The sequence below is a fragment of the Mobula hypostoma genome, chromosome 4, assembly GCF_963921235.1.
Source record: "Mobula hypostoma chromosome 4, sMobHyp1.1, whole genome shotgun sequence".
Classification (NCBI taxonomy): domain Eukaryota; kingdom Metazoa; phylum Chordata; class Chondrichthyes; order Myliobatiformes; family Myliobatidae; genus Mobula; species Mobula hypostoma.
Window position 1 is genome coordinate 121,471,246 of NC_086100.1, and position 106,030 is coordinate 121,577,275.

A 106,030-nucleotide genomic window follows, 5' to 3' on the forward strand; every position below is an offset into this window, starting at 1 on the left:
GGGAGGAGCCTCGGGGCAGTCAGCAGAGGGGCGTGTCCAGACAGTTAACCCAGTTACAACATATATATGGTTTACCACACTTATCAATCACCCCTTGCTGTGGACCACTTTCTGGAGGTTCAAGACGCCGATTTCTACAAAGAAGGGATCCGTATGCTCCACGACCACTGGACTAAGTGTGTAAATATAGGAGGGGACTATGTTGAAAAATAAATGTGCTAGGTTTTCTAAAATTGACTCCTTCTACCTTAGGCCACGAACTTATCAATCACCCCTTGTATTTCGTACAGCAGCTTTGAAAATAGACCTCAGCTTTCTACTGAAGCCAATGAAAATGTTCTAAGAAATATGTAGGCTAAGCACTATGTAAGTCTCCCTTTCTTTTCACCATTTACACCTCAGAATTCAACTACTGCACAGAGTCTTGTCATCTTCAGAAGTTTTCGGATCACTCTGCCATAGTTGGATGCATCAGCAAGGGAGATGAGGCTGAGTACAGGGCTACGGTAGGAAAATTTGTCACATGGTGTGAGCAGACTTATCTGCAGCTTAATGTGAAAAAGGCTAAGGAGCTGGTGGTAGACCTGAGGAGAGCTAAGGTACCGGTGGCCGCTGTTTCCATCCAGGGGGTCAGTGTGGACATGGTGGAGGATTACAAATGCCTGGGGATAAGAATTGACAATAAACTGGACTGGTCAAAGAACACTGAGGCTGTCTACAAGAAGGGTCAGAGCCATCTCTATTTCCTGAGGGGACTGAGGCCCTTTAACATCTGCCGGACGATACTGAGGACATTCTACAAGTCTGTGGTGGCCAGTGCTATCATGTTTGCTGTTGTGTGCTGGGGCAGCAGGCTCAGGGTGGCAGACACCAACAGAGTCAACAAACTCATTCGTAAGGCCAGTGATGTTGTGGGGATGGAACTGGACTCTCTCACGGTGGTGTCTGAAAAGAGGATGCTGTCTAAGTTGCATGCAATCTTGGTCAATGTCTCCCATCCACTACATAATACTGGGTGGGCACAGGAGTACATTCAGCCAGAGACTCATCCCACCGAGATGCAGCACTGAGCGTCATAGGAAGTCATTCCTGCCATCAAACTTTACAACTCCTCCCTTGGAGGGTCAGACACCCTGAGCCAATAGGCTGGTCCTGGATTTATTTCATAATTTACTGGCATAATTTACATATTACTATTTAACTATTTATGGTTCTATTACTAGTTATTATTTATGGAGCAACTGTAATGAAAACCAATTTCCCCCAGGATTAATAAAGTATGACTATGTCTAAAACCTCTGACATAGAAGAGGGCAATCTCTCTTTTAACATAAAAGCAAATTATACAATCATTGACATTTTTCAGTAGATAGATGATATGGTTTCATGTGAGGACAGTAGGAGAAGGCCTTTTTGCAGTAAACATTTCCTCTTCACTTTCCAAGCATTGGACAAAATCCTTCTGGATGTCCCTCCTTCTCTGAGAGACAATTCAAAGTTCAAAGTACATTTATTATCAAAGTCTGTATACTTTATATGGCCTTGAGATTCATCTCCTTACAGGCGGCCACGAAACAAAAAAAAACAATAGACTCATTAAAAACAAATGAAAACCATCAAACACCCAGTATGCAGAGAAAAAATAAACAAATCGTGCAAACAATAAAAGCACGCAAACAGCATTCAGAACTGAAGTTCACCAAGCCAGGCATCACTGCAGCCGATCCAAAAGTCTACTAGTTGCAGGCTACAACCTCAGTCAAGCACAGAGACCCACAAACACCACAGAGCAGCAAGCCAAACCGGACTGTCCCTCACCTCCAACCCTGACACCCTGACCATTTCAATGTGGCCCAGCACTTGAGTCGTCCAAATCTTGGCTCTGCCCATTGCCTCGTTTTGAAGTTGCAGCTCAAATTGCAGGAGGTATTCCTCTGCACATCAGGGATAAACTTTAAGACCTGAAGATTGTGTACTTATGATACTGAGCTATGACCTTTCTCCTGTGTGATCGATAGTAGTGTTCAGTTGAACAGCTGAAGTAATGTGCTAGCAAAGCAAATATTTCTTAAACTGCTAATCTACATGGAAGCCTCAATACATGCATATTTTTCAACAATGGGGATATCATTTTTGCTTATATAATTGGGAAATAAATTACTATAAATGTCAGAACCTCTGATAGCCAAAGTATAAAGCAAAGGAAAGAATGATAGTGATGATTGAGGTTACTGATTTTTTCCAGCTCTTCATAAAACTGTCAGAAGATGGCACTACATTCACACCACTTACTCTAGGGTTTAATCATTAATGAGACAAAAATATTGTGAAGCAATTAAATTTTCATCCAATATATACCAGCATAGTGACCTTTTTGACCACTTCAAATGTGTTAATGTCATTAATGCAATAAAAGTTATTAATGTCAAAAATAGTTACATGTTCACCCATTAATTACTTGCATCACTTACATTGCTTTGCCTACATTCAATCTAGTTCTTTATTACAGACATTTCTCTGTCCACTGTAACAGCAAATGACACAAAACCTATTGATGACTGTTGACAATAACAGTAACACTCCAGTTAAGAAATATCATTCACACACTTTGTTCAGTTTTGTCCCCACTGAAGTAAAATGGAACTATTATTTTACTAGAAACTGCTTTTGATGGGGGTCAAACCATTTTGAGAGTGAGAGTCCAGATAAGCGATAAGCTTCCAAAAAATTCTCTCCCGTGCCATGGTATATTTGACATTATCATTGATTAACGAATTAGTAACAGTTATTATGGACTTTTTTTAAGGTAAAAGGAAGGAGTGCAGTTGCTTATTTACATGTATTCATTGTTTTAATAATATTAAAATTTAATAGAAGCATATTGCAATAAATGAAGCATTTTACAAAACTTCTTCAAAAATCAATACTAATTTTTGGAAAATAAATTTAAATGGCATTGTTATTGTATCTCATAGATAAAATAAGAATTGTGAACTTGAAACTATAAGCTTTGGTGCATATTCTTAAAAGATAATGGAGATTAAAATAAACGCACTTTACTCTCAGTGAGACTTCTGTTGCTGCACTATTGATGAAAAATATTTTCTATCCAGCTGTTACTGGATGTTTTGAGAGCTATGCACACAGCACTAGTTTCATCAGTAAATCTATTCCCATAATTAGACTTGACCAAGTTCATCACTGAAAACAATGAGTCACGTGACTATGTCAATGAAAATACTGTTAATATTGTCATTGCACAATTTTTAAGAGTTATATATTTCAAGAATGAAATCCCAGAGTTTTTGAACCTCATTGTCTTGATTTTATGCATTGATTCACTGACTAACTGATCTCTTTCAATATTTTTTAATTCACCTCTTAAATTGAGCTGCTTTGTAAATCAATCAATTGCATTTCAAAATTAGCCAAATTTCCAATTCACTTTGTCTAGTGACTGCATACCTCATGAATATTGCAGTTTCTTCAAAAGACCTGTACTTAGTGAATCTTAAAAAAAATTGTTCAGTCGTTGAACGAATGCTGCTTAAAAATTGCATAGGAAGGCTCTGAATGTCTGCCTTTTCATGACCTTCAATATCTACAGGTCTGGAAATATTTAGAAATCCAATTTTCTGCAACACATTTAAATACTTCCAGTTTGATTTCAAAGGCTTTTATACTAACAGAGGATCAGGAGTTTGCCAGATCCCTATAACTTGGTGTTGAAGTCATTTAAATGTGAGAAGAAATCTGCAAAAAAAAATCAATCTACAATCCACGCAATGTCAAATAATTCTTGACAAGACAATTTTTTTTGTCAAAAACAGACAAATTGCATACAAATACTTGTGCACAGTAGTTCTGTGCACACTGAATTCATCTTGCTTAGTAAACTGTGAAGTTGTCAAAGTACACCCAGAAATAAAATTAATTACTTTGGTTATAATTTTTGTCACGTCTTCAAATTCCTTAAGTCCATCTTTTGCACACAAAGCCTCTTCATGTACTGTACAATGAAAGCCCATCTATAGATGTCCAAAATCCTGTAATTAGCCAAGATTCACAAAACCTGCCTCTTCACCAATTATGTTGGGGGTACCAGTTATCAGGAAGGGTAACTTGACAACCAGACAATTCTTCTACTATTTCTTTACATATTTCAACCCCTGTGGTGTCTTCAGGTAACATTACCAAGTTAAGCATTTTTTTGCCTATGTCAGCACTCCTATAAAACCAAGCAATAATGGCCATCCTAGATTAACATGTAAAATCAGTGCTCTTGTCAACACAAATGGAAAGAAATTTACTTGACCTGATATCTTTTGTTAGTTTCTCTGCTATGTTTGTTCCCAACATTAATATTCTATCTTTTACTGTGTTTCTGCTCTCTGGCAAACCCTTAGTCACTGAATATTTTATTCTTTTTCTGGAAAACTGTCAAAAAGGAAAGGATCACTCTCTACCAATGATTCTTTAACATAATCCCCATCCCTGAGCAGCAACTAAGTTGAAACTATCTGAAATAAATATCATCAAAATATTCAACTGCGTTGTTTCATTGTTGCTTTCTCAAGAACCATGTTTTCTTTTGTTCTTGATCATTTTTATTGCAAGGTCATTTATAAATAGTTTCATTATGCTGATTTAAAGACGAAGTCCTACACATCACTATTTTTGAACATAAAATGGATAATGCTTTATCACCCTTTTTAATTATGCCAAATCTGTCACTCTGCCACTCTTGAAAATCTCTGCTGGTGTATCTGACATTCTGAACAAGCTGAAAATGGTAAACACAATTTAAAAATATCTCACTGATAATCTTAAATAACATAGTTTTACTATTATAAATAAAATTTTTTATTGTGATAAAATAAATATTCATGTGTGGAAGTAACAGTAAGTCAAAGATTGCCCCGGGCAGTTGTAGTCAAGCAAGACTTTCGAATTGAGACCATCGGAGACAGCTCTGCTGAGGGAGTGTGTACTTAAGTCAAATGAGTGAGGGCTCTGTAGTGAGACTTTTCCAGAAAGGTCTTCCTAAAAGATAGTGTCCCTTTACACAATATGAGGTGCTGGAGACAGATGAGATAACAGAAGGATATGAAGCATACACAGCAACTAAGGCTTTATTGTCTTTACTAACTTCAAAGTATCATTGGCTGAACGCTCAAAATCTTGTTTGTCTTTTAACACCTCTATTATGAATGGCAATGGATCCTGCGAGTATGGAATTCAAACACATACAATTTACAATAATTAATACGTGATAAGCCAAGTCTATACAAATATAGCAGCTTTCTGTTCAGACTGCAGAACAGTGTGGGTGACAAGGGCCCGTGCTGTTTTCCTTGTGCACAAGTAAAACAAAAGGATGTTTGAGTTGTAAGAGTGACTGTGTATTGGGCCCAGGTATTTAGTTATTTCATTTCATTATTGGCAATAATAGTTACTTCATTACATGGAGGGAATAAACTACACACAGTATTTATTATCACTGAATGTTCAGTGCTCACTCACAAATGACAGAAGAAAAAACATAATTAGAGTAAAGCGAATGCCAACTGCCCAACCGTTTGCTATCCAAATACTGATGTGTTTCACTGGGACTGTGAGGATTTCAAGACATATCAATCAATGTCACATGTTCTCACAACTGCCTAGCTGGTGCCAAGCCAGCGTGAGACATTTCTTGTGAAAGCATCTCACTGCTCTCAGGTTACAAAAAAATAATTTGCTGCTTCATCGGGCAGTAATGATAATAACTATACATCCTTTATTATGGGTGGGGCTTAAAGAATCAAGGGGCACCACCACATGCTGTGTGCCACAGGTTCGCCATCCCTGGCTTTCAATACCTCGTGGTTGAGGCTACACAATGGGAAATTAATCTGTCTGAAATGAAACGATGGGAAAACAAACAAAAAGAAGATGGCCGGTGTCCCTAGTTTCACTCCAATCCTTTCTCACATGGTCCTGGAGGGATGCAAGGTTTAGGGGCTGAGGTAGGTTTTCTGTGCATGCAGAATCTTCAATGATGGATATTAACCATTGTTCTTCAAGGACCACTAAAGAACCAGAGGCTGTCATGGTCAACGTAAAGCCTCAGTGCTTTAGTGGTAGTGGTCAGAAAAATAACAATATTTCCTCTTTTTTTACATATTGTAGCTGTAACTAACTTTGTAGAAATACATCTACTTCCCCTCTTTCTTGAATAGTAACTTGCTGCAATTCTAAACTTTGCCAAGGCATTGGAGTTAATTTACAATAGGTTTCTTATATCTCCAAAACTTTAGAAATAATCATAACTTTCAGCTTAAAGTATACTGCAAAAGTGGACAATAATTTTCTCAATAGTGTTAAGTCAGCAATGTATAAATAAACAAGTCCTTAAATTAAACAACATTTTAATCAAAGCAAGGTTTCTTGTATGTTCCCATTCAGTACATGCATGCAAAATTCCAGCAAACATTGTTTCAATTTAACAAAATAAATCAATCTGACAGCCCTCATTCATTTCCAATGCTGAATCTAATATTTAATTTCATCTTAAGGTCAACAATATTAAAAGCTTGTTTGCTTAGAAAATAGTTTCCCAATTATCAATAAGTGCTCCAATAGCAGGGCCACCCCTGATTGTAACACAGAGGTTACAATCTCTCAACATAACCAGTGTTTTAAATAGCAACATAAGCAATGAAGTAGCAGGCTATACTTTTACTGTATCTTTAACTGTTCAACAATGGTCCCAGGTTGCACCTTTGAAGTCCAGAACCTCTCACTAAAGACAGAAATAGGTGAAGCATGAATAATTGGTTGTGGCACACATCAACCACAGCCTACCAGTCAGCCTTGACGTTTTGCAATTCGCCTTACCGGAGCAACAGATCAACGGCAGATGCTATCTCTCTGGCCCTACATTCCTCCTTAGAACATCTGGAGAATAAAGACGCATACATAAGGCTCCTTTTCATTGACTACAGCTCTGCCTTTAATACCATCATTCCAAATAAACTGATTCCTAAGCTCCAGAACCTGGGCCTTAGCACTCAGATCTGCAGCTGGATCTTCAACTTCCTCACAGACAGGACCCAGGCTGTAAAATTAGGGGACAAGCTCTCCTCTACAATCACTCTGAGCACCGGTGCCCCACAAGGCTGTGTACTCAGCCCCCTGCTGTACTCACTGTACACCCATGATTGTGTAGCCAAGTTTCCATCAAACTCAATATATAAGTTTGCTGATGACACAACAATTGTAGGCTGTATCTCGGGTAATGATGAGCTTGAGTACAGAGAGGAAATTAAGAACCTGGTGGCATGGTGCGAAGACAATAACCTATCCCTCAAAGTCAGCAAGATGAAGGAATTGGTTGTTGACTTCAGAAGGAGTAGCAGACCGCACAACCCAATTTACATCGGTGGTGCGCAAGTGGAACAGGTCAAAAGCTTTAAGTTCCTCGGGGTCAATATCACAAATGACCTGACTTGGTCCAACCAAGCAGGGTCCACTGCTAAGAAGGCCCACCAGTGCCTTTACTTCCTGAGAAAGCTAAAGAAATTTGGCCTGTCCCCTAAATCCTCACTTAATTTTATAGATGCACCGTAGAAAGCATTCTTCTAGGGTGCATCACAACCTGGTATGGAAGTTGTCCTGTCCAAGATCGGAAGAAGCTGCAGAAGATCGTGAACACAGCGCAGCACATCACACAAACCAATCTTCCGTCCTTGGACTCACTTTACACCGCACGCTGTCGGTGCAGTGCTGCCAGGATAATCAAGGACACGACCCACCCAGCCAACACACTTTTCGTCCCTCTTCCCTCGGGGAGAAGGCTCAGGAGCTTGAAGACTCTTATGGCCAGATTTGGGAACAGCTTCTTTCCAACTGTGATAAGACTGCTGAACGGATCCTGACTCGGATCTGGGCCGTACCCTCCAAATATCCGGACCTGCATCTCGGTTTTTTTTGCACTATCTTACTTCCCATTTTTATATTTTCTATTTATGATTTGTAATTTAAATTTTTAATATTTACTATTGATTTGTAATCCAGGGAGCGGGAAGCGCAGAATCAAATATCGCTGTGACGATTGTACGTTCTAGTATCAATTGTTTGGCGACAATAAAGTATAAAGTATAATGATGTAACGAATTTCAAATCTGACTCTAGAAAATTAACATGAATACCACACCAAATCCCCCAGTTTAAATGCTTGAAGACAGAGAGGTCAGAGTTTATTTCACTCAGGATTAATCACTAGAATCTATCTTTGTCAATTTAAATCACACTATGCATGACATACAAATAAAGAAGGACTCCAATTGATCCAATTTCTGACCTGTGGTCCCTCTATCAGTTCACAACTTGAGATTCTGTGTCCAATTATGATTCTGGAGATGTAATAGAGAATGATGCCCTGGGGATAGGAAAACTGGTATCAATCTATATGTGAGATACAATTCCAGCCATCAGAACACCTTGAACTTGATGCTCAATGATTTTGGTTTACCAAGATGGCCTGATGTCAAGGACACTCACTATCAACTCACCTCTGGAACTCAGTGCTTTAGTCCATGCTTCCACCAAGGTCGAAATGAAGTCTCGAGTCAAATAGTCCCTGATAAAACTGAAAATGGCCATTGGCAGACGCCACCTTGGTGAATGTCACTTGATAGTGCTGTTGATGACATCTGCCATCTGATTATTATGAGTTGATTCTGGATGGTAATTCACTGGGTGTTATTTGTCCTGCTTTTATTAGCAAAACAAGCCTGGGCAATTTTCCAACATTGACGGGTAAATGCCACTGCTGTACTTGTAATGGAACAGTTTGCCCAGAGAGGTGACTAGTCCCGGAGCCTTTGCAGTATTCAGTCATGTCAGCTCTTGCTGTTGTGCGGATCAAATCAAATAGGCTGAAGACTGGCCGATGGGATGACATGAGTCTCAGCAGGAGTTGGAGATGGATTTTTTATTCAGTAATTTTGGTTGAACAAGTTAAGAATATTTCAGCCTCATCTTCAGCACTCACATGCTGAACTCTGCCACTGTAGGGGATTGCAGTCTCCCCCTCCCTTCACTGGAGGGGGAGGGTGGTTGGTTTGACCTATTATGAGATGGTTAGCTTTGTCAATTTCATTTAACACACATGCTACAGCGTCACTGAATTGGCACTTCACTCTAAGCAATGACTGCTGCTACTCCCATCATGCCCGACTGCACTTCTCATTGGCCAGGATTGATCACATGACCCCGGCTGAATAAGGAACAACTGCACTTCTCATTGGCCAGGATTGATCACATGACCCCGGCTGAATAAGGAATGTCACCATGTCATGGTGCTGCAGATTATGGCAGAGCACATTTCTGCTGCTCACGGAGAACCAGTATGGAGCTGCCAGATTTATTCTGCATCTATCCCATTTAGCGAGTTCGCAACTCCGCACCGCACGTCAGAGGGACTTTGGTTACTTGAGAACTGTGCAGTGGTCACTTACACTAACAATATCACACACACACATGCACCCATCACTGGGTAGTTGGCAAGGACAACATCAGAAAGGTTTATCCCTCATGGTGGTTCAAACACTGCCTGTGCAGAGGCAGTTTGGCATCACGTCTTTCTTCACTTGGCCTGCAATAGTGCTGCCTAACTGTCTCTGTCAAGTACATTGAAGTCACCCACCCATAATAAAGTATTACGTGCAGTGTCTTTTCCGGACAGGATGGTAATTTGTAGAAAGACTACTCTACCAAAGTATTACTGCTGTTCCCGCCTGATGGCAATTCAACAATAATGGTGGAAGGGTCCAGCAGGTTGGCTGCAAGATTTGATACCGTGTCTACAGTTCTGTCAGGCTGTTCCTTGATGATGTGTGGGACTGGTTTCTGCATATAGTTGAAAAAAAGAGCCCTTGGCAAGGGCAACGGCACTAGGAAGCTAAAACTACAGGCAAAGTGATGAGACTGAAGAACAACAGGTCCCTGAGCCAAATGCCCTGCATCTGCAGTCTTAAAGGAAGGGGCTGCTGAGATGCTGGGGTTTCTGTCAGGCTGTTCCCTGCAGTCTTAAAGGAAGGGGCTGCTGAGATGCTGGGGTTTTGGATGTAATGTACCAATATGGAGAGGTCACAGAGGACAGAAAAATCACTAAATACAATGAATATAGAGAGTCCAAAAGCAGGAAACCATAGTCTTTACCCGTCATTGAAAACATACTGGAAACCATTAAGGAAGTAAACTTGGGACACTTAGGAAATCATAATACATTCAGGCAGAGTCATTATGTTGCATAAATTTACTCAATTTCTTTAAGGATATAACAAGCAAAGTGGATTTAAGGGAATACATGGATCCGGTGTTTTTGGATTTCTGGAAGACATTTGATAAGGTGCAACATGAAAGGTCACTGCTTGAATCGTTTGTGTCTAAATCCATTGGGTATAGAAAAATGAAAGGTGATCTCACTGAAGCACAACTTTCTGAGGGGTCTAGACAGGGTAGATGGTGAAAGGACGTCCTCGGTAATGGGGATATCCAGAACTAGACAGCACAGGTTCAGAATAAAGGATTGACTTAAGTGGGTAAATGTGAAAAGGAAATTCTCCTCTAAGAAGGTTATGTATCTCTGCAAACATCTTCCCATGAGAGCTATAGAGGCTGAGTCACTGAATATATTCAAGGACAGAGACCGACAGACATTAAATCTGCAAGAGAAATGGGAAATAATGCAAAAGGGATGTTGAGGCTAAAGTTGACTCAGCCATGATTTTATTGAATAGAGATGTAGGCTTAATGGGCCTATTGGCGTTGTGATGTTGAAGTTGATAGAAAAACGCAATAACAATTTAAAATGAACAAAGGAATGTCAGTGACAACTGAATGATGATCCAACATTGAAAAGAACTCTCAGATTTGAAGAACACGGGGCATTTCAGGAAGAATGATGCAGATGAAAATCATCTTAGATTGGAATGATTTCGAATAAAACTAATAGAACTAGTAAGAGCAAGATGTTAAGTTTATGTCGATTCTGATGTTTCACTGTGCAGTAAAAGATCCAAACAAACTTGCTTCTAAGTAGAAAGAGCCTCTTGTGATTGTAAGATAATAATTTGGTTCAAGGGCGCATACCAAAGTTTAAAGAAGGGAAAAAAAAACAAATTAACTTAGCCCACATACTTAAGATGATTCTCTGACAACTGTCCTATTACAAGCTGTCTCCAGGTAATGAACAGGTTCCATTTTTACAGACATCCATGAGTCAATTATGTCCATAAGTTAATAAAACAAAAATCACTCAATATTAACCATACCTCCATAGTATTGTAAGGAATGGTATCAAAAACACCTATGCTGATAAAAAAAAGTAGGTTACTGAAAGTTGGGACAGAGAGAGGAAACAAATGTCGGTATGTATGATCTACATTCTGTTCCTCCAGCATTTTGTGTGTATGTATCTTGGGCTTTTGAATTTCATACGATAGAAGCTCATTTACGTTTAATGGATGTCCATGACGCAGGTATTCTCAACCAGAGAATGGCCTGTATTTCCATTATATGATATTGTGAAAAAATATTTTTGATAATGTATCTTTTAATAGGTTATGTTCAGCCGACATTCCCGCACAGGATATCAGTTGATGATTTGTTTTCCAAAGGATAATAAAGATGATTTGGAAAGTGACAATCAAAATGAGCTTCCAATACATAAACTATTGTTTGGGTTTCTGCTTTGGGATGGTCTTTATAGTGCTGGATAGTGTTTCAGGGATCATTATAGTTATCTGTACATTTTGTCTTCAGAATAGCTAAATAAGAAAATATTTTATTTTTCTTACTGGAGCAGCCAGGAGCCTGTCTTCCCTTATTTTCCTTTGATACTTCTCTCATTCAGCTTCTACAAAAGTGTCCATGGTGTTACTTTTCATGTATCCACTCCACGTCAGTATGAGAATACTGGTACATTGAACATAGAGCAGTACAACACAGGAACAGTTTCTTCAGATCACCACGTCACGGTACAGTACCAACCTAACTAATCCCAGTGTCTGCACATGGTCTGTCTTCCTCTACTCCCTGCCTCTTGGTGTGTCTGTCTAAATTCCTTCTTAAGCATTATTGTCATATTGGCTTCAATCTCCTCGCATCACGACCAGGCACCTACTACTCTCAGTGTGTAAAACAAACTTTCCCTCTCTCACTTTAAAGCTATGCCCTCTAACATTTGACATTTGCACCCTGGAAAACTGACTCTGTTTACCTCTCAGCCACTGGCATGCCAGATAAAACAATTCAAGTTTGCCTAATTTCTCTTTGTAGCTAATTACTGTGCAATTCAGGCAATATCCTTCTTGTAGTGTAGCATACAGAAATGCACACTCCAAATAATCCAAATGTAGTCGATTAAAGTTCTATACATTTGTAACATGACTTTCTGACTTTTGTATTTAGAACAGCATTGAACAGCCCATGGTGTTGTGCCAATCCAGATGCCAATTTATACTAAAGGCACCCCCCCCCCCCGTATACAGATCCATATCCCTCCATTCCCTTTAGATTCATTCATCTATCTGCAGTCTCCTGAACTCCACCAGAATGCTCAATTCCACTACCATACCTCCCCATTCCAGGCATCAATCATTCTATGTAATAAATCTTCTTCCCTTTGACCTTAAAAACATGTCCTCTGGTGTTTGATATTTCTACTCTGGGGAAAATATTCAGACTATTTACCCTATCTACGCCTCTCAAATTTTTTAAGAACCCCTTAGCCTCTGATGTTCTAGGGAAAACAACCCAACCTTTCATTATGGCTCATCATCTCTAATCCAGGCAGCATCCTGGTAAATCTCTTCTGCATTTTTCCACATCCTTACTATAATGGAGCAACCATGCAATACTCCAAGTGTGGCCTGTCTGAAGTTTTATATAGCTGCAGCTTGACTTCCTTACTCTTATACTCAACACACTTACCAGTGAAGGCAAGCATTCCATACAGCTTCTTTACTATGTTATCCACTTTCAGTGAACTATAGACCTAGACCTCAAGATCTCCCTGTAATTCAATGCTGTTTAGTGGTTTACCATTAACTGTATCCTTTCTGCTTTCATTTGATGTCACAGTGTAACACTTTACACTTACCCAAACTAAACTCCATCTGCCACTTCTCTGCTCATGTCTGTAACTAATCTATATCCACTGTATTGTTTGATATTCTTTTACACTGTCTGCAACTCCACCAATCTTGGTGAGACCTGTAAACTTGCTAATATACCCATCTACATTTTCAACCAAATAATTCATATACTGTACACACATATCACAGACATCAGAGGACCCAGCACCAAACTTTGCAGAACACTTGATCATGGACCTCTAGCCAGAATACCAACCTTCCACCACTATCTTCAAACCTGCAATTCACTCTGGATCTATTGCATCTTCATCTTCTGAGTCAATCTACCATGAGGGACTTTTAGCAAATGCCTTACAAAAGTCCATGTTGATAATATCCACTACTTTGTCTTCATCAAGTTCCTTTGACACCTTTTCAACCACTGACCCAATAACGAGGTCCAGTATGTGCTCTCCAGACTTCCTTTTCCTAAGTCCACAATCAATTCCTTGGTCTCGTTGACATTCAGTGCAAGGTTGCACTCAACCAGCTTGTCAGAATCTAAGATTCTGCCAACAACAGTGATAGGCAAATTTATAGGTGTTTGAGCTGTGTCTAGCCACACAGTTATGAGTTTAGAGTGGCATATTCATTCAGATCCTGAGTCCCTGAATGTGTTCCAGTTCACCATTCAATGCAGTCCTGTAAAAGTTCCACACACAAAATGCTGGTGAACGCAGCAGGCCAGGCAGCATCTATAGGAAGAGGTACAGTCGACGTTTCGGGCCGAGACCCTTCGTCAGGACTAACTGAATGAAGAGATAGTGAGAGATTTGAAAGCGTGAGGGGGAGGGGGAGATCCGAAATGATAGGAGAAGACAGGAGGGGGAGGGATGGAGCCAAGAGCTGGAAAGTTGATTGGCAAAAGGTATATGAAGCTGGAGAAGGTAGAGGATCATGGGACGGGAGGCCTAGGGAGAAAGAAAGGGGGAGGGGAGTGCAGAGGATGGAGAGCAGGCAAGGAGTTATAGTGAGAGGGACAGAGAGAGAAAAAGGGGGGGGAGAGAGGGATAAATAAATAAATAAGAGATGGGGTACGAAGGGGAGGAGGGGCATTAACGGAAGTTAGAGAAGTCAATGTTCATGCCATCAGGTTGGAGGCTACCCATACGGAATATAAGGTCTTCCATTAATGCCCCTCCTCCCCTTCATACCCCATCCCTTATTTATTTATTTGTTATTTTTCCCCCTTTCTTCTCCCTGTGTCCCTCTGACTATAACTCCTTGCCTGCTCTCCATCCTCTGCACTCCCCTCCCCCTTTCTTTATCCCTAGGCCACCCGTCCCATGATCCTCTCCCTTCTCCAGCCTTGTATCCCTTTTGCCAATCAACTTTCCAGCTCTTAGCTCCATCCCTCCCCCTCCGGTCTTCTCCTATCATTTCAGATCTCCCCCTCCCCTTCCCACTTTCAAATCTCTCACTACCTCTTCTTTCAGTTGGTCCTGATGAAGGGTCTCGGCCCACAACGCAACTGTGTCTCTTCCTATAGATGCTGCTTGGCCTGCTGTGTTCACCAGCATTTTGCGTGTGTTGCTTGAATTTCCAGCATCTGCAGATTTCCTCGTGTTTGCATCTGTAAAAGCTTCTCCACCTCTCTCGACCATACTTTCGCGGTCTTCACTACTGGTGCTGTGGTCCTCAGACTCTACTCGTACTCTGGGAGTAGCAGAGCAACCAGAATTCTGGAGTTGCCAAAGTGCAGGCATAGGATGGCGCTGTGAGGGTTATTGCTTAGTGGTGTAACAGTGATTAAGTGTGTTGGCTCCTCTAGTTCCACAGGTGAAGTGTGGGTAGTATTTGGTCAGAAAGTTCTTCTGTCAGAGATAGGGGGCACTGTCTCGTAACTGTTGATCACAGTGCTCAGCTCCTCCAGCGTCAGCTTGATGTTTGCCAGTGATGGAAAGCACACTGTAACCATGTTGATGGCAGAGAACTCCCTTGGCAGATAGAATGGTCAACTGCCAAAACACTCCTCCCAAATATTTTGCTATAAAAGGTGCTTTTGAAATGCAAGATATTATGTGATTATGAATGAAATAAATTTTGAAATCAAAAATTCAAATGAGGCAGCATTATCTTTATACTAGAGGTGCAGCACAATAGCACAATTCAGGGGTAGATTTTCACCTGAAACTTAATGTACTTTTAAATATCAACTCTGAAACCTAGCAGTTGGAGGTTAATGCAGAAATATTGCATATCTCCTGGGATATTATAATTTTCATATTAATATCTTACTGGGATAAACAGAAGGAGGCCAATTCACCATATGACAGGTTTGATCTGCAGAAAATCAGTAAGGGAATAAATTCAGGCACTAGCATTCAGTCAAAGCAAAATACCTTGCTCGAAGTGTTTGTATGTGAACATACATTTTGAATCAGTTTGGCTGCCATATCATATCACACCCAAAATTTAATGGCAAGTTGGTTTATTATTGACACGTGTACTGATGTACAGTGAAAAACTTGTCCTGCAAAAACTATTCATAGAGATAAATTCATTACAACAGTGCATTGAGGTAACACAAGGTAAAAACCGAGTACAAAGAGATACTGCTAAAATATAGAGCAGGTAGACAATAAAGTCTAAGTTCATAACAAGATAGATTGAGAGGTCAAGTGTCCATCTTATATACAGAGGAACCATTCAATAGTCTTACAAACACGGGAAAGGAGCTAACATGGAGCCGGTGATATCCATTTTCAAAACTTTGTATCTTCAGTCCAATAAGGTGGGGGGAGGAAGTGGGAATGTCTGGGGTGGGAGGGGTCTTTAATTACATTGGCTGCCTTAGCAAAGCAGTGAGAGGTGTAGACAGAGTCCATGGAGGGGAGACATCAATGCTTTCTGGGCATCTTTGAGTTGTTCAGGTGCTGTCACAGGGTCTACTGTAAATAGTTTCTTATTAAACTACTTAGCAGAGTGTGACATGCAGGAATATCATACACCTTGTCAATATCCACTGTTAGATATGCAGTGGTTTCTCCATTTTGGGAGGAGTGACAACAAATTGCAGATTTCCTCTGTGCTTTAAAGTGTTATAGATAAAGAGAGAATGCAGTGCAGGTAGACAATAAGGTGCAATATCATATATCAAGGTTCAAAATAAATTTATTATCAGAGTACTACACATATATGTCACTATATACAAACCTGAGATTCATTTTCTTGTGGGCATATTCAATAAATCTATAGGATAATAACCATAACAGAATCAATGAAACACCGCCCAACCAGGATGTTCAGAGTGCAAAAGACACCGAACTGTGCAAAACCAAAAAGAAGAAGAAACCATAATAAATTACAAGCAATAAATATCGAGAACATGAGATGAAGAGTCCTTGAAAATGAATCCAATGGCTGTGGAAACATTTCAATGAAGGGGCAAGGGGACCATTCAAAGGTCTGGATCTTACTTTACAACGATCACAATATTAGTCTTCTAAAATGCACTTAAAGGAAATCATTTTAATCTCCTTTTTGCTCAATTCATTGGATGAATGAATTGCAGTATAAACTCATTCCATTGTGTAATCCAATCACTTTAAGGATAATGGAGGGAAAATAGCTTCCTGACATTAACCCAGGATTGATTGTGCACATCGACTATTGATCACACTAAATATTAAAACTTGGCAAGTTAAATTAGTACATTTTTGCCCTCATTTAGCATTATAGAACTAGCAAACATGTTCTGTGCTGTGAGTTTACATTGATAAAGAATACCTCCAGATTACTGATGGAAACCCTGTGTTAACATCTAGACACAGACCAGTTATGCAACAGCTTGTATATATTATGCTCCCAGATATGTCATCAAATTTTAAAAGCAATGCTGCAGAAAATATTCTGCTTCTAATTGATTTGTAACTATTTCCAATAGGCTAAGGTTTGATAGCCCAAAACTTTTGCAAACTGCTCAAATCCCAACCCACTTAAGTTTTTACCTTGAATCCTTGAGGTCTGCAGGGTTTTGTCCATCATGAATTCCATATAAATATTTTTGATAGATGCTGATCCAGGTTCCTTAAGGTTGTTACAGCCAGGGGTGGTAATAGAGATAAGCTCCCACTATCTATTAAATGCTCCCAATGACATGTGTCTCAAAGAGCCTCTGATAACTAAGTTCAGCTCCTGGTCTTCATGTGTGGCTTAGCTATTAAGCCCAGCAGAACAGTTTCTACTGACAGGAGAAGGGGCAAAGGTGGATTACTGGTGCCTTAAAGCTAGTCAATTCGGGCAAATGGGGCTCATCAGCCCCATGATAGCAACTCACCTAGAATGAAAACTCTGATCTCTGATGCCCTGCAACTATACCCATTCACAGGGAAGGCTTCAGGAATAAGCCCCAAGGAAAAATCTGGAGCTGGTGTCCAACAGGCAACCCAGCATTGAGTTCAACGCTGACTGGAACTGCATCGGTCTCTGCCGTTTTTTGAGTTGTCAGCTATGTGGAGAGAGGTAGCTTGCTACATGGGCAACAGTTTGCTCTCCTTATCATACTGCCCTGGTCTGCATAGCGGCTTGCTCATCATGTTGACAGCTGGGACACAACATTCATGGTCAACCCCGACCGGCAGAGTCCTCCATGTTGATGCAATGCCCCTAGTTGAAATGGCTACCAAAAGTTTTAATTTTTGTAAAGATCTGACATTAAAGAGCTATTAAACTTATTAAAGTGTTTTATTTAATCTGAAGCGCACACCAAAGACTTGTAAACGATTACATGCATGCAACTCCAAAAAGTCTAAATTACCTTATACTCGTCTCTTATTTGCTTGAAGTGAAGTCACAAAGAGTGCCAGGCCTCGTTTGGCTCTGATTCAGTTTACCCACTGTTTCTGGACATGGAACCTGGCGTTGTAGTGCTTTTGGGGTAGTAGTGGGAATCAGCTGTGCTTAAGTTTGGAATTTCACTGTTTGCACACAATTGCATGGGGGTTTCAAACTTCCGAAAACTTCTAAACAATTTCAGTCATTGTAACCTCAATAGCCATTATATGAAATATGATTTTAAATTAAATTTCATAAAATACTTCATGTCTAAATGTTCCTACTAAGATTAAATTTGAAAGTTATTCTCAGAACCTCAATGTTTGTTAGACTGATGTGATTACATGTTAATTGTAACCTGATGAACCTTCCCACTGATGCTCTTTGATCTGCTGGCATTATACTTATGAAATATAGGCTTCACATTTTATAAGCTTTCAGAAAAAGTATCAAATTTAAAGTTCCTGTTTTACTCATCATAAAGTGAAATGTGAATTCAAACATCAGATTTTTACATTTCATTGCAACTATTTCACATTATATTGCCCTGTATCTTAAAATAATTAAAGAGTGAGGAAGTAGAATTACATTGCTCATGTTGGCTGTCACTATCACATCAGTCTGCAAAAATAATTCTCATTATTAGCAAATGGGAAAATCAAACATTCAAATGTTTATGTGGGCTCAGCCCAAATTAATTTGGCTTCAGTTGATCAATAACCGTGTTGACTCTCCAATCAAATCTTCTTTTTACCCTTTTATCAATGATTTTAGTGTCTTGGTGCATAAATACTCACATATTTTACTTGCAAAAACTCCTGGTTGATAGGCAAGTTTAGAATATAATAGATGCCCTACTCAATGTCATGCACTGACTTGCATCATTTCTCACTTACGTGGATGTTTTACTTCTGTCTTACACCCCATAAACAAATGTACCACAGTGGTATACCAAAGTACAGCAACCCCAAACTCTGCCGTCAGGAAGTGTAAGGCGAGATGCAATGGAAAGTGCCTGCAAATTCCCCTGCCATTCTTGACTATATTAGAAATGTACTATTATTGACATCATTGACAATATAAATTCAAGAAATCTCTATCATAAAAACATTGTGCAAAATACCTTAACAACAAACAAATGTAAGTCAAGGCAATTACCCACTGCTGCCTTCTTTGGGGCCATTTGGATTGAGAAACAAATAGCGAATTGTCAGATTTTTTTGTAGTCTTAATTTTTACAGCAAGTATGGCTTGCCCTATACAATTATTCCAAAGGCACACACACCATAGCATTTTAATTCAATTACTTTTCTGCTAATTTTTTTAGAAGGGTCAGTGGGATTAGTGTATTTTACACAGCTGGATAAATTTGCTATCACAACGGTCTACAAGTGATCTGAAAAGTAAATGAAGGGCCTTTAATTATTTTAAAGCTATGTCTCTTGTCAGGATATAAAAGTTAATCATTCTTCAGAACAGAAGATCACATTTCTTACAACCAAGTAGCCTTAGTCTGAACGTTAAACTGTTCTGCCTCCAAAGGCACTGTTCATTTTGTACAAACATCACTTCCTGTTTGTAAGCCGTTTTTACATCATTTCCTTCGCGAGTCAAAATTTGGATTTCGACTTCGAGGAAACATGTTAGAAAGACATCCATCTCCATTCACTCTTTACTTGCCTTTGAAATAGCAAAATCTGAGCATCTTAAGCTTTCTTAATATCAGCACACATTTAGCAGATGTACTTTGAAGGAAGTATTATGTTTATTGTTCATCAATAAGTTATAAGTTCACTTTATTCCACGGCATAGCTACAGAATGCTGCATGTGTATTACGTTATTTAATCCTGATAGTGAGAATAATAGTTATCGATAATATTAGCTTATTCTGTGTTTTACTTAACTTTCTGAAATTTTGCAAACTTTTCTCATTTAAAAACCCTGAAGAAAGTTTCCAGCTCGCATGATTTTTGAGAAGGTGTTTAACTCCCTGCCTAACTTTGTATGCAATGTACTGTGAGGGCAGCAGAGTGAAAATGTCACATCTTAAGGACATAGCTGACAAGATCCTCACACTTGACTCATCTACTGAGATTCTGCTGTTGCTTGGCAGGGACACTATCTGTGGACCTGGGTTGGGTCACAGTGGATGAGATCTTGCTTGGTGGTGCTCATCAGCCCAGCCTCAGCATATTTAAGACTAATGTGCAAAAGAATGGGCACCCAAGTCATTTCAAACCCTGTGAGAGTAATATTGATATGAAACTGACGATAGTAGAAGTAGCCAAAGACAGCCTTTGCAGTGGTTGGCACACATGTAAGCAACCACAGTGAAGAGCAACTGGATCAGGCAAATGTTAGAATCCTTCTTGTTGTTCAAAGGCAGGTGTATGCTGAGGAAGTACAGTGCATCACAAAGCAGGTACCAATTCTAATCCAAAGTTACCTTAGTGAACTCTATCCTTTTCTTGACTGAGGGGCTACAGCAAGTTGGGGGATGTATTTGGCACAACTCACTTCAGAGGTACCTCACCCAATCGTCATTCTGGGTGTGCATCATGTCACTGATCTGCTCATGAGACATTACCACAAGCAAGTATGTCATTACTGATGGCATTTTTTGAAACAAGAATAGTTAAAAGACCGTGCAGTAAGACTGTTTTCAAGACCAGTTTCTGAGACTGTCCTTTTTTGCCAAAGACTTAATGAAATGATCATTTGACTTTGTGTCACTGCTCCTCCCCTCAGTCCAGGGCAGATACTCAGCATGGTCGAGGTCACATTTTACTGCTAATAAAAGCCTTTCAGTATTTACTCTACTTCCAGTCTTTTGGAGTAATTGATAGTGCATCAAGCTGCTTTTTACATCATTTCCTGTGGGGTTAATTTGGATTTTGACTTTGAGCAAACATGGTAGAAGATTATCCATCTCTACCCATTCATTATTTGCCATTAAATGGCAATATTTGTGAGTCTCAAGCTCTAACATTAGTAAACATTTAGAAGATGTACTTTGAATGAAGTGTGAAGTCTATCATTCACTGCCATCATCGCACCATACGTTCACTCTCATCCGCGGCATAGCTATAGAATGTTGCATGTATGTATTACCTTGTTTAACACTGATCATGAGAATAATTAATAATATTAGTATATTCAGGTTTGCAATAATTCTGTATTGGATCTCATGTGTTTTACTTAACTTTCTGCAGTTTCACAAAGTTTTCTCATTTAAAAACCCTGAAGAAAGCTTCTGGCTTGGGAGATTTTTGAGAAGGTATTTAACTCTCTGCCTAGCTTTGTACACAATATACTGTGAAGGAATAGACAAATATTTCTCAAAGTGTGTGGTTTGACAAGTCATTTTTATTTTGCAACAATTCAATATAGAACATTTTCATGATAAAAAAAGACCATTGCTGATTAAGAAAAAGAGACTACTGATTTAGCCATGAGAGAATGTTCATAAAACATTTGATTTAATGTTCATCTGATGCAGCGATACATCATGAAGTCTATAGTGGTACATCTAGGAAATTTACCAATTGAACTTTCTTCCACTGGTGTGTAGACTTTAATCTGCCTCATGTGTGTGTCTCGTCCATTCTGATGGTTGGCTAGTACAGCAATCTGTATCATAAACGTACGGATTGGCTTCTTGTTGATATCAGTGAGTGGAACATGAATCCAGCCGCTGGGCTCCACTAGTTCCAATTGCTGTAGTTAAATTAGAACAAGGGTTTAAACACTGTTTCCATCTTATTGCAAACATAGACAAAAGAATTCCAGTATGCTAACAGCATATGAAAACAATAAGTGCAATGAGTATATGACCTTAGAACTACTCAATTTTTAAATCTATAAATAGTTCCATCATGCATTATTGCAGCTTAAGTTCATCATCCACAGACTTTAAAATATAGTAGAAACTACATACAATTTATTTTACTAAAACAAAAATGTAGCAGATAGAAACTTAAGAAAAAGACTACCCACAATACAAGATTAAAATCATACAACATCTTTGCTTCAAAATGTAGGAGATCCAAAATGTTATTTATACATATTGGCATCACATGTATTAGACACAACGATCAAAATGTGCCTTTGAGTCAGAAGATTATGGAATAATGCCTCAAGCCAGTGAGTTGAACATAAAAATCTCAGATACCCATCCTGGTATTGCACCAAAGGTGATCTGGGGCAACATGCGCCCTCTCAGGTCAATTTTTAAAAATTACAAGATACTATACTGTGCTAATGCAAGATGGCTAGCCTTGGTATTGTGGCCAGGATTTACCCCCTCATCCAGTATTACAAAAACAGAATACCTGACCAATGACAAACATTCGGTTGCAGGTTTTTGCTATGTAAAAAAAAACCAGCTGTAATTTCTACATTCAAGAGTAGTTTACTGGCTGTGAAACACTTGTTGCAAACTGAGACCATAACCTGCATTATCAAGTGCAAACCTCCCTTTGTTCTTTTTTTAAGATCAAGAGCAGCAAAGAATTTTATTCTGAAAAATCATTTGCCAAAACTGCTAACTGCTCTCTCACCCCAGTTGCTGTCTGACCCCTTAGTATTTACAACATCTTCTGTTTTTACGAAAAAGTAGTATCTGTGCTTTTCTTTTACATTATAATGTGAAGGAGATTTTTGATTATATTACATTAAATTCCATTTGTGTACCTTACCAGCTGCAATTCAGGGAATGGCTGAAACTAACTGGAAATCAGGAAATATTGTGAACTTAATCACAAATTGCACTCACTGTAGTCATTTATTTAAATGATGAACAACAATGGGTACACCAGTAGTCACAGGCTTCCAGTCCGAAAAATAACTTTCCATCATCACTCTGTTTCCTAACATCAAGCCAATTATATATTCAATTAGACTGATCTCCTCGGATCCCATGCAATATAACCTTCCAGCCTTGCCTTCCATACAGGACCTTGTCAAAGGCCTTGCTAAGGTCTATATCGACATTGTCGACCACTCTCCCATCATCAAACCACTTGGTTACCTTTTCAAAAAAAAACTTATCAGATCTGAGAGAGACAATTTCCCCATACACAAATTAGTCCTTACCTATCCAGTGCTGGTAGATCTCAGAAAACCCTCTAGTAACTTGTTCAATACTGATGTCAGGCACACTGGCCTGTAGTTTACTGTCTTATTTTTATTTCCTAGGTAACAGTATAACAATAGACTCTCCAGTCTTCTGGAACTTCACCTGCAGTTAAAGATGATTCAAAACATCTCTGCAATGATCTCTGCAATTTCTTCCCTAGCTTCCTACAAAGTCCATCTCTTCCACAGATTCTTTCACAATTGAGCATTTCTCCAGAGGCATCAGCTTAGATTTTAAGCTAGATCCAAATTAGAACTCCAACTCATAATAATAGTAGTCTTGCCTCAGAGTTATGTCACATTGACTGATTGGTACTGGGGCAATAAACAAATGAGAAGCTGGCCGTCACAAGACTGTCTAATGCTCAAATCCTGAACAAGGATAAAATGAAATAGAGGAAGTGGTCGTGGCTGAGGTTGGAGGGAAAGGAAGGGAAAAAGAGAATGATATGATGGAAAAAAATCTTGCACCTGCACAAATAAAAATGGAAGTATTATGTGAACTTAAACATGTTAAAATTACTGTTTCAATATTGTGGACGACTTCAACAAAAATATTGAATAAAACTTCACTTTTCCATTAGGAAAGATGAACAAAAGTACACCATGTATATTTTACTTGAATGTCAGAATACTGCTAGAGGGTATTTAAGCTGACCATTCTAACGGCTTGTAACCAAAACATATTCATTGTGTTGAATTAAAATTATTTAACTTGGCTGTATAAAGCCAAATAGACCTTCAACCATAATGAATTGCCCATGCACTGTTTTACTACAGAAAGATTTTCTTGGCAAACTTTTCCAGCAATTGATTACATTTACATATCATTCTTTAAGCCAGTTTTAATATTAATGTAAAACAGCCAAGTTTCTGTTCATAAATTGAATACAAACATTGAGTACTGGGTATCAGTTTAATGTATTTCCATTGGCATTAAAGTGAGCTTCAAAGTAAAATCTGCAACTTATTTTTAAGATTAAAACTTCTTACTTGTCAGAAAGTAGATTATACGTAACAAACATGAAAGTTTAGGTATGTATGATTACATCGTTTTCCAAGGTCATTTGGGAATTCGGAATGGATTGAGTTCACAAAATGGAGACAATAGTAACATTTTCCAAGTGGTTGAACGCCTATTTTGAAACTGTAGACAGCCTATAACAACCCATTATAAATTAGCATAACCTGCCACCCACATTGCTGAAGAAACAGCTTTCCAACACATGCATTAAGATAAAAACCTACTAAATCCTTTAACACCCATTCACATATTTACGACACTTCATTTAGTTGAAAATGCAAAAAAAAAGCTTTCTACAATGAATCTACTCTGTTGATGGATCAATTGCGAATTCAGCTGCTGTTGAAGATTCATGACTAAAAGCACTTTAAAAACAAAACTGCTGAGTATACTATATTCTTTATATCACCACTTGTGGAACACATTTGATGATTTAAGAAAACCTACCAGAAGTTCCCACAGCTTGAGGATACAGTATTCATTGCTCAGAAATGCAACACATCACAGCCAGTGCTAGAGCCAGCTAGTTCCCTTTATTCTCATTTTACTTCACTAAAGAGCAGCTGAACAGACCACAAAACAGTAAATTTTACTGTTAAGTACATTTAAAATGAGCATGTACTTCAGTAACTACAGAGAATTGGGAGAATATACTTCAAAGAGTAAATGATGTGAAAATAAGATTACAAGTTTACAGATGCTCTTATTTTAGAAGTTTAAAAACACACACGACTCATATGAAGTCTGCTGCAATCGCCTTGTAGTCATACCAATATTTCAATCCAAAGGACAAGTAAAAGCTTTTAGAATCAGAATCACTTACTATCACTGAAATAAGGCACAAAATTTGTTTCGTGGCAGCAGTACTGTGCGAAGACAAAATAAATAAGTATTGTAAAAAGGGATAACAAGATGGTATTCATGGACTGTTCAGAAATCCAACGGCTGGAGGGAAGAAGCTGTTCCTAAATTGTGAGTGTGGTTTTCAGGTTCCTGTATCTCAGCACTGATGGTAAAAATGAGAATAGAGGTGAGGGTCCTTATTGATGGATGTCTCCTTCTTAAGACACTTCTTAGGAGTCTTCAATGGTGGGGAGGGTTGCGATCTTGGAGCTAGTTGAGTTTGTGACCCTCTGCAGCCTCTAATGCATGAAATCGCAAGATGCAATTCCATGCATTAGAGGCTCCACACCAGTCTGTAATGCAACTAGTCAGAAAGCTCTCATTGTACAGCTATAGAAATTAGTACGAGTAGTGAAAAACCAAATCTCAAATTCGTAACAAAGTAGAACTACTGATGTGCCTTTTACATGACTGCACTAATGTGTTGGGCCCAGGATAAATACTCTGAAATGGTAATGTCCAGGAATTTCAAGCTGCTCTTTCCACTTTTATGCCCCAATGATAACTGGTGATATCCTGACTTCCTTTTCCCAGTGTCCACAATCAGTTCCCTGGACTCGCTGATGTTGAATGCTAGGTTATTGCTACACCACTGAACCAGCTGATCTAATTCACCCCTGTAAAACTCATCATCTGAGAGTCTGCCAATAGTGATTTCATCAGCAAATTTACAGATGGCATTTGAGCTGTGCTTAGTCACACAGTCATGAGTGTAGAGGGAGTAGAGCAGTGGGCTATGCACACATCCTTGCAGTGCACCTGTGTTGATAGTGAACAAGGATAATATGTTATTACCTACCTGCACTGACTGTAGTCTTCCCACAAGGAAACTGAGTATCCAGCTGCTAGGGAAGTACAGAGGCCCAGGTTTCCAAGCTTGGTTATTAGTACCAAGGAAATGGTGGTATTGAATGCCAAGTTGTAATTGATAGGAAGTAGCCTGATGTATGTCTTGTGGTTGTCCTAGTGCTCCAAAGCAGAGTGGAGAACCAGTGAGAGAGTGTCTGCTGTAAACCTGTTGCAGTGGTAGGCAAATTGCAGCAGTTATAGTTCCTTGATTTCAGAACCTAGCCAGGTACACCCATTGGGGTCTGAAATCTTGGGAGGGTTTACCCACTTGAAGGATGTTTGGACATTGGCCTCCAAGACAGAGATTATAGGGTTGCTAGATGCTCTGGGGATTCACACAGACGTAGTGCAATTCTTCCTTTCAAAGTGTGCATAAAAGTGCACATTGGAGAGTTGAGCATCATTGCCATTTATGCTGTTATGTTCCACCCTATAGGAAGAAACGTGGCCAAGTGGTTAAGGCATTCATCTAGTGATCTGAAGGTTGCTAGTTCGAGCCTCAGCTGTGTCAGCGTGTTTGTGTCCTTGAGCAAGGCACTTAACCACACATTGTTCTAGTGTCTGTGCGAGGAGTGGCGCCCACACAGACGTCCAATTATAAGGCATGAAAATGCCCGACACAGGCCTCTCATGTTCTGAGTCGACATTCCCTCCCCCTCCCTCCTATAGAAAGAAATGGCACAAGAACCCTGCACAGCTGGTGTACATCCAATTCTGCTCCTAGCTTCACTTGGAGTTGCCATTTCACTCACAATGGCTTTCTGTTGGCTATACATGGACTTCTTGTAGGATTCTAGATACCAGTCTTGAACGTCACAGATCTAGCCCTCAGCAGACTGCAAATCTTCAAGTTCATCCAAGGCTTCTGGTTTGTTTGGGGCAACTCGGTATGTTCTCGAAGGCACAAACTCATCCAAACATGTCTTGATGAAATCAGTGATAGCCATGACATGTTCATTCAGATCTGAAGGCGAATACCTGAATGCTGTCCAGTCCACCAATTCAAAGTAGTCCTGTAAATCCTTGTCTGCCTCACTTGACCATAACTTCATCGCCCTCACCACAGGTAGTGGTCCTCAGTCTCTACCTATACGACTGAACCTATTTATGTCAGATATTAGATCATATGTTGGATTACAGAATATATGTCACAGCAATAAGAAGGGAGAGTAGGAAAAGATCGCCAGAGACAATCTCAAGAAATCTAAAGATACATACACTTTCAATTTACATCATAATCCTCATCTTCTAGAATCACATAGTTCATCAGCTCTTTCCTTCAAGTGCATGTCTGTATAGTGACAACTTTGCCAAAGAAATGACACAGGAAAGGAAAGAGGAAAAAAATAAATGAGACCCAAGAGCAATTGCTTAATGATGTTAAACAATCAATACAGCTTCACAGACAAAGACCATAAGGCCATAAGATATAGGATCAGAATTAGGCCATTTGGCCCATGAAGGCTACTCTGTCATTTCATCATGGCTGATCCAATCTTTCTCTCAGTCCAATCTCCTGCCTTCTCCCCATATCCCTTCATGCCCTGACCAATCTATCAACTTCTACCTTAAATATATATAAAGACTTAACCTCCACAGCTACCTGTGGCAAAGAATTCCACAGATCACCATTCTGGCTAAAGAAATTCCTTATCACCTCTGTTCTTAAAGGACACTCCTCTATTTTGAGGCTGTGTCATCTAGTCTTAGACTCTCCCACCAAAGGAAATCTCCTTTCCACTTCCACTCTATCAAGGCCTTTCACCTTTCGATAAGTTTCAATCAGGTCATCCTCCATTCTTCTGAATTCTAGTGGATACAGGCCCAGAGCCATCAAAATGGTTTCCTATGACAAACCATTTAATCCTGGAATCATTTTCGTGAACCTCCTTTGAACCCTCTCCAGCTTCAGTACATCCTCTCTAAGATAAGGGACACAAACCTGCTCACAATACTCCAAGTGAGGCCTCACCAGAGCTTTATAAAGTTTCAACATTACATCTTCACTTTCATATTCTAGTCCCCTTGCTAACATTGCATTTCCCTTCCTCATCAGACTTAACCTACAAATTAACCTTCAGGCAACCCTGCACAAGGATTCCTAAGGCCCTTTGCACCTCGTTTTTTTGTATTTTTTCTCCATTTGAAAGATAGTCATTTTCATTTCTTCTACCAAAGTGCATAACCACACACTTCCCGACACTATTCCATCTGCCATTTCTTTGCCAATACTCCTAATCTGTCTTAGTCCTTCTATAGACTCTGCTTCCTCAAAACTACTGTCCCTCCACCCATCTTCAAACTTTGCAACAAAGCCATCAATTCTATCATTCAAATCATTGACATATAATGTAAAAAGTGTTCCCAACATAGAAAGCCACTAGCCACTAGGAGGAATTTAAGGTGGGGGGTTATATAGGAGGCAGCGTTTAAGGGCCGGCACAACATTGTGGGCCGAAGGGCCTGTACTGTGCTGTACTGTTCTATGTTCGTCACTGGCAGCCAGCTAGAAAAGGCTCCCTTTATTCCCACTCTGTTCCTGCCAATCAGCCACTGCTAGAATCATTCCTGTAATATCATGGGCTCATAGCTTGTAGAGCAGCCTCATGTGTGGCACTTTGTCAAAGGCCTTCTGAAAATCCAAATACACATCAACCAATTCACCTTTGTCTATTCAGCTTGTTCTTTCTTCAAAGAATTCCAACAGATTTGTCTGACAAGATTTCCTTGAGGAAACCATGCTGACTATGGCCTATTTTATTATGTGTCTCCAAGTACTCAGAGATTTCATCCTTACTAATCAACTCCAACATCTTCCCAACCAGAGGTCAGACTAACTGGCCTATAGTTTCCTTTTTCTGCTTCTCTCCTTTGTTGAAAAGTGGAATGACAGTTGCAATTTTCCAGTCATCCTCATTCTTGGACACAGGCCTGGGCCCCACTGCCTCGCCTCCGCTCACCTCAGTCCTGCCACTTCAAATCGCCTACAAGTCCACTTCTGCAGTCGCCAAACATTGGCTCATTCCCCACTCTTGGGCCTACGACCTGCCACCTTGTTCAGCCCATACACGCCAACGACAACTGGCTTCACCTTCAAGATTTCAGTTCACATTGCAAAATTGCTTGATCGTACAGGCGATTACAAGCTCAACTCCAAAGGGGAAGTTATAGGCTATTGACTGCAGTGATTGTATCGAGAAAGTGTGTTTAATACAATAATTTATAGCTGTGTTTGCTACCAGCAAGTCATTGCTGTGTTTTGCCAGTGCCACCTTAAACTGGATTCCACAAAATAACTAAAGCAGTAGTCCCCAACCTCCGGGCCGCCAAGCATGCAGGGTGCAGTGGTAGCCGGAACGCACCCAGTACATCTTTAAGAAAAAAGCCGAAATAAACAAGCTAGTTAATTAGGGACGACATTTACGTGCCAGGCGTTCCGGCTACCGCTGCACCTCTGCATGGTTCGCGGCCTGGTATCGGTCCGCGGATGGGAGGTTGGGGACCACTGAACTAAAGAACGCAATCTTAGATGTCTGGGACTTGTTTTTTCCTTTTTCCCTTAACATATTGAAGGGCATAATTATGCGCAACAGAAGCAAAAAAACAAATGTAATAACCATTGAACAAATAAATCCTGTGACCTTTTAAAGTCCATGTTTTTAATATTTATTTATGGAGGAACCAAGATATATTGTTCATTTCTCGGGTAACAGAAAATGCTTGATGCAAATTACTCAAGTTTCCCATATTGTGTTTCTGCTACTAGATGCTCATTTCTGAAATGAAAGCAAGGTAATCCAGCACATATTATAGCATACAACTTTGAAGAGAAAACTTGATAGGTCAGAAGCAAAATTCTTTACTTTCTTCTCGTACCTTGAAAGTGAATTACTTTTTGGAGCATAATTGCACAGGTAGCAATAGTGAGTGGCTGAACAGAAAATTAGGAAAGCATAAAGGGGAGCAACCACTGACATTTGCAAATCTAATACAACTCATTAAATAGTGCAGCAATGGCATTTTTCGTTATATGTACAATTTGAATATCCATCAGAACATAGAACAGGGCAGCACAGTGCAGGCTGCTCAGCCCATGATGTTGTGCTGACCTTTTAAGCTACTCCAAGATCAGACTAACCCTTCCATGCCACATAGCACTCCATTTTTCTTTCATCCATGTGCCTTTGTAAGAGTCCCTCAAATGGCCCATTTAATGACCCATTCCCACCCTGGGAAAAAGTCTCTGGCTATCCACTCTGTCTTGTACAATTCTACCAAGTCACCTCTCATCCTCCTCCTCTACAAAAAGCCCTAACCCACACAACTAATAAGACATGCTCTCTAATCCAGGCAGCACCCCGGTAAATCATCTCTAACCCTCTATAAAGCTTCAACGTCCTTCCTATAATAATGTGACTAGAAATGAACACAACTCCAAGTGTAGTCTAACCAGAGTTTTTCTGAGCTGCAACATTACCTCGTGGCTCTTGAACTCAATCCCTTGACTAATGCAGGCCCATGCACCATAAACCTTCTTAACAACACTATCAACTTGCACTGCAACTTTGAGGGATCAATGGACATGGACCCAAGATCCTTCGGTTCTTCCACAATTAAAAATCTTCCCATTAACCCTGTACTCTGCTTTCAAATTTGACCTCCCAAAGTGATTCACCACTTCTGCACTGAACTCCCATTGTAACCTATGAAAATCTTCTACACTATCCAAAACACCACCAACTTTTGTGTCATCGGAACCTTCGTATTATCTGAAAACTTACTATCCCACTCTTCCGCCTACTCATCCAAGTCACTTACAAAAATCAAAACGAGCAAGAGTCCCAGTTCAGATCCTTGTGGAGCACTGATGGTCACTGACCTCTAGGCAGAATCCACTCCATCTATAACCACCCTCTACCTCTTGGGAAAGCCAATTCTGAACCAACACCACCAAGTTTCCCTGGATCCCATGCCTCCTGACCTTCGGAATGAGTCTACCATAGGGAAACTTGTCAAATGCCTTACGAAAATCCACATACACCACATCAAAATGTGTTTTGTCATTTCCTCGAATTTAATCAGGCTTGTGAGGCATGAAATGCTCCTCACAAAGTCATGTCACAAAGCTTCACTATCCCTAATCACACTATGCTTCTGCAAATGCTCATAAATCAGGTCTCTAAGAATCCTCTTGAATAGTTTGCCCATCTCGGGCACAATACTCACTGGTTTATAATTCCCAGGAGTTATACCTATTTCCTTTCTTGAACAGAGGAATGACATTTTCCATTCTCCAATCATCTGGTACTACTCCTGTGGTGTAAGTTAGGCCACAAAGATCGTCACCAAAAGTACAGCAATTTCTTCCCTTGCTTCCCATGATAACTTGGGGTATATCCCATCCAATCTGAGAGACATCTATTTTAATGATTTTCTAAAGTTCTACCACATCCTCTTTCTTAACATCAGCACGTTCAAGCATATCAGCCTGTTCTGCATTGACCACAAATTCGTCAATGTCCCTCTCACTGGTGCATACTGAATGAAGTATTCATAAAGAGCCACCCCTACCTCCCCTGACTCCAGTTACCCATTTCTACTTGTATCCTGATCAGTCTTACCCTCACTCCAATCATCCTCCTGTTCTTCACATACATGTAGGACACCTCAGGGCTTTCCTTAATCCTACTCGGCAAGGCCTTCTAGCTTGCCTAAGTCCATTCTTAACCTCCTTCTTGACCATCTTTTAACTCTCTAGAGCCCTGACTGATCCTTGCTTTCCAAACCTTAAGCGTGCTTCTTTCTCCTTAACTAGATATTCCACATCTCTGGTCAACCATGGATTCCTTCAGCCTATCAACCTTTCCCTGCTTTAGTCAGTGGGTGTTTCTTATTAACACCCACTGACTCAGTAGATGATCCTTCCACAATGTGCTCCCTTTCTACAGTTGTGATACTATCCCGGATTAGAAATGCCACTATCACACGTCTTTTACCACAATTCTTGCCCCTTTTGAAACATCCAAAGTACAATGTAATTCATTATCCTGCCTTGTTTAACCATTACTGGTTGGTACAATAATAACACGTAACACACTTAATACCACTGTAAAATAGTCTAAAATACTTAAATTACATGGCAGCCAAAGGCGAATTTGAATGAATTTTCCCATTGCAGTATAGCTGATAGTGATTGTAATGCACAATAAAATTCTCATTACATACAATGAATGAATTAGCAACAATTTTTTAAATAATTAGATACAGCTTTTAATTTGACACCAGCTAAAATGAACTTTAATTAAGTGATGAATTTGCCAATAAATCAAAACAGGAAAATGTAATTTCTGGCAATCCAAAGGGAAAAGATTAATTTTTAACTAATAATTTACTGGCATAATTTACATATTACTATTTAACTATTTATTATTATTTTTCTATTACTTTTCTATTACTATTTATTATTTCTATGACTATTACTATTTACTAATAGTAGTATTACTATTTCTATTACTATTTATGGTGCAACTGTAATGAAAACCAATTTCCCCGGGGATCAATAAAGTATGACTATGACTATGACTACTATTTTAAAAGTCTTCGGCGGTTAAGGTCGTATTGTTTCAAATTTCGATGCTAAGCAAAGAACTGCACAAGTTATATTCCAAATTTATATTCCAATTAATTTCGTACTTTCACTCCAGCTCAAATGAACTCCATTAGTTACCAAATTAGTGAAATGAAATCTATAAATTTCAAGGTTTGCTGTTTTAAGGTATGTCTTAAAATAATGGGAGTTTAATACCTAACTCAAGAAGCAGAAAAAAAAATCAACCTGTTGTTATCTTGTTTTCCAGTTGCCAGATCTCAGAATGCTACATAATTTGTAATTTTTAAAAGATTATAAAACTATCAAAGAGTTCCTTATGCATAAAACTCCATCTCTTTTTCCAAATGATTATGCTTTTACACACACGCCAATGAATTAATACTTTTTAGAATCATAATGAAAGAATTAATTTAAAGGCCAATGGTCCAACATGTCTGCAAAGAGAATAACCTGAAGGGAAAATGATAAAGTTGGATATGTACTACATCAACTTACAGCCACAGATTTCGTCAGATTCACCTCAATGGTTGTAATGTTTAATGTTAAAAAGCATCACAAAGAGTCAATAAAATCGACTAATTCACTACCTTTTTGGCCTGAGATATATCCATTCCAGAACTCAAATTTCTTCCTCCTTCTGATGCTAGGGAACAGGCTACACAAGATAATCATGTGATTAGCTTAAGACGGGGAGATAACCTGGTATCCCAAATCTTGTACAAATGTGCCAGCCCTGGGTTCATTACGTAAAGCCAAAAAAAAGCTTTCAAAACCTTGTTTAGGTATAATGCCACCTTCAAGTAGCAGCTTATTAAAACATTTAATGAAATGTTTTAATCCTCACCCTATTTATCTTTGTCCAAAACAATCAGGAGAGACCAAGTAATTGTCATCTAACCTTTTCCTCACATTAATGATGAAATTGTTAGCATGACAAAATAAAAAACCTGTACAATTATCTATTTGGTTTTCTAACTAAATTGTTACTCCAGTGATCAGCAGAAAATTAAAATGACATAAAACTAACAAAAGACAGGACATTTACAGGCCAATCATCATGCCTTCTGTGGTTGGAAAGATGTTAAAGTTCAAAGTCAAAATTCAATATTGTTCAAAGTAAATTTATTATCAAAGTATATATAAGTAAGAGCTCCTTGTAGACGTGATCTATACAAGGTTAAGGATAAGGTTTTGAGGGACTTGGAGGCACAAGATAAAATAGGGCTAAGTTAGCATGGTTTCCTTAAGGAGAAATCTTTCCTGACAAATCTGTTAGAATTCCTTGAGAAAATAACAAGCACGATAGACGAGGAAAGTCAATTACCTAGTTTACTTGGATTTTCAGAATGGTTTTTATAAGGTGCTGCACATGAGGCTGCTAAACAAAGTAAGAGCCCATGATATTACAAGAAAGATACAAACATGGATAAAGATTGGCTGACTGGCAGGAGGCAAAAGGAATAAAGTGGGCCTATTCTGGATGGCTGCCTGTACGAGTCAGTGTTGGGTCTGCTACTTTTCATATTATATATTAAGATCTCAATGATGGGATTGAGGCCAAGTTTGCGCATAAAACAAAGATAGGTGAATGAGCAGGTTGTGGTGAGGAAGCAGGGAGTCTCCAAAAATGTGGCAGATGGAATAGTGCAGGGAAGTGTATGGTCATGCACTTTGGTAGAAAAAAATAAAGGCATTATAAACAGGGACCAAAGTCAGAAATTGGATGTGCAAAAGGACTTGCGAATCTAGTGTAAGATTTACTAACTGTTAACTTGCAGACTGAGCCGGTAATAAGAGCAGAAGCAATGTTATCAGAGAGGACTTAAATATAAAAGGCTTTATAAGATAGTGATCAGACCACATTTCAAGTCAAGTCAAGTCAAGTGAAGTTTATTGCCATTTAACTACATACATGTACATAACGTACATAATGTATTTAGAAATGAGACAACGATTCTTTGAACCAGGGTGTAAAACACATAACACACGATAACCTATGAAGGATAAGATTTACAGGTGAATCACACATAAATAACAAACTAAAGTGCATTAATATTAAATATTGTAAGGTACGGAACAGATTAACCAGTGACACTTCAAATACGATGTGGCCAGGAGTTCAGAAGCCTGATGGCCTGATGGAAGAAAGTGTTTCCCATCCTGACTGTTCTTGTTTTTAATGCATCAGAGTCTCCTGCCCGATGGTAGAAAGTCAAAGAGGATGCTGGATGGATAAGTGGGATCCTTAGTAATACCAAGGGCCCTGCATATGCAGCGTTCCTGATAAATGTCCCCAGTGAATGGTAGAGAGACCCCTATGATCCTCTCAGCTGTTCTCACAGTCCTTTGTAGAGACTTCTGGTCCAACGCTTGGCTGCTCCCATACCAGATGGCGATGCAACTTGTCAGGATGCTCTCAATGGTGCTCCTGTAAAATGCAGTTACGGAGGAGGGTGGGAGCCTTGCTTGCTTCAATTTTCTTAGGCAGTGGCGGCACTGCTGTGCCTTCTTTTTCATGGAGGTGATATTAAGGGACCAGTTGAAGTCATCCATGATATGAACTCCCAGTAACTTTGTACACATCTGGAGTATTGTTTGCAGCCTTGGGCCCCGTACCTAAGAAAGGATATGCTGGTTCTGGAGAGTACCAGAGGTGGCTTATGAAAGTGATCCTGGGAATGAAAGGGTTAATGTACAGGTGTGTTTAATAGCTCTGGACCTGTACTTGCTGGTGTTTAGATGATGCAGGATCCCATTGACACCTACTAAATATTGAAAGGCCTGGCTTTAGTGGACATAGACAGGATGTTTCCAATATTGGAAAAGTTAGGACCAGAGTGCACAACCTCAGAATAGAAAGACGTCTCTTTAGAACAGAGACGAGTTGGAACTTTTTAGCCAGAGGGTAGCGAATTGTGGTGAATGTAACTGCAGCTGTGAAGATCCCTGCTGCACCCGCTGACTCTGTGATCTCCGTTTCAGAGAGGGCGTACAGGAGTGAGATATACCAACTAGTGGAGTGGTGTCACAGCAACAACCTCGCACTCAATGTTAGTAAGATGAAAGAGCTACTTGTGGACTTCAGGAAGGGCAAGATGAAGGAACACATACCAATCCTCAGAGGGATCAGAAGTGGCGAGAGAGAACAGTTACAAGTTCCCGGGTGTGAAGATCTTTGAGGATCTTACCTGGTCCCAACATATCGATGCAGCTATAAAGAAGGCAAGACAGTGACTATACTTCATTAGGAGTTTAAGAGATTTGGTATCTCCACAAAAACACTCAAAAACTTCTACAGGTGTACCATGGAGAGCATTCTGACAGACTGCATCAATGTCTGGTATGGGAGCGGGGCTCCTGCACCGGACTAAAAGAAGCCACAGAGGGTCGTAAATTTAGTCGGCTCCATCTTGTGTACTGGCCTACAAAGTACCCAGGACATCTTCAAGGAATGGTATCTCAGAAAGGCAGCGTCCATTATTAAGGACCCCCAGCACCAAGGGCATGCCCTTTTCTCTTTGATACCATCAGGTAGGAGGTACAGAAGTCTGAGGCCATACACTCAGCGATTCAGGAACAGCTTCTTCCCCTCTGCCATCCGATTCCTAAATGGACATTGAACCCATGAACACCACCTCAGTTTTTAATATAATTTCTGTTTTTGCACAATTTTAATCTATTCAATATACATATACTGTAATTTATTTATTTTCCTCTATATTATGTATTGCATTGAACTGCTAAGTTAACAAATTTCACGACACATGCAGATGATTATAAACCTGATTCTGATTCTGAAATGATTGGGTATATTTAATGTGGAGGTTGACACGTTCTTGATTAGTAAGGGTGAAAAAGGTATTAGGGAATGGGATTGAGAAGGAAAATAAACCAGCCATGATTGAATGCAGACCAGACTTGATAAGCCAAATAACCCAATTCTGTCTGCTCCTATGTATTAATGCTCTGTATATCAAACATTTTAAACTAACTTTTATGACAGCACACAGCTAACTGATAATTATGTATCATTTGAAATTCTAAAATGATCAATTACAAATGAAAATATGAACCTTAATTCTCATTGTAGGCATAAATAACCATGGCTAATCAACAATATGTATATCTGACTTCTAATTTAGTCAGTGGACGAGGTACAGTGTGCCATCCCCCCACACCCCACATTACAAAAGAGTTGCATTTCAATGAAACCATCTATATTACATTAACACAAACCTTTTTTACCTCCCTTTTGTAATAACTGGAGATGAATTCCTATAGGAACAATTTCTCTCATCAGTACTACCCCTATCGGTATACATCTAAAGACAGACAATTTTATTTCAGCAGAAGAGAAAGGGGTGCTTGATTAACTAGAATGTTTAAGAATCAGTAGCAGAGATTGCCTTGTCCGTTTCCAAAGCAAATCTCCTTAAGTGGCATTCCAGTGTGAAATGGCAAACTGTGATTATTGTGCTCATCCAATTCTCTGTATACATTTTGTGTTTATTATCTTACCCTCCTCCACACACATTCGATAAGAGCAAATTTTTATTCTGCATCACAAATTCTTTTGCAGTGATTTCTTGAGTTCCATAAAGGTGAATTTCCATCACCCAAGCTGCTATAACACAGATATACACCATATAGCAAATCAATCCATAATTTGTGTCCCCATCCATTAGACATGATCATTAATTCCACAGACATTGATTACTGAAAATAAATGTTTTTGCACAAATGATACTTCATGCGGAATATGACCATCTTCCCCCAAAAAAGAATGTTACAAAGTAAACCTCAGATTAGTATGAATTCAGATTTTATATATATCGTCAAATTTAAGCAAAAGAATTTCTGTAGTACAGTGACACCTGGTGGATATACACTAAATTTAAATGAATTAAAGGACATTATCAATTTGATAAATTATTAACTTTATATACAGTGAAACACAAAACACAAGTGATATCACAATCATACAAGTAGTAAAGAATATTTTAACTACAGGAATAGCTTCTGTGTCTTTTCTCACGCGTTAACTTTAGAACTCATTGAGCTCTGCTTTTCCCTTGTTTCTCAGCATTTGCAAGAGGTCCCCAAGTAATATTAGGTACATTCCTTGACGCTACCCTGCTCTGCTTCCTCCACTGTGACTTGTGCCAAAAAGCTGCTTTTAGATAACATAGTTATGAACATGCCATAATTTCAAAGATTTCAAGGGCTGAAATGAAGAAATTTAATAGGTTTCTCACCATTTCCAATCCTGTGCTTTGAACACAGCTTAAACTGTTTTTTTTTTGGGTATCCTGTCCGAGTCTGGACATAGTTCTTTGACTTATTTTCGGCCATTGCAAAAAGACTATAATTCAACTTCCATAACATTCACCACATCTGCTCTTGCTTTAGCTTACCTACCTAGGAAGCCTCTCTACCATGGGAGGAAAAAAGCTGATTTTGAGAAGTCACGAACTGAGGAGTCATGAATGTTAAGTAGATGAGAAGAGGAAGATTAATGAATCAAAAATAATATGAAAAAAAGCAGAGACATATCAATCATGGTGTTCAAACAGGAACTGGATAAAGGGGGAAAACTGCATGGCTATGGGAAGGCACAGGAGGATGGAACAAGCTGATTACTGATGCATGCAACTGTCAGACTCAATGGGCCGAATGACCTCATGCTCAGTGAAGCCTTTCATGGATTCATACCTTTGTCAACTCTAATAGTTTATAAAATGCAGCTTGACATTACAAGTTGTACCTTCTTTAAAAATCTAGTTATTTCTGACTAAATTTAGTTTTTCTGACTAAAATAACCATGATTAATCATCATGTCAAATGATACGATCCAACAATTTTTACACGCTTCATTTGAAAAAGCTTTGTCTTTATAACCTGTGATAACATTCCAAATTCTCAATTTGTTCAAATCCTTGCACAGATTTCATCCCCAAACCTCATCCAACCTCACAACCCTCAATCCTTGTACTTCTCCAATTGTAGCCTCTTGCACATCCATAACTTTCTTTGACATTTCAATGGCAAATGTGAGGCCCATTCTCAGTAGTTTGATCACAACCACAAGTAAGCTTAGACAGAAAGTAATCACTCCTCCGGGTGGATATAACACTGCAATGGCAGATGATCTAAAGACCAGAGCTGAATCAGAGCAGTTAAAGGTCCAGCTTTACATATACTTTGCCAAGTACACGCCACAAGCAGCCTTGACACAAGTATCAATGAATGTGCATTTTGATGATACAGGCTGAGTACCTTTTATCCAAAATAGTTGGGGCTGGAAGTGTTTTGGATTTCGGAATATATAATGCGATAGTCTGGGATCACTATGATTTTCAACTCTGAATTTATGTGCTACTGATCAGCCATCCTTGTCTTACACTTGTTCATCACACAAACAGTATGTACTGATGCAGCGATTTAGTGTGTTAGATTTTCATCAGCGATGATCTTGGCAAACTCAATGAATTTCTCTTCTGCTTCCTGGTCAGCCGACACTTTATCACCATAAAACTTTAAAAATTTAATGCCATGCATTTTCTGCAACCAGCCTGTTGAATATTTAGAATTACCTTCAGTTTTCAGATCATCATGGTAGATCTTTGCTTGTTTCATGATCAGCATACCGTTAAGCAGCATAATGTTCACTCCAACATCGACGAATCCACTAATCGAGATTTTCATTTTTCACTTTATGCAGTGTTTTTCTATTTTTCGTTAACTTCTGTTCATTACGTATGTGAGGTCACTTATCAAAACTCTCTGTGGTGCACAGAGATCTGCGCATCGCCTGAAACCTTCCTAGTGACTTAAGGAATTTTCCATTTGTGACGCCACTTCAGCACTCAAAAAAATTTGGATTTCAGAATTTTGGATCAGGGGTACTCAACCTGTAGTAGCTGCCTGAACAAACAAGAAAAATCAAATGGGCCATCTGTTTGGTGTACAAAACATGGAACAGCTACACAAAAAACACAAATGACACAATTATAAGAACCTCCTTGGCAGCATTTTACCAGGTTCCTTCTGAAGTTATTTGATTATCTGCTAACTAAGAATAGAAAGCTAATTTTTGTTAAATTATAAATTTAACATTTCAAAGCAACTATTTTATTACAGGGTTCACACAATGAACATAAACATGTAATTGAACTCAAGATGGAATCTGCAATACTGAATTAATGGCAATATTTTAATTATTGCAATTTGAAACCAAGAATTTTCTTTAAATTATTTTCTTGTGATGATTTCTCTATATGACAGTGAGTATAGGAATAGAGTGAGGTGGAGGATAAATGCGTGGCTGAGGGATTGGAGCAGGGGGCAGGAATTCAGATTTCTGGCTCATTGGGACCTCTTTAGAGGCAGGAGCGACCTGTACAAAAAAAAACAGTTGCACTTGAATCCCAGGGGGACCAATATCCTGGCGGTGAGGTTTGCTAAGGCTATTGGGGAGAGTTAAAACTAGGATTGCTGGGGGGAGTGGTGGGAACCAAACTGAAGAGACGGAGGAAGTGGTAGTTGGCTCACAAATAGAGAAAGTTTGGAGACAGTGTGAGAGGGAGGATAGGCAGGTGATAGAGAAGGGACATGCTCAGACTGATGGTTTGAGATGTGTCTATTTTAATGCAAGGTGTACTATGAACAAAGCAGATCAGCTTAGAGCATGGATCAGTACTTGGAGTTATGATGTTGTGGCCATTACAGAGACTTGGATGCCTCAGGGTCAGGAATGCTTACTTCGAGTGCCAGGCTTTAGATGTTTCAGAAAGGACAGAGAGGGAGGCAAAAGAGGTGGGGCATGGCACTGTTAATCAGAGGTAGTGTCACGGCTGCAGAAAAGGAAGATATGGAGGGATTAGCTACGGAGTCTCTGTGGGTGGAAGTTAGGAACAGGAAGGGGTCAATAACTCTACTGGGTGTTTTGTATAGACCACCCAATAGTAACAGGGACATCGAGGAGCAGATAAGGAGACAGATTCTGGAAAGGTGAAATAATAACAGAATTGTCATGTTGGGAGATTTTAATTTCCCAAATATCGATTGGCATCTCCCTAGAGTGAGGGGTTTAGATGGGGTGGAGTTTGTAAGGTGTGTTCAGGAAGGTTCCTTGACACAATATGTAGACAAGCCTACAATAGGAGAGGCTGTACTTGATCTGCTATCGGGAAATGAACCTGTCAGGTCTTTCAGTGGGAGAGCATTTTGGAGATAGTGATCACAATTCTATCTCCTTTACCATAGCATTGGAGAGGGATAGGAACAGACAGGTTAGGAGTGTGTTTAATTGGACTAAGGGGAAATATGAGATTATCAGGCAGGAACTTGGAAACATAAATTGGCAACAGATGTTCTCAGGGAAATGTATGGAAGAATTGTGGCAAATCTTCAGCAGATCTTTGCATGGGGTTCTAAGTAGGTACGCTCCAATGAGAGAAGGAAAGGATGGTAGGGTACAGGAACCGTGGTGTACAAAGGCTGTTGTAAATCTAGTCAAGAAGAAAAGAAGAGCTTATGAAAGGTTCAAAAAACTAGGTAATGATAGAGATCTAGAAGATTATAAGGCTAGCAGGAAGGAGCTTAAGAAAGAAATTAGGAGACCGAGAAGGGGCCATGAGAAGGGCTTGGCGGATAGGATTAAGGAAAACCCCAAGGCATTCTACAAGTATGTGAACAGCAAGAGGATAAAGATGCGTGAGAATAGGACTAATCAAGTGTGACAGTGGAAAAGTGTGTATGGAACCGGAGGAGATAGCAGAGGTACTTAGTGAATACTTGTTCAGTATTCACCGTGGAAAAGGATCTTGGCGATTGTAGGGATGACTTACAGCAGACTGAAAAGCTTGAGTATGTAGATATTAAGAAAGAGGATGTGCAGGAGCTTTCGGAAAGCATCAAGTTGGATAAGTCACTGAGACCGGACAAGATGTACCCCAGGCTACTGTGGGAAGTGAGGGAGGAGATTGATGAGGCTCTGGCAATGATCTTTGCATCATCAATGAGGAAGGGAGAGGTTCCGGAGGACTGGAAGGTTGCGGATGTTGTTCCATTATTTAAGAAAGGGAGTAGAGATAGCCCATGAAATTAGAGATCAGTGAGTCCTACTTCAATGGTTGGTAAGTTGACAGACAAGATCCAGAGAGGCAGGATTTATGAACATTTGGAGAGGCATAATATAATTAGGAATAGTCAGCATGGATTTGTGAAAGGCAGGTCATGCCTTACAAGCCTAACTGAATTTTTTGAGGATGTCTAAACACATTGATGAAGGTAGAGCAGTAGATGTAGTGTATATGGATGTCAGCAAGGTATTTGACAAGGTACCCCATGCAAGGCTTATTAAAAAAGTAAGGAGACATGGGATCCAATGGGACATTGCCTTCCGTGAGCAGGCCAGTTCTGGTTCCACAAAGCAAAGAATCGTTGTAGACAGGTCATATTCTGCATGGAGGCCGGTGACCAGCGGTGTGCCTCAGGGATCTGTTCTGGGACCCCTACTCTTCGTGATTTTTATAGATGACCTGGATGAGGAAGTGGAGGGATAGGTTAGTAAATTTGCTGATGACACAAAGGTGTTGTGGATAGTGTGGAGGGCTGTCAGAGGTTACAGCAGGACATTGACAGGATGCAGAACTGGGCTGAGAAGTGGCAAATGGAATTCAACCCAGATAAGTGTGAGGTGACACACAAAGTTGCTGGTGAACGCAGCTGGCCAGGCAGCATCTCTAGGAAGAGGTACGGTCGACGTTTCAGGCCGAGACCCTTCGTCAAGACTAACTGAAGGAAGAGCTAGTAAGAGATTTGTAAGTGGGAGGGGGAGGGGGAGATCCAAAATGATAGGAGAAGACAGGAGGGGGAAGGATGGAGCCAAGAGCTGGACAGGTGATTGGCAAAAGGGATATGAGAGGATCATGGGACAGGAGGCCCAGGTAGAAGGAAAAGGGGGAGGGGGGGAAAAGCCCAGAGGATGGGCAAGGGGTATAGTCAGAGGGACAGAGGGAGAAAAAGGAGAGCGAGAGAAAGAACATGTGTATATAAATAACAGATGGGGTAGGAGGGGGAGGTGGGGCATTAGCGGAAATTAGAGAAGTCAATGTTCATGCCATCAGGTTGGAGGCTACCCAGATGGAATATAAGGTGTTGTTCCTCCAACCTGAGTGTGCCTTCATCTTTACAGTACAGGAGACCGTGGATAGACATGTCAGAATGGGAATGGGATGTGGAATTAAAATGTGTGGCCACTGGGAGATCCTGCTTTCTCTGGCAGACAGAGCATAGGTGTTCAGCAAAACAATCTCTCAGTCTGCGTCGGGTCTCGCCAATATATAGAAGGCCACATCGGGAGCACCGGACGCAGTATATCACCCCAGCCGACTCACAGGTGAAGTGTCGCCTCACCTGGAAGGACTGTCTGGGGCCCTGAATGGTGGTAAGGGAGGAAGTGTAAGGGCATGTGTAGCACTTGTTCCGCTTACAAGGATAAGCGCCAGGAGGGAGATTAGTGGGGAGGGATGAGGGGGATGAATGGACAAAGGAGTCGCGTAGGGAGTGATCCTTGCGGAAAGTGGGGGGGGGGTGGAGGGAAAGATGTGCTTAGTGGTGGGATCCCACGGAAGTTATGGGGAATAATATGTTGGACCTGGAGGCTGGTGGGGTGGTAGGTGAGGACCAAGGGAACCCTATTCCCAGTGGGGTGGCAGGAAGATGGAGTGAGAGCAGATGTGCGAGAAAGGGGGGAGATGCGTTTGAGAGCAGAGTTGATGGTGGAGGAAGGGAAGCCCCTTTCTTTAAATTTTTCGATGATTTTAAGTTCCCTGGCCCCCAACGCTTTATTTTCCCCATGGATGTCCAGTCCCTATATACTTCCATCCCCCATCAGGAAGGTCTCAAAGCTCTACGCTTCTTTTTGGATTCCAGACCTAATCAGTTCCCCTCTTCCACCACTCTGCTCCGTCTGGCGGAATTAGTCCTTACTCTTAATAATTTCTCCTTTGGCTCCTCCCACTTCCTCCAAACTAAAGGTGTAGCTATGGGGACCCGCATGGGTCCAAGCTATGTTTGCCTTTTTGTTGGCTTTGTGGAACAATCTATGTTCCGAACCTATTCTGGTATCTGTTCCCCACTTTTCCTTCGCTACATCGACGACTGCATTGGCGCTGCTTCCTACACGCATGCTGAGCTCGTTGACTTCATTAACTTTACCTCCAACTTTCACCCTGCCCTCAAGGTTACCTGGTCCATTTCTGACACCTCCCTCCCCTTTCTAGATCTTTCTGTCTCTATCTCTGGAGACAGCTTATCTACTGATGTCTACTATAAGCCTACTGACTCTCACAGCTATCTGGACTATTCCTCTTCTCACCCTGTCTCTTGCAAAAATGCCATCCCCTTCTCGCAATTCCTCCATCTCCGCCGCATCTGCTCTCAGGATGAGGCTTTTCATTCCAGGACAAGGGAGATGTCCTCCTTTTTTAAAGAAAGGTGCTTCCCTTCCTCCACCATCAACTCTGCTCTCAAATGCATCTCCCCCATTTCACGCACATCTGCTCTCACTCCATCCTCCCGCCACCCCACTAGGAATAGGGTTCCCCTGGTCCTCACCTACCACCCCACCAGCCTCCAGGTCCAACATATTATTCCCCGTAACTTCCGCCACCTCCAACGGGATCCCACCACTAAGCACATCTTTCCCTCCTCCCCCCGCTTTCTGCAAGGATCGCTCCCTACGCGACTCCTTTGTCCACTCGACCCCCATCCCTCCCCACTAATCTCCCTCTTGGCACTTATCCTTGTAAGCGGAACAAGTGCTACACATGCCCTTACACTTCCTCCCTTACCACCATTCAGGGCCCCAGACAGTCCTTCCAGGTGAGGCGATACTTCGCCTGTGAGTCGGCTGGGGTGATATACTGCGTCCGTTGCTCCCGATGTGGCCTTCTATATATTGGCGAGACCCAACGCCGACTGGGAGATTGTTTTGCTGAACACCTACGCTCTGTCCGCCAGAGAAAGCAGGATCTCCCAGTGGCCACACATTTTAATTCCACATCCCATTCTGACATGTCTATCCACGGCCTCCTCTACTGTAAAAATGAAGCCACACTCAGGTTGGAGGAACAACACCTTATATTCCGTCTGGGTAGCCTCCAACCTGATGGCATGAACATTGACTTCTCTAATTTCCGCTAATACCCCACCTCCCCCTCCTACCCCATCCGTTATTTATATACACACATTCTTTCTCTCACTCTCCTTTTTCTCCCTCTGTCCCTCTGACTATACCCCTTGCCCATCCTCTGGGCTCCCCCCCCTTCCCCTTTTCCTTCTCCCTGGGCCTCCTGTCCCATGATCCTCTCATATCCCCTTTGCCAATCACCTGTCCAGCTCTCGGCACCATCCCTCCCCCTCCTGTCTTCTCCTATCATTTTGGATCTTCCCCCTCCCACTTTCAAATCCCTTACTAGCTCTTCCTTCAGTTAGTCCTGACAAAGGCTCTCAGCCTGAAACGTTGACTGTATCTCTTCCTAGAGATGCTGCCTGGCCAGCTGTGTTCACCAGCAACTTTGATGTGTGTTGCTTGAATTTCCAGCATCTGCAGAATTCTTTGTGTAAGTGTGAGGTGGTTCATTTTGGCAGGTCAAATATGATGGCAGAATATAGTAATAACGGTAAGACTCTAGGCAGTGTGGAGGATCAGAGGGATCTTGGGGTCCGAGTCCATAGGACACTCAAAGCTGCAGTGCAAGTTGACTCTGTGGATAAGAAAGCAAACAGTGCATTGGCCTTCATCAATCATGGGATGATTACATCGCTGAGAGGTAATGTTGCAGCTATATAGGACTTTGGTCAGACCCCACTTGGAGTACTGTGCTCAGTTCTGGTCACCTCACTACAGGAAGGATGTGGAAACCATAGAAAGGGTGCAAAGGAGATTTACAAAGATGTTGCCTGGATTGGGGAGCATGCCTTATGAGAATAGGTTGAGTGAACTCGGCCTTTTTTCCTTGGAGTGATGGACGATGAGAGGTGACCTGATAGAGGTGTATAAGATGATGTGAGGCATTGATAGTGTGGATAGTCAGAGTTTTTTTCGCCAAGGCTGAAATGGCTAGCACGAGAGGGCACAGTTTTAAGGTGCTTGGAAGTAGGTACAGAGGGGATGTCAGGGGTAAGTTGTTTTTCCTTGGAGAGAGTAGTGAGTGTGTGGAATGGGCTGCCAGCGACGGTAGTGGAGGTGGATACCATAGTGTCTTTTAAGAGACTCCTGGACAGGTACATGGAGCTCGAAAAAAGAGGGCTATAGGTAACCCTAGGTAATTTCTAAGGACATGTTTGGCACAGCTTTGTGGGCCGAAGGGCCTGTATGTGCTATAGGTTTTCTATGTTTCTCTGTTTCTATATAATTACTTTATCAATAGTCTCTATATCACCTCTAATTAACTGATTATTTTAATATTCAAGGACAAGGAAGTTGCACCATTTAGAAGCTTTTCATGGATTTGGTTTTCATCCATTCAGGCAAGTGGAAAACAAGTGGCATTGAATTTCATTATCACTCAAATGTTAGGTGCAAGAATGTAACAAACAGAGTTTAATGTGGGAAAGTATGAGTTCATGCACTTCAGGAAGAGTAATCAAAAGGCAGATGAGATATCTAAATGGAGAGAGACTGCAAATGAGTGAAGTTCAGAGCAATTTGCCTATGTCTTATGCCTAAAATTGAGGTGAACAGAAATTTCTTCTCAGAAGAGTGAATCTCTGGAATTCTCTACCCCCTAGGGTGCCAGATGCCAAATCACTGCAGATATTGAAGGTGGAAAGAAATATTTGTAGAAACAAGAAATTAAGGGTCATGAATCAGAAACAAACTCATTCGTAAGGCCAGTGATGTTGTGGGGATGGAACTGGACTCTCTGACGGTGGTGTCTGAAAAGAGGATGCTGTCCAAGTTGCATGCTATCTTGGACAATGTCTCCCATCCACTACATAATGTACTGGGTGGGCACAGGAGTACATTCAGCCAGAGACTCATTCCACCGAGATGCAGCACAGAGCGTCGTAGGAAGTCATTCCTGCCTGTGGCCATCAAACTTTACAACTCCTCCCTTGGAGGGTCAGACACCCTGAGCCAATAGGCTGGTCCTGGACTTACTTCCTGGCATAATTTACATATTACTATTTAATTATTTATGGTGCAACTGTAACGAAAACCAATTTCCCCCGGGATCAATAAAGTATGACTATGACTATGAGAAACTGCAATGAAGAGAAGTTAAGATCAGCATAGATCAGCCACGATCATATTGAATGTTGGAGCAGGCTTGAGGTGCTTGACACACAAGCTTTCCCATTCCAGGTGCACAACAGAATCATCCTTCAGGAAGGCAATCAATCCATATATTGCTTCATCAAACAGGAACTAGGAAGGCACTGTATATCAACTGATACTTGTTTTACACCCCTAGGTATCAGGTGAAAAAGCAGCCTTAGCAGAGGTACAGATGGTAAATGTATGGTGTTTTAGCCATAGAAAGCACAACGCAGGAAAATACAAATTAGACTTTATTGACCATATGTCAATGTAGTGTTAGATAAAATAGGCAACGTAATTCTATTTGTACTCTTCTCTTATTCTCTTATATTTTAAAATTGTCTTTCAGGCCCATTACCTCATAAGTAGGAAAAGTTAAATTGAAAGGAACACAATTTTAAACTTGTTAATCACAGAGTAACACGGCATGGAAACAGACTCTTTGGCCCAACCTCAGCATCCTCCCTGCTAATCACAGATGCCTGCATTCAGCCCATAACCCTCCAAACCCCTCCCCACCACGTACTATCCAAATACTTCTTAGAAGTTGCAATTGTACCTACCTTGAATACTTCCTCTGGCAGCTCATTTCAAGTATTCACTACCCTTGGTTTAAGAAGTTATCTCTCAGGTCTCTAAATCTTTCCCATTTTTTCTTGTAATTGTGCCCTCCAGCTTTGGTCTCCGCAATACTGGGGAAAAGACTACGACTGTCCACCTTATCCATTCCACTCAATTTTGTGGGCTTCTAAAGTCACCCCTCACTCTCCTGTACTTCAAGATATAAAGATACAGTGTGGCCAACCTTTCCCTACAACTCAGACCCTTTAGTCCAGGCAGCAGCCTGATAACTCTCTTCTGCGCCCTGTCCAGCAAGACAGTGTCTTTCCTACAACGGATTAATAACACTGAACACAATACTCCAAGTGCAGTCTCACCAATGACTTTTACATCTGCAACATAATATCCCTACTCCTAAATGTGATGCCCTGACTGAAGGCCAGCATGTTAAATACCTTCTTCACCACTTTGTCCGCTTCTACGGCAGCTGACAGTGAACTGTGCATATGTACTGCTAGGTCCTTCACTTGTCAGTACCCTGTCATTCACTTAGGTCAAACTCTGGTTTAAATGTCCAAAATGTAGCCCCTCACACTTATCCACATTGAAAATTATTTTCCTAACTGATCAAGATCTCTTTTTAATTCATTTTAACCTACTTGATTACCAATAAGACCCCATGATTTAGTATAATCAGCAAACTTGCTAATCATTCCATGTACAGTGCCTATAAAAAGGTATTCAGCCCACCCCCACCAGATGTTTTCATGTTTTACTGTTTTACAACATTGAATCACAGTGGATTTAATTTGGCTTTTTTTTTTGACACTGATCAACAGGAAAAGACTCTTTTGTGTCAAAGTGAAAACATTTCTCTACAAAGTGATCTAAATGAATTACAAATATAAATCACAGTAATTCATTACATAAGTATTCACTCCTTTTAATATGACACACCAAATCGTCACTGCTGCAGCAAATTGGGCTTAGAACTCACATAATTAGTTAACTGGAGATCACCTGTGTGCAGTCAAGGTGTTTTAATTGACTGTAGTAAAAATACACCCGCATCTGGAAGGTCCAGCTGCTGGGGAGTCAGTATCCTGGCAAAAACTACACCATGAAGTCAAAAGAATACTCCAAACAACTCCACGAAAAGTTTATTGAAAAGCACAAGTCACTGAATATCCATTGGAGTACAGTTAAGTCATCATGAAGAAATGGAAAGGATATGGCACAGCTGGAAATCTGTCTAGGGTAGGGTGTCCTCAAAAACTGAGTGACTGTGCAAGAAGGGGACTAGTGAGGGAGGCCACCAAGAGACCTACGACAACTCTGGAAGAGTTACACACTTCAGTGGCTGAGATGGGAGAGACTGCACATACAACAACTGTTGCCCAGGTGCTTCACCAGTAGCAGCTTTATGGGAGAGTGGCAAAGAGAAAGCACAGATGAAGAACTCACATGAAATCTCAGCTAGAGTTTGCCAGAAGGCATGTGGGAGTCTCTGAAGCCAGCTGGAAGATGGTTCTCTGGTCTACTGAAACCAAAATTAAGCTTTTTGACCATCAGACTAAACACTATGGTTGGTATAAGCCAAACACTGCACGCTATCAAAAACACACCGTCCTTACTGTGAAGTTTGGTGGTGGGGATGCTTCACTGCAGCAGGCCCTGGAAGGCTTGTGAAGGTAGAGGGTAAAATGAATGTAGCAATATAGAGGGAAATTCTGGAGGAAAACCTGATGCAGCCTGTGAGAGAACTGCGACTTGGGAGAATATCTGTTTTCCAGCAAAACAATGACCCTAAGCATAAAGCCAAAGCTACACAGAAATGGTTTAAAGACAACAAAGTAAATGTCCTGGAGTGGCCAAGTCAGAGTCCCGACTTCAATCCAATTGAGAATTTGTGGCTGGACTTGAAAAGGCTGTTCACCTACAATCCCCAAGCAATCTGATAGAGCTTGAGCAGTTTTGTAAAGAAGAATGGGGAAAAATTGGAGTGTCCAGATGTGCAAAGCTATCCACAGAAACAAGGCTGTGGTTGCTGCCAAAGGTGCACCTCCTACATACTGGCTTGAATGGGGTAAGTAATTACGCAATCAAATATTTTGTGTTTAATAATTGTAATTTACACCAATATGCAGAAATTTGTTTTCACTTTGGCATGAGTCTTTTCTGTTGATCACTGTCAAAAAAGCCAAATTAAATCACACTATGATTCATTGTAAAACAATAAAACATGAAAACTTCCAAGGGGAGGTGAATACTTTTTATAGGCATTACATTTACATCCAAATTATTTACATACATAATAAGAAGTCCCAACACTGACCCAGACCTCCAATCTGACAACCAACCTTCAACCGTTATTCTCCGCTTCCTAAAAGAGCCAATTCTGAATTTACTGCACTAACTCCCTCTAAATCTCACGTGATACAACCTTCCAGATCAGCCTGCCATGAAAAATCTTGTCAAAGGCCTCCTGAAGTCTACACAGACATCATCCACTGCCCTGCTTTTATCTACCCCATAGTTACCACTTCAAAACACAAACTCCAGCAGATTTCACAGAGATAACTTCCAGTGCACAAAACCACACTGACTATTGCTGATCAAACTTTGACCATCCAAGTGACGGTCGATCTTGTCCCTCAGTAACTGCTACAACTGAAGTTTGGCTCAACAAGCTGTAGCTTCTTGACTTGTACTTGCTAACCTTCTTGAACAATAGAACAACATTAGCTACCCTCCAGCCTTTTGGAATTTTACCAGTGGCTAACAATGAAACAAATATCTCCACAAGAGCCTCTGCAATTTCTTCCCTGACCTCCCAAAAGGTCAGAGGACACATTTGGTCAAACCCAACTTTAATGAAGTTCAAAACTGCAAATATCTCCATCATCATAATATGCATATGTACTAGCACCTAACTATATTATCCTCATTTCTTTGGCATCAATGATATTCTCCTTCGTAAACATTGTGAAGAAATAGACCGTAGCCTTGGTGGTCTTTAAGAAAACTTGATCTCTGCCTAGTCACTCTTTTACTGTTACCATAACTGAAGAACCTCGTATTATCTGTAACCCTGCCTGCCAAATCCATCTCGTACCCTCTCTCTGCCCTCCTGATTTCCTCTTAAGCCTGCTCTTAAACCTTTTACTTTCATCAAGAGATTCATTCATATGCCGCTGTCTAAATATAATGTATGCTTCCTTTTTCATTATCAATGCCTCAATATCCTGTATCAATCAAGATTCTTTGAACTACACCCTACCTGCTGCCCCTGCACTGTTGATATGACCGTTTTAAAAGCCTCCCACTTGCCAACTATTCCTTTGCCTTTACATAAAGTCATCCAGTTGACTCCAGTTAGATTCTGTCCAATGCCCTCAAGGTTGGCCCGGGTCTGGTTCAAGAGTTTTACTCGCAGACCTGTTCTATCTTTTTTTCATACATGATTTAAAACTAATAGAATTGTGGTCACTGGACCCAAAGTGCTCCCCAACCTCCACCTCAGTTACTTGGTCCACCTTGTTCTCTAAGAAGAGATATTGTATTGCTCTTTCCTGAGTATGCTCCTCATGAGGAAACCGTCTTTGAAACACTACCCAAATTCCACTCCATGCAAGCCCTTTGCATTCTGGCTGGCTCAGTTGATAGCAGGAAAATTGAAATCTCCCACTAGCACTGCTCTACTATTCTCACAGCTACGTGCAAAATCTCAACCTTTGTTCTTAGTTTCATTTGTATACAACCATGAGAGCCATGCAGGCAAAAAAAAAATACTTTTGTTTTTAAATTATTAGTTTGGAATGCCCTGAAAGATAAGAAAGACTTAAATATCAAAGCCAACATCATAAGCAGCGATATAGTAAACATACCCGCATTTCTTTAAGATCATGAAAGTTGTTTCCAACTCTGACGGAGACCTTGCTTGGTGTATAGCTTTCATCAGATTTGTAGTCAGCATAAATACACAAGGTTTTCACAGTTGTTTTTCGTCTATGAGAACAATTTATTCTCAGTAACCAATAATCAAATACATACAGATCAAAAACTGATCATGGGCAGCTACAACATTTTTATTAAAATCAGCTCATGCATTGTATTTAAATGTAAAAATCACACAAATGTACCACAGCTTACTGTAATTTCACTATTGAACTTCTACATCAGGGGTTCCCAACCTTTTTTATGTCATAGACCTTTACCATTAACCAAGAGGGCTGTGGACCCCAAGTTGGGGATCCCTGTTCTACACTGTGGACTGGAAAAAATAAATCTCAATAGCCTAATATAGTTCACACTATCATAGCTATCTAGATAGAAGCATCAATCATTCAATGAGGGAAGGGCATGCCAAGAGCTGCACCCAGCTTTGATACCAATCTTGTGAACATGTAGCACAGGACTATGCACAAGCTAAACAGAAAAATCAGCATGTGAAATTTTGTTCATAATCAGCATGTGAGCTAAGTGATTCCACAACTGACAGTCCAGATTATAACTACATTATAGCATTCAGTTAATTTGTTAGTTAACAAGTTAAAGAGGCCATTAGATGATCTCCATCTTGCATGACAACCAAGCCTGGCAAAAGTGCCAAAGGCTGAGGTATTTGGAACCATATTTATCCAGAAGTACAGAGGACAATTTAATTCAGCTCTTTCCAGCAATCTTCATTGAAGAATCCAACCTTCAAGCAAAGCAATTCACTCAATATGATATCAAGGAAATAGTCAAGAACGAGATTGTGTCCTCCCTCTGTCTTCCATTATGATCCTCATTACTTATCAAAACTGCAAATTTGCAGATTAGCTGCAATGTTTGAAATATTGGCCTGTACACTCGTACATAAGAAACTATGTTAACAAGGATAGTACTTATCCTGTTGGTTATATAATATGACCACCCTGTGGTGGGGGAGTCTAGGACAAGAGAACACAGCCTCAGGATAGACGGGTGTCCATTGAAAACAGATGCGGGGAAATTTCTTTAGCCAGAGGATGGTGAACTTGTGGAACTTATTACCACAGGCAGCTGTGGAGGCCAGGTCGTTGGGTATATTTAAGGAAGAGCTTGATAGGTTCTTGCTTCGACATGGCATCAAAGATTTCGGGGAGAAGGCTGGGGAGTGGGACAGAGGAGGGGTTAAAAAAGGATCAATGTTGATTGAATGGCAGAGCAGACTTGATGGGCCATATGGCCTAATTCTGCACATATATCCTAGATCTGGTCCTAGGGTTGAGGTTCTTAACTGGAAGGCGGCCAAATTTGAAGAAATTAGAAAGGATCTAAAAAGCATGGATTGGGACAGGTTGTTCTCTGGCAAGGATGTGATCGGTAGGTGGGAAGCCTTCAAAGGAGAAATTTTGAGAGTACAGAATTTGTATGTTCCTGTCAGGATTAAAGGCAAAGTGAATAGGAATAAGGAACCTTGGTTCTCAAGGGATATTGCAACTCTGATAAAGAAGAAGAGGGAGTTGTATGACATGTATAGGAAGCAGGGAGTAAATAAGGTGCTTGAGGAGTATAAGTGCAAGAAAATACTTAAGAAAGAAATCAGGAAGGCTAAAAGAAGACATGAGGTTGCCTTGGCAGTCAAAGTGAAGGATAATCCAAAGAGCTTTTACAGGTATATTAAGAGCAAAAGGATTGTAAGGGATAAAATTGGTCCTCCTGAAGATCAGAGTGGTCGGCTATGTGTGGAACCAAAGAAAATGGGGGAGATCTTCAATAGGTTTTTTGCGTCTGTATTTACTAAGGAAACTGGCATGAAGTCTATGGAATTAAGGGAAACAAGTAGTGAGATCATGGAAACTGTACAGATCGAAAAGGAGGAGGTCCTTGCTGTCTTGAGGAAAATTAAAGTGGATAAATCCCCGGGACCTGACAGGGTGTTCCCTCGGACCTTGAAGGAGACTAGTGTTGAAATTGCAGGGGCCCTGGCAGAAATATTTAAAATGTCGCTGTCTACAGGTGAGGTGCCGGAGGATTGGAGAGTGGCTCATGTTGTTCCGTTGTTTGAAAAAAGGATCGAAAAGTAATCCGGGAAATTATAGGCCGGTAAGTTTTACGTCGGTAGTAGGTAAGTTAAGGGAGGGAGTACTAAGACACAGAATCTACAAGCATTTAGATAGGCAGGGACTTATTAGGGAGAGTCAACATGGCTTTGTGCGTGGTAGGTCATGTTTGACCAATCTATTGGAGTTTTTCGAGGAGGTTATCAAGAAAGTGGATGAAGGGAAGGCAGTGGATATTGTCTACATGGACTTCAGTAAGGCCTTTGACAAGGTCCCGCATGGGAGGTTAGTTAGGAAAATTCAGTCGCTAGGTATACATGGAGAGGTGGTAAATTGGGTCAGACATTGGCTCAATGGAAGAAGCCAAAGAGTGGTAGTAGAGAATTGCTTCTCCGAGTGGAGGCCTGTGACTAGTGGTGTGCCACAGGGATCAGTGCTGGGTCCCTAGTTATTTGTCATCTATATCAATGATCTGGATGATAATGTGGTAAATTGGATTAGCAAATTTGCTGATGATACAAAGACTGGAGGTGTATTAGACAGTGAGGAAGGTTTTCAGAGCCTGCAGAGGGACTTGGACCAGCTGGAAAAATGGGCTGAAAAATGACAGATGGAGTTTAGTACAGACAAGTGTGAGGTATTGCACGTTGGAAGGACAAACCAACGTAGAACATACAGGGTTAACGGTAAGGCACTGAGGAGTGCAGTGGAACAGAGGGATCTGGGAATACAGATACAAAATTCCCCAAAAGTGGCGTCACAGGTAGATAGGGTCGTAAAGAGAGCTTTTGGTACATTGGCCTTTATTAATCAAAGTATTGAGTATAAGAGCTGGAATGTTATGATGAGGTTGTATAAGGCATTGGTGAGGCCGAATCTGGAGTATTGTGTACAGTTTTGGTCACCAAATTACAGGAAGGATATAAATAAGGTTGAAAGAGTGCAGAGAAGGTTTACAAGGATGTTGCCGGGACTTGAGAAACTCAGTTACAGAGAAAGGTTGAATAGGTTAGGACTTTATTCCCTGGAGCGTTGAAGAATGAGGGGAGATTTGATAGAGGTATATAAAATTATGATGGGTATAGATGGAGTGAATGCAAGCAGGCTTTTTCCACTGAGACAAGGGGAGAAAAAAACCAGAGGACATGGGTTAAGGGTGAGAGGGGAAAAGTTTAAAGGGAACATTAGGGGGGGCTTCTTCACACAGAGAGCGGTGGGAGTATGGAATGAGCTGCCAGACGAGGTGGTAAATGCGGGTTCTTTTTTAACATCTAAGAACAAATTGGACAGATACATGGATGGGAGGTGTATGGTCCGTGTGCAGGTCGGTGGGACTAGGCAGAAAATGGTTCGGCACAGCCAAGAAGGGCCAAAAGGCCTGTTTCTGTGCTGTAGTTTCTATGGTTTTTATATATTATGATCTTGTGACTCACAACTTTCTGCCATTAAGACACTGACTCTCTACTTTCTGTCCTTGTATTGCTAACCAGCTTTTGGGTGGGATTTGATACTTTAAAAATTACATTGACATTACTGAAACCCTTTTACTTCCCTCCCTTATTGTCACATTACTAAATTGAATCATATTAATCAGCATGGTTTGCCTTTGTTGCTTCTCCTTTAATATTTATTAGTTACTTAAATTTGATTTTCTCCTGATGAATGTTTCCCAAAGCATCACTAACAGAGATTAAATAACCAGCACATAGTTGTGAGACATGTCCATATATTTTGGAATGAAGGCAAGATCTTTTGCATTTTCCATTCCCACGTCCCTCACAATGTGGGAAGCATTTATTCCGGATTAACAAGCTTATATGCCATAAAACATAAACCAACCTTTTAATATAATTTGTAGATTGGGTGAAAATTAAGATATTACCTCCAGTTCCCAACAGATTTTGATAGTATTCATTTATTTGATTAAAAACAGATACATAAATATTCTAATATTCTATTCATAACTCGGACACTGGTCATGATTGGCAGGTGGACGGAGGAAAAGGCTCAAGAATATACTCTCGGCAAAAAGAGTACATCATCCCCATTGGCCCTATGACTGAGACAGCAAGTTGGATTGGTACTGAGAGCATTGCAACAGAAGTTAGCATAAAAAGCAGAAGAGGAAGACCACCTCACCACCTACCCATCCCGTCCGGCATTTCTGGCTTAATTGGTATGGCGAGTCTGGGCTCCCACAGAAGTCTCATCAGTCATCTCAGAATCCATAAACGTCCAGCAATTCCAAAGGAATGCCAATGAAAAAGCAGACTATTCTTACTCTGTAGAGCATACTCTTTGCCCCTCACCTACCCTGTCAATCATTTGCAAACCTACTTCTTTTGCACATCTGTTTTTCCTTTAACCTCTCCATTCGGCTTGCTTTCTTCAGTTTAGTTCTCACTCAGGTTATTCACCTGACATGCAGCAAGGCTGCCAATATCCACTGCCTTTTTTTTTGTTCCATCATTCTCTATGCCATTCTCATATCTCGGGGATTGGCTGTGTTATCTTTCCTCTTCTGGAAGCATACCCAACCAGTTCAGAAAAATCTCGTTAAATGCTGCCAAATGTTGGAACATAAAATGAAACCTGCTTTTATTTTCTTGAGTGCCAACAGAATGGCTGTAAGATGCTATAAGCAAACAATAGGACATTGAAGAGAAAAAAAGAAATGGCGCAATGTACATTATGCTAACTGGAACAGGCATTATCAATATTCCTAATCAGCTGAACCAATATTTTGCTGTATTGTCATACCTGAATTGAATGTTTACAAGATGAGGCTGAGATCCATCTGACTGCCAGTATGTTTCCAGGTTATCATCACGTAATTGATCCACACCAAATCCTAATAAAGCAATCAAATTTCACTGTACTCCTAATTGTTGAGTTAAATATTCCTATATAATCTGGTTATTGTTCATAAATACAAAATTAAACTTTAGATTTAGCTGCAATACCTTAAATTACTTTAACTTGGATATTTGCACTACCCAGATGAAATTTTTAGCATTACAGGTTATTGATACAGGAATTCACTAGCAGAACTATGCATATCAAAAATAGAATTTCACATTCAATTTTAGTTAAAATCATGTTCTGACAACCCACTATTTAACAAATCTAGATTTAATGAGTAGCTGCTTAATCGTTCAAGCATTTTGAACTGTCAATTTCAAAATTGTGAAAGCATCTTAAAAACAAAGAGTAGAAGTTGTATTCCCTTTCAAGCACACAATATGTAATGTTTCAAAAGAAGACTGCAGAATATCTGCAGGAAATATTTAATCAAACTATACTTTTTGATTGGATACTATATTGATTATGTCATTCTGCTCCTCCTCCTCTCTCCTGCCTGTTAGTATCCAACAGTTTCAAATTGAACCCTGCTTCCATTGATTAAAGAAGGTAAAATGACATCTTTAGCACAATTTAATTCCAACCCTAAAGACACCCAAGCCCAACCAGCTAAATTGTATTTACCCTGTGCCAGCAGTTCATAATAGAACCTATCGGCACAGGCATACAGAAAGAGCTGGAAAGGCCTTTGACAACATAAGCTTTCATAACCTGCTCTCCTTTGTATAACAGCTGCCCATTTACAGCTGCAGTGAAGCAAAAAGTGAAAATGACCACAGGGATCATGAACACGAGGTATGACCTAAATCAAGCATGATCTAACATCTCTAGAAAAAGAACTCAAGCAAGTCCTTGATCAGAGGCATCCAAAAATAAGGAGTTTTGTCAGTGAGGGATCTGTGAACATAATTGAGTTCAAATATATTGAAAGATGATATTTTATGCAGGCAGTACACAAGACCAATCACATCTGCATAAAGCACTAAAACGGGAAATGAAGGAGAAATAACAAAGATGTTAGAACAAAAATCAAACTGCTAGAAGAACACAACAGGACAGGAGGAAAATAAATACAAGGTGATTTGCGTTGAGATCTTTCATTGGACTGAAAAATAGACGGGAGGTAACCAGTATAAAGAGGTGAGGGGAAAGGCTGAAGAAAGGCCTGACAAGTATTAGGTGGATCCAGGTGAGCAAGAGTGATAAGCAAATGGAGGCAGGCAAAGTGAAGATAGCGACAGAGGTTGGTAAGTGAAAGGTGGAGGCAGCCAAGGGCTGTACATGATTAAAATCTGATAGAAAAGTTAGGTGGAGAGTTACCTAAAGTTTATTTCAGTAATTCCAATACAAAATACAAACACTCAATATCAAATACCTGATTTGATAGTGCAAGGTTTATGATACCCATATATCATACTGGATTTACAACCTGCATGTTTTCTTTAATTAAATTTCACATACTAGGGTCAAATCCAGTGTTAATTCAAATTACAATACTGTGCAAAAGTATTAGGCACACATACGGTTGCAAGAAAAAGTTTGTGAACCCTTTGCAATTACCTGGTTTTCTGCATTAATTACTCATAACATGTGGTCTGATCTTCATCTAAATCACAATAATATGCCTTTATTGAATACATTGTTTAACCGTACACAGTCCAGGCTGGAAAAGGTATGTGAACCCTTGTATTTATTTACTCCTTTAGCAGCAATAACCTAGGTCTTCCCACAGCATCTCAATTGGGTTAAGGTCTGGACTCCATTCCAAAACACAAATTTTCTTCTTTTTAAACCATTCAGTTAATTTACTTTTCTGTTTCAGATCACTGTCTTATTGCATCATCAAACTTCTACTAAGCTTCAAGTGAAAGCTGTAAAATGTCTTGATACAATTTTGAATTCATTGTTCCCTCAACAATTGTAAGCTGTCTAGGCCCTGCCCCAAACCGTGATGCTCCTTCCATCATGCTTCACAGCTGGGATGAGATTTTGGTGTTGGTGTGCAGTGCCCCTTTTCCTCCAAACGTAGCAATGTGCATTTCTCCCAAAATGTTCAACTTTTGTCTCATCTGTCCACAGAACATTGTCCCAAAAGCGTTGTGGAACATCCAGGCATTCTTCTGCAAACTTGAGACATGCAGTGATGTTTTATTTTGGGAGACTAGTGGTTTCCTCCGTGCTGTCCTTCCATGAACACCATTGTTCAGTGTTTTTCTTATAGTGGACACATGGAGAGAATTCAGCAAGTTCTAAGATTTCTGCAGGTCTTTTGCTGTTGCCCTTGGGTTCTTTTTTACCTCCTTCAGCATTGCATGTTATGGTCTTTGTGTGATCTTTGCAGGATGCACACTCCTAGGGAGAGTAGCAACAGTACTGGGGAAAGAGACAGGAAGCACCAAAGAGACTTTCTATAATGACCAATTGCTTGGAATCAAATGACTTTGCCCAATGCCTCAGGACTGGGTGTGTCTGCACCTGTACCATCCCCCCATCCCACACTCCCTTTCTACCACCTGTCCCAGACCCCTCCTGTGGCACCCCATCCTCACCATTCCCAACATCCTTCGCTCCTGCTATATTTACAAACTCGCTCTCTGCTCCACTTTGACAAAGACAGTACTGTGCAAAACTCTTGTGCACATGTACATACCCTGACATTCATACTGTGAATTTCAGTATAATAAGCTAGCAATTACCAACACTTTTATATTTGACGCAGAGCCTGCTATTCAGGACACATTCCATTTGAATGGATAAAGTTGTTAAAATGCAAATATGGTGCTGTAGTGCATATTTGTTCTTATTTTTTAATGAATTATTTAACATTTTTAAAGAAAGAAAGATTTCCAGAACAACATAGTTAACAGGATCCTAGTTGCAGTTTCAAACCAAAGTTTTAGTTTGTTATTCATGACTTCTAACACATTTTCAACTGTGTCACCTATATAATAATGGCATGATTACCATTGATAACTGGAACAGTTTGGGCTATCTCGTAGAATAGAATAGCAGATTATATAGTACTTCATTCTATTTTATGTACAATTAGAAACAAGAAACTAAAGCAAAGTCAAATGATTACACAAGCAATATTCAGGGCTTACCTGGTTTACAAGAAGACAAGGACCAGACAGCCTGTGAACCAATCTCTCGCACTGTACCAGTTCGTTCCAGCTGCTTTGGGTCATCTCCAGGGGGTGTCTTACTTGGAGTCGTCATTCTTCCTAACTACTGTTGATCTGCAACAGATTATATGATTACAGTTGTAGCTGTTAAATACAAAGTAATGTTTCAGAAAAGGCATTTACATTCAATGTGGATAAGAAATGCACCTGTTGTAGTTTTAAGTGCCAATAATATTTTCACAAAAGGCTGCACACCTTCCCCAAATGCTCATACTATCCTACCTACCAGTTTCTCCTCTGGGTACTAGAGTCAAGAGCAGGCTTCGGTCAGTACTATCTGTCCTTCCCAGTCTGCCAACTGACTCAGCAGTGCCTCAGTGAATATCTTGTTTAAATGGCCTCATATTAGGGCAATTATTCCATGAAAATGAAGAGAAGAAATGGCCGCTAGAGAAAACTGTGCATGTCTTTATCATTCTCACTATTTAACTAATTTTAACTTTTTTAAGACTGGTTTTCTTTAAAAAGATCCCAGATGATTTTGAATGTTTGTAAGTTACAGGCTGAGAGCTGAGGTCACAGCCTGACTAGCTGTCAAAGCCTTTCTAAGGAGTAACCAGTATTTCACTAGAAGCAGATCCACACTGCAATCTGCCATAAGAAAGCTGGGCTCCCAGTGGAAGATCATCTCTGAGGCCACATCAGAAGAAACAGCGCGGACCAAGGGCAGGCAGCTAGATACATCTGTGCTGCAGAATACCCGTTGCCATCAATACACATGTACATATCATTTGATAATAAAGTGCTCTTTGTTTGCATTTAGCAACTCTAAAGTAGGCGCTGTCAATTTTAAATTAACATTTTAAAACTGAACTTGAAATAGCGATAAATTAAGGTGAACTTTAAATGAATTACAAATGTACACAATTTTTTTTTAAGCATAATTATTTCTGGAGAAAGGTTCTTCAGAGGTTTCAAACTGCAAAAAAAAACAATTAACACCACCACTTGATTTCTAACACTAAGACAGAAATGGACATATCATAAATTATACTAAAATTATGGATATAATAAAATTTCAATGTTCAAAGTAAATTTATTATCAAGATACATACTGTAATGTCACCATAAGATTTGTTTTCTTGTGGGCATACTGAGTAAATCCAAGAACCAAAAGAGCAAAAACAAAGTAATAATAAATAAGCAATAAATATCAAGAATGCAAGATGAAGAGACCTGAAAATGACTATTAAGACTAAATGTTGATATCAAAGTATATATTTGCTAATAACTTCCTAAAGTTGCAGGATACAACCCATTAACATAGTCATCCTCGTATCATATTATATAAATATAAATTATCTTCTATGTTACCAGCAATATGCATGCAATTTAAAGTTTTAACAAACATTTGCTTTCCAGGGTGGAAAGACTACCTGCCTTCCTCAAATAGCACAAGGAAACTGCTGTGTTTTTTTTCCCTCAGTAAGGGATTAAAGTCTCCAATAGAAATATTTTGGAGTAAGAACATTCCTCCTTTTCACATTATGCAGATTAATTACAACTGTCTAATAGGGAAATGCGAAGTTCACTAGTTTCCTCCATCATTTCCACAAGACATCTGTTGAAAGCCCTGCTACTGATTTAACCCATGCAAAAGGTACATTAACTTTTTACAGGTTTCCCCCGCCATCCAAAGGTAGAGCGTTCCTATGAAATGGTTCGTAAGCCGAAATATCGTAAACTGAAGAAGCAATTACTATTTATATGGGAAAATTTTGTGAGCGTTCGCAGACCCAAAAATAACCTACCAAATCATGCCAAATAGCACATAAAACCTAAAATAACAGTAACATATAGTAAAAGCAGGAATGATATGATAAATACACAGCCTATATAAAGTAGAAATACTTCTCTACAGCAATTGCCTGCACAGATCTCCGTACCGAAAATCTCACGCAAGCGCTCTCAGCAGAAAATCTCACGCAAGCGCTGTTGGCATAAACGTGCTCTCCAGTAACCTTTAAACTATGAAGCTGCCAAATCTACCAAATAACACGTAAAAATACACAGCCTACATAAAGTAGAAATAATGTATGTACAGTGTAGTATCACTTACCGGAATTGGGAAAACAGCGCCGAGCACACTGCTGATGGTGTGTTACACTGAGTCGTTGCAGGCTGGGTGGTGCGGTTGCCCCCACCCTCTGGGCCGCCAACCCGATACATTGCCGCGAAGGACGCAGTGGTAGCTGGGAGGCACCCAGCACATCTTTAAGAGAAAAGCCGAAATAAACATGTTAATTAATTAGGTGCTGCCCGGCACGTAAATGTCGGCGCAGATTAGAGGCAATTGCCAATTGCATCGCCTCTGATCTGGGCCGACAATTACGTGCTAGGCAGCACCTAATTAATTAGCATGTTTATTTCGGCTTTTTTCTTAAAGATGTGCTGTGTGCCTCCCGGCTACCGCTGCGTTCTTCACAAATCAGTACAGTATCTGTCCGGGGCCCGGGTGGTGGGGGGTGTCATCTCATCGTCGATCAGGGCAGGCAGCTCATCTTCTCCTATGACTGCCCACCTCGATGTCGAAGGTCGAGGTTCGTCGTCTGCTGTGGAAGGCTTGCTTGACTGCTGAGCCTCGCGCATTTTTCTATCATACAGTTGTTTGTAAGCACTCAAACCATCCTGCAAATATCCCCTAAACCTATGTACCCTTTCAAAATTAAAGTCTTACTTTATCATTGCAGCGAAAATCTCACACAGTTGCTTCACTTTCTGCATTCGGTTTCGATTGTTATCCTTTCCTCTTCCAATTGCATCAGCTCTTCATCTATCAGTTCTTGGACATGGGATGCTCTTCAACATCATCTTCGTCAACTTCCACAAGCCAAACTCATTTTGTCCTTGCGTCGTTCACCACGATCGAAACACTTAATTATGTCTAGTTTTACACTAAGTGTAACACCCTTACTCTTTCAGGCTTTTCCAACACCTTAGAACTCATCTTGCTAACGGCTGCTCAATGCAACGTGTTAAAGCAATGCTGTTCTGAATCCGGGGGAGAGCGGCTGCTCGGGGCATGCGCTGCCTTTTACCGCGTGCTGATTTTCTTCATAACAGTGAAAACACCTTCTGAAAGCAAAAACAGGGTACTAATGTAGGTCTTTCGTAACAGTGAGGTTTCGTAAAGCGAACGTTTGAAAATGCAGGGGACACCTGTATTCCTAATTTCTTCTGAATATGTCCAAGAGGATCATGCAACTCCTATAGCCTCCTCAATAGAGATGCACCTGTTCTGTATTATTTTATTTATTTATTGATTTATGGATCGGGACAAGAAGAGCGGCGTGAGAGCTAAATTCTGAAGGAAGGCAGTTTTTTAAAAAACTTCAAGTACAAGAAGGACGAGACTGCGCAGGCGCGTGACGTATGCAGGACAGCGTGGAGAGTTTAAAAAGGAAGGGGATTTCCAACAGCTGTTTTTTTTTGGATCGGGACAAGAAGAGCAGCGTGAGAGCTATATTCTGAAGGAAGGCAGTTTTTTTCTATCCGCATATAAATAGTGCGAATGGTGGACGCAGGCAAATTCAATGCGCGGACAATATCTTTACTTCGTTCACCACAATCGAAACGCTTAATTATGTCTAGTTTTACACTAAGTGTAACACCCTTATGAGCTCTTTTAGGCTTTTCCGATACCTTGGAACTCATCTTGCTAACGGATGCATAAAATAAATCAAGATAAAGCACGTGTTCAAGCAATGCTGGCTAGAATGCAGTTCCGGGGGAGGAGCTTGGCTGATTGGGCATGCACTGCCTTTTTTCGTAACAGTGAAAACACCCGTTAGGGAAAACATGCAACTAACATAGGTCTTTCGTAACAGCGAGGTGTCGTAAGGTGAACGCTCGGAAAACGGGGGCCACCTGTACTTAAATGCACACAGCACAAGGAATAAAGTGGATGATCCTGTCGTACAGCTACAGACTGACAGGTATGATATTGTGGCCATCACTGAGACACGGCTAAAGGATGCGTGTCTCTGGGAGCTGAACATCCAAGGATACACCGTGTATCGGAAGGATAGGCAGGTAGGCAGAAGGGGGTGGCGTGGCTTTTTTGGTAAGAAATGATATTAAATCATTAGAAAGAGGTAACATAGGATCAGAAGGTACAGAATCTTTATGGGTTGAGCAAAGAAATCGCAGGGTAAAAAGACCCTGATGGCAGTTATATACAGGCCTCCTAACGGCTGCCGTGATGTGGACTACAAATTACAACAGGAAATAGAAAAGGCTTGTCAGAAGGGTAGTGTTATGATAATTGTGGGGACTGGATCTCAAGAGAGAGAATTTGTAGAATGTCTACGAGATGGCTTTTTAGAACAGCTTGTAGTTGAGCCCACTGGGGGAAATCGGCTGTACTGGATTGGATATTGCGTAATGAACCACAGATGATTAGAGAGATTGAGGTGAAGGAACCCTTAGGAGGCAGTGATCATAACATGATTGAGTTCACTGTGAAATTTGAGAATGAGAAGCCGAAATCCAATGTGTCGGTATTTCAGTGGAGGAAAGGAAATTACAGTGGCATGAGAGAGAAACTGGCCAAAGTTGACTGGAAAGGGATACTAGCAGGAAGGACGGCAGAGCAGCAGTGGCTGGAGTTTATATGAGAAGTGAGGAAGGTGCAAGACTAATATATTCCAAAAGAAGAAATTTTCTAATGGAAAAAGGATGCAACCGTGGCTGACAAGAGATGTCGAAGCCAAAGTTAAAGCAAAGGAGAGGGCATACAAGGAAGCAACAATTAGTGGGAAGACGAAGGATTGGGAAGTTTTTAAAAGCTTGCCAAAGGAAACTAAGAAAGTCATTAAGATGGAAAAGACGAACTATGAAAGGAAGCTAACAAATAATATCAGAGGATACTAAAAGCTTTTTCAGGTATATAAAGAGTAAAAGACAGGTGAGAGTAGATATAGGACTGATAGAAATGAAGCTGGAGAAATTGTAATGGGAGATGGAGGAGGAACTGAATGAGTATTTTGCATCAGTCTTCATTGAGGAAGACATCAGCAGTATACCAGACACTCAAGGGTGTCAGGGAAGAGAAGTGTGCACAGTCACAATTACGACAGAGAAAGTACTCAGGAAGCTGAATAGTCTAAGGGTAGATAAATCTCCCGGACCAGATGGAATGCACCCTCGTGTTCTTAAGGAAGTAGCTGTGGAGATTGCAGAAGCATTAGCAATGATCTTTCAAAAGTCAATAGATGCTGGCATGGTTCTGGAGGACTGGAAGATTGCAAATGTCACTCTGCTATTTGAGAAGGGGACAAGGAAGCAAAAAGGAAATTATAGACCTGTTAGCTTGACATCAGTGGTTGGGAAGTTGTTGGAGTCGATTTGTCAAGGATGAGATTACGGAGTACCTGGAGGCATATGACAAGATAGGCAGAACTCAGCTTGGTTTCCTTAAAGGAAAATCCTGCCTGACAAACCTATTGCAATTTTTTGAGGAAATTACAAGCAGGCTAGACAAGGGAGATGCAGTGGATGTTGTGTATTTGGATTTTCAAAAGGCCTTTGACAAGGTGCCGCACATGAGACTGCTAAACAAGAGCCCATGGAATTACGGGAAAGTTACATACGTGGATAGAGTGTTGGCTGATTGGCAGGAAACAGAGAGTGGGAATAAAGGGATGCCATTCTGGTTGGCTGCTTCTTACCAGTGGTGTTCCACAGGGGTCCATGTTGGGGCAGCTTCTTTTTACTTTGTACATCAACGATTTGGATTATGGAATAGATGGCTTTGTGGCTAAGGTTGCTGATGATACGAAGATAGGTGGAGGGGCCGGTAGTGCTGAGGAAACAGAGTCTGCAGAGAGACTTGGATAGATTGGAAGAATGGGCAAAGAAGTGGCAAATGAAATACAATGTTGGAAAGTGTATGGTTATGCACTTTGGCAGAAGAAATAAATGGGCAGACTATTATTTAAATAGGGAGAGAATTCAAAGTTCTGAGATGCAACTGGACTTGGGAGTCCTCGTGCAGGATGCCCTTAAGGTTAACTTCCAGGTTGAGTCGGTGGTGAAGAAGGTGAATGCAATGTTGGCATTCATTTCTAGAGGAATAGAGGAGCCCAGATGTGATGTTGAGGCTCTATAAGGCACTGGTGAGACCTCACTTGGAGTACTGTGTGCAGTTTTGGGCTCCTTATTTAAGAAAGGAAGTGCTGACATTGGAGAGGGTTCAGAGAAGATTCACTAGAATGATACTGAGAATGAGAGGGTTAACATATGAGGAACGTCTGACCGCTCTTGGACTGTATTCCTTGGAGTTTAGAAGAATGAGGGAGGGCCTCATAGAAACATTTCAAATGTTGAAAGGCATGGACAGAGCGAATGTGGCAAAGTTATTTCCCATGGTGGGGGAGTCTAGTACGAGAGGGCAAGACTTAAGGATTGAAGGGCGCCCATTCAGAACAGAGATGCGAAGAAATTTTTTCAGCCATAGTGGTGAATCTGTGGAATTTGTTGCCATGGGCGGCAGTGGAGGGCAAGTCATTGGGTGCATTTAAGGCAGAGATTGATAGGTATCTGAGTAGCCATGGCATCACAGGTTATGGTGAGAAGGTGGGGCAGTGGGACTAAATGGGAGATTGGATCAGCTCATAATAGAATGGCGAAGCAGACTCGATAGGCTGAATGGCCAACTTCTGCTCCTTTGTCTTATGGGCTTATTATAACAGAAATGGCATAATGAAAAAAAGCTGAAGAGTGAGGATAGGGTGGAATTATTAGAATTATATTATAAGCCATCAAGAAAAGCCTTAGAGTGCTCCAGCTACAACATTGCTACCAGAAAATAATGTTTCTGTTGACCAGTCTGTAATCCATTCACAAATATCTGGACCACAAACTACTTTTTACACCAACCTCAAATTCTGCTCTTTCTCATACCATGATACAACAGAAGTCCAATAAAAGACATGCTCTCCATTTACTGAAGTTGTATGCAATAAGCATTGCAAATAAATTATTCAGATGGGGTAACAGTAAATCTCTCATCCCTGTTGTGAGCAGATTAGCCCCACTGATGTTGTCCCAAATGGCTTGGTCCAATCACCTTTGTCCAATATACCAATCTGCTGGAAAAAAAAGGGTTTTATAACCTTGTATGGGAAATTCAACCTAATGGTACAATTCATCCAGTAAATAGTTTAGCCTCAAAGTGCTCACAGATCAGTATAATTATCAACACAAAAAATGTGAAGGAAATGGAAGCAACCCAAAATGCTTAAATTTTCCCTTACCTCGAGTATTTCCAATGTTTGCAATAATATCACTCAAAAAAAATTCGATTGTTCAAAACTTCTTCACAAGGTTAGAAGCAGAGCCATTTAATGATTACAATTCAATAAGAAATACTTCATATGGTCCAAGCTTGCATTCTTTCAGGGACAGGTGACAGCTGCATCATGTAAGTATCAAGCATTAAAATTTTTATTTCAAAACTAAAACTTTATTCAGAATAAAAAAAGTATATATAAAGAAGCATGACAATTTATTTTTCATGGTCACTGCATTCTATAGTGAAAACAAAAAACCTAACAGTGCCATGCCACTCATGCGCCCCCCCCGCCCCCCGGTGACGTAATTCTTCTTAAAACTAATTCCTTTCTATTTCCATAATTCCTTGAAAATGGCATCACAGGTACATAGGGTCATTAAGAATGTTTGGTACATTGGCCTTCATAAAACAGGGCACTGAATATAGGAACAACAGGAATTCTGCAGATGCTGGAAATTCAAGCAACACACATCAAAGTTGCTGGTGAACGCAGCAGGCCAGGCAGCATCTGTGGGAAGAGGTACAGTCGACGTTCCAGGCCGAGACCCTTCGTCCCGACGAAGGGACTCGGCCTGAAACGTCGACTGTACCTCTTCCTACAGATGCTGACTGAATATAGGAATGTTACATTGAACTGTACAAGACGTTGGTGAGGCACCTACTTACAGAAAAAGGTATCAGTAAGCTTTGAAAGAGTGCAGAGAAAATTTACATTGATGTTTCCACGACTTGAGGACCTGACATACAGGGAGAGGTTGAATAGGTTAAGACTTTACTCCCTGGAGCAGAGGAGAATCAGGCGAGATCTTACAGTAATGTACAAAATTACGACTGGTATAGATAGGGTGAATGCACGCAAGTTTCTTCTCCTTAAGATGGGTGAGGCTAGAACTGGATCATAGGTTTAGGATGAAAGGTGAAATATTTAAAGGATATTTATTGGAACTCTTTCACTGCTCAAGGAGTTTCCTCGCCCAACTCTGTCGCTCCGTGTGTGGCAACGGAGGAGCTTATACGGTGGTCCTTCCCCACAGAGACTCGGCATTGGTACACCATGTTTCAGTACAGCCTTAGAATGGACTCCTGCAGTCTGGACTATGCCAGTCTGATTCATTCCTTTCGAAAAATCTTACTCTGCTGTAAGCTCAAGGGGCTTCTTTCACCGAATTGGTGACCTTGATGTCTGTCTTGTGTGTCCCTGGGAACAACCCAGAGAGCAGAGTCTTCTATTATGCAGCTGCTGTGGATGAACTGGTTCATGGACACTTATATCTGTCCTCACACCCTCTTTGCAAATCCAGAGTCTACAAAGAGGTGGGTGACCATCTTTTCCACAACATCTTTTCTGAGATACTTTAGCCTTCACTGATAGGAATGGAGTGGTTCATCTTTATCACTAAGAGAGTGACTCATTGTCTTCTCCTTCCAAAAATTAGAAATGAGAAATAAATGTTGGCCTTGTAACTGATAACCATAATCCCATAAAGGGAAAAAAATAAAACATTTCATTATACCCTTCTCTCAGCTGACTTTAAAATATGACATGCTTGGATCTGTGCATTAACAATTACAAAGAAAATTCTAATGTAAAAGTTTAAATTGTTTCACACTAGTGTGTTCAATGCAAGACAAAATTGTAGTTGAATAGAAAGCACTTGAGACTACAAGCTATACAAATTGTGTTTCATATGAATCTTGTTTTCCAAAAAAGTAGTGTTCCGTAACAAAGTGCAAACAACACTACTACTCTTTTACCACCTTTAATTTTAAATATACAGAAGTGCCATTGACAGTTTTACTAGCAGCTGACAGCTACTCAGAATATTAAAGGCAAGTAAAAAACTCATTCAAGACTCTGACAAACATTGTCTAATTCGCACCACATCTCATTCACAAATCAGCCCTGATTTCATTAACTCAAGGCTTCACAGCTTATATTTTGTTAATCAAAATGGGCAAGTGAACCCATCATCATTCTTTAATTACATCCAATTGTCAAACTCTGAGCTCTGTACACTTTCAGTATTGGCCTTATGCACACCCTTAATTTACCAGCTTTCTCTCTCACAGACACCCTCAAAACACAATTCTCTATATTGTTTGTTTTTAGTCCTAGTACAAGAGACTGGTTCATAATTTCCATTTGATAACACACACTTCTGAAGCACATTAAAACAGTACGACTTGTTTAAAGGCCTAAATAATTGTAAGTCATTAACAATGTAAATATGCAACGAAACTGCCTTTGCACAGATAACTAATGCATGTTATTTATGCGCAAACAACAGGAATTCTGCAGATGCTGGAAATTCAAGCAACATACATCAAAGTTGCTGGTGAACGCAGCAGGCCAAGCAGCATCTATAGGAAGAGGCGCAGTCGACGTTTCAGGCCGAGACCCTTCGTCAGGACTAACTGAAGGAAGAGTGAGTAAGGGATTTGAAAGCTGGAGGGGGAGGGGGAGATGCAAAATGATAGGAGAAGACAGGAGGGGGAGGGATAGAGCCGAGAGCTGGACAGGTGATAGGCAAAAGGGGATACGAGAGGATCATGGGACAGGAGGTCCGGGAAGAAAGACGGGGGGGGGTGACCCAGAGGATGGGCAAGAGGTATATTCAGAGGGACAGAGGGAGAAAAAGGAGAGTGAGAGAAAGAATGTGTGCATAAAAATGAGTAACAGCTGGGGTATGAGGGGGAGGTGGGGCCTAGCGGAAGTTAGAGAAGTCAATGTTCATGCCATCAGGTTGGAGGCTACCCATACGGAATATAAGGTGTTGTTCCTCCAACCTGAGTGTGGCTTCATCTTTACAGTAGAGGAGGCCGTGGATAGACATGTCAGAATGGGAATGGGATGTGGAATTAAAATGTGTGGCCACTGGGAGATCCTGCTTTCTCTGGCAGACAGAGCGTAAATGTTCAGCAAAGCGGTCTCCCAGTCTGCGTCGGGTCTCACCAATATATAAAAGGCCACATCGGGAGCACCGGACGCAGTATATCACCCCAGTCGACTCACAGGTGAAGTGATGCCTCACCTGGAAGGACTGTTTGGGGCCCTGAATGGTGGTAAGGGAGGAAGTGTAAGGGCATGTGTAGCACTTGTTCCGCTTACACGGATAAGTGCCAGGAGGGAGATCAGTGGGGAGGGATGGGGGGGACGAATGGACAAGGGAGTTGTGTAGGGAGCGATCCCTGCGGAATGCAGAGGGGGGGGGAGGGAAAGATGTGCTTAGTGGTGGGATCCCGTTGGAGGTGGCGGAAGTTACGGAGAATAATATGTTGGACCCGGAGGCTGTTGGGGTGGTAGGTGAGGACCAGGGGAACCCTATTCCTAGTGGGGTGGTGGGAGGATGGAGTGAGAGCAGATGTACGTGAAATGGAGGAGATGCGTTTAAGAGCAGAGTTGATAGTGGAGGAAGGGAAGCCCCTTTCTTTAAAAAATGAAGACATCTCCCTCGTCCTAGAATGAAAAGCCTCATCCTGAGAGCAGATGCGGCGGAGACGGAGGAATTGCGAGAAGGGGATGGCGTTTTTGCAAGAGACAGGGTGAGAAGAGGAATAGTCCAGATAGCTGTGAGAGTCAGTAGGCTTATAGTAGACATCAGTGGATAAGCTGTCTCCAGAGACAGAGACAGAAAGATCTAGAAAGTTATTTATCTAGAATGTTATTTATGCATTTGTTTCCAATGTAACAATGAAATTCCTTTGCCACCAAGTTCACTCCTTTCATATCATTAAACAAATCCTGTAGCAAGTGAATATTTATGGAAGATTGGGTTGCAATTTTAAATTACTTGGTTTCGTTACATTTTTGTGCAGATTGTGGTGAGGCCATACCTGGAAAACTGCAGTTTTGGTATCCTTATCTAAAAACAAAGGATATTGTTGCCTTAGAGACAGTCCAAAGAGCTAGGCTAACCCTAGGATGAAGGGGTTGTCCCATCAGTAAAGCCCAGACAGTTTGAGTCTGTATTTCTTGGGGTTCAGAAGTACAAGAGGTGATCTCACTCAAACGTACAAGTTCCAAAGCAGGCTTGAGAGAGTAGGTGCTAGATGTTTTCATTAGTGGGATGGTCATGGACAAGGGGTCATAGTTACAAAATAAGAGACTAGTCACTTAACTGAGGTTCCAAGAGATTTCTTTCCTCAAAGGGTACTAAATCTCTGGAATTCTCCACCCAGGAAGTGGTGAAGTCCAGATATTTGAAAGATTCATAAATTTAGGGTTATGAGGATATCAGCCATGATCGGTTTGAATGGCAGGGTGGCCTATGCCTACTGTTATTTGCCTTGTGTACTTTGTTATCACATGCCTAGTGAGAAAAGCATGCCATATACCATGTGGTTAATGCTATATTACTTTAAAAAGTACTTTTTGTAAACTAAATTGGGAAAGGTATTGCACAAGTGAAAGGATTGCTTTAAGAACTCGTAACATCAAACCAATTTTGAGATCAAGGTTACCAAATTTTCTTGCAGATGTAGGGTTTACCCAGCATATTAAGACTGTAGAAGTGACATGTTGGACATTTAAACACAGTATAAAAGAAACTATTTAAAAAAGGAAATGCTGTGCTATGCTTTTCATTTCATAGTTCAACACAAAGCATATTAAGTGTTGCTAACCATCACCAACAATCACGTGTTAATTTCCAGTAGTGAGCATATTTGTCCAGTCTAGATGATCTATCACTGTATACAGTAGTACCATTAGCCAAGCAGACAACTGCGATGAAGACTAACCAGTTTCATCAAAGATACAGCCCTCCCCCTCCCTGCCAACGAGGACATCTTCAAGAGGCGATGCCTCAAGTAGGCAGCATCCATCATTAAAGACCCTCAACTTCCGAGACGTGCCCTTTTCGCATTACTACCATTTAGGAACTGACACTCTGCCATCAGATTTCCGAAAGATCAAGGAACACTACCTCGTTTTTCGTCTTTTTACACCACTTATTTACTTTCGTAACTTACGGTAATGTTTATGTCTTGCATTATACTGTTGCTATAAAACAAAATACAGACATATATCAGTGATAATAAGCCTGACAGTGAGTCTAATGTTAGGCACAACTGTAACCTCATTGCCTATACTCAGGAGACGAATGGATACACGAACACACAATTAGCACACAGAACCGCCAGATGTTAACCCGTTGATGATAAGGGGGGATAACTCCTTTGGACACAGCTCTAGGCTTACCCGAAGGCAGTAGCGGTAACGGGAACAACTGGGGTGACGAACGCACCACATGAAATCACGCCTCTCGAGCCCTGCCCAGCGACTGACGCGAATGCACAGCTCGGACAACAGCTCCTTCCCGCTAGATATAGGGCTGCGCGAGTGCGAACCGAGATTCACAAACTACCGGGCCGGACGTTCACCGCGCCTGCCCGCCGTGAACAGTGGAAGGTAAACGGCGCATGCGCAAGGGAAGGCTTCAGGTTTCGCGTGCGCACTGGGGGAACGTCACTACGTTTGCGTGCCCCGGCGGGGCGAGCGAGTGAGTAGAGTGGGCCCTGCGCATGCGTGCCGGGCGCCATCTTCCCCGGCGTTTTCTGCTGCTCTGGGGGAACGTGTCAGCGGAGCTGAATGGTCGGCGTGGATTTATCTAGCTCGGCTTAGAGACTATCCCCATAAGAAGTTAGACGTAGGCAATTGCTCTATCAGGGCCGGCTGGACCAGGCCAGGCCAGGCCAGGTAATCGGGGTGATAGTGGGTGCTGCCAGGTGCCGTCGGGCGGGGTGAGAGTTCGTGAGAAAGTGAGTGAGCTGCTGTAACTTGCAGCGTTAACCAGGCTGCGGCCCAATTGGCCCCACTAGGCCGCAGCGGTGACCGTTGATGTTCCAATGTGGATAGTTAGCAACATCATTGTTGGAAGGTAGAGGGTAATGGCTGTGCTTAGAATAAAACAGTCACTCAACCGATAAGGTTTCTGTTTAAACGGTATGTCTCCTGCCGACTCAACCAAATCCCCCTAAATTAAAGTTAATTCGCCCTTTCAGGGTGTTTCAACCAGACATTGCCGTGTACAAGTTTGAATGTCCTCTATTATGAAAGATAAACAATAAATTTGACATTGCAGGATCATTTTTGATGAAAACGATAGGGAATTCAGCGTTTAACCTGTCAGAAGACCCATCGTTCTAGAAACTCATAACATCGGAGTTGCAAATTTCCTAACCATTTAACTAAATATTTAAATCAACAAAATTGCTAACGTTGTGTCTCGTAAAAAATGGAAGTACTGCAGATGGAGGGGATTCTCAGAAAAAAAATCTGAAAACAGGTCCGAACAGGTAACGGAAGGAGAAACAATGTCTCAGGTGGAAGACTGCCAGAACGGAAGATCGATTGTCAGACCGTTAAGATAGTTTGTTTTGATAAAAATGAAGTCAGTGAGCAGAGAAAGCTTTCCTTCACCTCTTGCCGGAAGGAAGTGATAATTCGAAATCGGGTTTGCTCTTGAGCTTTTTTTTAAAAAAAATCACAAAATCTGATTCATTTGGATATTGTCACGTTTTGTAATTTTCTTAGCCAAGATGGAAACCAATTATAACTTTATTGGATCTTTCATTTATTTAAACGCAAAATAATCAAAAAAGGTGCTGATAACGTTTTGAGCTATTGCTTTTTACCGTAATCGTTTATTAAAGTAAAGTAGCAAGTAATAACCTGTATATTCACTTAGTGGCATGTCAATGTGAATGGAATTGTCAAGCAGAGCAAATGGAATTATACAATGATTTTTTGAAATTGAATGTTGTTGCCTTAGATGTTGCAATTTAAAAAAAAATGCACTCTATATGCCTATATTGACATGTGTAAATGTCAATACTGAAGTGAAAGTTGAGATTTGTTTTCCCCTTGTCTAAAAGGACTGTGCTTTGCACTCATTCTTCAAAATACCTTATCAAATTTAATCTTTTCTCACATGTTCTTTGAAAATTGATATTTTTAAGTTCAGTAGATGGTTGATAAGTGTGCAGGTGCTGTTCATTAAATCTGTTTTTGCACTTAAATAGACCTTATTCAAGGAAATTTCTTTCTGCAGTCCTTGAGTCACACATGGTACTATACAGCATAATTTTTTTTGCCACAGAATAAACTCAACAGTACAGAATGGCAGATAAACTCACCAGAATTGCTATTGTTAGCCATGATAAGTGCAAGCCTAAGAAATGCCGTCAGGAGTGCAAGAAGAGTTGTCCAGTTGTTCGAATGGGTAAGTAATTTTGTCTTTCATCGTATTCATATTACATTGGAAAATAAATAGTCATTTGTAAGATTTAGTATATGCTTAATACACTTAAAAGTATGATCAACATGGGTATTTTCTAACATTAAAAAAGCTGGCAAAATGTTAAAAAAGAGTGAATTTACTGTTGGGAATACCTGTCCTCAGATATAACAGTGCATTAATATTAAGAAAAAATGTTCTTGTTTCAGTTACTTCAGACAAGTATGAAGCAGTCCTGTAAATAAAGATTTTGTGTTTATTCACTCTTAGGATGCCTGATGAAATGATTTTGGATGCAAAATGTTGCTGAGTAGTTTACATAATTCAGTTCTCAGTTAATATAATTATTTGACAATATTTAATTTTTTTCTGTATATTTCATTATCACATGGGAAGAAACAATTTGATCCATCAATTGTACACTTGTTTTCAGCAAAGTCACTCCACTACTTACCTTTCTGTTACCCATTCTTTCTCGTATCCAGTAACTCCTCCTAATTTTTGTGGCCACCTATCTAAAGTAGCCAAATGCTGCTTTGCAGAGGGCTCATTGGACATGATCTCATTCCAAGCTGTAAGGATTTTGTGATTCGTTTTCTTTACCAGTGCTCACTTAGCTGTAGTATCTCCAGGGTTTCCAACTTGCAGATTAGATTTCTGGTATTTTTGTTTTTGCTTTCATCTTACTACAGAATTATGCTGATGGTGAGTTTTCATGAAGCCATGATATGTTTGTAGTTGTTCAGTACAGAGATGTGAAAATATCCATTAAGTGTCTTTCTGATCAGTTTAAGTGATATCATTCAAGAGTGTTTTTCTTTCTCACAGGAAAGCTTTGTATCGAAGTTACTGCCCAGAGTAAGATAGCCTGGATTTCAGAAACACTCTGCATCGGTTGTGGTATTTGCGTTAAGGTAATCAACCTTACAGGTTTTTCCAGCAGCTGTAGATGATTATAACTTTTAAATATCACCTAGTTCAGGAGTACTTTTTCCAACTTTGATCCAACACATGGCCTGTATACTACTTCGAAAATCTTGTTTAATGTTATCCAAAGTTATTTTTGAATTTTATTTTTGGCACTTAAACATGACATTTATTATGGGTTCATAGCATTTAGCACGAGGAGCAGTAATCATCCCCATATGTTACATTTTGCTTGTCTCTAAGATACATTTACTGCTTAAGAATTCTGTGATTCTTATCATCTTTGGTACTTGGATGTCACAGTATTGGCAATTGTTATGTTGTGCAGTTTACCAGTTAAAAGAATGCAGGGAAAAACAGAGTCCGATTTGACTTATACTCTGGATTTTATTTATTTTTGGGTGAATTTCTATTGTCAGCCAACAATCTCTGTAAGGTAATCATTGGACAATGAATGTACAAAGACTGTTAGCATTGAGCATCACAGTTGAATCTGTTACCTTTTCACTGGTTATCTTGTAGGAATTATCGGTTGGTACCCCAAGAAAATCCTTTCTTCACTCCGTGGCTTGTTGCACCCGCATTGGTCCGTAGTTATTTTTGTCAGAATGATTTGTGCTGACTGATTTTTACCACTTTAGCCACTGAGATAATTAAATGTGGCTTACACATCTATATTGCTATCACAAAGTACAATATACCATCTGGTAAATGCTCAAGTGGAGCATTTCGAAAATGAACTTCAGAAATCCTCATTTTAAGTATAAAGGTTCCTTTTAGATTATTGTAAAGTACGTGAGTCACCGCAACTTGTGTGTTCTTGTCCGCAAAATTTTCCAACGAATATTTGTCGGTGCCGAGATTGAACGTCCTTTGCCTCAACCAAACCCATGATAACATACAGACATTTTTAATAGATAAAATACACTTGTATTGGTTATGTTGCCGGTAATGAATAGCAGATGAAGTGATTTTGACCTTTTATCAATATTTTCTGTTTCAGAAATGTCCTTTTGGAGCTTTGTCAATTGTTAATCTGCCAAGCAATTTAGCCAAAGAGACAACACATAGATACTGTGCAAATTCCTTCAAGCTGCACAGGTAATAGAACAATGCAGGGGGAAAATGAATACTTTGTAACCTAATTGGTAGTTTTTGAGAACATCAAATAATAAATGGTGTATGTAAAACTTTGTGTGTATGTATGCATGTGTATGTTTCAATCAGTACGTTTCTCCACAAACTGCATCAAATGGTTAAAACGTGTTTACAGAGGACTAACATTAGGTTCAAATTTCAATAATTTTGAGTTTATAAGTAGTCCATGCTGCTGAAAAAGAATCAAATGTCACAGCATGATTATTGCTTGCTGAAATTTATTTTCCTCTTCCTTGATCAAAATTGTACTATGGTTGCAGCTGTCTTGTGTAGTAAGCCATTTTAGCTGTTGCAAAAAAAATTAAACCTCATTTCAATGTAGATTTATTCCCATTTTAGCTCCATTATACCATACCATTATATGAACAATTTGTATAGGTTTTTATAAACCTTGATGAGAATGTAATCTACAGGCACTTCAAAAATTAAAATAGTTCAAGGTATTTGTATTCAGCTGGAAATTTGTAATTTTATATTTTATTGTTGCTGAATTCAGACAATTGAAACCTATTAAGATCTCCCAGGTCTTATTGCCAGCAAAGCTGAATTTGGGGCATTTCTGGTTGGGGGTGGTGGAGAAGGGGCAGGGAATTCAGTGAAAACTCAACAGTCACCTCGTCACTTCACTGAAGTTCCTGTTGCTGTTGGGAATATGCTGCTGCACAAGTATGCCTCTGTCCAGTGAGGTGGCCTTTTACCCCCAGACCTAGTAAGTATAAGTGCAGTTGATTGTGGATATGGATTAGAGTGGGGCTAGCATCTGGACCAATGTTTTCATAGTTGTGTGAATTCTAACAGATTGCAAATAATCTCATTATTAGATTGCCTATTCCTCGCCCTGGTGAAGTTTTAGGCTTGGTGGGAACTAATGGTATTGGAAAATCTACAGCTCTGAAGATTCTAGCAGGAAAGCAGAAGCCTAACTTGGGGAAATATGATGTGAGTTCTCTCTTTGGGTAGTATGTAATATTTTTTGCAGTTATCAGTTGTTATTGCTAACAATTTTTAGAATTGGTCCAAGTGGCTTGTTTTTATAAAAATGAAACAGTTTTGCTGATTCTGTTTCACTGATCAGAATGTAATGGATTTCACCTAGTTTATCTGATTTCCCCCCACCTCCTCCCCCCACCTCCTCCCCCCACCTCCTCCCCCCTCTTCTCCCCCCCCCCCGATGAAGCACCTCATAGGGATGGATTGTATTTTAAAGACTTTAGGGAAGAAATGGGAGAGCCCCTTATAAAATGTCAGAGGATTAGTAAGTCGCTTACACTTTTGATAAAAATAGGTGGCAGGGTGAATTTTACTTGTGCTTTATTTTCCTGATGCTCTAGAAGTCTTGCCATTCATAAACGGTAAATGTGATTTTTCTGATAGGATCCTCCTGACTGGCAGGAAATTTTGACTTACTTCCGAGGGTCTGAACTACAGAACTACTTTACAAAGATCTTAGAGGATGATCTAAAAGCTATAATCAAGCCCCAGTATGTGGACCAGATCCCAAAGGCAGTTAAGGTAACTTCTGATGTAATATAATACTTCAGCAATCATTTATGTTTAGATGTGTCTGTATTGCTTGGCCTGTGCATTTTTGAAATGGTACTGGATCAAAGATGTGTGTTAAAATTTAAAACAAAACTGCCTATTTGATGTAATATATTTTGAAGATCGTAAAATGATTCATTCATTTCAAAGACATTGTAACTTTTAAAAGATTTTTAGTAGTGTTCTGGTTTAAGCTCAGCCAAATAAAGTATTCAGGTATGATAATTACACAATGGATGTTGCATCAATATATAGTACAGAATTTACTTTGTGTTTTGCAAGGCTCTCCTATTTTTTTCAACAAAAGCTCTAGATATGTTACTGAAGAGGTAATTATGATGCATCTTCTTCTAACTTCAGTTTTCAGTTGACTAAGCCTGAAATAATAAGTACAGTATATAAATATAAACACTGGAAAGTCCAGCACAATTACAAGTTCGAAGCATCCAGCAAGCTGAGCAGCATTGATGGGTGAAAATCCGAGTTGAAATCCCACGTCAAAATCCTTCTTTAGATTTGGAAAAAGGAGAAATCAAGCACGCTAAGTTGCCAAGTTCTTTTTTTACATTGCACGCATCTGAACTTGCAATGCTTTATTTACTAACAATGAACCACACATCATGGGGCAACCCTTTTGGCAATATTGGTGCTATTATGGCTTGGTGAAATTACTTCTACTTCACAGAAATTGAGTGTATGAGAGATGATAGTACTTTCTCCTCCAAATGCACAATCAGGACTGCCCTCGAGACCCATTGTTTCAATGTCCTGTTGTCCCACAAAACTTGCTTCTTTCCCTCGTAGCATATGGGCAGCCAAATGCAATTTATTTTAATTCTCAACCCCACTCCTATTTGGCTCTTGGCATTGGTAAATCTAGAGAGTGAATTGTAGAGTATGCAGTGGTTTTCCTGGTTGACACCAAATCTGGCAAACAACATGAAGCTATCAAAAAAACTACAGCATCAGCTACACACATCAAAGTTGCTGGTGAACACAGCAGGCCAGGCAGCATCTCTAAGAAGAGGTACAGTCGACGTTTCAGGCCGAGACCCTCGTCAGGACTAACTGAAGGAAGAGTCAGTAAGAGATTTGAAAGGGGGAGGGGGAGATCCAAAATGATAGGAGAAGACAGGAGGGGGAGGGATGGAGAAAAGTTGAAGAGCCGAAGAAATTACAGATGGGGAGCAGTGAGAGATGGTTTCACTGAACTCCTGTCGAAGAGAGGATCTAAACTTTTTCGGTGTAGGCAGCACCGGAAGAGGCTTCGCAGTAGTGAATTTTAAAAACGCAAACAACAGGAATTCTGCAGATGCTGGAAATTCAAGCAACATACATCACAGTTGCTGGTGAACGCAGCAGGCCAGGCACAAAGAGATCAAAGTGTAATCTTTCATTGTGTCCACTAGATTCAGCATTAGTCAAGCAAATTGCACTCTGTTAAGATGTAATGAAATAATGCAAAACCATTTATATGGATCTTTTTAAAAAAAAAACTTCTTGCAGATGCTGCATTCTTACTTTGTTTTTCCAGGGCACTGTGGGTTCTATTTTGGACAGAAAAGATGAAACCAAAACACAGGAGATAATTTGTGAACATCTGGGTAAGAAGACTGAAGCTAAACATTCTGAAATATTTTAATTTTACCAGATTAGCGTTTAATCCATATGCATTAAAATATCAAAATGTTTTTGGATGCCTTTTGTCCTAGTTAAATACATTTGGCGGATTTGGGCATTAATAGTAGGGATTTATTGAGTCTTTAATTGTCTATCCATAAATTCCATTTGAATAAATTAATAACGAGTCTAGAGGGTAAGGGTTTCCAGGGTCTAGAAATACTGTATTTTCCCAAATCTCGTCGACTCAGAAAACATAGGAGTTCTTGTGCCTTCTCTATTCTTGTTTTTAAGGGTAGTATTAGTTTTAGCACATGTTGCTGAGAAATCGTGAGGAGTTGGTGCAAAATTTTGCCGAGGTGCACTAGATGTAGATTCACCAAAGTGAGCTGGTTTCTCCTGGGCGTTGTTAATCTTGAGCATCATTAGGGCTGCATTTATTCAGGCAACTGGAGACTATAGCACCAGACTCCTAAATTTAATCATTCTGATAGTGCAAAGGCTTTGTTCAGTCCTTAACCAATGCTATAATTTTTAATCGTATAAGGGTAGGGTCACTAGCAAGCAGCCTAAGACCTGACTCAGGGAATTTTCATATCTGTGTCTTACAGATTTTCTTTGACTGGATTTGCTAGTGCTCTAAATGTCTTGCATACTGCTTTACATTTGAGAACTATTGTTCATGCTGTATGTAAACTTTCCAGAATTTAGCTCGTCACCCTTACAAGGACCAAGGCTGTAATAGATTTTGGAGCCAAGTAAACCTTGTAGAATTCTAACTGAACATTGCTGTTTTATTAGGAAATAAGTGCTGCATGATAAAAGTTATTGTTCATATTTTTTTATTGTGCTAAAGATTGGAGAATTGAATGTGTAACTATGAGACTATTCTTTCTTGGATGCTAGAGTTGTAATTGCACTGGAGCAGCTTTGTTGGAGTTGTAGCTAATTTTGGAGCACAAGTTTTGCAGCAGCTGAAATGCCAAATCCCAGTATCATTGGTTTGTTCTATTCTGTTCATGCAATAGCTATCAACTTGCCTGGATCTTTGAAATTAGAGGTAGGTTTCTAAGGCACGGATGAGGTAAGGGGTGTGAGATGAGCAGAAATTTCTATTGGAGAGTAACAAATTTTTGAAATTTTCAACTGAAGAGGGCTGCAGGTGTTGAATATATTAAGGCTTAAACCAATGAACATTGAGCTAGCCTTTGAGGGGTTACAGAGATTAGGAGGCAAAGCTGACTGGAAGAGTCAGATCAGCCATAATCTTACTGAATATAGAGTTAGGCTCAAGTGGCCAATTTACAAATTCTTTGATGTGGGAAGTTTCTGAAGCATTGTTACTGTTTGCCCTTTCATGCTGACCTCTGCTGTCATAAATGATAGGGGTGGTTGCAGAGCAAGTTATTTTGATCTGAAACATTGATTGGATTGCTTGACTCTGCATTCTGCAATTGTTGCTTATTAGCTTCACCAAAAGCTTGTCACCTTGCTTTTTACAGACACAGACAGTGAGTGGTGTTGTTACTGATAGTCCTGTTGAGCCAGAGGTGGCCCCTATGCTTAATTGTAACATTTAGGATAAAGGTTACAGATCATGGCAATGAAATTATTTCTTATGTTCCCAGTTTGAAGCTTGTATATCTGTACTGAATCTGGCCCTATTGGCATAGTGACAATATCGCATAGTATTGTGAAAGGTGTCTTCTGAAATGAGATGAGTCTGTACCCATCAGGGAACAATGACAAATACTTCCATAAATCTGCTTGTTAGTTCTCAACATCTACAGCAGCCCTCGTCCAGCAGCAAATTTCTTCCGGGCTTTGTCAGTTATTTAATGGTACTGTTGCTGATATACTATAAGAGATGAAAAAGTTTTCTATTCAATATGTATTCTATTCCCTAGTCATCCAAATATCACTGAAGATTATTAATCGTTTGAAGGAGAGCAGTTGGTTGTCATTAGTTTTGACATGGTCACATTTTACTTGTATAGGTTGACTGCTACCTTTCCTTGCATCATAATAATGGATAAAAAAAAACTTAATTTGGCATATTGAGGTACCCAAGGATGTGAAAAGACACAGAAGTACGTTAAATCTTCATCAGCAGGCCCAAAAAAAAATTGGCACATTGCTTTTTCATAATGGTAATTTTTGTGATTAATAGACTGTAACTGTCTTACACAGATCTGACTCACTTGAAAGAAAGGAATGTTGAAGATCTTTCTGGAGGAGAGCTCCAAAGATTTGCATGTGCAGTAGTGTGCATTCAGAAAGCAGACATGTAAGTTTCTGAAAGAATATGTTTCATTATTAACAATTCGTATACAATCATTGGCCACTTTATTAGGTGCAGGAGTGGCACCCGGTGCGGTCTTCTGCTGCTGTAGCTCATCCACTTCAAGATTTGATATGTGCATTCTGAGATGCTTTTCTGTATACTAACGTTATAATGCATGGTTATTTGAGTTACTGTCACTGTTTTATAAGCTTGAACCAGTCTACCCATTCTCCTTTAGTCTCTCTCATTAACAAGGCATTTTCACCCACAGAACTGCTGCTCACTGTTTTTCACACTATTCTCTGTAAACTAGAAAAATCCCAGGAGATCAGCAATTTCTGAGATGCTACCCTGTCAGGCATCAACAATAATTCCATGGTCAAAGACACTTAAGTCACGTTTCTTCCCTATACTGATATTTGGCCTGAACAACCACTGAACCTCTTGATCATGTCTACATGTTTTTATGCATTGAGTTGCTGACACATGATTGGCTGATTTAGATATTTGCATTAATAAACTGGTGTACCTAATAAAGAACCACTGAATATATTTTACGTGCAATATCTATATATCAATATCTTCTGTTGGTAGGTTTAATATACCTCCACAAAGAATTTAGGCATGCCTGCAATTAAATGTTACAGTTTATGCTCAATTTCCACAAACATTTTTGAACACTCTAAGTCAGGAAACAAAAGATTAAGCATGGTGATGACAGTAGTTTGTGTATGAAATACTTTGCATCTAGTGGTCATAATGCCATTAGCTTCAAGATAATTACAGAAAAGGATAGGTTTGATCTTCAAGTTCAGATTCTAAATTGGAGAAAGGCTAATTTTGATGGTATCGGAAAGGATCTGGCAAGTGTGGATTGAGACAGGCTGCTTCCTGGCAAAGGTGTATTTGGTAAGTGGGGAGCCTTCTCATGTGAAAATTTGTGAGTACAAAGCTTGTAAGTGTGAGAATAAAAGGCAAGGATAAAGAATAAACAAACACAAATGCTGGAGGAACTCAGCAGGCCAGGCAGCATATATGGAAAAGAGTACAGTCAAAGTTTCAGGCTGAAACCCTGCAGGAAGGATAGAGGATAACAGGTCTTCAAGAGATAAGAAGGCCCGAGTTAAGAAAAAAAGGAGATGCATATCAGAAGTAGACAGATATGGACAAATGAGTATTGGAAATGCAAGAGAACACTTAAGAAAGAAATCAGGAGGAGTTTAAAAAATGGCATGAGGTTGCTCTAGCAGACAAGATGGAGGAGAATCCTCAGGGCTTCTGTAGGTATGTTCGCAAAAGGATGGCAAGTCACAAAATTGATCCTCTGGAAGATCAGAATTGTAATCTATGCATGGAGCCAAAAGAGATGGGTGACATCTTAAATGAATTTTTTCTGTCTGTATTTACTTGGGAGATGGACATGGTGTGTCGAAGTGAGGCAAAGCAGCAGCGAGATCGTGGACCCTATACAGATTATAGAGGAGGTGATGTTTGTTGTCTTGAGGCAAATCAGGGTGGACAAATACCCCAGGGCCTGTCAAGGTTTCCCTTAGACCCTTCACCCATAGTGACAGGTGAGACTGGAGTTTTGGAGGATAGCTAATGTTGTTCCACTGTTTAAGAAAGGCTGTAAAAATACACTCGGGAATTATAGATGTCATTAGTAGTGGGAAAGTTGTTGGAAGGTATTCTAAAGAACCAGGTATACGAATATTTGGATAGATGGTTTGATTAAGGATGGTCAGCATGGCTTTGTGTGTGGAAGATCATGTCTAAACAATCTTGAGAGTTTTTCTGAGGAAGCTACCAGGAAAGTTGATGAAGGCAATGCAGTGGATGTTGTCTACATGGATTTTAGTAAGACATTTGGCAAGGTCCCGCATGGGAGGCTGATCAAAAAGGTTTAGTCGCTTTGCTTTCAAGATGAGGTATTAAAGTGGATGAGACATTGGCTTTGCAGAAGCCAGAGAGAGGTAGTAGATGGTTGCCTGTCTGACTGGAGGCCCGTGACTAGTGAAGTGCCCCAGGGATTTGTGCTGTGTCTGTTGTTGTTTGTCATCTATATCAACGATCTGGGTGATGATGTGGTTAACGAGATCAGCAAATTTGCGGATAACACCAAGATTTGGGGTATAATGGACAGTGAGGAAGACCATCAAAGCTTGCAGTGGGGTGTGGACCAGCTGGAAAGATGGGCTGAAAAATGGAATTTAATCCACACAAGTACATGGTGTTGCACTTGGGTAGAACCCAAGTGAGCAATAGGGCACTGAGGGGTGTGGGAGAACAAGGGAATCTGGGAATGCAGGTTCATAATTCATAGAAAGTGGTGTCACAAGGAAACAACGTCGTAAAGAAAGCTTTGGGCACATTGGCCTTCATAGACCAAAATTTTGGATATGAGAGTTGGGATGTTATGTTGAAGTTGTATAAGACGTTGGTGAGGCCTAATTTGGGGTATTGTGTGCTGTTTTGGGCACTCACCTACAGGAAAGATGCAAATAGGATTCAAAGAGTACAGAGAAAATTTACCGGGACTGGAGGGCCTGAGGCATAAGGTAAGATTGAATAGGTTAGAGCTTTATTCTCCAGAACATAGAAGATTGAGGGGAGATTTGATAGATGTATACAAAATTATAGATGGGGTAAATGCAAGCAGGCTTTTTCCAGTGGAGTTCAGTGGGACTACAACTAGAGGTTGTGGGTCAAGGGTGAACAGTGAAAAGGTACATAGAGGGGAGGGGTATGGAGGGCTATGGTCTGGGTGCAGGTTAACGGGAGTTGGCCGTTTAAATAGTTTGGTGCGTAATAGGTGGGCCAAAGAGCTTGTTTCTGTGTTGTAGTTTTCTCTTACTCTATGACACATCATAGAGGGGGTATGTGGGAATAGTTGCTGGTAACCAAAATTACGGGTTGCAATGAAAATACGCAGTGCCATTTCTAATTAGTTGTAGTTCCCAACTTATTTGAAAATAAATACATTCAAAAGATTTTAATACTGTGGTGTTTTTAGAGCCCTTAACATTGTGACTAGTAGAATTTTACAGAGGTGCTGATCTCATTTTGTTCTGTGAGCAGAGTCACATTGCTAGTTGATATTTATTACAACTGGTGCAAGAGATTTTAGAAATGAATATTTCAAGTATGCAATCTTTATCCTAATGGTGCACAGCTGTCTTATAAGAAAGCCCAGCTATACAATCCACATTGAGGATCTTATGAAGATTCAAATACGAGGAAATCTGCAGATGCTGGAATTTCAAGCAACACACATAAAAGTTGCTGGTGAACGCAGCAGGCCAGGCAGCATCTCTAGTCGATGTTTCAGGCCGAGACCCTTCATCAGGACTAACTGAAAGAAGAGCTAGTAAGAGATTTGAAAGTGGGAGGGGGAGATCCAAAATGATAGGAGAAGACGGGGGGGGGGAAGGGATGGAGCGATGAGCTGGACAACTGATTGGCAAAAGGGATATGAAAGGATCATGGGACGGGTTATTTATTTATTTATTATATATACATTCTTTTTCTTTCCTTTTTCTCCCTCTGTTCCTCTCACTATACTCCTTGTCCATCCTCTGGGCTTCCCCCTTCCCCCTTTCTTTCTCCCTGGGCCTCCTGTCCCATGATCCTCTCATATCCCTTTTGCTAATCACCTGTCCAGCTCTTGGCTCTATCCCTCCCCCTCCTGTCTTCTCCTATCATTTTGGATCTCCCCCTCCCCCTCCCACTTTCAAATCTCTTCCTTCAGTTAGTCCTGACGAAGGGTCTCGGCCTGGAACGTCGACTGTACCTCTTCCTAGAGATGCTGACTGGCCTGCTGCGTTCACCAGCAAGTTTTATGTGTGTTGCTTGTACCTTATGAAAATTGTTCTTATTCATGTATTCTAGGGCAGTCTTTATAAAATAATTGACTTTTGACCAAGAATTCCAGTTGTTGAGTATCTGGATAATGATTATTTGACAGATGCATTACATTTAGTAACTTGTATTTTTTAAAATTGATTGGTTTTTCCAGTCCTCCGGATGTAAAGGCACTTGAATGTGACACACATTTATCCATAATCAAAGACTGTTGATTACAGAAGTCATGTTATTATTGCTGATGTTAAATTTCACATTGAGTATTGCATTATGTTTGATATCACAACATGGGCAATAGCAGAACAGGAGTTTACAGAAAGTAGCTGTCTGGGTGATGTTCTGTTGGATTTTGACTCTTGGTTGGCAACACTTGACAGGTGTTCCATTGAACATCCATCAAGCCTAAATGGAAGGATACTCACACATTTTTGTTTCCTTTTAGTGGGGCGAATGGTCCAAAAGCGAAGGAGGTTCCTGCCTCAATTTTGGGCATTTTGCAGCACTGGGCATTGGAAATATGACCACTTGATGCTGTTGTACATGCATGATACCGGAGAGTAAATGTACTAAAGTCTAATGTACATGTTCCTAAATTTTAAAAAAAACTTTATAGTTTACTGGTATTCCTTCCCCCCCCCCACACCCTTCTGCCAGTCTCATTTTCGTTCACTACACAATCAACCCAGCGAAAATGATCATGCGCCTTAATTTTTTTTCTTCATTTGATCTAGTTCTTTTTAGAAAATTGACTGATCGCTGTCCTGCAAAATGAAAAATTATTAACTGGATCTATTATCCAGAATTACAACACACTAACATTCATGTTGCAGTTCGATAGTCAACTCTCTTGGTTCTTTGGTCAAGATACAGAAAACTGATGTTGTTGCATCTTGCGTTTATTATTGTAATGGTGATAGTTTATCTGCTTCAACTTTGCTTTTGTTTTTGAACTGTATATTTCAACAACAAACTTTTTTTTAACAGTTTTATGTTCGATGAGCCCTCCAGTTACTTAGACGTTAAACAGCGTTTGAAGGCTGCCATTACCATTCGCTCCCTTATAAATCCAGATAGGTAAATGTGCTTTATTTTGCCAAATGTTGATTCTTTCTAGAATTGTGCTGCTCTGAATCTAATAGCCATAGTTATTTATAATATCAGTTTTTTTGCATCTACGTTTTAGTAAATACCCTTTTACTCTTATAATAACTTAAATATATGTGTGTAATGCTACTTGAATATCAACATTGCACAGCAGACAATTTACTACAATTTTGCCACACCTTGAATCAACTATGTAAAACTATAAAGGTGGTCTGACAACTACAATGGTATGAAAGAGGAGGGACTCACTGAATATACTTTTAGATCACATTCAAAATATCCCAAAGCACTTTACTAGTACTCATTAATATAGTGTAAGTGTTAGGAGCCATAAAAAATGTGCTTTGCATGGAAAATTTCAGTACATGAATCCAAACTCGTCATTTGTAATATATTTCAAATTTTACATGAAAGAGAGTACAGATCGGCGCATCCATTTTTATCCACAAGATGGAAGAAATGAAAGAACTCTGATTACTTACACATTTCCCACTCATATTAGTGCACAAAGCATCATTGTGCAAAATCTTTCTGCGTTTCTGCACTTGAAGTCGAATGCAACCACTAGTCTGAGCTTTGTTGATAGTTATTTTACAGCAAAACAATTTTGAAATTAGACCAGAATTTACTGATAGCAGTGAACTGGCTTATTTTTTGTTGATTTTGGGGGGGTAGGAAAGGTTTTGACTTGTTTGTTAATATTGGGAACTTTCTGTGTATATATAGCTTCTTTCCTTATGGGACCTGCACATCAAAAAGACTGTACATTAAATTGGAGGTGGAGATTTCCTTCTCCCTAGCCATCTGTCTAAAAACGAGGATATTCTTGTTGTTTAACTATATTCTGAAACACTCAATACCATATTAAAACCTAAGTTCAGCGAATAAATTGAAGGCTGTATTTGCTAAAACTAATCTTGGTCCCTTGAAGCTTTGGCTATCTATCAAAGTAAGTGAGTCATAGAGAAATACAGCACTGAATGAGGTTAATAACTGGGAAACAACTAATCACAACTTCAGGGCTTCTCTGACTGTAGGGAATGTTGTGGGGGAACTGCCAGTGTTCCCCTACAAATGGGGAGTAGTATTTGTTTTTGCCATGTAACTCCACCTTAAACCTATATTTTTACCATTTTGTTTTGAAATCTGGGAAGAAATTTTGATGTGATACCCAGTTACATTAATAACAAACAAGCATTGGAGCTTATCATAAATTGTGTAGGTGCCAAATATATATCCCAAGGCCTTGTAAAATTTAAAATGCTATTCTTGTTAAATGATACTAAAGGCTGTTTTTGCAAGTTTCCAAATTTAAATCTGAAAAATTCAAACAACATTGGTCATCACATAACCAATAAACCATAATTTGGATCAACTTCTGTTTGGAAGTTGGGTTGATCGCCGAGTTTGGCAAAATTTTTTCAGGCGTTTTGGCTCCAATGGAGAAGCCACCGTCAGAGCGCAGTTGAGGGTGTTGCCTCCTTAATGCCAGTTTATATACTCCTCTGGGGCCCAAATGAATATTGATTAAATGTCGTGGTCTGACTGGCTGGTTCAAAAGTAGAAGATTCTGATTGGCTAGCTTTGAGGGAGGTCCACTGGAAGTGTTTGCTTCACTGTCCAGATCCCGAGGTCACTGGTGATTCGTTGATTGTATGTAAGTCAGCATTCTGAGGAGACAACACCCTCAACTGCGCAGTGACGATGGCTTCTCAAGTGAAGCCAAAACATATGCAAACATTTTATCAAGCTCGGTGATCAACCAAACTTCCAAATGCCCAACCCAAGCTTCCAATATTTCAATCAAGTTCTGTCATTAGAAGGGATTGGATAGCTTTGGGACTTTCAAGGACTTGGTGGTCCTTATTGAATTTCTTGACAGAGGTATTACTAAAATCTGTGGAGCGCAGTTTTCAAATAGCTTTAATTACAAGTTTCATAGTTTTATTTTCATATTTTACAATAACTTTTTTTCCATGTGCAAGTGAAATTTCAGTTACTGGAATTCAAATTTGTGCATGATATCTTAGTGCAACATAAGTCATGGCACAGATTAATTTCCTTCAATTAATCTTGAATCTTCAACAAATGACTTTTAAAAGCAATGTTGAATCTTGTTTGTGATATTAGGTCTAATATTTCCAGCTGGCCTTGTGATTAAAAGTTACAGTAAATGTTTTACTAGATGTATGATCTGTCATCTTTCCATATTTAGATATATCATCGTTGTGGAGCACGATTTGAGTGTACTAGACTACCTTTCTGACTTCATTTGCTGTTTGTACGGTGTGCCAAGTGCATATGGTGTTGTTACTATGCCTTTCAGTGTTCGAGAAGGTAAAACTTCAATGCATTTTAAAAACCTTATTTTGTACAAAGTTGTAAATACTCTTTTTAACAAAAAATGTACATGTAGACTATGTAGAGACTTTAAGCTTCGAAGTGTGGACACGGTAAATATTTTAATATAGTTTGCCTTACCAAGTGGGTAATGCATAACTACTTTCTTTAAAAGGTTGATTCCAGCAGATGTTTTGGAAGCATTGGTGATTAGGAAACTGTCAAGTCCTTGAAGTACTTTTGTATTTCAATGTTAAATGTTAAGATGAAATAATCTGAAATCATGCTGATAAAATAATGCATATTCAAATTGAGGGTTTCAATTTAAAATAAATATTTGAATATTCATGGAAAAACTACATAACTGATCCTAGATCTGCAGTTATGGCAATGCAGTTTGTAAAGTTTATTTTGTTTAGATTAAAGCCACTGTAGTGGAATAATATTATGCCAGGTGTCATACACAACAGTATCAAAATAATCTAGATTCAGTGAATGTAGATCCCATAGCTGCTTATAGTTGAGGTATTCATTGTAGAATACTGTGTTTTGAAAGTAGTACCCTATTGGGTTCGGTTACACCTCTGGTCATGAAGCCAGTAACAGATAAGGCCTAAATAATGGGAAGAACATTTATCTCTCAAATCTCTCGATAGGTATCAACATATTCTTGGACGGGTATGTGCCAACTGAAAACTTGAGATTCCGTGATGCGTCACTGATTTTCAAAGTGGCTGAAACAGCAAATGAGGAAGAGGTGAAAAAAATGTGCCGATACCATTATCCAAGAATGAGAAAAAAGATGGGTGAATTTGAATTGGACATTGGCAGTGGCGAGTTCACAGACTCTGAAATCATGGTAATGTTGGGAGAAAATGGTGAGCATTTTATTACACATACTGAAATCATGGAAAATTTATTGTTCAAAATAAGTACTGGATTAACGTGCATTTGATGTAGTAATGTCCAAAAATGTGTCCAGCATAAATTCACAATATCCTACATCGGCCATGCCACACTTTCCATATTAATCCCCATCTGATAAGGGTTTTGATATGGAAACCCTGGCTACTACTTGGTCTTTCGGCTGGAATTAGATGTGGATGGTTCTCCTATTAACATGTAATTATCTATAACAAAGTAATCATAATCACTAACTGGAGGAGCACGTTGCAGGGTATCCTGCTGGGTCAGGCCCACATGCTCACTATTAAAGGCTGATTCTGCATCAACTCAACGCCGTAACTACGGCGTAGCCGCAAACCCTACGCCATAGCCTGACATGCACCTCTCCCAAAATGTATCTACACGTTGCAGCAATGCAGACCGAACAACTGCGATTGGTCCGATTGGTAGCATCGCATTTCCTCCCATTGGCCGACTGAAGGGCAGGGAAGGAACTCTGGCTGCAATGCTTTCCATAAAGCTTTACAGACCTCCGAAATTATGGAGGACACATTTCGCTTTTACGAAAAAAGACGCTCACTTTAAACTGGTTTACCCCGAGAAAGACTACAATGACCATGATGCCTTGTGCGGGCAGGTGTGTGCGCATGTGCGACATGCCCGAATTGCAGAGCGACGCAGACACACCAAGGGACAAGTATAAATGCTCATAACGTGCGTAGGTTATGGCGTCGAGTTGACGTAGAAGTATAAATCAGCCTTAAGGCATCCGTTAGTCTTGCGAGACCATGGATCAGCGTCTGGAAAGTCTTCACTCTCCAGGGCGCAGGCCTGGGCAAGGTTGTATGGAAGACCGGCAGTTGCCCATGCTGCAAGTCTCCCCTCTCCACGACACTGATGTTGTCCAAGGGAAGGGCAAGGGCCGATACAGCTTGGCACCAGTGTTGTCGCAGAGCACTGTGTGGTTAAGTCCCTTGCTCAAGGACACAGCACACTGCCTCGGCTGGGATTTTGTTAAAACAGCAAACTTACCATGGTCTATTCAGAAACTCCTATGGCCTCCAGTTTCTTGATTTTTTTTTGCTTGTGACCCTATGAAATCCAGCGTGGAAGCCTTGAGGGCCATATGGCCCACGTTGTGAACCAATAACCTAGCATATACAGTGGATTTCAGTGAATTGGTTAATCGGGCCAGCTGCTTATTTGGAACAACTTTAAAAGAACAACAACTAATTGAGAAAATAGCCTGGATTCCTTTTGTTTATTTGCCACTTAATTGGGACAAGAGACTGTTGTCAAACAGTTTCTAACTCACATCAGTCATGTTCAGTAATGTGACTGTTCAAGACTACACCATGCTTAGAACAAACATTTTTTAAATAGCATCATTTGCGCAATTTGTATTCAAAAAGCAACAATTTTTGTCACTGATAGTTGGTGAGAACTAAGCAGTAAGACAACTCGAACAGTTTTGCTCACTGATATTTGAAGCATTCAGGCTTGGAGATGCCAGAAACAGCAGGGAGTGAAAATGAAATGTTTTTTTTTATCATGTTAGCTATTACGAAGGTATCGACAGTCATCTCAAATGTTACAATGAAAATGAAAGTTAGGAGGAAGCAGTTGTTGAAGGCATTGTATGAAGGAAGTCCATTATCTGCACTGAATTTGTTCATTTACAATCAAATCAAAAGGCATTGTATACCGGATGAATTCTTCTGGCAATAACAATTGAGAACTAATACGGTTTTATGGTACTGTGGTAGAATTGGTAGTGCTATAAATTGTTCTGGATTTCATTTAAATACATAATTTGTTACTCGATTAAATTGTAGTTTATCTTTTTTATACCTTTTTTTAAACTATTTCCATGAAACTTCAGCTAATTGGGTCAGCCGCTTAATTGGGCCAAAATGTACAGATTCCATTGTAGCCCGATTAACTGGAATGCAGTATATATGCATCTCTGAACCTTTGTTTTCATGTATTTTTTCATGGTGGTGCAGGAAAGAGAATAGAGTTGTTGAGGCACATGTTGCAGTAAAAAATTGGAAACAAATAATCAGGAATCCCTACTTTAATTAAGACATTAAGACATTCTAAGACATTTTTTCTACTATTGCTTGAACAATGCAAATTGGAGGAAGGAATATTAGCTTGAGAAATTGAACTCGTAGCTGAAGGGGTGTTTTGAGAAATCGGTGCTGCTACATAATACTCAAGCATTGTTAACTGTATGGTTAAGAATCATTGGGATGAGCTCCTCTTGAGCAGGCTGGGACCAAGGTTTTATATAAAGAATCAGAATAGTCATGGGGACTTCAAAGTATCAAGTGATTGGGGGTGCTGGGTGGGTGGGTGCTGGTTGATGGTATGTTAGCAATAATAGTAATTCTGTAATTAAAAATGGAGTACCTTTAAATGGAAGATTTTATCTTTTAAATATTAAAAAGAGCAGTTTTACTTGACACATGTACTTTGAAATATATAGTGAAATGCATTTTTTATGTCAATGACCAATACAGTCTCAGAATATGCTGGGAACAGGTCGCCATGCTTCCAGCTCCAACAGGAGCACGTTTACTTACTAATCCTTATTGATATGTATGTCTTTGGAATGTGGGAGGAAACTGGAGCTCCTAGACGAAACCCGTACAGTCACGGGGAGATTGTACAAACTCCTTACAGAGAGCGGTGGGAATCGAACCTGATCACTGGCACTGAAAAGTGTTACATTAGCCACTACGCTTCTATGCCACTCTTAACTTGATTAGAGCAGGGATTCCCAACCATGGACCAATACTATTAACCAAGGGGTCTATGGACCCCAGGTTGGCAACCCCTGGCAAATCTGTTAGAATTCTTTGAGGAAATAACAGGCAGGATAGACAAAGTAGAGTCACTGGATGGTGTTTACTTGGATTTTCGAAAGGCCTTTGACAAGTTGCTGCATATGAGGCTGCTTGGCAAGATAAGAGGAATGGTATTAGCAAGGAAAGAAGATTTGCTGACTGGCAGGAGACAAAGAATTGGAATAAAAGGGGGACCTTTTCTGATTCGCTGCAGGTTCCACAGGGATTGGTGTTGGGACCACTTCTTTTTGAGTTGTATATGTCAAAGATTTGGACAAAGGAATTGATGGTTTTGTGGCCAAGCTCATGGATGGTACAAAGATAGGTGGAGGGGCAGGTAGTGTTGAGGAAGCAGGGTGTCTGCAGGAGGACTTAAGCAGATTGGGAGAATGGGCAAAGAAGTGGCAGAAGGAATATAGTGTAGGGAAGTGTATGGTGATTCACCCTGGTGAAAGGGATAAAGGCGTGGGTTATTTTCTAAATAGGAAAAAAATTCAGAAATCAAAGGTGCAAAGAGACTTGGGAGTCCTTAGGGAGTTCCCTAAAGGTTAACTTGCAGGATGAATCGGTGGTAAGGAAGAAAAATGCAATGTTAGCATTAATTTCAAGAGGACTAGAATACAAAAGCAAGAATGTCATGCTGAGGGTTTATAAGACATTGGTCAGACCGCACTTGGAGTATTGTGAGCAGTTTTGGGCCCCTCATTTAAGAAAGGATGTGCTAGAGTTTACGAGAATGATCCCAGGAAAAAAGGGTTAATATGAGGAGAGTTTGATGGATATTGGATTGGATATTGCTCCTGGTAATAACGCAAACATTTCTTTTATTGTGTATTACACAAATTTTCCAGTAAATCTGGTGAGTGTAATAGAACTGGAAAATGTACAAACATAGTCCAAAAACCAGCTCTGACTGTAAACACAGCTTGTGTTTGAAACCCAAGGCGCACATTTCGAAATAATGAGTGAATCATCTGCTGAACTGTTAGGAGTTCTAAACAATTGGCAGATAATCAGAGCTTTACTGTACATTCTTAGCTATACCAGTTAATTTAAGAGTTTTAGAAAATAACTGGAGTTTATGGTGAAGGAAAGAATGATTATTTTGTTTTCTTAATAGGTACAGGGAAGACGACATTCATCCGAATGTTGGCTGGAAGATTGAAGCCTGATGAAGGGGGTAATGCATTATTGATACAATTTTAGGAAATGGCACTATCAAATTATGACACTCACTGTCACTTCTGAAATAATGTATTAAATATTTTAATAGGTGCAGTCCCTGTACTAAATGTCAGCTACAAGCCACAAAAGATCAGCCCTAAGTCTCAAGTAAGTAGCTTAATTTCTTTTGGCTATAAATGAATTGCTAAAGGAGGCTTGGAAAGGCTTGCAGTTGTGGAAAACATATGTGCAAGATTTTAAAAGTTGCAAGTCTTGAAACAGAAGTGAAGGGGCTTAAATTTGGTGTTCATCCTATCTGAGTATTTCAGCATCTGCAGTAATAGAGTAACACAGCACAGAAATCACCCTTCAGACCAACTGGTCCATGCCAACAAGAGGACTGCTTCAGCTAGTCCCAGTAACCCATAACCCTCCAAGCTCTACTTATCCAAATGTCTCTTATACGCACATGTACTGGCCTTGAACTCTTCCTCTGGCAGCTCATTCCAGCTACTCACTACCTTCTGTATAAAGAAGTTACCTCTCATGTCTCTTAAGTTATCCTATCTTGTATTTGCCTTCTTCAAATCTAAACTGAACTTTCAATTCTGTGCCTCAAGATATTTTCATGTTGCAAATGAAAGTATACATAGAATATTTGAAGGTTCGTTAATCTTGTTATAACATTTTAACCACATGCATTGCATAGAGCTATTGACATATTAGAAATAAATATTTCCTTTAAAATAAAAGAGAAAATGCACCTTGTCTTACTAGGGAACTGTTCGTCAACTGCTTCATGAAAAGATCAGAGATGCCTACACTCATCCACAATTTGTAACTGATGTAATGAAACCACTGCAGATTGAAAGCATCATTGATCAGGAGGTACTGCTTCAGCTTTTTAAATTGTTTCTTGTGTAACATCTGGTTTTATTAATGTAAAAAACGTTTGAAGGAAATATCTGCTACTTCAGTGCCACCCATTATATCTTACTCCTAATTATTGCCAAGCAGGCTGTCAACTGAAATGCCCACTTTGAGCAAAATAGCTTGTTATTATTGGATCTTTAGCATTATTCTCTTAATGAACTGGTCTTATGAGATGAAGATCATCAAGCTGCAGCTCTTCAGGGGAAGTATTAAGGAACTGGAGTTGTAGCTCGATGACCTTCAGCTCATACAGGAAACTGAGGAGGTGATAGATTGGAGCTACAGGGAGGTATCACCCCTAAGTTGCAGGAGGCAGGAAAATGGGGGACTGTTAGGAGGGAAGTGAGATTGGAAGAAAGTACAGAATAGCCCTGTGGCAGTTCCCCTCAATACTATTTTGGGTACTTTTGAGGGGGTGACCTACCAGGGATGAGCTGCAGCAATCAGATCTCTTGCACTGTGACTCAGAAGGGAACGGATGAGCAGAGGACTGCTGTAGTGATATTCTAACTCTTCCATCGTTAGGAGAGTAGATTCGGGATTCTGCGGAGGTGGTAAAGGCACCCCAATAGTATGTTGCCTCCCAGGTGCCATGGTCGAGGTCAACTCGAATCGAGACCATGACATTCTAAAGGGGAGAGTAAGCAGCCATAAATCTTGGTACATATCAGCGCCACTAACATAAGTAGGAAAACCGAGAAGGTCCTGAAGAGAGAATTTGGGAGCTAGGTAGAATTTGGAAAGCTGAAAAGCGGGACCTCCAGGTTAGCAAGACCTGCTGCCTGTATCACATGCCAGTGAGGGCAAGAATAAGATGATTTGCCAGATGAATGCATGGCTGAGGATTTGCTGCAGGGGCACAGTTTCGGATGTCTTGATCATTGGGATCTCTTGGGGAAAGGTATGACCTGTACAAAAGGGGTGGATTGCACCTGAACCCGATGGGGATCAATATCCTTGCAAGGAGGTTTGCTAAAGCTATAGAGGAGGGTTTCAACTAATTTGGCGGGGGAATGGGAACCAGAGTGTTGGTTTACAAGCAGAGGCTGTGTGTAGTAGGAGTGTCAGGAAGGAAAGGCAGATGATGGGCCACAATTGCAGTCACTGAGATGAGTTGCAGTGTAAAAGCAGACAGTCAAAAAGGATGACAGAAACAGGACTGAAGGTGTTAGATTTGTATGCACGCAGTATATAGAATAAGGCAGATAATCATGTAGCACAGTTAAGAGATTGGCAGATGAGGTGGGCGTCACAGTCGTAGCTGAAAGATTATAGTTGAGAGTTTAACATCCAAGAATCCACATTGTATCAAAAGGACAGGCAGGTTGGCAGAAGAGGTGGCGTAACTTTGTTGGTAAAAATTGAAACCAAATCCTTAGAGGTGATGTAAGATCACAAGATGTAGAATCCTTGTGGGTACAGTTAAGAAACTGCAAGGGTAAAAAGACCCTGATGGGAGTTATGAACAGTGGCCAGGATGTGAGCTATAAATTACAACGAGAGATAGAAAAGGCATGTCAAAAGGGCAATATGATGGTGATGAGGCAGATACACTGGGGAAAATCAGGTTGGTGCTAGATCCTGAGAGACAGAATTTGTAGAATGCCTACCAGATGCCTTTTTAGAGTAGCTTGTGGTTGAGCCCTTTGGGGATCAGTTCTGGATTGGATATTGTGTAATAAATTGGATTTGTTTGGGGAACTTAAGGTAAATGAACCCTAAGGAGTCAGTGAAGTTAATATGATAGAATTCACTCTGCAATTTGAGAGGGAGAAGCTAAAGTCAAATCAGTATTACAGTGGAGTAACAAGATTCTGGCATGGTCCTAGGAGACTGGAGAATTGCAGAGGCAGAAGAAAGGAAATTATAGGCCAGTTAGCCTGAGATCAATGGTTGGGAAGATGTTAAGAGTCCATTGTTAAGGACGTGGGTGCTTGGAGGCACATGATTAAAAAGGGCAAAGTCAGCACGGTTTCCTTGAGGGAAAATCTTGCAGGACACATCTGCTGGAATTCTTTAAGTAACAAGCAGGATGGACAGAGGAAAATCAGAGGATGTTGTGTACTTGGATTTTCAGAAGGCCTTTGACAAAGTGCCGCACGTGAGGCTGCTTAACAAGAGCCCAAGAAAGATATCAGCATGGATTGAGGATTGGCTGATTGGCAAGAGGCAGAGTGGGATTAAAGGGAGCCTTTTCTGATTGACTGCTGCTGACTAGTGGTGCTCTGCAAGCAAATGCAATGTTTGCATTTAATTTTGAGAGAGTTAGAATATAAAACCCGGAGGCTTTATAAGGCACTGGTGAGGCCTCACTTGGAGTACTGTCAGCAGGTTTGGGCTCTTATTTAAGAAGCAATGTGCTGACATTGGAAAGAATTTAGAGGAGGTTCATGAGAATGAAAGATTTACCTTAGGAGAAACAATTGATGGCTCTGGGCCTTTGCATGTTGGAATTTGTAACAATGAGGGGGGATTTAATTGAAATCTATCAAATATTGAAAAGCCTCAATAGAGTGGATGTGGAGACCATTTTTCCTATGGTGGAGTCGAGGACTAGAGGGCACAGCCTCAGAATACAATGAATTTGTTGAATTTGTCGCCACAGGCAGCTGTGGAGGCCAGGTCATTGGGTATATGTAAGGCAGAAGTTGATTAGTCATTGTGTGGAAGGTTACAGAGAGAAGGCAGGAGAATGGGGTTGAGAGGGAAACAGATCAGCATGATGAAATGGCAAAGCAGATTCATTGGATTGGATGTCCTAATTCTACTTCTATGTCTTATGGTCTTAATATGGGGGGGACACGATTACATGACACTTCCAAGCAAGTAGAAGGGAAAATGTACTGCCAATGTATGAGATGATAGGTGTGACAGAAATGTTTCCAGAATGATAAATTCTAAATCTTATTTTGAGGGAAGACCAGGAGTTGATCTGGATTACTGGAAGATTTAATAACTGATGGTTTTGTGTAATGGAAGAATCAGAAAAAGTGTTTGAAGGGGGTGTTGCATATCTCAGGAGAAATGAAAGAAGAGAAAAGTAATTCAGTTATTTGAATTTTAGGAACCAGTAGGTGATAACGTCAGTTAGAAAGGAGTAATGATTGAGTAGAACTTAAATGTGTGTCAGGTGCAGGTGAATAAACTGGATGTCTGTAATTTGCAGGTGATGGCTTATGATCAAGATGGTGTTTTAATTTGTCATTAATATTATATGTCAGGGTTATTCTGGCTATTTTTGCTGTATAAAAAACATAGTCACTGTTACTTTAAGCAAATTGTTCCCTTTATAAGAGACTATTATTATGTTAAGTTTTAAATTGGGAACCAGTTGTATAAACTAGGATTATAATTTATTGAGAATGAGATTAAATGGTGACCTGATTGAAGGGTTGAAAGTAATTAATCAGTTCCACTGCAAAGTTCAGGATGAGGCTCGAGTAGATTAGAGCTAGACATTGAATCTGTACACTATGGTTCATGCCTGGAATCTTTTCCCAAAAAGAAATGGACTAATGCAAGTGGAAAGATTTAAAATACAGGAGACTTGTGATGTAATTCAGTGGTAAAACAGGTTCAATGGGACCAAGTGCTGTTTTAAAGTTTTCTGCCAAGTCTAAACTATCTGATTAGTCAAAAGTGGCTTGTGCATACTGTTATGGGAAGACATTTGCCCATTATCTGAACAGGAAGAAAATAAGTATTGGAAACTAACAAATGATGGGAAATCTTGAGTACAATCAGCTTGATTAAAGGGAAAGCTAAGATGTAGAATTGTATGTTTATTTGAATTAAGGAGATTCATCTTCATGGACCAACTTGAGATTTTATTACACCAAACCCAGTTATAATTACTACTTCTTTCACCGTGCTATGAAATAAAGAAACTGAACTAGATCACCTGTCCTTCTTTCATCAAGTTTGGCCTGCTTTGTGGAGGATGTGAATATCCAGTTCAAATCATGGCCATGTATCACTGTCCATGCTTGCTACCTTAGAGGTTGAAAAAGAATGATATTTAGATCACGTACATGAGTGACTGATGCCACTTTACCTAGGCATTTGCCAATATAAGAAAAAGTAGCATGGTGTTTTCATTAACAGAACTGATACCCACAGTGGGCAGCCTTGGGGATAGATATCAAGCAGCCATTATGTTTGAGAGGATACAGACTAGAAATTGAGTGCATGGTCAAACAGGACAGTTTCTGGCTCAAGCATTAACTCTGTTCTCTTTTTTCATATATAGTCCAGCATTTTCTTTTTCTGTTTCAGATTGCCAGCATCTACATTAGTGTGTCATGGTTGCAAATGGCCTTATTTAGATAATCGATGAATACTTGTGTGAAGTAAGCAGACAAGGGTATCTCCTAAGCAACAGACCTTTCTGAAGAGATTCTTTTATGTTACTATGAAGATTAGGGATTGTGGGTGCGTTGCTCAGTATCTTTGTTCCTCGGAGTAAGGAACATTCTTCATGTGCTGCTTTATTGGTCATTATCCCAATCAAGAAAATAAGCAGACAAATAGATAAAACTTGCTTCAAAACTTGGACAAAACAGCCCATGAGGCCGCTTTATGTGTATCAGAGTGAGCTTGGACCCAATGTGAGAAATAGGCACTGGACCACCTCCTGGCACTTTATCATGGTACATTTGAGGTATTATCATTGATGTGAACTTTCATCCAACGTCTTTTGCAGTGTGGTGTAATGCAGTTGTGCAACACTAAGAAGTTTGCTTGAATCTATTCCATTAGATTTTGCTCAGTGCGTAACTTGTGGCAAGATGTATTTTTTTCACCCTAATTTTTATAATCCGTAATCTCATACAGGTTCAGAATCTATCTGGAGGTGAATTGCAACGTGTGGCTCTGGCGCTTTGCTTGGGTAAGCCAGCTGATGTCTATCTGATTGATGAACCATCAGCCTACCTGGATTCTGAACAGCGTCTCATGGCTGGAAGAGTAATAAAACGGTAAGTTTTTATTTAGGGGCAATTATTCAATAATTTAAATGTCACCTTAGTTCATTGGGATGTACTTTCTAAATCAGTTGAACTTCAGAGATTACTATAATGTTAGTGATGCTGTCTGCCAAGGATAGCATGCACTTCTTAAGAGAATGTAGTTGCATTTAGAAAGGAGTGTTTGTTAAGATAATGGGCCCCTTTTTGGACCAAGAAAGGTTGATGACAATATGGTATTTAATGGTATATGTGACTTCTGCAAGGACTTTGATGAGGTTTTGTTATGACAGACTGATTGTGAGAACCAAAGCCCATGAGATCCGGCGGGGCGGTGGGGGAGAGAACAGGCTGGATCCAAAATTAGCTTGGCAAATAATGGTTGTATGTTTTAAGGATTATAAAGCTATTGCAGTCGAGTTCTGCTAGGCTAGATTTGACTTCTATGGTAAATGTCATTAAAACAGACAAATAGTTATCCTAATTAAGAGGTTTCAGGTGGTACCAAAATTAGTAATGTGATTTCCAATGAGAAAGAAAATTTTAGCTGAAGTTAGTTCTTAACAGACTGAACACACTTGGAAAATTAGATTTCGATTGAATGAAATACCTTTGAGGAGGAGGAACATGGCAAGAAACTGTACATTGTTGGGGTGCGGTCTTCCTGCACTGGGGCCACTAGCTGGAATTCCCATCCTATGCATGGTATAGTTATATTAGTGGTGTTTTATTAGATTTTTGTATTCAGAGGCTTCTGTGAGATAAAAAGGCTCGGCAGTTGAAACATCTAAGTGTTCAAAGATCTGTCTGAGGCACTTGAAGCATATTTACATTGGTAACTTTCTATTAAAATTATTTGATAAATGTTCCTTAAACAAAATCAAATCTTGAGATTTTTAAGGCAAATTCTACATTTTGTGCCTGTAATTTCCATTAAAATAGCTTCTAAGATATAGTCACCATCAACTGTCTGGATTTACAAGGTTTTATTTTTATATTAACTTTGTTTTATCTAAAATCATTTGTTATTTGATATCTTAAAAACATTGTTTATTGGATTAGTGACAAGTGCTCTCTCTACAATTATTGTTTAGTTTCATTCTCCATGCCAAGAAGACTGCCTTTGTTGTGGAACATGACTTTATAATGGCCACCTATTTGGCTGACCGTGTGATTGTGTTTGATGGAGTACCATCTAAAAGTACAACTGCTAATCCGTAAGTTTTATGTTTTTGACAGCATGATTTTTGCATCCATTTTGGAAGTCAGACTATGGTTAATAATGGGGCTGAATGCCTTTTTCTTTGAACTCTGTGCAAAACATTGATAAAAATATGGGAAGTCTGAACTCAAGGTCTGGTATTGTCAAAGTAAGAAAGACATCCTTAATTACATTCGGATATCCTGTCAATTTAAACTTATTTTCCTCATACTCTATTCTGTTATTTTGAAGAACTGTAGTTTTAAGATACAACAAATTTGTGGAGAAATATTGCCCCATGCAAACACAACACTGCCATTTTTTCATTTTTTTTCCAAATATATGTATAATGCATTAAAAGTTCATTTTGAATAACCTGCCAAGAAAGAAAAAGGAGAACTTTATAAATGCTAAATAATCCAAGAGATTGAGCTGTGTGGACTAAACTACCTTTCTCTCAATCCCCTTTCATGAGGTTACTTTTATTGAAAATAGATTTTTTCAACTTGGAAATTAAAAATGAACATTTCTTAAATAAAAATGTGAAGTCAAACAACTGAAAGAGAAGTTCCCTTTTTTGTGGCTGTTGGCCTTTGTTTCTTTGCGTGTTAAATTCTGGTGGAAATTAATGAATCCCTTGAGCAATAAATTATATTAGAACAATAATGTAAAACTTGAGACCTATCGGTGTATTTTTTTCAAAAAGACAACAGTATTATTTTAATTCCGTTTTGCATTTGGGGATTAGCTTTACATGGAAGCGAGTATTACATTATAAAGTAATGTAAAAATAATTCTCAGATTTAGTGTGCTTCAACTTGGATCTGTATTTCAATTTACTAAATATTGCATTAAACAATTAGTCCACAGACACTGCTTGCGGGAATGAATAAATTCTTGTCACAGCTGGAAATCACATTCCGAAGAGATCCAAACAATTATAGACCAAGGATTAATAAAATGAACTCTATCAAGGTAAGCATAAATTGCATGTGTTAACTATGGTTACAGGAATTAAATTTAATGTCCCCTTTTTGTGCAAGGTTCCTAACATGCTTGCAAATTACAATGTTACCTAAAGGAAACTTAGATCCATCAAGTTTGATCGTGTGTGTATATTATATACAAACAAGATTTTATTTAGGTCTTTCTGAAAATAAGTGTGCTGCAAATGATTGAATATTATCTAATGCACAGAGTTAGCATCACAAGGTACGGTTTCCTACATTTGTTCCGATAGAAGGAAGTCTTATATCCGTTAATACTACCTTTCTTTGTGGTGATTAGTGTTATTGCACAACTAAGTGATAGGAATGGCATCACATTTGCTGTTCCCTACAAAGTAGATATGACTGAGGTAATGCAGCCCTTCACAGAAGAGCTAAAGGAAGCACACTATGAGGGAGATGAGCGGCTGCAGTTCTTTTTAAAGTAGTTTCAGCTGTTGTTTGATTTATCTTTATATAATTAGTTGCAGTAGAGTGGAGAATATAGGATTTGTGTTATTTGGGAAATGTTTGGGAAGCCTGTGACCTATTTCTCTTTTGTTAATAGGATGTGGAGCAGAAGAAGAGTGGAAATTATTTTTTCTTGGATGACTGACCCACCATATGGCAAATCCAATTGTCATATTCAAGAAACATTTGAAATGAAAATGAACAGTCTACATCTCTCACTGCTCAATCAACATCAAGAGCAGTTCTTTCTAATAATTCTTAAATTGTTCATTTTCCCTTTTGAAACATTTATAGCTAATTGATAATATAATTGTGGTTATATTACATCTGCATTTATTTATTCCTGGCTATAATGTGGAACACCAGTTTGAGGTGTACAAGGGGGAAAGAAGTGTCTCAGAGTAAAACAACCATGTGCTATAAAAGATAACCAGAGGGGTTGTGGTGTCGTTAGAACATTGAAACATCAATTATTCTTTTACTTTTTACATCAACCTCTTGGCAATAATTGAATTTTGAGGAATAAATCTATTTCAAAATGTCCTGTAACAATATTAAATCCTATAAGAATGAAGATAAGTGTACTGTGTTTCCTGTTCTGATTGACAAGTTATGCATTGCCATACGTGGAATAAGTTACAGAATGGACAAATCTACAGCTGCAAAGAAAGATCTTATGATGTTTGTGTACATTACAGGAAGGAAAGAAATCTCCTCCTTATGATCTTTCCCTTGATATCCAAGCCTGCTTGAATTAATTATGATCCTCATAGGCCTCTATTTTTCCCTGTGATCAGAAAAGTGGGTGAACAAAAAAGCACCTCATTGTTGTGGATTGGGAAATCAGACATAGTGGCTTCAAACCTATATTGCTTTGTTGCTTGGCAATGCAGGTATATTTATAACCATATAACAATTATAGCATGGAAACAGGCCATCTCGGCCCTTCTAGTCCGTGTCAAACTCTTACTCTCACCTAGTCCCACCAACCTGCACTCAGCCCATAACCCTCCATTCCTTTCATGTCCATATAGCTATCCAATTTAACTTTAAATGACAACATCTAACCTGCCTCAACCACTTTACTGGAAGCTCATTCCAGCTACCACTCCGAGTAAAGAAGTTCCCCCTCATGTTACCCCTAAACTTTTGCCCTTTAACTCTCAACTCATGTCCTCTTGTTTGAATCTCCCCCCCCGTGGAAAAAGCCTATCCACGTCAACTCTATCTATCCCCCTCATAATTTTAAATACCTCTATCGTCCCCCCTCAACCTACACTCTGAAGAATAAAGACCCAACTTGTTTTACCTTTCTCTGTAACTTAGGTGCTGAAACCCAGGTAATATTCTAGTAACACACATCAAAGTTGCTGGTGAACGCAGCAGGCCAGGCAGCATCGGGGAGATGCTGCCTGGCCTGCTGCGTTCACCAGCAACTTTGATGTGTGTTGCTTGAATTTCCAGCATCTGCAGAATTCCTGTTGTTTGCGTTTTAATACTCTAGTTTGCGTTTTAATATTCTAGTAAATCTTCTCTGTACTGTCTTATTTTGTTGACATCTTTCCTATAATTCAGTGACCAGAACTGTACACAATACTCCAAATTTGGCCTCACCAATGCCTTGTACAATTTCAACATTACATCCCAACTCCTATACTCAATGCTCTGATTTATAAAGGCCAACATACCAAAAGCTTTCTTCACCACCCTATCCACATGAGATTTCACCTTCATGGAACTATGCACCATTATTCCTAGATCCCTCTGTTATACTGCATTCTTCAATGCCCTACCATTTACCATGTATGTCCTATTTTGATTAGTCCTACCAAAATGTAGCACCTCACATTTATCAGCATTATTTAAATAGTGGTAGTAGTATGGGGATGGTCTCTGTGCATGCATGTTCATCTAGTTGACTGCTTGTTATACTAGACATGATTAGTATTCTGTGAATTAGTCATTGACTATTTAACAAACATAGTAAATAACTAATAGTAGTATCTTAAGAGTACAATTGGGGTCTGCCCTAATCCAGGGAGGTTAATTTGCAGTTCCAAAGTTGAATGGGATATCTGGAAATTAAATTGATAAGGAAGCTTTCCAGCAGAAGAATGCAATAAATTTCCAGAGAACACTGTAAGATCAAAGTATTTGGATTAAACTTTTCTATAATAGGAATGAAGGTAGGAAACTTTGTCACATGGTGTGAGCAGAATTACCTGCAGCTTAATGTGAAAAAGACTGAGGAGAGATAAGGTACCGGTGACCCCTGTTTCCATCCAGGGAGTCAGTGTGGACATGGTGGAGGATTACAAATACCTGGGGATACGAATTGACAATAAAATGGACTGGTCAAAGAACACTGAGGCTGTCTACAAGAAGGGTCAGAGCCGTCTCTATTTCCTGAGGAGACTGAGGTCTTTTAACATCTGCCGGACGATGCTGAGGATGTTCTACGAGTCTGTGGTGGCCAGTGCTATCATGTTTGCTGTTGTGTGCTGGGGCAGCAGGCTGAGGGTGGCAGACACCAACAGAATCAACAAACTCATCCGTAAGACCAGTGATGCTGTGGGGATGGAACTGGACTCTCTGACGGTGGTGTCTGAAAAGAGGATGCTGTCTAAGTTGCATGCCATCTTGATCAATGTCTCCCATCCATTACATAATGTACTGGGTGGGCACAGGAGTACATTCAGCCAGAGACTCATTCCACCGAAATGCAACACAGAGCGTCATAAGAAGTTATTCCTGCCTGTGGCCATCAAACTTTACAACTCCTTCCTTGGAGGGTCAGACACCCTGAGTCAATAGGCTGGTCCTGGACTTATTTCATAATTTACTGGCATAATTTACATATTGCTATTTAACTATTTATGGTTCTATTACTATTTATTATTTATGGTGCAACTGTAACAAAAACCAATTTCCCCCGGGATCAATAAAGTATGACTATGACTAGCATCCTCAGGCCAATTTTATCCTAGAAAATGCGTGTTATTTCAATAACCATGTCAAAATGCATTTAAAGTGTTAAATTACAACTTATTTGACGTCATTGAGTTTTGCTCTGAAAATTTGTGCCTATTCACTTTGACTAGAAATGTTTACAGTATAAATTGTTATGAAATCAATGTACATTACTATAGAGTCATTGAAATATTGGCTTTGTTTTCATATTAGTAAATTAGCCTGAGAAACATTGGAGTTTTGTAAAGACTCATTGTTTAAGTGAAGAGTTTACTTGGACTTGAAGAGGGAATCAAGCTCCAATTAGTTTTGTTTTAATTTCTGTCGTGTTACTTTTGTCTATGGTTAAACAGTCTTGTTCCATACTTGGCTGCCCCACCCCTTCCCATTGCGAATTTAGGTCCCAAGTTAAAATTGTAGAGTGTAAATCTGAGATAATGCCTTAATACCAACCTAAAACATATCCATGCACCTCATCCTCTCTTCAGAACAAATATTAACTGAGCAGGGAATTCAGTTAAAATTCTGTACAACGATGTGTTGTAAGCTTTACAATACTATGACAAGTTGCAAATAAATGTAAAATTAAGAAGCCAATGCCTTCTGAAAACATTAGATTTGATCTGTAGGAGCTGCTGTCACAATTGAAACTTGTTAGCAAACAAAGCCATGTGGTGGGGTACCAGGAAACCTAATATTTTCGTTTTGTAGTCTAATTCTTCCCTTACATGCCAATAAAAACCTTTGGAATAAACTTCAAATT

At 40.0% G+C, this 106,030-nt stretch overlaps 2 protein-coding genes across 3 annotated transcripts; one reads left to right on the top strand and one right to left on the bottom strand.

Moving 5' to 3' along the window:
* Nucleotides 1-21,307: 21,307 nt before the first annotated feature.
* Nucleotides 21,308-72,170, bottom strand: anapc10 (anaphase promoting complex subunit 10). Of its 2 annotated transcripts, none has more exons than XM_063046434.1 (5): nucleotides 71,993-72,170; nucleotides 59,372-59,506; nucleotides 56,166-56,256; nucleotides 51,264-51,384; nucleotides 21,308-21,678 (listed from the first exon to the last, which is right to left on the bottom strand). In XM_063046434.1, the coding sequence occupies exons 2-5, from the start codon at nucleotides 59,484-59,486 to the stop codon at nucleotides 21,448-21,450; spliced, it is 558 nt and encodes a 185-aa protein (XP_062902504.1). In that variant the 5' UTR covers nucleotides 59,487-59,506; nucleotides 71,993-72,170; the 3' UTR covers nucleotides 21,308-21,447. The 2 variants fall into 2 exon arrangements, with proteins under 2 accessions (XP_062902504.1, XP_062902503.1); XM_063046433.1 differs by having other exon boundaries at nucleotides 71,947-72,170.
* Nucleotides 72,171-72,263: 93 nt separating this feature from the next.
* On the top strand, nucleotides 72,264-103,608 carry abce1 (ATP-binding cassette, sub-family E (OABP), member 1). Its single transcript, XM_063046437.1, has 18 exons — nucleotides 72,264-72,444; nucleotides 73,847-73,969; nucleotides 74,813-74,898; nucleotides 75,915-76,012; nucleotides 76,891-77,008; nucleotides 77,444-77,581; nucleotides 79,146-79,215; nucleotides 81,422-81,518; nucleotides 86,361-86,450; nucleotides 88,696-88,817; nucleotides 89,477-89,698; nucleotides 93,699-93,758; nucleotides 93,852-93,910; nucleotides 94,520-94,630; nucleotides 99,509-99,651; nucleotides 100,734-100,856; nucleotides 101,704-101,815; nucleotides 102,395-103,608. The coding sequence occupies exons 2-18, from the start codon at nucleotides 73,867-73,869 to the stop codon at nucleotides 102,440-102,442; spliced, it is 1,800 nt and encodes a 599-aa protein (XP_062902507.1). The 5' UTR covers nucleotides 72,264-72,444; nucleotides 73,847-73,866; the 3' UTR covers nucleotides 102,443-103,608.
* Nucleotides 103,609-106,030: the final 2,422 nt, after the last annotated feature.

Excerpts from the sequence above, each read along its gene's own strand:
- abce1 (XM_063046437.1), top strand. The coding sequence starts at position 73,867 with ATGGCAGATAAACTCACCAGAATTGCTATTGTTAGCCATGATAAGTGC. Across the intron at positions 76,013-76,890 it reads AATTCCTTCAAGCTGCACAG|ATTGCCTATTCCTCGCCCTG; the intron begins GTAATAGAACAA and ends TCTCATTATTAG. Across the intron at positions 101,816-102,394 it reads ATAAAATGAACTCTATCAAG|GATGTGGAGCAGAAGAAGAG; the intron begins GTAAGCATAAAT and ends TTTTGTTAATAG.
- anapc10 (XM_063046434.1), bottom strand. The coding sequence starts at position 59,486 with ATGACGACTCCAAGTAAGACACCCCCTGGAGATGACCCAAAGCAGCTG. Across the intron at positions 56,257-59,371 it reads CTTGTCTTCTTGTAAACCAG|GATTTGGTGTGGATCAATTA; the intron begins GTAAGCCCTGAA and ends TTGCTTTATTAG. Across the intron at positions 21,679-51,263 it reads ATGATCTTAAAGAAATGCGG|CAATTGGAACTAGTGGAGCC; the intron begins GTATGTTTACTA and ends ATTTAACTACAG.